General features: G+C 39.8%; 3 protein-coding genes and 1 long non-coding RNA gene across 13 annotated transcripts in view; 1 reads left to right on the top strand and 3 right to left on the bottom strand.

Moving 5' to 3' along the window:
* Positions 1 to 5,543, top strand: part of LOC107226538 (zinc finger protein 271-like) — a 7,889-nt gene extending 2,346 nt beyond the window's left edge. The window contains exons 7-14 of one of the 3 annotated variants that reach the window (XM_046739121.1): positions 1 to 447; positions 530 to 634; positions 726 to 884; positions 983 to 1,275; positions 1,352 to 1,432; positions 1,521 to 1,638; positions 4,458 to 4,690; positions 5,303 to 5,543. The exon at positions 1 to 447 is cut by the window's left edge and continues 381 nt beyond it. In XM_046739121.1, coding sequence (XP_046595077.1) covers positions 1 to 447; positions 530 to 634; positions 726 to 884; positions 983 to 1,275; positions 1,352 to 1,432; positions 1,521 to 1,638; positions 4,458 to 4,690; positions 5,303 to 5,405 — 1,539 coding nt within the window. In that variant the 3' untranslated portion in view covers positions 5,406 to 5,543. Of the gene's footprint in view, positions 448 to 529; positions 635 to 725; positions 885 to 982; positions 1,276 to 1,351; positions 1,433 to 1,520; positions 4,073 to 4,457; positions 4,691 to 5,302 lie in introns of those variants that run through there. The other 2 variants (XM_015667385.2, XM_046739122.1) reach the window with 2 other exon arrangements.
* Positions 3,127 to 14,251, bottom strand: LOC124294249. Its single transcript, XR_006904199.1, has 3 exons — positions 11,195 to 14,251; positions 10,863 to 11,098; positions 3,127 to 3,241 (listed from the first exon to the last, which is right to left on the bottom strand). It is a non-coding gene; the product is annotated as an uncharacterized LOC124294249 (long non-coding RNA).
* Positions 14,252 to 37,404: 23,153 nt separating this feature from the next.
* Positions 37,405 to 130,597, bottom strand: LOC107226539 (carbonic anhydrase-related protein 10). 8 transcript variants are annotated; one of them, XM_046739126.1, is made up of 11 exons: positions 130,500 to 130,597; positions 129,069 to 129,602; positions 88,395 to 88,442; positions 68,047 to 68,183; positions 59,306 to 59,497; positions 48,421 to 48,516; positions 44,544 to 44,610; positions 40,113 to 40,267; positions 39,569 to 39,694; positions 39,400 to 39,451; positions 37,405 to 39,309 (listed from the first exon to the last, which is right to left on the bottom strand). In XM_046739126.1, exons 2-11 carry the CDS (start codon positions 129,130 to 129,132, stop codon positions 39,245 to 39,247), a joined length of 1,002 nt encoding a protein of 333 aa, XP_046595082.1. In that variant the 5' UTR covers positions 129,133 to 129,602; positions 130,500 to 130,597; the 3' UTR covers positions 37,405 to 39,244. The 8 variants fall into 8 exon arrangements, with proteins under 8 accessions (XP_046595082.1, XP_046595083.1, XP_046595081.1 ...); XM_046739127.1 differs by having other exon boundaries at positions 130,480 to 130,594; XM_046739125.1 differs by having other exon boundaries at positions 129,902 to 130,572.
* Positions 56,539 to 59,142, bottom strand: LOC124294248 (ATP-binding cassette sub-family G member 1-like). The gene has a single exon (XM_046739123.1). It carries the CDS (start codon positions 58,824 to 58,826, stop codon positions 57,069 to 57,071), a length of 1,758 nt encoding a protein of 585 aa, XP_046595079.1. The 5' UTR covers positions 58,827 to 59,142; the 3' UTR covers positions 56,539 to 57,068.
* Positions 130,598 to 144,179: the final 13,582 nt, after the last annotated feature.

Genomic DNA, 144,179 nt, shown 5'->3' with positions numbered 1-144,179 from the left:
CATAGTGGTAGAATTTTAGCATGCAAAAACTGTGAGAAGGTGAAGGTTGAAGAGATTTTCTGCGACGCACCTGGCATACTCAGTTCAGAATCTAAGATACCTCAATTAGCCAGGAATGTTGGGCACCTTGATATTTCATTGCCATTAAATCTCAAAAAATCTTCAGAACCAAGGAACAATTTATCAAAGTTAAACTGCACAAAGTGTAAAATAGTCTTTGTAGATGCCAAACAATTTCGTACGCACCACATTATCCATTTGCCTAGACGAGTCAAATGTTCGCTATGCCAAAGACGGTGTCAGTCTGTATTCGATTATCTTATGCACAAACGAGTAGCCCATAACCAGTTGAAAACGAAAATACCAAGCCCAAGAAATGACTTACACAATTGCAAATATTGCAATAAAGTATTTTTGAGAAAGCAGAAGCTTATGATTCACATGCGAGTGAGTTGATTATTAAATATCTTGTATGATAAAAAATGGATGTGTTCACATTGCTTTTTTTCTTCCGTTCTTCGCTTTGCAGGTACACAAACAGGAAATGCTCAACGACCCGTCAGTGACTGTTTACAAGTGCGTCACATGTCCAAAAATATTTGTCGACAAGGTGCTATATCAAAAACATCGTAACGTAAGTTTGAAGCATGCCTCTTAAGTTCTGAACGCATGATCGATATTCATACCAGAAAAGTTTTATTATTATTCTGAATATTTAATTCCAGGTTCACGATCCTGCGTGCTGGAACAGGTTCAGATGCGAAATATGCTGCCAGGCTTTTGGGGATCGATTTAAACTGAAATCACATGAAACCATACACAACGGAACCAAGCCTTACCAGTGCGACATATGCGGCCATACATTTAATCGGAATGCTAATATGGTAAAAGCACACTGCAGTTAATTTTTGTTATAAGTAGCATTATAGGATTGGAATTGGTATTTAGCTGCATTTTTTTTCTTTCTATCTTCACCAAAAAGATCAGACATCGCGCGAAGCATTCCGAACAGACATGTCATTTCTGTGATAATGTTTTTAAAAGTATGCAAATTCTGAGGAAGCATTTAAGAGATGTCCACGGTGAGACTTTCAAGTCCGCAAAGAGGAATTCTAAAGTTGAACAGGATGGACGTCAGGGCAAGAGCAGCCGCGATGTGTTCATTTGTCGATACTGCGGTAGACAACTGACTTCTTACTATTCGTTACTCGATCACGAGCGAATACACACCGGAGATAAACCTTTTGTTTGTCACCATTGCGGAAAATCTTTCAGGTACCATTACTATCAAAATGCTGTTCGATGAACTTTCGTTATCAAATAATAAAATCTGTGAATCTTTGTTTTACAGAAGCATTACTGCCAGATGGGATCACATGGTGAGACATGAAAAAGGAAATTACATCTGTGAACTGTGCGGAAAAGTTTTAAGGTAATAGAACCGCGTGAAATTTTTTTGTTTTTTCCACACTGTCCATTTTTCGTACTGTAGAGATAAATACGTGATTTATTATTTTCAGCAACAAGCTAAATCTTAAGAGTCATCTCAGAAAACATGCAGCGATCGAGCAGAGGAGATTCGAATGCAAGGAGTGCGGCAAGCTGTTTTATGTTAGAGGGAGACTCGACGCGCACCTGGTGCGCATTCATCATTTGGCTCCCAGTAATAATTGATATGAGGTATTCCGTGACAACTCGACCGATGATTTTCCCTCAGCATTTTTCATTTCGTTCATAATGTTTTATGCTATTTTTCTAACTCTAAATAGCACTCCTGCAGGGTGGCCACCCGTCTGGAAAACCGGGAAAACCGGGAAATGTCAGGGAATTTTGTATGTCAGGGAAAAGTCAGGGAAATGTTAGGGAATTGTTTGGTTGGTCAGGGACTTTTTATAGAACTCACGGATTTCAAAAGCCTTGTCCATAAAATTGAGATGCTATCACCGCATCGTCCCAATTTTTCTTCTCTTCTTATTGACGATTATGAGCTTAGTTGTTGATTGTCACATGAATTCAGTAGTACGAGCAGACATCGGTCTGATTTATCTATGGCCGTCATTGCGTGTGGAGACGCACGTTCACCGACGCGTAATAGTCTAGAAAAAACGAAGCCTCAGTTTTTTGGCAATAACTCAAAAAGTAAAAGCACTAGCGAAAATTTTAAAAAGATTCTTAAAGAGGAAGAAATTTCCAATGAAAAAGTACGAGCACCCGGAATTCTATCTTCAATATTAGTAATTTTAATTTAACGCTGAACATAGGGCTCTGCGCAACTGTTACGGCATAGACGCGCCGCATCTAGACAGTACACCGCACAAAATAATTGTTTTGCTGTAATAAATATCAATTTAAAAATTTGGATAAATTGTGGTGTATTCTTAACACTTAAAAGAAAAATGTCCCGTTGGAAAAAAATTTTTAAGTTTATTTTTCAAAAAGTTACACATTCGTTAATTAATCATAATTCTTCAAACCTCGATTTTCATTGCAAACAGCATAAATGTTCAAATAATATCTCTAAAAATATTTCGCTTCTTGGAGCCCCTTCTTAAATATATACTTAACAAGACCACAGAAATGGAAATTTTCATTTTTTGTCAACTTTCAAAAATCATAATGAACGGAATAAACAACTTTTAAAAACTTTTATAACTTTAATATATTTAACCATACTTTACCTAGGTTACTATAGTTTTTAGTGATTTCTGCACAAATTGTGCATCAAAATGTTAGGGAAAAATAATGATTTTAGTCAGGGAAAACCGGGAAATGTCAGGGAATTCCGTGATCGGAATTGAGTGGCCACCCTGTCCTGAATTATTTCTGATTTTATTCTCTAACCGATCTTTCATTGTTACGTCCTTCAGACCTTAGATTTATTTCCCACACTCTTACAGCTATCTTATACCCTGCATCCTCTTCTTATCATCACCTTGCTGCCTCAGTTCCCGTACAATATCAACAGAGTGCTCCCTCTACTCCTAAAGTGCAATTACCCAGTCCTTGCATCCTTCCCCCTATATATACACTCTTGAGTCATCTTCCTTTTGGCCAACATCTCAAAATTCATCTCTCTACCCCTTTTCCTCCTCCACATCTTCTCATTCTACGCTCCATATCTTTTACAATACATCAATTATGTACTCAAACATTTAACTCCTCAGTACAAGTTCCTCTCTGCGATAGCCGCTCGTCTTGATTACAATCGTCCACCCCGTAACATTCTGATGAATTTTCAAACCTCAAAACAGAAAAATATTTTGTATTTTCTCAAAAAAATTATTGAAAGTTTTTCGATCAAAGATGGAAATTTTAGGCCATATCCGGAAGTGGAAACTATTCTTCTTATATTTATTTAAAATTGCACAGCATTATAAAAGAAAAAAAAACTAAATCAGTTAAATAAATATAAGAAAAATAGTTTCCACTTCCAGACATGGCGTAAAATTATCGTCTTCTATTGAAGTATTTATGAATATCATGAATCATATCGAAAATGCTGAGGAAAAATCATTGGTTGAGTCGACATGGAATACCTCATATAGATGTAAGTATGAACGTAACTAAAAAGAAAATACATTCGGAATATGAGAAAAGACTTATGCTTTGTTGAAGCCAAAATTAAATCAAAAGTTTATTATGCGCATATATCCAGTGCATGTAGATTGATCAAGGAGAATTGTCGTAAGCGGGAACCTTGTGAACTTGTCATAAAAACATATTAATTTTTATTTCGTATCAATGAAACGACTAGCTTGCATAGTTGCGGTTACGCGTTATCTGGTTCTGTTGCATCATTACAATTTACCATATACTGTATCAACTGTACTACTGATAAAATTATAGCTGTTATAACTCTGTATTTATGCAGACATTAATTATAACGATTAGGTAAAAAGAATTGAAAGAGGCAAAAAAAAAAAAAAGAAGGCACGTTCGTACATTTATACAACATTGTATAAGTGTTACCAAGCAAACTGAATATCTCCAGATAACGAACGTCTAACAATTCTTCCAATTATCGTATAACATAATGAAAACGATCAAATACAGACGCATGTTTATCGAAAAACGTGTTACATGTATGCATTAACTTGAAAATGAAAAAACTCTTACATCTTGAATAATTAAGTATTTCGCTGATATATCACGTGATCAACGACTGATTGGCCGGTAATAATTATTTGTAGTACGCGCTAACGATAATTGTGAAACGTAGATTGCGAATAGAGGAATTCTCTAATTCATGTATGTACGTGCAATTGTATCCTTATAATATCGTGACTAAAATTGGAGCGGTGGGAGGTGGGGGAGGAAGTAAAAACAGGGAAAGCATGTTTATTTGAAATTGCGAAGAAAAGGGCCGCGGAACGAAACTCTCTCTCGGGGAGTGTTGAATCGGGGAAAATGATTCCGAACGACGCTTTAGCGGATATTTTGAAAGAAAGCGGGTGTAGGGGGCGAGTAAGGAGCGAGCAAGGTGGCGGAGGGGAGCGAACCGCGTCGCAGAAAGAGGAAGGGCGGGCGCCATTGGCGGGCATCGAAGGGGCATCGACCGCCGCTTCGCCCCGGACTGGCAGTTCCCCTCACAGTCGCACCAATACAGGCTACAGCCGGGCTCTATATCGCCGACCATTGGTCCTCAATTTGCCGACCAATCATTGGGAAAGTGCCGACGAAAATATCCAATGTAAGTCCACAAATTATCAAACATCTACCGTGATCACTTTGGCTCATGGAGCCTCGATCAATTTCGTTATTTTCGTTATGTCAGACACGTTTCATCCGTCTCCACGCTCACATACGCTGCTAGAGAAACGGCTACGGCCATGTTTGATGCAAACGATATTTCGTGGCAATGGTAATGGCGATTTTAATAACCAACGATGCCTTGCTACCGTTTCGACGCCCCGCATCCTGACCTTCTATCAAACGATTTACCTGCACCGACGGATTTACCGATTAATGCGACCGTCTGCTCGCCTATTATCGACGCCTAGCACTCTCGTATTCGCCTTTTGCGATTACTTGTTGTTACTACTTTGTTTACACCCTGGGCACATCCACGATTCCCGCTACCCGATACTAGGTTATACGTAATATCGCGTTTGCGTCAGCAGCACGGACGCTCGTAATTTTTTCCCGTCGCGTCCCCATGCGTTGCAATTCTAACCTGAAATACGCGGTTTTAGCAACCAGTATGTTTTCGCTATTCTCTGTCCAATATTACTTTCGGTTATTTTACTTTTATCGGCGTGAAAATGATCGATTTTAACATCCTGGATTTTTGTTCTATTGACAGTGAGACGTCACCATGGAGCAACTTGGCGAAGGCCAGACGGTCATGGTTGGCAGCGGAGGAGCTGTTCAGGTTGTTCAGATGGGTCAGGGCGGCCAGACGATGATGCTGCCTCAGACTATTCAGGTCGCTGCACCTAATGGACAGATTCAAGTTGTACCTGTCTCCAGCCTAGCTGGGGCTGGGCAACAAATAGTCATCCAGCAGCCACAGACCCCTCAAATTATTCAAACTCCCGATGGACAAACCTATATTTATCAGCCAGTTCAACTCGAGGGACAAGTACAGCAGGCCCAGCCAACAGGTAGGTGATGAAAATATTTTCCATGTATTTCACTCTATTCCTTTCTTGTCAAACAAAAGCTTTGAAATTTTGGTTGTTACCTTTTCATTGCAGTTATCAACATCAACGGAAACCTGATGCAAATTGCTGGCACTACATCACAGACGTCAACGCCTACAGCAAACACTGCTCCTGTACAACCGCTCTCTAGTCCTACCGCAACAGCTTCACAGGCAGGGAATATTGTCATGGTGATTACTATTAGGCAAAGCCTCTTTCACTCACATAGTCAGTGTATCGAATATTATACAGACTTGTAGTGATCATAGAGCAACATTAACACTACGGCTGGCGTTGGCCCAGTAATCTAAATTATTTGCTGATTTCTTTATTTTCATCTATATCTAATATTGAACTCATTTCATTTATCATCCGCGAGTTTTCTCTCACTATTCACTCTGCGACCTTTGTACAGTAGTGTTGCCGTTTTTGATACAACTCACCGACGCTGTAGCATGGATAGATTTGGATGGTTTTAGTATATTATTAACTCATTCAAACTGTTGTTATTATTATAAAAAGACTTGCTGTTCCTGTTCGCATGCGGAGGTTATTTTTACACTTCTGGACACCTTGACATTTGATAGTAATTTAAATGTTTAACTGTGGTCAACAGATGGTGCCCGGAAACAGTGGTCAGGCTCAATTTCAGAGAGTAGCATTACCGAATGCAGAATTTCTTGAAGAAGAGCCCTTGTACGTCAATGCTAAGCAGTATCGTCGTATTTTAAAACGCCGTCAAGCCCGCGCCAAGTTAGAAGCTGAAGGAAAAATACCCAAAGAAAGACCGGTAGGTTGATCCAGGAATAAATCTATCTGCTTGCGACTTGACCTGAGACAAAACAGAGAAAATCGTGAAACCCGTTTATATTTTTTCCCTCTGTTTACAGAAATACCTACACGAGTCACGCCACAGGCATGCGATGAATAGGATTCGTGGGGAAGGAGGTCGTTTTCATTCTGGCCAGGTAAAAAAGAGAAGGTTCGTAAATGACCTTATTTAGATTTCCTACGTATTTCATTAGATGGATAGAAAGACCGGTTAACAAACTAGGTTTCAAATGTTTAGGAATGGAATAAACCATAATTAGCGCCGATCTGAACGCCGCAATTAAAACGAATTGTTTCCTCAGTAGGGCGAATACAAATACGATGATTACCCAGCATATAACAACCACGAGTAGTACAAACACTATTCGTACAATATCGCTACCAGCGACGAGTGCGGTAGGTCAACATCACAGTAACGACAACATGACACCTGCAATTATAATTGAGGTGAGTCGATAAGGGTATCACGGATGATAAATCGAATAGCGTCGTGAATGACTCATGGCCAACTCCAAATTGCGTTTTACGCATACTTATATATTCGACCAGTGCCGCAACTACACCAGACATCTTTCTGCACGTATCTTTTTTGTTTTCGTTTACTCTAACAGCAGTCTCTTCAGATTGTATTTTCTTTCGTTCGAAAAAAGGGAAAGAGAAATAGAGAGCTCTTATTCTTAGAGACTGAAAAGCTGGAAGGCTTGAGCGCACAAGACTATACGACTATCTTTACTAAAACTGTCTCTTCAATTAATTAAACAAAACGTGTTATTATCTATTTTTAGTTTTTTTAAGTATACGTATAATGAATGATTAGGAAGGGAAAAGTTGAGCTGTAAAAACAGGGTTAGGGTTTTATTGATGTCCAGAGCGAAGTGAAGAGTCGCCAAAAACTAATTACGAAAAATCTCTCGTATTGTGTTTAGAAAAAAGTTGGACAGGCATATTAAAGTTTCTTACAGTATATCAGCTTTCATGGATTCACTGAGAAAATCACACAGTGTTTTTGTCCCGTAAATATTGCTTCACTGTGTATTAATTGGATTAAATTTATTCAAGTTACTACAGAAGTACCTAAATTTATAAAAATACAGCTCTGTATTATTGGACGTATTTTTAAATAGTATCAAATGCAATTTTGTTTTGTAAAACTGTTTGAAAACGGAATGGGTATTTTTGTCCTTGGTTTTTACTTTTATTATTTAAATTACTATTTCACATTCGGAATGCATGAGAGTGTAAACTGTATAACTTGAAGTGTGATCTTCACTGGGAATCTGTGTCGCTCATGAATAAGGGTAAATTTTATTTGGAGACAAGTGCAATCAATCAGTTTCTAAAAATAAGGGAGTGTTAAATGTAATTTGACCATCATACTCATCAATAACCATATAATGAAAATTGATGGGATCAAGATTATCTTTAATTATAACAAGATACTGCACTGGAACTGTAGAATATTGAAAACAATCGTGTGTTAAAGTGAACTGATTTACATTAGTCAACTTGGCCAGATGATTTATAAGTCGAAGTTATAAGTCGACCAATGTGTGCACGATTCGAAGTAAAACCCGTTTTCAATGAGTCGAATATTGTTTACATCGGATTTTATGTAACTGAAAGTCAATCACATACATTAATTTACGAATAGCACATCATTGGATGAATTATCTGATCAATAAATCATCGATTGTATGATGGATTACGATTCGTGAAGTGCAAACGTGATGAGAGCAAGTGGGTTTGCAAATTTCACGAAGCAAAGATGTACATAGTTACTAATACGCTAAAACGAATCTTTTATAAATGAATGATTGGGAGAATAAGATTGAGGATTATTGTAAGTTGTTTGAAATGAATAAACTTGAGATATCGATAATGTTCTAAGAGAATTGAACGAATGTGTGGGTGTTTGATCTTTGCGGTTTTGTGACATTTGGTGAGACTAATTAATAAATGATTAACGCCACCAATTGTATGATTAATTGCAAATTCTGTGTACCTTGCTTTGTCGTAACGCTAGATTAATAAAGCATGTTTATTTTGTAGTTATTAGAAAATTGAGGTTCTATCGAACATTATGAAAATTCACCGAATCTATTTTTCTCTAAGTTATCCCTCCTTAATGTATATTGATTATAAATAAAGTGCACTGAATAATATTACGAAGTTCACCAATGATTTACATATTTCACGGATTTTCCCTCGAGAATAGTCTAGAAGCGACAATATTGCAAACATTATTTTACACGGTTAGTGTAAAATAATCACATTTCATACAGGTTTCTAATATTTGACCGGAATCACAACTGTAACTGTAACTTAAGAAATTACGAATCAATTTACATATTCAGACGCTGTGTCGACGTAATTTTGCGGAAGAAATCGATTGCGCTTATTGTTAGTCTTACTTCATTACACGAACAGTGTTCACAAGTTACAGTCGAAAAAGGAAGGATTTCCTTGGTAATTTATCAGCTGTTGGTCCTACAATGTTTTGATTACTTTCATTGGATTCCTTGGGGTTTAATTTGTTAAGGAAGACATCTGAATCCATTCTATGACGAAAAGTTTTTGAAAAATTGAAGAAAAAGGAAGGTTACCTTTTGTATATTTTCAGTCCATTCGAACGCTATATCGACGTAATTTTGCTATAGGAAACACTTGTGCGTAATCCAAACAAGATGTTTTAGATGTTCTCGAATTTTAGCCGGTCAATAAACTGATTGATAATTTTTTGGCTCCAGAAATCACTTTGAAGAATGGCTATTTTTCCCGGGTATTTTACTTATCACATCGACACATTTTGTTTTTACCTAAAATTTATCTGACAATATCTTAGATATTCCGACTTATTAATTTTTTTCAGTTTACATGTTCGTTGACAAAGATACTGTCAATTCATACCCAAAAGTATAAAGTTGAAGCGTCAAAGTATTCACATCGCAAGTATGTGTAATGTTACTTCTGTACCGTTGTTAATGTCACTTCAGAACATACATTTATTCCTGCACGTACTGATCCGCTTGAATATGATCACTATAACTAAATAATTACGTAACTTTGACAGCCAGTTTTTGTACAACTCTTCAAGAGAACAAACTCAAAAAATTTCGTCGTTAATCTATCACTACCAATTCAATAGTTATCCAGAAGATGCTGCACTTGCATCGATCTCGGACGCGAGGAATGTTTCATCATTCATCTGGACGACGGCTGGCTTATACTCAACAGCAGAGCATATTCCTAAGCCTCGTTGAAGTCCTGCAGGTGCATTATACACCAACAGGAATGCCGAAACGAATTTATCTTGCAGCCTCTCTGGTGCACAAGAAAATCATCCGCTAATGTTCACCCGACATAGTTAGAACCCAGCGCTTTACCGCTAGACTTTAGTCTGCACACTGACGCAAGTCACGAGCATCGGTTAGGCTCTTGTTTCTCAAGATTTTTTGCACCCAACGCGAGGTTGAATATGAAATATGAAAATGATTGAAAGGGTGTCAAACTGAAAGTAAAACCAGAATACGTAATTTCATATTCAGAAATCTCGTTCGTTTACACGGGAGATAATTCGGAATTAAAACATTTACACTCCTGTGCCAAGGCAACCTAAACCACCCACACCAAATCTATGGGGCGTAATTCAGGTTGCCTATCCACAGGCGGTTAATCGTATTGTTTTCACGTGATTACCCAGAGCGAATAAATTGCCGAACGAATAATATGAAGAAGTTGCAATTACGCTGCAAGACGGACGGACAATGGTTTTGTGATTTGCGTGTTAGGACGTATAAATCGTAGGGATGATATCTGGCCGTGTTGTAGAGGAAACAGGGAATAGAAGTGCATATCTTAATTACAATATTCCCTCGAGCTGAACCCGGGGCTCGAGTTCGCTTCCGCGCTGGCTCTCTTACACTCGGTAGAAATTTAATTAATTTACCGGCACACCTACGCTTCTGTACGTACATGAACACAAACATATTCGTATCCACCCGATGCCGGAGATGCCTGGCTACTTGTTACTTGTTACTTGTTTACTGACTGAAATATTGTCCCCCGCCCCTCGTTCTCTGACTACGTTGTCAACTCAACCGATTCTCCCTAAGACACTGATAATTTTGTTTGCAGATTTTCGCACAAAGAAATTTTTACATAGCTAATTCCCAGAATGACCAAGAAGATTGAGATTATTTATTAATCGTAATCGAAATGTCTGTCAACTTTTCATGCACACTACGAGAAACTCTTAATATAAGACTAGCTCTAAAACCCGAGCGAGCTTTATGCCCAGTGTAGTTGGATTTTGTGCTCGTGCGCTCGCTGCGCTCGCTTACTCCTTATCAGTGTTTTACCAGATGATTCGAGATTAATGAGACACCTTACGATCTCACTGCTCACTGCACTGAGCAAGAACTACGGAGCACTGGTCCTGGAGGTCGAAATTCACCAGGTAGAGGACCTGGAAGTCGCTATTCATTAGGTAAATCACCGGCAGCGCAGCAACTATGAGGAACTTCGGAGCGCTGGTCCTAGAGGACGAAATTCACCAGGTGAAGGACCTGGAGCGCAGGAACCACGCAGCGCTTGTTCTGGAGGTCGAATTTCACCGGGTGGAGAACCTGGAGAACCAGAAATAGGGAAAATTGTGGAGAATCTGGACAGCCAGAACTACGAAAAATTAGTCCTGAAGGTCAAATGTCAACCGGGTAGCGTACCTGGAGCGCAGAAACTACGGAGCACTTGTCCCGGAAGTCCAGTTTCACCAGGTAGCGGACCTGGAACGCAGGATCCAGGAGGTAGAGAACCTGGTACTCGAAATCCGCGGAATGCGATTCTCATCCGTCCTCTCTACTGCGCGGTTGTTTCCAGACTGAGGAATTCCGCTAGCTGATTTTCGTGGTCGACGATTACTATAGATCGATGACGTCAGGAAAAAAAAAATTTTGGGTGACGTCACTTTCTGAACATCCGGTCATCCAAGATTTGGTTTCGAACTTTAATACTATGTATGATGTGTGATATGATGATTGTACTCTGTTGTTTTTTCAATAAAAAATTACAAGATAAAAATGATGATGTGTCATTCTTCCTCTACCAACAAACCAATTCCATCACAGAACTGCTATATCACGCTATTGTCAAGTAATCGTGAAAACTGAAATACACGGAGTCACGTTAGATTGTACATTCGGGGAAGGATCGCCGATAAATTGGGAAGAATCTGAGCAGTCCAAAGAGTTCAGCGGTACACCGATACACTGGGACTGTGAAGAGGTTAAGGGGTTGATCGAGGGTTGGGCTAAGGTTCAGCAGCGGCGAGAAGGGTTGGCCGTAGGTATTTTTCCAAAGAGGTTGAAAGAGGGTATAAATTTCTTTAGGGCTCTTTGCCGCCCGGCAGCTGGGGCTGCGCAGATCCGGATTCGAATTTCCGGCTTAACTTAAGAGCTAATAGCACGGGCGAGTGCAGCGCGAACGGCCCGAATTTTTTGCCAGTAAAACAGATATATGAGTTAATACTTTCCCGCTTAGCCACTCATTAACTTTTTTCATCCTCGTTTCCTCCGAAATATTTTATGCATAAAACGCGCTCGTTGGCAAGTCGAAATTTTTAGAGCTGGACGAATATGTCGTCACATCTCGACGTATCTAGGCGAGTGTAATGCACAGGTGAATATGTATATACGGGCGATCAATAAATAGACGCAATTTCTAGGACAACCTGCCGCTCGTTATCCCCCATATATGTACATGAATTCACTCTCTCCGATGTCCGAGAGATTTTTTCTATTTGCTACTCTGCGCATTGTGTTTGCCCCGAAAATTTGCCATTGCATGCATCGGCGCTGATTTCCGCGGTATGAAATTAGATTACTGATTTTTTTTCACCATCCTTGACGATTCTAACGAATCAGGACTGCAGAATTCGATCTCTCGAATAAGGCGTTCATGATGCCAATATATGTGTGAAAGCTGTACGTGCACGGGCGAAAAAATGTCAGAAAACTGAGGCGCTTTTCCTTCTGTAAAACGAGTAAACGGTTTCAAGGTATCGTTCAAGGTGGCTGGAAGGAAACCGGTCTCGTTGTATTGTGGGTAGCGCCTTTTGTGCCCGCGCAAATTAAATTAACCAACGGCGCAGGGGTTTCAGGGAATACGTATAATGTACACAGGGAATAAGGAACAATGGTTTTTTAAAAATTATATCAAGAGACGGTCACGAAACAGTTGACTTCTGTCAGATTCCAACTTCAACAATTTAAAGGAAAATATCACATAAAGCGTTTTTGATTCTTGCCAAAACGGAGAGGAATTTTTCAACCCGGTATTGAAGAAGTGCGCAATATTAGGAATGGGATTCGGGTGCGCTGAAGGGGTTCGCCGCATTCGAACTACCCGTATAGGATTGGAGCTCATTTTGCGGCGTAACGCTATTTTATGGAGATCGATTGTTGACGAATAAAAGGTCGATCGGCGCAGCCGGCGGTGGCTTTCTAACCGCGACAGCTATTCGTCCGTCCATTCTAGTATATTTTTCTATTCTCCATTATTATCTGTCCTCGTTCCGAAGGAAGTGGCGGAAAGAAAATCACTCCGCCTTAACTCCTCAACTGTATCTAAGTATCAAACTTTCCGATGAATATAAATTACGCCTGGACTCAGCGTCTGATCCAAGCCTTCAACGATGCGTCTTCGAGCTTTCGGGTTGGTCTGAAAAAGAAAACAGTTCAACTTCATTCATCATGGAAAAACAGATCGGGACGCTAAGACGTGCAAACATTTTTTTTTCGATCAATGCTGCTTTCTGAAGACCGTGAACCATGGACGATGGAACAGTGTAGAAAGGACTAGTGCATTTCGGATTTGAAATTTTGAGCTTTTAGGATATCGCTGCAAGTGGAACCATAACCAAACCGCTTCTGCCATCATTTCCTCCCGGCCAAAGTAGCGCTGGATAATCCGTAGGCGCTGGAAACAGTCTTAGAGTTGAAATAAAATTTCAAGTGAGACAACAGCGGTCATTTTAAATTGATCAGAGCTCAACTTGTTTTTCACGTGACAAGAAAACAGGTGGTGAAGATTTTTTAGTCATCTATATATCAACTTCGTGCCTACGAAGTTTCTCACAAAATACCGAGGTCTGAAATAAAGATGATTGATTAAATCCTGTGACGGTGGTTGTCGACTGAGATTAGAAAAACACTTTGGTTTGCCTTTGAGTTCTTCACAGTCGGTATAATTGTTTGACGCCTGTTCACCAGTTCGTAAAGAAGACAAAGCTGGAACTGGGGAGTGAGGAAAGGCGAGGAATTGGTATTGCGAGGGAGGATCGGTAATATAAGAGAACAGAAGACAATCTCGGATGTACTGAAGGTGGGTAGCGGAGAACGGCTGGAGTGCAGAGGTGAAGAGAGCGCGGCTGTGCTCTCCGTTCGTTTGGGCGGGCGTGAAAGCAGGCGAGATACTTTGTGGAACTAGAGAGAATAGAACTGTCTCATCGGAGAGCGGCGCCTTTGTCTCAACGGTTGACAGCGCCTGGTGCGAATCCAAACTGTAAATCACGGGAATAAATCTCGAAAGCGAAAAGATTAAAACGACGGTAAAGACGAGAGAGTTGGGAGAGAGGGGGGAATAGGAACAAGGGCAAACCAGGGCAGACAAAAATACCACCGTCGCCCTCCGAACCCGCAAAGTTGGAGCGGAAAGTCGAGAAATTAGGAACTAGACTAACAAAACTTGTAATTTCTCCCCGTTGTTCGCAGATAAATCATCCGAAGAGTTTCAAAAGTTATCAAGAATTACCGAAACACGAACGCGGTGAAAAACATGTACCTTAAAATTTCCTTGAACTGTTCATCTATCCTGAATTCGATGAAATTGCACTCGGCATTTGTTTTGGTGACTGAGAGATGGCGCGGATCGCAACGGTGGAGTGACGTCAGAAGTGCAGCGACGAATCGGTGAAACGATACGCGTTCCGCGGCAGATTAGAGAGATTTCTTTTTTGAATTTCGATAATTGTTTCGCGGGGATATTGCGCGATTCCCGCGAACACAAATGACGACCGCAGTGACGTAATTCGACACTAAACTGCCAAGTGGTTGATTAATTACCTCACGTACATTCTGAATAACCTTATTTACTCGGATTTACATGTACCTCACACCCCGTTCCCGTCACCCGTTGACGGCTCTGCGGTGCAGCGGTGACGGAGGGCGGCTCGTGCCACCGCGCTGCGAGACTTTTGGTCGTTTCTAAGCCGAGCGATATCCTGGAGGCTGAGTGTGTCGGCGTGGGGAATTACCAGGGGAAGCCATTAACCGGGAGAGCGGTAACCTTTGTGCTAACTTGATAATTCGCCACCTGCTAACCGCGGGTCTCAGATGTGTCGAGGGACTCTGATTCGCTCGTATAGAATATCGCACGGAATCATCGGGGGGTATCGAGTTCAGTAAATGTCGGTATCCAACTTCAGGGATGGAGAAAAAAGAACAATCTAATTCGCTGAAACGCCTATGAATTACATTTGCATACGTGGACCGCATTCGATCGGGTATAAAATGCTCATAGAACACAGGAACGGCGCAACGATTTAGCGTCTACAGGGTGGCCGAGCGCAAACCGATCGCCAACTTGCCCAGCAGCTTGCCCGAGAAATTTCGAAGCGAAACTTATTCAGCGTGAACTTCGAGCGACGCATGATTGCCGAGTTACGTGCGATTCAAGTTTGGCCAATCAGACGGCCGTCACGTGACGCTGAGGGGGTGAGGCCGCGTCGCTGATTGGCGAAACACGATGCTCCGTAACTCGGAAACCAGACGTCGCCCAAATTTCTGGTCAAATAAACATCGCCCTAAATTTTCGCGCAGACTTCGATTCCGAATCGAGTCACCCTCTATACGCGAATGGTATTGTATAGAGTCCCGCCGGTTTCCCAGCTCTCGTGTCGCCGCTCGTTGTCGATTGAGACGTTCGCCTGTGTGTGTTCGTGCGCTGTTTGGGGAGGGCAGGAAGCTCACGCATACCTAGTCGAGCCGAATAAACCGGGCCGCCGAGCCGCGCGGTTCAATCGGAACTCCACAATGATATCAGCGCATAGCCAAACAAAACGAAATATATTTCGTGCCCGCTCGGGCATACAACTTGGCCTCACCGCCGACGATACATTACATTAAATCAACCAATCGCCCGAAGTGCAGTTGGTACTTTCCAGCCCAAAGTTACCCCGGAATGACGGCATAATCAACCCACCCGCAAATCCCCGAATCACACTTGTTTCCACGCGCGGCAATTCTCAGATTTGATTCTTGGTTCTTCGCACAGGTCCTCGTTCTTTGTCCGTTTGCACTCCGGAGTGTTAATTTACTTCAACCCTATCGGATTCGTGATACATCTCCTTTTTTCTCTTCTCCTTTTCTTTCGTTGAGAAAACATTAAAAGGTTCACGTCGAACTGGTCGGAAGAAAAAAAAAAGTTAAAATCATCGCACTTACAAGTGTTGCAGATTCGCCCAAAGAAGAAGGAAAATAAATACAATTTTCGACGTATGATTGGAATATCAACTTGAACACGTGCGAGGGAAGGGGGAGAAGGAGGTTGATTTTGTTGGTCAAAAGGAAAGCTGGCTAGGAGGTACCAACATCCGCTGGTTATGCTCGAAAGTTTGAATCATGGTACAGACGCCATTAACGAAATTAGAACCCCCTCGCCCCCCGGGCCTCACGAGTTTTGAGCGTAAATTTTCTTATTATCCACTGCGGGTATTCTCGATTTGAGCGTGTATTACATCCCCGTGTACACCGCATCTGGTATACATATATGTGTATGTACAATGTGTAGCCTCGTCTTACAGCTGCCTTTCCGTTCGTGAAAGGAAAGGGCCCTGCGGCACGTTTCAGGCTAATTGACACGCGGATTTCTGACGTGCATATACTTTGTGAAACTCACCCTGACTTGCAGAAAATATACCGACTTAAAAGTATATAATACAACTTTGTGGATGTATAATGTGAATTTTGTATTTATTTATATAGGTACGTATGCGTATAACGTTATAGGAACGTCTCAATATTGGTGAAAAATAAATTAGCATTCGGAAACTTTTTACCGCCGACGACTTACCTCTGAATGCACACAGGCACATACATTTACATATGTGTATATATATATATATACAAAATACACACACACACACACATATATATATATATATATACATACGTAGAGGTGTATATAGACTACTCGGAGATATCTGAGTTACATTTCTCAATTTATTCCTTCTCGAGAAGAAAATTAAGAGTGTACAAGAAATTATCGGAGTTATACTTTTATCTGATATTTCTCTCTTCAACTTTTCGCCGCTCTGTATTCAGAGAAGTTGAAGAAGAAGGGAAGTTATTAAACTTGACAGCGCAGTTCTGAAATTAAGACACGATACATTTGTAACTAATGCTTCTGGTTAATTTTTTAATAACTAGTCTCCGCACCGAGAGTCGACGAGAGCCGGTTGTTTCTCCCTTCTAGGTGCCGACCCTCGTCTAAAGCTTCCTTCCTTTTCCCCCCTAAAGCGAAGCATTAAAAACCGCGTACCAGGGGTGGATTAAACAGTATTTCGTCACACTCTCTGGCGAGTTATTGTGGACTTAGTCCGAATCCTTTCCGTTGCGGAGGGGGTGAGGTGACAAGCAGCCTGGCCCTTCAATGAGCTGGGGGAGGGATGAGAGGAGGGGGAGGGTCGTTAGCGAGGAGCTCGTCAAGTGCCCGGCGTCAGAGTCGCGAGGTATTTAGCAAATCTGGGCTGCAGATCTCCTCTCGTCTCCATCTGCCGCCTCTTCGTCTTCTTCATCCCCATCTACTTCTTCTTCTTCGGCTTCTTCCTGGTATAACCTCGTGAGGAATTCAGCTCTGACCCCGAGAAGCTTGCAGTTCGAATTCCGGGCGCCGGGGGTGGCTCATCCAGTTTTTATACTCGAGTCGACATCTCTCCAGAGGGAAAGTGGGAGGGTAGGAAGAGGGAGGCGACGACGTTCCCCGGTATTATGCCAGGAGACGTCGTTCTTCTCCCCAGCTCTGCGAAGCAGCCGCGGCGCTTCAGCCTACTGCCAGGGACTTAGTAGCTCTCGGCGTGCATTAACCTTAACGACCTTTTAGCCAGTTTTTTTCCACCGATTTTTTTCCCCACGGTTTCCTGAGATTGCCGTGTCGCAAGCTCAGCGCCTCTTAATGTTCGTTTTCGCCCCCTTCCGTCGCTTTTCACGTGTGGCGGAGAGCCAGTCGTCGCCCCAACAGTTTTCGGTGCATCGGGCCCCGTTCGATTCCCTCCCTCAATTCCCGATTTTATGTATTTCTTTTCATTTTTTATCGCCCAATTCTCTGAGAACGGGAATGGCGGCAAATAAGACAGAAAGCCCGAGAATCGTTGGCTGAAACGCGTCGCTTTAAAAATCCACCCCAAACCCTCCGCCGCGTGGCAAGAAGAAGAGAGGATGAAGCGGAGGTGAAGGAAAGAAGAAAACTTTACCGTAGTTGGATTAGTTGGCTCAGTTCGCTGGGCTCATTTTCTCGGTTAAAACCTGGGCGAAAGAATTCGCGATTTTCGAAATACGAACGTCATGTTTTTCCGAAAATTAAAAGAAGAAAAACAGAAATATTACATTCAAGCCTGAAACGCATCTTACCTTATGAACGAAGAGCAATATGAATAAAAGTGTGGGAAGGGTAGATTCAGATTTCGCAATTAGCAAGTCTCTTGCAGCGGAAATATGCAGAGAAGTGTGAAGAGACGAAGCTGACGGTGTCTTTTATTTCACCGCAGCCGTTCTCCAGCGACGTTTTGAATGCAGATTAGGGCTCTGCGCGTCTTCTTGGATGGGTGAAAATTTAAAAAAGTATGGCCGATTTCTACGCATGTGAACTTTCCTTATACATACGAACCGCAGGTTGGTACGTGCCCAACGGCTGTTTCCCCGTCCCTCCCTCAGCTGCAAAGTTTAATAACATTTCTTCCAGTTCCTCGTCTCGTTTCATTCCGCTCTCTTTCTATTCCTCGACCTCTCGCTCCGCGATTTCTCACCTCTTGTTATGCATGGTATAGAATCCTGCAAGTGGAACAAGGTAAAAAGAGTAAAATAAAATCGAGAATTCCGCTTATCGCACTTGTGCGAAAATATTGCGCAACGATCAATGCCGCTGTATCTTATGGCTGATTTCTCTTTCGTTGTTTCGCGGGGAAAAAAAAGTGAAAAATAAAAATTCACGATCACCGATCGAGTTTGGCGCGTGCGGATTTACCGTCTCGAGGCGATAAGACACCGAGCAATGAGTAATGGGCTACTTTTTCCCGAGGAATAAGTTCTCATTCTTGGCGAGAAGAAGCAGAAGAAGAAGAAGAAGGAGATGGAGAAGAGTCGAAGGGTGGGTCGAGAGGAGATAATGCGATTAATTTACTTCCAAGAATCGTAAAATTACGATGAAACTTTAAATTGGATATTTTATCCGGCCGAGATCTTTCGGATTATGCAGTAGTGTGTGTGTTTAACGGACAGGCGACCGTGCACAGAGATCATTGATCAAAACTTGAAGATAGGGTTCGATTCCGAGTTGAAATTAACACCGGGAAACGAGTTACGGTAATGCTCAATTTCCTGAAATCGAGAAATGCGGACGATTTGCGATTATTCGACGATTCGTTGAAATTTTCGAATCACCTTCCAACAGCGTTTTCGTCCAACGTAAACAATTTAATAACACGTTGGCCTACGTAGAAAAACAAATAAACAAATAAATAATTGAAAAGAAAGAAGGAAGCGATAATGACGGGGAAATCCCATCACTTGCAGCGCGAACATATCGCGGGATAGGTTAATTAATCCACGTCTCCTCGGCGGAACCGCGAAAGGGTGGCGCCAAGGCGGCAATAAGGGTGTCAAAGGCGTAAGCTATGGGAGCCTCGAATCCGAGGACGCGGTCAGTGAAGAGGTCCGAGGGTCGAGTGCCAGCCACTTCCGTTTGTAACCGGATCGGCTTCCGCCCCGGCCGATCCCGATCCTGCAGGATCGAGTGTTTCTGCTGCTCGAGGTCCTCGAAATGCCTTTGGCGAAAAGATTCTCTTCAGAACCGCGTTTAATTAGGTATTAATACCTTTCGATTACCCCGTTCGACTTTGTCGATCGCATATATACGTATTGCAAGTGCAGAATTTGCGGATTGCGAAAGTTTTCAATTGATGGATCTCGATTTTTTTGTATTTATTTGATGCGGGGAAGAGACGGGCTTAGGGTTGAATTTAGGAAGAGAAAAAGACGGTTCAACGAATATTCAGCTGCGTTATTGGCGTCAATTGTGGTGGACATTAATGAAACAACATTCGTGGGATCTGATAGAAATGAGTCTGAGGAAATTTGAACGACGAAAGCTGTATAAGATGTCAACAATTTGAAAAAGGTTTCGTAGTTTAAACGTTGAAAATGATTCGACTCCGGTATTTTTTATCCGACTTCAATGTTTAGAAACTTATTTTACTCACTGACGAGTGCTTCGCAAAGTGTCTTTTAAAAAAATCGGAGAAAACAAGATTTTAGTTTAGTCACAGCGTATAAATGTAATTACTAACGAATATATTCTGTCGTACGGTACTAGTAAGAGTCTATTGTTGAAACAGATAACAAAGAGATAACATTGCTGGATATTTTTCAAAACGATTCTTCATTTCTTTTCAAATTTTGATTCATACGAATTATTCGTGCAATGAAATTTAGAACAATGAGCAGCCAGCTGAGTTTCGCAATATTTATTACATTTCGACTGTATTTCTTATTCATCGGACCATTTTTTCCGTTGTACTGTTATAAACGAACCTCCGTTAAGTCATTTTAAAATTTGGAAAAACGAGTCGCCCAGCGTTCAGGGAGAAACGAGGTATACTGCTGTGGGTAGAAACGCATGGATGGATTTGAAACTAGGTTGATCCGTGGTCTCTTTTGCGGGTTCGGGTCGTTTGCGTCGTGTCGTACCGTCGTCGACGGCTTTTGTTAGCGCGGCACTTTTTTCGCACGAAGTGGCGAAAGCGGGGCCATCATCATCCCCGCAAAGCGGTGGCGAACCGTCGGAGAAAAAGTGGACCCGTCTCTGTCTCTCTCACTCTCTCTCACTCTTTCTCTCTTTCTCTCCTTCTCCCTCTCTAGCGGCGATAATGTGCAGCAGTCAGCCAGGCTCTCCTCTCTTCCTCTCTCCCCCCCAACGATGAATATTATTATAAATTTTACATCTCGTTGAACTCGCGAAACCGTCGCCTGTATATCGCTGGGAATAAATGTATATTCTGTAAGCATCGCGAAAATCGACCGTTATATGCTGAATACAGTATATAATGTATACATGTATATTATAATAGCGCAGACTGCAGCGGTAGGTATAATAATTTTGTATCGGTTCAAAGAGGGAGCGACTCGGGGAAGGGGAGAAGCGAAATTGGCACGGGTCATCGCTTCCGAACCGTTAATAATACAATTATTGTTATTCGATAAGAAATTTTAATTAAAATTCGATTCAAATGAAGGACCCATTATACGAGTATATCCTATAACGTGGGTCCGGACATATATAAAATAATGTAATTATATATCTGTAATCCGTTTTATTGAATAAATTTTTCGAATAGTAAAAAGAATAATAAGTGTACAATAATTCATACCATGTACCACGTATATTAAAAGTAGCTACATACGTACAATCATGTAGCAATTATTGCTCAGCCATTATTACACGATCCGTTAAAATCTGCTGTGGGGAAATTTTGATCCTCGAACAATTGCGATATCATATGACGTAATTGCTTTACTTGCATTTGTGTACATGTATAGATAAATTTTGCAGCGTAATTCAAAATTTCAAACACTCTCCAACGTAAAACATTGGTTACGGTAATTTTATCACTGTCATTGTCATGAAAATAAAAATAATAATAATAATTATTATTGTTGCTGTTGTTGTTCTTTTTCAACGGAAATGTACTTCGGATGAAAAGAAAAATTTTACTCAGATTCCGCAACTTTTCTAGACTGTAAACTTGAAGATTATAACAAGAACAAAGTTGAGCATTTCGTTTTGATTTTCATCTTCCTTTGGTTATTCTAGTTAACTGTTAATTTAAAAAATTCGAACGCCGTCGTGGAATTAAATGGGATCGGAATTATTTTTAGCGGTCGAGGTCCTTTGGAATTTCGTTAGATCTCCGAGATGCCAGTAGAATTACTTTCAGATAACCGCAAGAAAATGCGGGTCCTCCACGAATGGCTATCTCTCTCTCTCTCTCTCTCTCTCTCTCTCTCTCTCTCTCTCGCTCGATAGTTTGGTTTCGGGGGATAATTACACCTGGGTATTTGCCCGCTGCATATGGTTATTAGTCAGACCTATTACCTCGGGCTGTGCAAAGTCGAGTCGAGTAGAACAGATGCAGAATCCGAAACCCTCGATCCGAAATCAGAATCGCACGTCCCGTACACCCCGATTCGCGAGCCGATATAACTGCCGCCTGCGGCTGAGTGGGAGAAAAAGATGAAGATAATAGGCGAATCATGACAAACATCGTATCCAAGAATTGATCAATATTCCATAACCCCCTTATTTGCGAAAACAAGAATTTTCGACGAGAAGATTTCCGTTTGCGCAAAAAGCCCGTGATGGCTGGACCGATATTTTTGAAAAGCTGATCAGTTTTAATCAACTCGACTCTAGCAAATTTCATCTAAATCAGTTCATCCGTTTTCGAATTACCTACGACCAGAGAAAAAAATTCACATTATTGAGAACAACTCGAAGGAGAAGAAGCCTCAATCGATTTCGCTCAAAATCCGATCCGTTTTGAGTCAGGCAGATAGAGACAAGGATTGTAAAAATCGGTTGCGGAGATCGTATCATCAGTGGCAAAAAATAAAAAGATGCGATTTCGAAATTTATTTTTGATAACCAAAAACGTCGAGATGAAGCGAAAACTATACAAACGTTCAGTTTTCCGGGATATTGTGAAACAACTTTCTTTCTGTCCGAAAATGCAGAGAAACGCGGGAGGTGAGAAAGGGAGTAATAGAGAGAGAAAGAGAAAGAGAGAGAGGGAAGGGAGAAAAACGAAACTGACTGCAGGCCGCGCTGTAATATTCAGTTATTTCGCTCTCTAAATTCCCTCTGGGAATTTGCGCGACCCTTGAGTCGGGCGACCCGGACTACTAGCAACTCCACCTTTGGACTCTCCGATCTTTTGGTGTTGCTGTTGCTGTTGCTACACTCTCTGTGCGGCAAGGCTCCGGACGAGATTAGATTAGAGATTAGAGATCAGGCTAGATTAGAGTAGATTAGGTCAGGTCTGGCCGAGTTATCCCGGGCCATTCGCCTCCCTCTTTTTCTTGCGCGGTTTCCTCTTATTGAAAGCGTCGAAAAAAATCCTCCACACCTCGGCATTGATTAGTCGACAATGCGTCTTCTGCTCTTATAATCTTGTTTCATCGCCGTACTTGCTTATCGCAATTACACCTCGATTCTTCACCGAAATTTCGCTTCGAGCCTTCCGCTTACACTTCTTCAACCTTGTGGGATAGAAAAATGTGTTTGGGGGAAATCGCTTATAGAGTATGCAAGCGTAATTCCAGGGACTTATAGCCCTCTTCAGGGGTTGCGCGAATTATGTATGGCGGTAGTACATCCGTGTCTGTGTGTGTAATACATATGTGCATCGTTTTAGGGATAAATCTAAAAACCTTACCCTCCATCACGTGTGAATTCGCATGCAGAGGTGTACATAAAATATGGCGAACCACTGCAGGTGTGTCTGTGTGTAAGCCTGAGCAAACGTCAAACCCTGCACGACCTGGGGGGTGGGGGATTTGATGCGGGTATCGCGGGTAATCGGTTAAAAGTTTTTTTTCCCGTAGGTCACGGCAATTCGAGCAACGCGAGAGTAAACGATACGAAGTAGAAGATACGATAGTGCCAAAAAGACTGGTAAATTTCGCGCGTGCTTACGTGATTGAAAATTTTTAGTTTGATAGACGCTGTTCCCGCATTTCATTGTCACGTAACAGAAATTGCCGATATTTTGCAAGCGGGAAATTATTTAGCAGTTTTTGCCGATGAAAGAAAACGTCCTCTTTTTTTAAATCGGCTTTTAAAAACAGAAGCTCGAGACGAGAAAGAAAGAGGGCGAAATAAATAGGGGAAAAAAAAAACTAAGAACGGCTGGAAGCTCGCACGAGTTGCCGAAAAATAAATAAGGGAAATAGAAAAGCGTCGAGTCGAGTCGAGTCGAGAGCTAAGGAAAGAAGAGGCGACCCGCCGGAATAAGAATGAGAAAACGGATAAAAATTACAAATCTCGGCCATTTATTTTACCTCGAGTTTGTCTGCCCCTGACTTCTAGCTACCACTCTCGTTATAAGTAGCCACATACGTCACACAGCCCCCGACCGCCTCTCCGCAACCCTACCCAAAATCCCTCGCAGTGTTATACCATCACCGGAAACCTCGACGCGACCCCGATACGCCAATGACTCGACAGTATTTTCGTCTTCTTTGTTTTTACAACTTGTCCCGACCCTTTTTTCCTCCTTCTCCTTCTTTTTTTTCGAGCGCACGCGAGTGTTTAATTAATATTCCAGACATCGTTCGCAGTGACGATCAAAAATCGTCGATTCATCGAGAAAATACAAAAAAAAAAAAATTAAATTAAACTCCGCAAGCCTTCACGCTTTGAAAAATATTCCTATGTAATGGCTCTGGCTTTTTCTTTTTGTCGGTCTCTTTATAAACATATTATGCTAATGGAAAAAATAGGGGAAAATTCTTCATTTCAGTATACCAGATAAAAATGTAATAACTAATTTGGAATTATAATATCATGTTTCCATGTCGACGAGTTGTGTTAATTAATACTAAAGATATCCACACAATGAGTATTATCCCTGAAAATGATGTATTCAAAAGCTGTGATGATTTTTATTTATTTTTTTTATAAATGCACGAGAACAAAAAAACAAGTAATGAAATTACAAGCAAAAGCCAAAGAGGGGCGAGGAAGGGCGAATTGGCGCTGTGTACGGGGGTGAATTTTTCATAAGGGTAAACGCCGAGAAGAGGGAAAAAATCTCTTCCTGCACCCGAAGGCCGGTTAAGTCTGAGACTTATTCTAGGGGTAAGGGATACTATCTCCTGAAGGACTCGAGAATCCGTTCGCGAATTACTGAATGGTTTGGTTCTAGTCCCGTCTCGATTACCTGATTGCAGACGCGCCTCTCGCGTAGAAGTTTATGCGGATTCCTAGGGACCCGGTGGCCTCAGTTTAGCGCCTAAAAACCAGCCCCTAAATATCTAACGAGGGTTGATTTAACCCCGAAGGCAAGGCTCCCCGTTATCTCCAGCGACCTGCAATCCCCTCCCTTGTTTTTCCCGCACACTCGAGAGTCTCGGCTACATCTTTCATGGATCCAGAGATTTTATAACAGATCGACGATGTATCGGGATTAGCTTGATTTTTATATTTCAAGCGTTTATTCAATCAGGATAATAAGACGTTTTCAAAGATTTCTTTATTTTCTTTTTATCTATTTTCTATATCTCACGTTTGTTCGCAACACAAACACGCGAATATGCGATACAAAACAGCCGTCCCTCGGTTGCGAATCAGACACGAGATATTCCGGCGCTAGGGGAGTCTGGATGGCGCCTGCAGGACCCCGACGTCCCAGTCTGGATGGCGCCGGGTGAAACAGGATGCAGACATCACGACGCCCAGACTCGTAACCGTGGCGCCAGAAACTCTCTCGCCTCCCTCGCCATCAGTATACAGTCTTCACCGCATCCCCTTAGCCTCGCCGACGAGGGTCGAACAGATATTTAGAGAGAGAGAGAGAGAGAGGGGGAGAGAAGGAGCGAAGGATCTCAATCCAACCTCGAGTCACGTCGTGCAATTCGCAATAATTTTTTTATCGGTCATCTTTTTCCGATTTCTTTTTCCCATTGTTATTTAATCTCGTACCACTTGCATTGATTTACGTGCTGGCGGTTTGGCGTCGAACCGGGTAATCGGCTGATCGTTTCAGGCGATTTATGCTAATACCAAAGCACGGTAAAGTTCGCGCGAGCTAGCAGGTTTTCATTACATGACGTTAAGTCGATATCGAGTAGAATACACGATGAAGGACCACTTTTATAATCAAATGCGATTCACTTTGATATAGGCGAAACATTTGTCGACAGATTCCATCTTGGTTCATCGATGAGATTAAGGTGGCGGTGCAGTGAGTGGGAAATTCGTAAAAGTCGATACCTAGTCTCCACTACTTTTCTTTTTCTCTCGCGAATAAATAGGCTGTAGTTTTAATTTCGTATCGAAATTGCGCCCGTTAGTGTCTTAAATCGTGGGTGGAACGTGGCTGTTACTGTTGTACCGTCCGATTCGAGAGCAATGTCTTAAATTTCGGGCCCACTTTCCCCGTCTTATCAAGAGCCGAGGCATGAGAGGCGCGGAAGGCATTCCGAATTACGTTGCAGGAATGGAGCCAATATAGCATCGTTAAAGCTTTCTTTCTTTTTTTCTTTGTTCGTTTGTTTCTTATATGCCGCGAGGACGGGGCTGAGGAGAGGAAGAAGGACAAGCTCGCTGAGTAGTCAACCGTGAGATAAAATAAGACACAAAAGAAGAAAAAGAAAAAAAAAACGGAGAAAACGAAACACGGGAATAAGAAAGAGATTCCTTTCAGTTCTTATTGCGCTGCATGGTAATGTGATCGGAAGATTGACGTGAAATTCTTTTAAACGGTCGTAAAAGTGTTTCAACGTCGGAGAAAGCACTGAAAGGATATTACGAAAAAACTCGCGGAAAATTTCCCGAATCCAGTACCGTGAAAAATAAACGAAAAGCTCGACGAAAATGAGTTAACTCGATTACACTCAACGGTGGTGAAATTAATCGCCGCGGGATTTTTAACATTTTAGCAACTTCATCAGCAGCTGAGAGGAGCGAAGCGTCGGCTGCATCGAGGCGATTTCCGGTTGAAGCTACTTTATTACACTTGACGCGAATCGCTCAAGAGGGGTCGGGGACGTCGCGAGCGTCACGACGCCGCCCGGCCGGAGCTTAACAAGTTCCGTGCCTCTTAGCCACACCACTTTGGGACAAACTGAGCATTTAATTACTGCCTGTACGAGGTGCTTAAGCTCGATCGGTAAAATGGCTCGTGCGCCACCCTCGCGGACTCGAACCGTAATAATTTTTGACGGAGCGAGAACAGGGGAGGAAAAAACTGACTCAGCTGGTCCGCGCAGCACCCGCGAAATTCATCATCGGGAATGTGTAACATCCCCCGCATGTGCGTCGGGTTTCTCTACAAATTTATGCTCCTTTTTCTTTTACCCAGAGTCGAATCAGCTCTTCGGCGTTGAAAGGAATGAAAAAATAAAACGTACAAACCAGCACTTCATTTACCTTATACAGCACCTGAGCACCCTTCTGTCTCTTCTCCCTTATTTTCGGCAACGGCGAAACGAGGCAGAAGTTTCTTTAGCACACGTGGGGTATGAAGATTGACAAGATTGACAGGGACGAAGCGGCATTTGTCTTGTTCCTCAAGGGCCGCGCCCGCCGGCCTCGCCTCGCTTCGCCTGTCGCGGTTCGGCGCTCGTTCAATGATCGGTTTTCTTCCTTCTTTATTTATCCTTTATTTGACGCGTGACGCCCGCTCAAGTAATAGAATAAGGGATTTTGGACCGGAGAGATACGGTCCCGAGTTTCACCGCCCCTCTTCGCACCTCACTGACACACATTCACATTTATATCGCCATTATTATTATACGTGAGCGCGCATCCGCAGCCGAGCTTTAACCCTTCGAGTACACACCTATTTTTTCGAACATCTCTTACACTCTCGCTCGATCAGACCCTGTTCACTTTTTGATCGCCCATAACTCTACAACTACCGAACCCTTTTACTTACCAAAATTCAGAGGTATACTTTCAAAATCACTCTCAGTAGTCACTCCCAATTACGAACATTTTTCAACCGCTACCCGAAGTGAAAAAATATTGGAGTTATGAATTCGACGTTATTCCGATTGTTGCGAGACGGTAGAACTGGAATCACTGTTCTTGGACCATTGTGAAATGTCCTCCGTCACCGTTCGCGTTTCCGCGGCCATCGAGACGAACACAACGAACTTTGTCCGGTCAACATTGATTGAACGGTTCGTGAGATACAGCGATTTGAAGTATCGCGAGACGCGTGCGACTTGCTACTCGCACGGTCAGCATAGAACTGACTCGCGCCGATAGCGCACCGCTAGCTTATACCGCTCGCGCGCTACCTGTCGAATTAAAACTGCGATATCTCAAGTTCGGCTGGTCCGACATGGGCAAAACTGGGCTCGTTGGAACCGTCTGAGCACAGGCTTGAACTTCCGTGCGAAAAGAAGGTTGAATTTCGTAAAAAGGTGATCTTCTCGTAATGTTAATATCTGGCAAGAAAGGCGATCGAATCTGTTTTCGCAATCCCGGATCTCTCGAGGCGGGCGGAAGGTATCGAGGCGCGAGTAACGGAACGACCTGCCCACCCCTGAAAAAATCTGAATCTCAAGACCGCGGGGGATGAGCGGAAGCGGGACTGGCCACGCGGCGTTTTAATTGCAGGTGGTTATAGCTGGCGTTGTTGAGCGACTGTACGGGGTGTAAAATCCGCTTTGATACCGGCGGGCGGTGTGTCTCGCCCGCGAGTGTAACCGCGAGTTAACAAATCTAATTTCCCAACTTCCCCTCTTATAATTCCGAGGCGAGGTGAGTCGGCGAACGAATATACCTACCTATACAAAACTGGCGCCTATTAACCGAGTGCAAAATTTCCGAGCATTACGTTGGCATTATAAAGAAGCTGGCGATACGCGGGCGAGGTGGAGGCCGTTTGAGGGCGCAAAGACGGCTTCGGGAATAGAAGAAGAAGCGGGCGAAAGAGAGGATTCTAATGATGCGAAAGCCCCCCGGGCGAGTATTCCCGATAACAGGAAAGCTAGACAGTCCTGTTCAGGGGCGGCGGAACGGGGCGCGGGATGCGGTTTCCGCGCCGAACCCGAAGCGGAGAGTCTGAAAAGAATGAAACAGCTACATAATACGGCTTCTACCGTCATTATTATTTCTTTCACGGCTTCGCCACCGCCGCTTCGCCCACACAGACACTCTTATTTCTCATTTCTTCTTGGAATTCTTGTTTGCTTCCGCCTTTTCTCGTCTTACTTTTATTCTTAAACATCGCCGCGCGAGCTTAAAGCCTTTATATCGGACCGCCGGTGCACGCCGGTGGTGCTCATAGAACTGCACATCGGGAATCAGAGAGCGGATTATCGATTCGCTTGACTAATTTATTATCATCCGATGAGAGGTAGAAGATTCTGCCACCGGATGCACAGTCGTTATTATTTTTCGACGCCCTTCCGCCGTCTGATCATCCCGCAATTCAGATCAGCTTATTCCTTTTCTTCTTTACCCAGACAGCGCGGAAAGCTCAGCGATGAACTCATTCAGGCTTAGAAACTTTTTTTAATTCATCAACTGTCTGGTGTAATGTAATGCCAATCGAGCGAGGAGTCGTCCTCGGGAATAAATTCACCGTGACAAGGTTATCTCCATTTTATAATTAACCCGTGACGGAGAAGCAGACGTGCCTCCAGACAGATCTTGACGTAACCTAATACCCCACCTCGAGTCCGACACTGATAGTACATTGTTATTGTTATAATATGATTGCCGAGATCGATTTTACGACTTTGCGCCGGTATCTCTTTCCTTTTACGCTGGATTAAACCCGCACGGGTGATTTGAGGCGTTCACTCCTGGCAAATAGCACCGCGGTACTTCCAAAACGTTGCACAACGGAGGGAAAGAAGGAAGGAAAGAAAGAAATAAAGAGGCTCGCCTAAATTGTAACGTGTGCAACGAACCTGTTCCTGCACTAGCTTCAACCGATGGCAAAACGAGCGGGAGCGACGCGGCCATGAGGGGAATATTCAGTTCGTGAAGTGGATGGATATTTCAGGTTCGAGTGTAGCCGAGTGAGTCTGCTTTTCCGGCGTATTGGTAAGCCTCTGATGTATTACTGGCTGAGCTTGCGGAGTCAGCGGCAACCCAACAAACCGGACAATCCGATTTTTTCCTACCAGCCAGCAATGGAGAAGAGAAAAAGAGATACACTCTTCCGCTGGGTATGGCGGGAAGCGCGTGCTATGCACGGAATGTGAATAGGACTTCTAGAAACTGAAATTGTAATCCCTCGACTGGAATTGGATTCGAACAAAATTTTTGCGAATATAAAACGTTGCGCGCTCTGATCCACACACATGCTTTTATCCCTCCGTTCAAGCTATCCTTGCCTCCGCGAAATTCGATGAGTCTGCACTTCGCTTTCAGGGACACGTATAAAGAAAAAATCTACGCAAAATCAGTTCTTTCCAATCCGTTCATCGTAAATCCGATTTAGGAACGTTTTTCATCGTTTAAAATTACGCAATTCAATTCAACAGATTTAGCTACTAACGACTGACACTCCGTTTCGCAATTTCTCATCCAAATTTTGGCACTCTTTTGACTCGACCGTTACATCCGACGTATCCTTAAGCTGTTCTCTTGTTAACGCTATCGAGCCGCTTCTTTTTTGGTTCAAAGTCCACGCGCGCCAAGAGGGCCTGAAAAAACCCTTCTCAGCTCTCAAAGTTTCTTGCGCTTGGTCCAAAAGCTTCAGTCCCATCTGGGATTGAACAAGGGAAGTAGGTGGAGACTTGCTCGGCGGTGGCTAGACGCTGTGGACACAGAGGTCAGAAGCTCGCAAGTAGCAGGACTCATTATGCAGTCAGACCGGAGTCGCCTCAAAGGGCGAATTGCACGTCTGTTCGACTCACTCTTGTTCGCAGAGGAAGGAAGAGAGAAACAGAGAGAGAGAGAGAGAGAGAGAGAGAGAAGAGGGGGGGGGGGGGAGAAGGAGGAGAGGGGTGAACCGGAAACCAGGCTTGTCCGTCTCTCCGGTTATTGTCGGAGGTTCACAGATGAGTTGGCCGCTAGTCTGCTTTCGCGGTATTCTCTCGTGTGCTCGGTGGATCCTCGTGTCCAGTTCACGGAGGAAATTTGCTGAGTGCTGCATCTATGGACGGGAGTTGATCAAACACTGAAGAGGCTCCATATTCTCCAGTATCCGAATTCCGTTCGCCGCCATTCGTTCATTCGCATCTTCTGATAATAATCGTTCACACGACCAGACGGCCAGAGGTCTTCAAGATACACCGAGTCTCACTTTTCCACACGAGCAGAAATTTTTCCTTGCCTGGCCGACTGCTGGCGGGTCCGAATATTTCAAGAAAGGCGACGGAGCGTGTAGAGTTGCCCAGTCGAGCTTTCTCATCCTCGTCGAAATCTGATTCTTCTCCTTGAGCTTCTCGAGCTTCTTTGTGCCGCGAGTCCTTTGCTATGTATTTATCAACGTTCTTCCCCAGTTTGTCGAAGGAAAATATTATTCCTATGTATAATGCCTGGCCGTTAAGCGACGGGGGGCGGAAGATGAAAGGCGCTCGGCGATTTTGGCTAATTTAACCATCCTCCAACATTCAGCATAGTGTTACACGCATGCGGTGTAAGTAAGCACACGGCGGCGGGTGCTTAAAAAATGCATAAATTTCCGGCCCCGAGCTTTTCCCGTGCGTTAGCATCATCATGTTGCAGGGTCGGGTGAGCGCGGGGGATTTCCGGCTCTACGGCTAAAATTTTTGAATTATGAACACGCACACGCGTTCCGGGACCAACACAAGCGGCTTCAGCACGCCGATTTGAATTATGAACGAAGAACGCGGCTCGGACCTTGTCTCTGCCGCGGGATCTCTCTCGGATTAGGTGCCCATAGACTACTCGCAGTTCTGTTACCCTTCCCACACTCAGCGCTTTTGTGGATACAGAGAGAGAGAGAGAGAGAGAGAGAGAGAGAGAGGGGGAGGAAGAGAGAGGACTGATCCTGCCTTGAATTACAGGCTTTTTACCTCTCTCGACGCACCCAGGCAAAGACCAAGATTACCAAATTATCCGGACTGTCCGTGGGCAGCGTGACAGTGGAAAAAGTAGCTCGGTTCCTCATCAAAATCGACTACCAAGCACCGGAAGAAGAGAGTCGAGAGTTCGGGACTGCGTCCTCTTTTCTCGCGAATGACGAGGCCACGGTTTGAATAGAAAAAGGCACCAAGGGCTTGTCGATTCGCGGCGAGGATGGCAAGAGTTACCTGCCTACACGGGTAACGATAAGTGAGAGAAATAAGAGTGCAGGGTGAAGTTAGGTGAGAGCTGTGCTACGCGGGGCTGCGTAGAGGACGTGGTTGTAATAACGACCTATCGATTTTCACTTAGAGAAGTCGGGCTGTTTGCTTTTATATTTTATTCAAGTTATCTTAGTGTCGGGTCTTAGTTTCGGAGGAGCTCCTCCTTCTCCTCCGTCGAGTCCTGGAATCGGCCGCGAAACCGTTGGTCGTTTCCATTTCTCCGCGGTATACACAGCTAGTCTACTATCACCCAGGTCTTATCATCGGGTTATTTACGACTGACAGCCAAACGGCATTAAATTTCCATTACTTAAATATCGGCGTTTAATCGCCAGTGCGTTATTTATCACCATCATCCTTCCCAACCCCCGGCGATAATGACCCCGAGGAGAATCGAATGCGGAGTATTTATACTACAACAAAATATTTACACCTAACAGGGCGCAAAGAGTCTTGACTCCTCCTCCTATTATCAACCGAATCGGAGAGTAAGAGAAAGAAGAATAGAGTCTCATTGTGTTTGTCAATCCAGCCTAAGCTAGCCGACCGACTCTGAAAGCGACTGGAGCTCACTCAGGGTGAAAAGTTACGCTTTGTTGGCTCGGAACATTGGAACGAGTGATAAGCTCCCTGAGATTTCATGGCACGTAACCGCGAAGTCTCAACAAAAATCTCGGCGGTGGAGGGGGGAGGGAAAGAAAAGTAGTCAGGAAGAGTGTCGGTTAGACGATATTATCGATTTCATTCGTATCGCTCGATATGAAAACTGTGCAAAATAGACACTCCGTGCCTTGGCCGTTGCGCTAATAGACGCTCATTTCCATATTCAAGCGTACAATAAAAATAATTTGCATTCGCGAATGCGCGCGTTTGCATTCATTTCATACATCTGCTTATAAGGTAGATGAGATTTTGTTCGGCAGAGAGGCACGGCATAACGTGTGTGCTGTACGGTATGAACTTTTAATGTGCTTACCGTGCGGGGTGATGCGGTGAAGTGGATCGACGAGGTGGATGAGAGCTCATTGTAGGGAGGCGAGAGCGCGAATGTAACGGCTGGAAGAAGCTGGAATATAACTTTTTGATATTCGAGCTTGGGAAAATATTGCCATTCGAAATCGTTTTCATTCATCGTCTACTGGTATACGCAGGGTGCAAACGTGGGAGAGCTGGGGATCGTAATAGCGGTGAATCGGCTCAACGCTCGCACAATACGAAAGAAGCGGCGCCTTTCCAGAACCCCCTGAATCTCCAAACCCTCCACTTCTTCTTTCTCAATTCAAATGAAAATTCAAACGTTTTTATTCACCGGTCAAACTCCGCGGTCAGGTTGGCTTATGGCCTCGGAAAGGTCGTGCGAAGAGTCGAGTTTTCTGCGTTATACGGTAAGTTTAAAATTTTTTTTTTTTTTTCCACAATGCCGCGTTACGTCCGTTATGGAGTACCGATGTTGTTTGGGTTCTTTTCCGCTCAAAGTCATATTTTGCCATTCTATTGAGAGTAGTGATTGAATGATACGTTCGTCGTTTGTACAAGGATATCGAATGATTTATTCTCAATTATAAACGAGAGTGAACAAAGGACGAGGACCGTGTCATGAGCGGTTTAGTCGATGAAAGTAGGAATCCAAGTGCGTTACGGACAAAGCGTACGAGTGCGCGAAAGGTGCGAGAATCCAGAATACGGAGGAATGGAATTGGCAGAGTAATAGCGATGGAGATAAGAGGACAGGATAGAGTCTACAACGTCACTACAAGAAATGTAGGAGAGTTAGAAAGTATTGTCATTCGGAAGAATATATTAATAAATGAGGTAAAGTCATTCCAGTTTCTTATTTTTCTCCTCCTCTTTGTTGTTTATCTCTACAGACAGAGTCGATGTAACTTCCATATTGCCGATGGGATAAGGTTGGAATTCGGGGAGGAAGTGGGCGGAGGCTTTGATAGTCGTGGGAGCATCCTGAAAATAAGGGGAATCGTCCTTAAAAGTACTTTGACGAAATGTCTCCACTTCACGCATGTCGCGCGTGTATGGCTTGCGGGTTTCGAGTGCTTGCTAAAGGGCTTCCATCAATTCACCGTTTCGAAATTTTAAAGCAATTTTATTTCTCCTCTAGGTGTGCAGAAAGTTCTTCGACGATGTTGAGACCAGTCAATGTCTTCAAATATCAAGGGTTGATAGTTTGAGGCTAGTTTTTAGCCCCTGCACAGTGCATCCTGAGGGAACGAACGTCGGGTATAAATACTCCTCCATTTATATACCACCTATGTACATACATAGATATGTACATACCTATGCGTTACAGTGTTCGACACGAATTCGCCGCCGGTGGCTGTTCGCCGTTAGACAATTTGCATAACTGTGTTAAGGAGAGCATATTCCGTTTCAACAAAAACAAAATAACAACCCTGCAGTCAGGCAGGAAGCCAAAACTGCTGTGCAGGGCCGTGGACACCCTCCGCCCTCATCTAAATAACCAGAAATATTCTAATTCTATTGAATCTAGCCATCCCGAAGTTCGCTCCTAAGGGACCACGTCTCGATTCTGGGAACCCACCCGCTTCCACCCTAGACTTGTGCTCATCATCCTTCGATTCCACCCCTCAAGACGTCACGCACATAGTAAAAACCCCGTTTTTCCAAAACTTTCACCTACTATTTGTCTCATGTGACACTCCAACTGTCAGTTATGCGGACGCGTGGGACGTACAGTCGAGTCAAAGACGCTTTCCAACAGAGGTTTAGAAAGTCGCATCGAAGCTATAGGACTCTCGTCATAACATCTAACCTAAAAAGTCTTCGTGATAGGGGAAACAGATCTTTGATACATCGAATCTTCAAACGACTTCGAAATCCTTCCAATTCATGACAGTGTTTACCCTCCCTGATATCCAGCTTGTATATATCTTCCTGGCGGTTCCATCGCGCGTATTACATACGCAGATCGATTTTCACGGAAGGGAATGAGGTTGCAATTTTTTCGGAGTACCTACCTCTATCAACCACGTACTTACACGGATACACGCAGACAACGGTAAACGTATCCGATCGTGGCTTCCCGATGCCACCCGAGGGATGGGCGCCATTATAAGCGAGAGATTATAAAGGACCTCGTAATATTTTTATTACCAATCATTCTATCCGATTTCTCTCCCCCCTCCGTCTTCTCCTTCTCATTCTCCTTTGCCTCATCGTCTTCGTCAGCACCGCGTATCTTTTCATAACCTCGTTATACAACCTCGTCCGTTGCACTTGTTGTAATCGGACGAACCGAACCAAACGACGTAGAAGAATAGCCGAGATATTTCACCGACTCCGGGTTACGCGCCAAGTAAACGACGCCATTTCGTGGCTCTCGTATTTAATTTTAAAAGTACTTTTTTCCCGTATTTTTTATTCGCCGTCGGATCTAGCCGACCGTAGAAAAGTCTGGTTGCTTGCACGGCATTCTCCGTCACCCGATAATCGCACAGCTTAACCGAAACGATCAGCTGATTGCTTTTTCGCCGCCATGTTGCTCGAGAGTGAGCGTAATTATATAAATATGCATAAAAATGCATCGAGTCCCGAGTAATTATGCGAGTGCTCGGTTAGACGTATAGCTTAAGTAAACATACGTATATCAAAATTTTTTATCGAGGGATACGAAAGGGTTGTACCGGAATCGAGGAACTCGAGGCTAATTAGCGGGTGGATGGAGGAATTTTTTCGTTCCCACTCGGGTTAGACTCTCCACGGACCGATCAATTTTATTTTTTCCACCTCAAAGTTTTTCCTCGCCTTTTTTTTTTCTTTTTCTTCTTCTTCTTCTTCGCCCCGCCATTTTCGGAACTGAGGATCGGCGAGCTTCTGATTCCTGTAATCAATCTTCATCCGACTACTCGAGTGGTCGTCCTCGCCTCTGACGAACAGTATTCGCTGCCCTCGAGAGTCGCTAGTTAAAACCCCGATGTAGCTAACAGCGTTCCGAGTTTCTGATGACATAAGTTTTTGATTGGTTTCGCCGGTATTTCGAAATTTATTGATACGCTATCGATAAACTTATCAGCTCCGCCATACCGGCTGTTGCGTGGTATTAAATCAGCCTGACGATATTTTTACCCCCATAAAAAATCGTCCCGAATCGTTTCTAGTCGCAAGTTTAATAGATACGTCTTCAACTTGTGAATATCTTTTGCATGCAAAAACCTATCTTTATAAATTAATCAAAAATTATCCTTATATAAATAAACTTCCGAAATCTTTTTTCCGCCATATTCTATGCAGTACATATTTTGAATTCAGGCACCGGAAGGGGGAGTATTTCAATGATCGTCGATGAGGAGGTTTTCCGAGCTTGCAACACTGCGAAAGAAAAAAAAAAAATAATGAATAAAGAAAAGAAGAACATGATAAGAAGACCAGCGTCTCTATCAGAGTTTTGTATACGTCTGGGGGTGGAAATCGAGTCCTTGAATTTCCATAGTGAAGTGAAGTAGGAAGCAAAGGAGAGAAGTAGAGGGATGATGAGGGGAGGCAACGCGGCGCGTCGCCGTCTCGTCTGCGAGCTTTGAGCTTCGTAAGCACATATTCCGCCCCCCCCCCCCCCCTCCCCATTCCTTCTTTCCTAGCATCCCAGAACTCGCCCGCATTTTATCGCCGTACCGTTATAGCCATTACCCGGTCCTGTAATTTTTTTTCTCCTCTCCCACCCTCTTCCGCTTCTCTTTTTCCTTATTCCATCCTGTTTTTCACCCTCCCGTCAAGTTTTCATTACGAATATATTTTCACGGATACACGCGATGTTTATTAAAATTACTCTCGCTTATTACCAGCGGTCGGCGGTTATTATTATAACAAAAAGTCACACATTCTCGAAGACATGCAGCAGCTATGCACGGCCCGGTAGACTTTCCAAAAATTGTTACCCTCGCTCACTTTCATCGCGCATACTTTTTACCCCCGTCTTGTTTCACATTTACTTACTCCTGTTTTGCCGTATTACGGTCGAGTGCTCAGGCATGTGGATGTGCTCATAATGGATTCTTGATGGAAATTTAAACGCCAGGTACCCTCCTCCTCTTCTTATTCCTCCACCCCCGCCCACTTCAAGTCTTGTAACCGGCACTACGGGTCAATACTTGCAAATTAATTACCATACTCGTCTCGTGCGTCGTTGAATAAACTTGAGCACCCGATGATGCAGCCGCGGAACATGAAGACTCGATATTTCCAACCCCCTAGGCACCGTCGTCGGATTTTTCGCATCAATCAGAAAGAGGATCAGGTTTACAATTGAGTTGAATTTAACCACGTAAGAAAGTGAATAAGTTAATATTACAAAAGCCTTATTTATACCGTACAGTTTTTTAATTCAAAGATAAAATTAGACTCTTCATCTATTTATTTTTTTTTTCCGAGATCAGGGCTCATTCCGTTTTCAAAAATAATAATGGGTTTAGGGATTGAATAAGTTGAATAAAACGCGCCGCGCATTGGCGAAGTTGGTTACAATATAACATTACGTTTATTATCATCATCGTAATTGTCGTTCGTTAAATCTTATTCGTTCACAATTGTTTTTTCTTCGTTATTATCGATGGTTTCGCGTAGTCCACCTTGTCTTTTTGTTTTTCTCTTTCCGCTTCTCCTTCTACTTCGGCATTTTTCGCACCCTCACGGAAAAAACTTGCCACTTGGTGGTAAATTCGTACCCCCCCAACTTATAGATAACGCTAAATTCCCATAAGAAAAAAGTTTAGGGTCCGAATTGACACCCGAGTCGAGGATCTTTTCCGCGAAGGCATCCCTCTTCCCAATTCCATATTAGAGTTTCATTTTATACAATTTTCTCTATACAAATCTTCCGTTACGCCACATACCCGCGTGGGCAATATACAAGTGTACTAAACCCATACATATATCATGCATACACCCAAGCGCGTACGTATTTACAAAAGCATTTTAATCCTCGACGCTTATAATATTATATGGTATGCATACAGTGTAACTATGCCGGAGCCCCCGTTTCACCCGAGCTTCCTCCGCATTATCACTATATTATTACATCGTTGATGATAAATTTCTCCCGCATTCTTTGATACACAGCTTTAGTTTGCTGATCCGAATCTCTATCTTCGTTTTTATAATTATACCTATATGCTTAGATAAAATTATACATGCGTCCTCCTCGCGAGGCGTCGATATACGTATTTTCCTTTTTTATATACGTACATTACGTAAATTGTTAATTTTTCAATTTTTTCCATCGCATTTTCGCTAGTCCAATATTTTTATTTTTTTGTCTTCCTTGTTTTTTTGGCTACAAAAGTAATTGACAGAAAACACGTCATTGGTAATCATACTTTATGTATATAATATAATATATTTGCATATGTTTATTTATATACCCTATATTTATACGCGTGTCTGTGTGTGTGTCTGTATCATCATCATCATCATCATTATCGAATTTATTACAATATGTATTGTTGTCGTATGTTTTACGTATAACTATTATACACGACACGATCGAAGAACGATGCGAAATTGACGAAGAAAAAAAGAGCCGAAAGTATCAATTGACGGTCTAAGAAATGGACAAGCGAAATAAAGTCGCACAAATAAGAACATTAGTTTACGGCTGCACGTAATTACGCATAAGTCACTTGTTTGGAAAAAATTCGACATGAAAATAGATCAACGAAATATCCTGCGCAAATTACGAGAATAATGCTAACATATTTTTCATCATTCATTCGCTCTCCCATCGCCGAACATGTAAAGCTCTCTCTCGATTGTTAGTTAATTTATCGTTATTACTATTATTACTATTATTAATATTATTATTATCATTATTATTATTATTGTTATTATTACTAGGTATTATTGTGTGTCGAAAAAATTTGTCATTTACGTACCATTCCCCCTACGCCCACTTTTCATGCCTCTTTCATATTATATACCAGTATAATATGTGTATATAAGTATATATTATATATCTACATATTACCGTATAAACAATAAATTATACTTTTGTATATAGTAATCAGTTTTAACTTGCAGTGTACGCGAAGGCCCGATTATCTTATCGTGTCTCTCCGTTTGTTGTCTCTGTCGTTCACGTTTTTCTTTTCTTTTTCCATCTCTCGCGACCTTCCTTTTTCCCTAAAGACAGTTTTGTACCATCGTCACGATCCGTGAGAAATAGAAGTTTTTCACAGAAAGAAATGCGAAGGAAAGAATGGAAATAATGAAATTAAGATAAGAATAAAGAAATCATGTAATAAGAGAGAAAAAAAAGAAATAGCGCGATATTTGCATATAACGTACAATGTACACGCATTACGCACCATCGCGCGTCACAAATTGCAGTCAACACCATCATTATCGGATTATCGGATAATCGTTATTATAATCATCGTTACGATATCGTAGTATATCTATACGTATATAAAATTACTGTCGTTACACGACGTTGTGCGATAAGGATCCATCGTCCTGCCACTTGTTAGCTGGAAAGAAAAATTCGTCTTATTTTAAAACACTCATAAAAATTACCCGCCCCGATTTCACTTGTGGGTTTCTACGGGGTTCTTTAACGGAGCCCACGGTATCGTTACCTGTGTAATGCATGTCCTTGGCCATCGACGGGCATTTTGCGTCCGGGCGCTGCTGTGCAGAGAAAGTGAGAAAAGAGAGACGGATGAAACGGTCGTCGGTATTAAATTGCGAAAAGTGATTACCGGTATATCGGCGAATTATTATTATACCGTTAGAAACCGAGCTCACCCTGCGAAAGTCGATGTTCGTCCTGATGGTGCGATGGTGGAGTCCCTGCAAAGGCCTCGCGTTGTTCCCCAGGGGAGCTTTCGGGGTGCCGTCGGGTCCTTGCATGAGCTTCCTCAGCACGTAGAGCTTTCAGAGTTGAGAAAGATGCAAGGAATAACGAATCAGGTCATTATTTATTCAAATGTTTGACGGAGGGAGCGGGAACCGAATATCCTGCCGCTACTGATAAAAGGAGTCGGACGGACCCGGTAGGGGAAGACAAAACGAAATGATCAAAAATAAAGAGGATGCACCCCGGAAAATCGCTCCTTTCGTTCTTACTTATTCACATGTAATCTTTCCCTTAGTTTCCTTTTTTTTATTTCATCCTCAATTTTATTATTCTCTGCAAAAAAAATGAATGCGGAGAAATAATAAACGAATAAACGAAAACGTGATTTTGAAACGAAAGAGAGAGAGAGAGAGATTGGGAGAAACGTATGACGGGTTGAAAAAGAGTAATGCTATTGCGCCCGTTTTTCGGTTTATTCCGCTATTTTCTCACCTCCTGCGCCGTTATGTATATCGGCTTGTTGAGAATTAGCCAGACCGTGGTTTCCCAACATCCGGGATGCGTTGTGCTTCCTTCGTACGTCATATAGCCGTTCGTTTTCGGCAGCAATTCCTTCACCGACAAGTGCCTGACCTGCGCCTTGTCGCCTAAAAATTAACGAGACGAGGACTTTGAGAAGAACCGGTAATTATGATTTAACAATATCAATCGATTCAAGACTGAAGAGACGCAAGTATGAAAGAAACTGATCGAGTGCCAATTTTTCCACCGTCCAAGTCCGTCGACTTTACAAGCATTAACTTTTCATTTTATTTTTCTATGTTCGATTCTATGGATTTTATCACAGATACAATTTTTCATGAAATTTATGTGATGAATTTTTTTTTCGTCGGACTGAGGTTTGCTTGAGACAACAGGATCTTATGATCATTTCTCGATCATCCAAGGATACATTGCATTCCCATAAATAATTTTCATCATTTACTACCGCGATTTCAAATGACCTGTGAAATATTTGCTTCCATGATATTACGATACGTAAGTAAAATGAAATAACTAAGTCGATTTTGAACTGTGCTTGATTGATTTTAGTGTTAAAAAATAATCTACCAGTGAAATCTGGTGTGCACCATTCATGAAATGCTAAAAAATCGTTAAATTTCATTGCAATTCTTCGAAATATTTGAATTTTTACTAAACATTTTGAGATACCGCTAAATCGTCTAGAGTCAACGAAATATTTGAAAATTCTGTAATTACATTAAATCCCACAAAATGACGAATGCCATTTCGTAATATCGAACAAAGTCATTTAGATTCTTCAAAATCTTAAAACCTCGACAAATCATTTAGAAATTTAATAATCGAGTCTTCGAATCAAGAGCGAACAAAAAAAGGTGCCAAGTGCTGACCACCCGGTTGAAATTGGTGAGTTTTTGAATCCTTTCGTAAACCTTGGGGAGCATCTTGGTGGTGTAGACAATGAGGGGGGTGTGAAGAGGGACGGGAGTCGGTGTGCCGCGTGTGTTTCAATCAATAGGTTGTTAACACGGCAGCGGGCAGCGAACATAAATCAAAAGACAATGCAGGGTGCTCCGTTCCTCCGAAGGGCGGGGGGACGGAATGACATCAGGAATCTAAGTGTCCCATTGTCATCGTTGCCCGGAGAGATGCGAATTAATGTAATAGCTCTTCTCGGCGTGTATTCAAACCCGTCCTCCTCCCCCTCCTCGTTCTTCTCCCTCCTCCGCCCCTTTGCGCCGATGGCATCTCAAAGTTCTCGAAGCCCTGCCGAGCCCCTGGCGCCAGCTTCCACGAGATTATGTATCGCGGCGATACGAGCTTAGCTAGTTGCCATGCTTCTCGTATATATACACAGACAACAATGTTAACGTAATTTATTAGCTCGCCCCGCTGCAGATCTTTCGGGGGATGATGGAGAACGGATATCGTGGGATTCTCGTCGACCTGCGAAGGGATTTCCCTTCAACAACCTTACTCCCAACGATGGTTCTCGAATTCAACGTGCCGCTATTAATCCGAATGATTCACACTTGATGATTTCAGTGTAACTGTAATACCTACGAAATTAGTCATTTTTCATCTGTTCTTCCAAAGTCAAGTTCCGTCGTCAGGTTTTCCTCGAGACGTTCGGATTTCTTACAAGCTTCATTTTTATATGGTCACCAGTTTTAGTTCCTTGACGTTGTTATGAATTCTACTTTGATCTGTTTTTTGTTCTTTTTCAAAGATTGTAAAAGCTTTGTTCTCACCCATGGTCTCGATATAAAACGAAGCTTTCTGATTAAACTTTTTGTTACATATTTTTTAAGGCTTCTTTTACATGTTATCCATAATCGGTATCGTTGCAGGTTGAAAATAAAAATCCCAAAACGAGAAATAGTAAATGATCGAATCTAATCTGCTCTTTAATTTATTCTCAACGTTATTAACACCGCGAACGTGAAAAACAGTACAAAACCTAATAGTATGGGAGAAATGTGTTTTTGTTTGCTTCGAAAATTTTTTTTTCACCCTCTTCTTCCACGCCATGGGTTCTGAGAAGAAGAAGAAGAAGAAGAAGAAAAAAAAAAGAAAACAACACACGCGGAACGAATAAAAAAAGAAGCAGGTAGAGAATTCGAAAAAGGAAATAGGCAAGGCGCGCGTAACGCGCCGGCGAATGAAAAAACCATTATTCAAGTTCTCCTCTCCTTGGCAAGTCCTGCCACCGAGAAAGAGGGGAAGAGAGAGAGAGAGAGAGAGAGAGAGAGAGAGAGAGAGAGAGAGAGAGAGAGAGAGGATGTGGAGTGAAGAAGAGCAATTTTTCACAACTTGTTTTCGGTACCACTTAGGCAGCGAGCGGCATCAGAGGACGACTAAGGCTTTGCTCTCGAATTCTCTCTCTCTCTCTCTCTCTCTCTCTCTCTCTCTCTCTCTCTCTCTCTCTCTTCTCAGCTGAGATATCTTTCTCCCCATACACACAAGCTAGCCGTGGAATGCGTAGTGTGTTCCTCGTAGCATCCTTTCCTCGTCGCTGCTTTTTTCGCGCATTATATCTCGTCCACGATGCCACGATGCACAGGGTATACATCACCGCGGCGTTTCTTTTATTATTGAGACTGGTTGACATTGTAAAGAACGAGAATGTCGGCCCGTCATCCGTTGGAGCTGGCTGCGCGAAGACGAAGAAGATGAACAAGAAGAGAAGCTCGTGCTTCTGTCGCAAGGTATGAAGAACGAAGAGGACGAAGAAACGTCAAAGAAGAGGGTGGTTTTCCCATCCAGGCCGGGTAAGAGTTGCAGAAAGCACCGGGAGTCCGTTGCATAATGGGGGTAAAGCGTTTTCCTCCCTGTTTCTGCCTCCCTCCCCCTTCCCCCCTTTCCTCATCCTTTGCTTCTAATTTCGGGCGGACGAGAAGGTAACGTGAAATGAAAAAAAAATACACAATCTCCGATGCTCTTATATATCGACACGTGGGTTGTACCGATTTCCCCTTGCAAGCTTCGTACACACACACACATATATATGTATACGATATATGTAATATGTAACGGCGGACATTTCCGGAGACGCCGGTCCGTGAAATGACAAATAATAACGCGGAGGAGGCGAGACAGAAAAATATCAACCGACCTTTCGCCGCCTTGTGTACGATATACAAACAGACACACACCCACAGACGCACACGCGCGAGCGAGCATAAAGGGCGAAAAGAAAATCCGGGGATGCTGAGGCGCGCCCAGGATATGGGTAAAAGACGGTGAAAAAATACGGGCGAATGCACGTCGAGGGGTGATTAATGAACCCGCAAACGCAACCCCCGTTTTACTTATAATAATATCTCAAAGTGTCTCGTCGTGGCGTGTTTGAATTTAAGAGAGAAAACGAAAAGAAAGAAAAAAAAGAAAGAAAAGAAAAACAAAAAAATAAAAACTATCTTGTCTCGTGGATAAAGAGAAGAATAACGGAAGGAGCGGGGGGGAAAAAAAAAAAAGAAAAAGAGAATAGGAAACTTTTGCTTAGCATGCAAAAAATAATACTTGTTCTCAAGGTTAATGACGAATCGTACGATTGTTTGCCGTGACAATCGTCTCGCGGATTCTCAAAAACTTTTTCAAAGTATCTTTTGCGGACAGGGGGGGAAGCCTAAAAGGTATACATTGTAAAACAGGGAGGGAAAAAAAAAACAAGAAGAAGAAGAACTCGCGCAACTATAATTCGTAATTAAAAAATTTCTTATCCGTATTCAAGCGATATGCTTGAAAAAGATGAAGAAGACGAAGCGCGATGATATTAAAAAAAAACAAAACAAAACACAGATGCGAAGAAAATCTCAGCGGATAGTGTTGGGCACGTATATTCATTTCTCTTTTTCTCAACTCGGTGAGTGTGTTTCGGCCTTCTTTCATCCCCGAGTTCACGGTCCTATTATCCCTGCATCAGGTGTTCCTTAGGTAGGTTATCCCGAAGGCTCGAGACGCCGAGTCACGGTTAGATAACGGCCCGGAGGCGGGGTTATGTCGCGTGTGAGAGTGGCATTCATCGTCTTGCGTAATCCCCCGGTTTTGATGCCCGCTAATTGCACCCCATGCTTTCATACCCCTTTCGCCCCGGTTGCAGCGAACCGAGATACACGCCTCCCTTCCTCCTCCACCTCCACGCCTCCTCCTCCTCCTGGCCACTCGGCTCTTATTTCTCTTCTCTTGCTCCGCTCGAGAATTTAACCCGAAGAAGTTCGTCCGGTGCCGGTTTTGCCAATTGAAACTCTTCCTGGCGCCTTTCATCTCACCATTCCTTACTTTGTTACTTATTTCTTTTTTTTCTTTCTTTTTTTTTTAGACACTTACTTATTTATTCTTTCTCCTTCTCCTCGAGCTTTCTCTCCGCATAAAGCTTGCATGCTTCAGTTTCTCACTCACCTTTGTACAGAACCTTGTTGAATGTGCTGGTCAGGATCCTTAATTCTGGATTCGGAGTGTCGCCCAACTGCAACAGATTAAACGAGAATCGTGGGATTAATCAAAGATTTTTTAAAAAAATGACCCCTCACGAGATGTGCGGTGTAACCGGATAATTTTTCACCTTTCCTATTTTTTTTCTTTTTTTTTTTTTCTTATTGAATAATCCGGAAGAAGACGTGCAACTTTGATTGGCAACTGTTTTTGGATTAAAAGAATCTCCCGGTAATTTCTAAAGTTATTTCCTGTGTGGTTTAAGACTACGGAGCAATGACGTCACAAGTATGAAACTAAAACTAAAGCAACTTTTGTATTTTTGAGTGTTCGATGAGGAGAGATGAAGAAAAAAAAATCGCTATGAAAGTTGCATGTTTTATCTGTAATGGGGCATTCCATACCAATCCGATCTGGATCTGACCCTTGACCTCTTAGATTTATGTTTATTTGTATCATTCTTTTGACTCTAAATAGCGATTAGGATTAATTTCAAATTTATTAGGCCGAATCTGAGCACGTAATAAATTTTCGAACTTTTTTTTTTTACACCTCGATGGCCGTGACGGAACAATCTGAAAAAATTCTCAAAAATTCTGTATCAGATACAGGGAATGTTGAACTCAATTTCATATTGTCTGCGCTTTTGCTTCAGCCTGTTCTTTTAAGTTTTTTTTTTGAAAGAAAATTTTTCAAAAGTAGAAGCGGTTATCAATACACCGTGGACTGCTGCTTGATATTTCTAACGATAGAAGAAAATTTTTGAAACTTTTTTCAGATTTCAGACTTTCAGACATTATGAATTTTGGTTAAAAAAATTGTATTTCCAACACAGAATTTTTTCTAATTTTTTCTAAATTTTCCGATCAAGATCATAGAGATGTTACAAAAAGAAAAAAAAAACTTAAGAATTCATGACGCGCTGAAATGTAATTAAAAAAATCTGAAAAAATTTTTAACCGCTATTTCGAGACAGAAGAATGATTCAAAAAAATCGCGGATCAGATCTGAGAGGTGGAGGATCAGGCCCAGGTCGAATTGGTATGGAATCCCCCCGTAGGCATTAATTTTGATGGCAAAGCATGGAATGCAGAGAAATATTTTGTGCTCGGTTAAACTCAATGATTCGGTAACTTCAGGGGTACGAGAGGAATGTTCGTTACCGACTGGGCATGTTGAAATTTCGTTTTTTTTTTTTCCTTTTTTTTTTTCTTTTTCTGCGAGCCACGCGGTGCGGGTAATTCAGACAGATTATGGGCCGCATGGGAGGCGAAGGTGGTTGCCGTTGTCGTGCCGCGCAAAGTGACAGAGCGATGAGAGAGCGTCTCTCTCTCTCTCTCTCTCCCCCCGATTCCCAACCCCTGAAACCCTCGCTGTTAATATAACCGAGCTTTGGGATTCTCCCAAAACACTTAAACACGCCCCCCCCTCCCCCCCGTCCTTCTCCAACTTTCCCCCTTTCACCCCCGACTTTCCAGCCGTCACTCCGACCGCACCTGAAAACGCGTTCGCGGCCCTCACGCAAGGAGCTTTTCGGCGACGCAACCCCTGCTCCGAAAGCCCGTCGAGTTCGTCTTATGAATATTAAGGACTCCTACTCCACACCCCTCCCCCCCCCCCCACCCGTCCCGCTTTTCCGCCGACATCCACCCCTCAAGAAACCGACTCTTGGGAACGACTGTGCGGATTAGCAGTCGCTTACCACCTTGACAGTCACCGTCGCCGCCTGTGAGAAACCGATAATTTTTTCGCCCCGTTCTCGATTTTTTATTTTTTGCTTTTTTTTTATTGTTTTTTTTTTTTTTTTTTTTTCTGGCTGGTTTTTTTTCGTTGTAAATCTTATCATTCGTTTCATTTCTTTCCCCCGACTGAGAAAAACGTCGACAGTCGAGGGGTTGGAAAGAATCGAACGGTCTGAATCAGAATCGAATCTGTGACAATGAAAATTTCAGAATATCTAATCTGGCAGATAAAATAATTACGCCTGTGTAAACGATTTCGCCGAATTGTTTGTATGAATCCTGAATTATTCGTCGTTTTTTTTCAATTTTTTACCGCTCGAGTTTTTTTTTTTTTTCGACAACCTTGAACATGAAATTATCTCTGTCGTAAAATCTTGAAATCTTTCATCCCCCTCCAGGAATTGAAGCGCTAATTACTGATTTGAATTACCAGATTTGAAAATGCCAAGCGTTCCTTAGTTGAAATATTGGTAAAGAAACCTTTTCTAAATTTTGAAAATATATGAAAAATTTTCAGGGTTGTACATTTTGCCTGCCCCTTCCCTATACATACCTGAATATATAAAATGTTGTATTATACACGATGTAATGATATTCAAAATGTTTAAGATTTCGCATTCGTTCGCGGTTCGCAGTCGGCACATTTTCTCCTGTATTTTTCCTTTTATTTTCGGCGTGAAAATCGCACGACGTAATAACTCAAACAATACCTGAGCGAGAAACGCATTATTCATAAGACTTGAAAAAATGACGCACTCCTGGGCCGAAGGTTTTAAACACACGATGATAGCGTTGTATCAGCGTATTACAAATATTATTCAAATATATAATCTCTCTTCCTTAATTTAATCCCCGTGGCACGGCGGGGACAGCGATATAATAAACGGGGATGAAGGTGATCTGTCATCAAACTTAAATCCTCCAGCGATTCTCGAGCCTCCGCCGAGGCTCCGGGGCTTGATTACGCCAACTTGTAAGTCTCGTTCTTCTCTTCCACCCCCTGCAGGTATGTAAAGGCTACATGCCACCGTGATCTTCATTATATCATAGCCAATAACCTCGCGCAGGCCGCGCCGTCTCCAAGATTAGGTAAGACTAACAAATCCGATATAAATTTTCCACGTTTTTTCTCGCGCCCAGCTTGGCATATTTTCAAAGTTATAATTAAGTGATAATTTTTTTTTTTCTCCCGTGAAGGGTGGGGGGGGGGGGGGGGGGAGGATTGTCGGAGAAAGTCGAAGAATCGCGAAAAGTCCGGAGTGATGAAGAAATTTTTTTTGTTTCTAATAAAAATTAGATCAAAAAGAAAAGTTTGATAAGCTCGTTTTTTAATAATTTTCTTTCCTTTCGCTTGTCAACCACGCGATATGTGTGGAGGGATTTCGACAGCGTAGAGAAGGGTGGCTTAAGATGATGCAAAGCAAGAGCGAAGAGAGCCGGCTCGGCGTTAACTGCTGACGTAATTGTCAATTTAGACGTGCCTAGGAGCTGATTAAACCCTGAGGAGACCGGCGTCCCGCAGCTTTCGCTGTTCCCGAGGGTTGTTGGTATTTTGCAGCCCCCAGATTCCCGGGAGACAAGTGCAGAACGACCGCCCAAAAGTGTTAAACTGGTTCTACTAACCGGTTCCGGCGATGCGTCACGTTTGCAAAAAAATAAATAAAATAAAAAACCGAAAAGGATGGTGAGAGAAGAAGACCCGGGGGGTGGTGGATAATTTTTTTTTTCTCAACTTTATCGAATCATTCACGCCGCTCGCTGGCTCGTTCAGCGCGTATAAGGTAATCTCGTGGCAAATTGCGTTAAAATCTGCTGGCTTTGTCTGGCTGACTTCCTACCGCTTCAAAATCAAATAAATCCAGATCCCCCCTCCATATCCACTCCGCTGTGGGAGAATGACGTGGATATGAAATTAGGACTGCTTGACCTTATCCTATAACCCCTCGAATTCGTTTCCGAGTCCACATTTCTTTATCTTTTACGGTTTTTGTAAAGCAAATTGGATCGTATTATGGAAGCGGAAATCGGAGAATCACGTCAACGGAACTTGTCACTCGCAAATGTAGTACAAGTGAGTTGTTTAGATGATTTAAGGTTGTTACCTGGACCATCAGAGAAACCGCAACCAGTCCCTGGCTTTTGTGCTGCGCCTCGCTCATGTTGTGATAAAGCTCAGCGTTGAAGCCGTAGATTTGGATCTGAAAACATACGAGAAGAAGACAAGTTTAGTGTCGATATTTCTCCAAAAATTGTTACCGTTTACATCGAGAGAGATGTGATGTTACATCGTTTGAAGTCACTTCAAGTCCAACCAAATTCGAATACCTCAGGTACTCGAAGTTCGTTGAACTCGGTTGAAGTAATCAGAAATAAAAACTCTCGAACAAACTTGTTCAAACGAACTTTAGAAGCCGGTAAAAATTCGGTGAACAGTTCAAAGTCCTTTTGGGGTAATCCAAGAATCGTTCAAAGTTGTTTCAGCCTGTTCAAATTATATGAGAAAAATACACAGAGACGATTTTTTAATCACTCAAAGTCTGCGTCGGTTGAAGAAAGGAAAGAAAAATTATCTTCAACGTGACAAAGTTAAAGTTGAACGAAATCATACAGAGTCGAATTATGTTCGCGAAATTGCAATTCATGAATTCAGCCCGATCCCAAGCCGACAGGTGTAAATCAAGGTGATTTTTGTGTGATCTGTGGAAAAGAATAGGTGATTCCGGAATTGGTTCGAGCTTCCGTAAACCGCCCGACAGCTCAGGATAATCTGAGACGGCTTTAATTGCGGGGTAAGTAGGATCGATAGAGTGCGGTTAACCCGTTTCAATGCGGGGTGAGGCGTGCGTGATGCAGTCCGTTTCGAATTGCAGAAATTGACAGAGCTCCGGCGCACGTACCGGTATAAATAATTAATCCATTCGCTGCATCGTTAGAGCCGCGTGAGTTTGGTTGGGAGATAGAATTGGGGAAGGAATACTTCCGGTTCCGTTGGGCGACATCTGCAGGCCTCGGAAAACCGAGGGTAACGACTTACTCTCGAGAGGTTTTCATCCCCCTCTGGATGCGGCTCTCGCACACATACTAAGAGAGGGGGAGAGAGAGAGGGGGGGGGGGGGGGGAGAGAGAGAACAAGGCGCAAAGCGTTTTGGCGATTATGCAATACCGGAATTATTTAGGTGGAACAATTACATTCCCAGTCGCGAGTCGCGCTCTAATTGCGATGTCCATGCCTCGAGTGCCTCCGGGTTTTCATTACCGACCATTAGCGGAAACCGCCCACCACCTACCTCTCGAAATCCTTTCTCCCGACGATTTCCCATTCCTCCGTTTCCACGCAGTTCGATAATGATCTGCACGGGCCTATCGGGCTGATACGGTATCAGCAAAAAGTGTCGAAACAGGGGGAAACGTATAACGAAACAAAGCTTCCTGAGAAGCTCCGAGTCGAGCCGATTTCTCCCACAATCAAATCCAACTTAATATACTTGGATGGTTTCACTTTTCAAGACCTGATGTAACCTTCATCTCGATTTGGTTAGAGAAAACGCGATAGCAGACAGGTTTCAAAGGTTTCACTGCCAGGACAATTTATACGGTATATATACACTTCGAATTTGACTGGTTATCTCTGTTTGTTCAGAGAGATAATTTCTCGCGTGACGTGGGATTACTGATTTGTATGTATATTCAAGAGGATTGATGAAACGTGAGAGTAACGATGCTTCTGTATAAGTTATTTAGAAAAGACCGATACATCAGCTATGGACCGAGAGATTAGTTCCAATTGATATTCATAATGTCAATAGACGAATATGATTTTTTTCTAGCAGATAATTTAAAAACAATGACAAACTGATTGAAAACTATTCCAAACTATTGCAAACTTATTTCGAATGAATTTAAATTGGTTTTCACCAGTTCTTAACGAGTTATAAATGGTTTCCAACCGATTCCAAGATATTTCCAAGTGGTGAAAAAAATATCCAAGCGATTCCAAGCGATATCTAATCAATCTGAATCAAAAGTGGTCTGCGATTTTTACGAGTCGATATAATCTCTCATCGTTTTCATCAGACTCGACTCGATTGGCTCCAGTATCGCACTCTCAACTCAAGTCTCTCTTTTTCACATTTCTGACCGGACTGTACGTTCCGCAGACTTTAAATCGAGGGAAAAGGCGGCCGTGCATGCGTGCCGGATGTTTCCGGGGGTGTTTTTCGCCTCCGTGGGGCGGGAACAGTTGAATGTCGATACACCTCGCGTCGAGGGAGCGTAATCCTATTACCCACCCTCGGCACTTGACCCCCTCGTTCACACTGTCGGACGGAGAAAGAGCGGCCGAGGAGAGACGGACTGTTTTGAGCGAGGCTTGGAAAGTGGAAGCAGGTGAGACGGCGCCGCCTTCACGCCGGAGGAATAAAATAGAAGAAGGCTTCGAGTTCGAACTCGCTTTAAACGACCGTCCCGCGCTTTGAGACTTATTCCTGATGATCCGCTGACGCGGCGCGCGATTATGCAGTACGACTGAAGAGCCTTCCTCGAGGATCGTTCAACTATAAACGACCACTACAATTATCACTCCGTTGAACCAGACGCTGCGAAGGACGAGGGGGGCTGCAGCGTCGCTGATAATTAAGCAAATTTGCATTGCTTCTCGGGAGATCAAGAGATAGATAGATAGAGAGAGAGAGAGAGAGAGAGAGAGAGAGAGGGAATGGGGGGCTCAATATTTTCCCCGAGCTTTTTCCACCCCATTTTTCGCACGAACATAGACGACGACTAGAAACCAATCTTCGTACAGCTTATTTATTCCAATGCTAATTTACCCCGAGTTCATTGTAGTTCGTCAAAGACGTTAACTCTGAGCACGGAACCCAGGATTACGGTACATATTCGGAACTAGCAGAATCGATCTATTAATCCGAAGTTAAATCGCTGACTTGATAGGTTCGTATAACGCTTTACACACGGACACAGAAACGCACAGAGGTAGTTACATCGAAGTCGAGTCAAGCACGCATGAAACTCGTGTTGCGTGTCATTCCCGGGAGTTTAAAATAGCCGGCTTGTCGAACGGAACCTGAAATGATTGATTGGCCAATTAGCTTTCAGAGGGAAAAAAGAGAAGGTTAACCGTAAAAGGATAAAAGGATATACTAATTTACGAACACATTTTCCAATAATCGTTGATGTCACACAAGCACAATGTATTTTCAATATCGAGGCATAAATTTGAAGTGAGATCACGACCGGTATGGGATTCTTATTAATTCATGAGACTCTTCGACGATGCGCTGACGTGTCGAGTGCACGGTGAACAGAAATTGAGCATCTCCAGTTCCCGGTCACAGAGGATCCTGCAGCCCACGTATGCAACCGACGCGTTACCAATACGGCTGCGAATCTGCACTCGGCATACTCAAGACCCGGGACAATACTCCATTCTCGTCTTCGAGTGATAGATAGACGGACGGGCAAGTCGGATATATATCTATGCAGAGTCTCTATGACACAAGCGGAATCTAATACGAGGCACCTTCTTCCGGTTATTCGATTCGCCGTGTCCTCCTTTGCCATTTCCACGATACGCTGAGCTACTCGATGCTCAATTAACTTGGGAAGTGGAGAAGAACATAGACTCCGCAAAGCTAAATTCAGCTGCGAAGAAAATACCATCGGCAGTGAAAAAGGGATCGGGAATTGCGAGCTTAGCGTGGATCTCAACGTCACAACGTGGCTCGGATTTTTTAATCGTATAAATTCTCGCTCGGAGGATAAGATCGGTAAATCGTCAAATAGTAAGCGGGAATCGGTCGGTCCGGCGTATCGCTTTGGAACGGATATCTCTTCTCTTTGATCAGAAATTCTGACGAACGAACGAACAGAGAGAGAGAGAGGGGGAGAGAGAGAGAGAGAGAGAGAGGGGGAGAGAGAGAGAGAAGAGAGAGAGAGAGAGAGAGAGAGAGAGAACATTTGTTTGACTCTGGAGCGATGCTCCCTAAGGGCCACAGGCAAATTACAGAGCATACATGTATATCATAAAATAATCATATAAATGTAAAGTATAAATATAAAATGTTAGTATAAAATGTGTCTGTAAGCTATATGCACGATTAAAACAATAAAAAATAACATAAATAAAAATAATTAAAATTGAATTAAACTTCAAACTAAGGTTAAAATTGGGATTAAAAGTAGATTACAGACTGGTAAGTCACCCGGACATCCCAGCCTCACGCTCCTCCTCGGACAGCAGATACTTAATACGAACAAGATGGCGAAAAGTTGAAAGTGTGGAAGCAGAAGTGATTTCTGGCGGCAAGGAGTTCCAGAATTGGATTCCAGCAACCAGAAAAGATCTCTGGGAAGTGGGGACATAAAGCGTGTCGGTCCGGGTCAAGTCACGGCGTCTCACCAGGTCAGACCTAAGTCGAAGCTGGTCACCGAGGAGTCCCGGCTCACCCAGACACAGCGTTCTAAAAAATATACATAGAGAGAGAGAGAGAGAGAGAGAGAGAGAGAGAGAGAGAGAGAGAGAGAGAGAGAGAGAGAGAGGTGGTGATGCAGTGATGAGGCCCGCATTTCGATCACACTGCACATCGTATGAAAATTTAACAAGTCGCTCGGCTGGTTTTAATCAGAGCTTTTTCAACCGTCGTGCGATATAGGTAATACCCGGATTCACGATTGTCACGAAGGTATTTTTACCACCTTGTCTGTTTCAGCCCCCATAAAACTGAGCTGTTTGCCAGCTCGTTTGCTTGTCCACACATCGTTGATCGATATAGATTGTCCACATCGGCGATAAGGAGCTTCTCCGTTTACCTCAACGTGACGGTTCCTCCGAACGACAGGATTCCTCAGTTTTTCATTGTTAAACGAATTGACGAGAGGTGAATACGGACGGCGGACAGATTTCCGCAATCTCAAGGACACCGTCAAAGTTTATTCTTGCAACATTTCGAGATTCGGATATATAAATACGGACGGTGCATCGGACCATTTCCGTAAAAAGCCGTCAAACACCTACGTCACCGGGCTACTTTCGATACCCAGAGAGAATCACGTAATCCGTCTAGCCTTGAGGTGAACCGGACCGGGTACATAATACGACGGTAAAAAAGAGCGGTTAAAGCGATCTCGAAAAACATTCCTTAAAAATTAAATACCGCGAGGATGATAAAAACAGTCGGCGACGAGAGTGTTTAACACATTGTATAACGAAGATTGCCGAGGTCAACAGGTTGCCGAATATGAAGAAATCTAAAAGCCAATCACCCAGAGCCGACAAGTCGTTCCAACTTTTTCTCCGTCTCCGTTACGCGGAAGCGACTGGTCGATCGGACACTGATGATAACCGTGTTTGACCATTAGTAGCGCGCATATCTGCATGGCCTAGGAATCGGCTCCCGTTTGAGAGGCGGTACTAGCAGGCAGAGCCGAGGTCCTCCGGCGTGATTCGGGCCATTACCAGATCGCGTTTGAGCGACAGTTTCCCCGGTTTGCAAGCCCCTCCATCCACCATGAACCACCAGCACCAGCACCGCCCGACCCTCGTCCGCACTTATCGACCACGTGATCGAGTGCTGTCCCTCAGTACCCTCACCTAGCCAGCCAAAGCCTCCACTACATCACTCGGCCTCTCTCCGAGCGTCGGGAGCAGTCCCGAACCTCCGGGAACCTGGTCCCTACTGATCCGAAAGCCGGAAGCGTCTGCTGCCAGCTCGTTATCGCAAACACTTCCGGAATTTTAAACCATATTGTTAAGGGAGGATCTGTCCATGCGAGAATTAACATTTGGTCTTCGATAAAGTTTGGCGATTCGGTAGATTTGTGTGATTCAATCACCGGATTAAAATTTATAAACATATATTGGACAGTTGCGGAGGAATCGACGAGAATTGAAGACATTGATTAAATTTGCGATGAAGTGACGTTGAAATTTCGTGGAAATTATTCTTGGCAGTAGAAACAAGTCTAATAATAATTGATAAAGATATTTTGGAATTATTCACCACTTCCGTCATAGTGGACAAAATTATTTAAAATAATGTATATATGTCTGCGGTTGTATCCAGCTGAGCAGGCCGTAACACGCAGTTACGTGGCAACGGCGCATCGCATGCGTAAAACATGAAATTGCTGTATCAGAGTTACTTTTCGGTTATAAATAAAAATATAAATTTTATGCACGACGGATCTTGGAATCTTGGATCTTATATAAAGTGAATGAACAAAGCTTTGCCGATAACATGACGCACGTTGCCAAACTCTGAAAAACCCAATACGCTAGTCTAAGCTAAAACTTCCTCAAGTTATTTTTGATCAGAACACGACAGTGCTGTTAGAAGAATTTTGGCGTAGACACTTCTACGAACCATAATCCAGCGTCCGTTTAACTCTGTCCGATGTTAAATTTCCGTATTGACCGTGATAATTGACCCACAGCATTCCACACCGGCAAACTTATCAACGCTTGCCAGTATCTTCGCCCAAACATTTGCTCGTAATTGACATTGATCCGGGTCATTGACTACGCGATTTTTCATGACGGTCAACCGATCTTCTGGCGTGTTTGAATAACAATAATAATATTAACTATGATAATAATCATCCCGAATACCCGTCATACCCGATTTCGAATATCTGAGTGAGCAGTTTGACTTGTACGGGGCAATGGAGGGGATCGATTACTGCCCATCATTATGCGTCTGTGATCGTCTTAATGTGTGTTCAATAAAAACACCAGCATTGGCGCACGGGATAAGGAAAACTTCGGAAAGCTTGCCCAGGTGTAACCTCGTAAGAGCGAGTCTAAGCCTCAGCTTGCCGATTTGGCATCCAAACGACGCGATCCGTCTTACCATTTTTGCGAGTGTCGCTCAGGTCCTTGTCCCCCATCGACGTGCTAAGTTAATTTGAACCCAAGTCCTCCTGTTCCAGAGTTTTAGGTCGCAGCTACGGTCAGTTAATAAACGGTGCCAGTTTATCCGCGAAAACTTGGTCGAAACTGAAACGAGTTTAACGTGAATTCCAATTCGAACGGCATGTGGTTTTTTTTTCCCCCTACTTCATACCGAAGAATGACGTTCACGTTTGTTTTTTTTTTCTATTCCTTTTTGTTTTTATTTTTCTTTCGCAGCGAATACCGTCCGTCTTGCTGCAACGTGATACCCACCGGTTTTCATACAGCCGATCAAGTAATGCAAATTCTTCAAAACGTCGCGACGGAGAAATAACGCATGTATTGCAGAAATTCAATATCAACTAATTCTAGGACACGGAGTAAGAGGTAAGAAGTTGAATGTTCGGAGGAAGAGACGGCGCGACCTGCACGGATATCGCGATTCCAGGGAACCGGAAAGGGGTTCTGCTGAGAAAGCGATCCTACGAAGGTTGATGGAGGACCCTGGAGAAGGAAGGTACAGAGAGGCTTTGATGCGGCTGAGGCTGGTCCGAAACGTTCCTTGGGGGATGAATCCGGGAAAAGGAGAGGGTGCGATTCATCTCCTATCAGGGTACTTCGGAAATTATTGGTTAAATTCATTGGGGTCATCCTCGAATTCGGTGCTCAAAGCTCAAGGCCTTGTACGGTAGTTACGGGTTTGAAAAAAATTCAATTACAATATGGATAAATGCATAGGTTGAAAAATAAGCCCAAATAGTAAAATAAGTTGAATAAACCGAACCGCGGCTTGTTTCTTCAGCGATCGACTTTGATATTAATACACGTGTGCAGAGGAATTCGGTATTGAAAATCGAGAAAAGATATGGTTGAAAAAAAGCAAATGAAACTGAATAAAATTCAAATCCTCGCTTTAAAACATGCAGAATAAAATTCATAGACACGTGAAGCAAGATTGTGTACGAATACTTAGTAAACGTGTTTCTTCGATATTCTATGTATTGCTAAAAAATCGCTTACCTCCGTCTTACTTACGTCACACGGTATTATACGTTAATCGCTACTTAAGTTGGTTCTTTTCCAATTTAATCACCGACTATTAAGCGAATATGAACAATTTGTATTCAATGTAAAAGATTGAATAACGAAAAGAGGGAGAAAAGAAGAATCGAAAGGAAAAAAATTGTTATCACGATCGGAGACAAAGGTAATAATTACGCATCGTTAAAAAAAAGTGTTTCGCTATTAAGATTCGTTCGTTCGACACGGTCAAGTTGGTTTTCGTTTTTCACCTTTTTCTACGTTTCTTCTTCTCGTTGCTGATCACTGATTAATCGTCCGACTACTTTGTACATTTATTATCTTACGAATTTTTTTTTTATTTGATTTTTCAACGAATTGACTTATCGATATAACAATATTAACGATAGCAATTATACGCATCATTCTCACGTTCTGTTGGAATAACAGCTTAACGCCCTTCACATTCCTATATTTCTTACACGTAAGACGACCACGCGTTGTTAAAAAAACGTCATTCAACAGTACCCAAACTTCTCACCAAATTAAAAAAAAAAAAAAAAAAAAGAAACATCCATCATCCATGCAATATGTTCACAAATTAACGGTGAATAAAAATGAAGAAAATAAAGAATAAAAATAAATTTGCCGACACTTGTGTACACCAAGGTCAACGATCTTACAACTCAGTCACAAAGTTTTTTTTTTTACTACATTCTCCTCTTCTCAAACTGCGAAAATATGGTTGGATCACAAATATTCGTAATAGGTATAGAAAATAAATTATACAATAGCACCACCACGCGCACTGGTAAATGACAGTTTTCAACAGGGTTGTGAGAGTCTCCTCTTAAGAGCAAAGCATGACAAAATACGAATAACGAAAAAGTTTACAAGGAGAGCACCGACGTTTGTCCAATATCGAGAATCGTCCATGCACAATTCGCTCATGATCTTTCTCGGGTAACTAAGGTGACAGTAATCGACACCGGCGGGACAAGGCAGCTTCTCGCGTCCGAAACCGTAAACGGCCACTGTCATACCTTCGAGGGAGTATCGAAGGAAGCTGAGGTAGCTGATGTTGTACATGAAGGCCGACATGTGTTGGAACAGCGGTACGATCCCGGCGAGTGATATCATCACGGCGAGGGTTGCTGCTCCAAAGAAGGTCCCGTTAACGGGGTTGAACAGGGTCCCGAAAAGCAGACCGATCGACTCGGCCGTGAGCGAGGTACAAACGCCGATGAGGTAGAACATCAGGAACCTCATCAGCTCCATGGGCTGACCCGTAAGCACGAAGCTTATACCGCAGTAGATTAGGGAGAGGCCAACCTGGTAGGGTATGCCGACGAAGTTGACCGCGGCAAAGTAGGTCCTGAGGTGGTACCAGTTGTTGAAGTGCTCCTTCTGAAGAACCTGCAGCTCGAGCGGGAACCGCAAGACGGCCGGCATGAGCGTCGTGTAGCTGAGAACGACGCAGGAGCATATCATGAACCTGATATTGTCGAAGGTCTTCGAGGCGTTATTACCGGAGTCGCGAAACATGACGCCCAGTACAATGCCGAGTAGAATGCTCAGCCCAATTTTCATCTGAACGTCGCTCCATTGTCTGATAAGCTGAAGAACACACCGTTTCAAGAGTACGATGAACTTGTGAAACTCGAATACGAACAATCTGGTGCGTTCTGCAGCGGCCGGCCGCCGTTCGACCCACCTTGAATCGACCTTGTCGACCGACTCCTCGACGAATTCGGGCTCTTCGATGAACTCGAGCTTGTTGCTTATGACCTCGGTGACGTAGTCGGCGGGGTTGTGATAGAGTGGACAGCATAGTCCGAGTTCCCTGAAGTAGGAAACGGTCTCTCCCGGCGGACCTTGATAGACGCACTTTCCGTCGGCGAGGAAATACACCTTGTCGAAGGCCTCGAAGATGGCAGCGCTTGGCTGATGGATGACGCAGACAACGGTTCGCTGGTCGGCCGCTAGGGTCTTCAGGGTGGCGATACACTCGGTGGACAGCAACGAGTCGAGTCCCGTGGTGGGCTCGTCGAGGAAAACGACCCCCGGATTGTCGACGAGTTCCACGGCGATGCAGAGCCGCTTCTGCTGCCCCCCGCTGAGCAGGTCACAACGCACATCCCGCACCCTGGTCATGTTGAAGGTCTTTAGCGTGTCCTCGATTATCCTGCATTTGTCGGCTGCCGAAATGTGTACCCCGAGCTTGAGCTCGGCAGCTATGCGCATCGCCTCGATTACCGTGAAGCTTGGATAGAGTTTGTCCTCCTGCTGGATGTAACGCAGGGCCTTTCGGTACTCCTCGAAGTCGACGGACCCGTTGGTCCCCAGATACCGCACCTCTCCGGTGACGTTGGTGCGGTGAAATCCCGTGAGGATGTGAAAAAGCGAGGTCTTTCCGGCCCCCGAAGGTCCAAGGATCGCGGTGAGCTCACCGGATCGAAAGCGGCCCGAAACTCCCTTCAGGATCTGCTTCATGCCCTGCTTCCGTGACCTGTGAGGCGTCGCGTACGTCAGCTTGACGAACTCGATGTCGATGGGTCGCGGTTTCGGCCAGTTTACGGACATTGCGATTGGGTATCGTACCGAGGAGCCTACCTCTCTTCGTCACGACGTTCGGCGCGACACTGATCACACTGGATCGGTTCTTTCCACTCGGACGGTAAAAACCGTTCTCCAAAAGTCCTCCGCCACAATAACGCGCCGCGATCAAGGTGAGACGATTTTTGTCGATCTTGCGTTACTGCCAGAGGAAAGGGGACAGGGAGTTTGGCCGGATTTGACGAGGCAGTTCACCATTGACTCCACCGTCACTTCACGTATCATACCTATCCCTGTCCTTTCCGTAGTGTGGTCGGTCATTTGACCGGGCCTGTTTGTACGATCAGTGTTAACGACTCTTATCTGTTCGAAGATCGGATCTACTGTTTCCGCAACTCATCGATGCCGACAATGAGTCCCCTCTCTTGATCCGGCCACGTGCCTGTGCGGACTGAATGCACGTAGCTGATTCGAGGTTCGACTAATAATACAGCGACTCGACTTACCTCGGCAGGAAAAGCGTAGTTGTTGACGCGATGCTCGGAGCCGTGGTTATTGTCGAGTGCGTAGTGAATATAAATCTCCTCGAATTGATAATGATACGCCAGCGGTCCCCCCGTTATGTTAACTCGGACCTTCGCCTCACGGTCGGCTCTGAACACCAGCGACTGACCCGTGTTGTGCAGGTGACCGGAAACCTACGAACAGAAACAATGCGACAAGTCGTTTAACAGTGTTATTAATCCCAACACGTCGTCATCGGTGGCTATTATTTTCCTCACTGTGGAACGACATTCAGGAATTTATTTGCCAAGGAAGGAGAAACTTTTCTTTACTTTACAGATCTAGATGAGAGTCATCGTTCGAAGATGGTGAATGTAGATCGGATCTTCTGTACCTAGTGGATTTTTTTATATTTACCTTCTTTTCATCCAAGGTTAGAATTCTTCCACAGACTTATTGTGTGAATACGTTAATTTTCTAAACGTTTAATGTGCGACAGCGTTTGGTAATCAAGCTAACAAAAAGTATTAATTACCAATTCACCAAGCTTCTGAAATCTGACCAGTATAATAATACGTGATCAGTGTTCTTTCTTTCTCTCTCTCTCTCTCTCTCCCCCCCCCTATTACCGGTACTTTATGACTCCAACAAAAATGATGAAACCCTCTTTTTTCGGACAACATTCTGCAAATCACACGTCACTACTACAACGTATCAACTCCTCGAAATGAGCCAAAAATTACAAAAATAAAAAAATCACGACGATGTAATAACTTAAGATTCGATTAATGCCTTTTTACTATCTGCAAAAAGAAAAAACCGTTCACAGAAGAAGAGTGTGGATAAAAATGGCTAGAGAGAAAAAAAAAGAAAAAAAATAAAAAAATGGTGGGTCTATCCGGAGTGACGAGGAAGAACGAAACAAAGAGCGAGAGATAAAAAAAAGAAATGCCGGTCTTCCAAGATCCGTGTTGTAATAATTCAGCTGTGATAACGAGACGTCGCTAATTTGTCTTACATGACGGGAATTAGGTGACAGCGACGTTGACGTATTCGGAACAATCATCAGGCCCCGATTTACAGAGATGGCGGTAGATGTAAGGTGAGGGGGATTAATTGGCCTGCGAGTGTGACTTGCTTACAGTTAATGAGTTTTCACCGTCCAGATGAAATAACGAGTGATGACCGGTTCCCGATCGCGCTGATGGAGTGAGAACATTTATATGCTATTCATTTCTACCGGTGAGGCGTGTTAGCTAGTTGGCTTTATTACCGTACCGTAAAAAGATGCAGATGCCAATGATAGACTTCGGATGCCAGAGGTCAGACCATACACGTTTTCATTGAAACTATAATTCGATTCTTTTATTGCAGTTCCGAATCACTTTTCTTTCACTCATTCAACGCTTTTACCATATTTTTATTTGCGTATTATTTTCGTTACACATGTTACAGGGCAGCGGCTGAATTTCGTCTCGGTAAAATCATGCCGATCGTAGAACTGCACTTCTTTATTACCTTCGCGTTTTCGAACATTGGAATTATTCTGACGGTATTTATTTTTTGTGCAATTCAAGATTTTTTTCCTCTTCTTTATGTTTGTCGTGAAAAATGTGTTCCCTTATTGCTTGTTTACTCCACCAATTAACTTTTTTCTTTTTTTTTTTTTTTTTTTTCTACCAATATGCACATTGACAAATGGCTTGCAACGAAGGATGAATAAAAACAATAAAATACGAAAGTCTGAAGAGTCAAGATGGAAATATTATCATATACGTATACGTTATACAATTAAGAGTTTCAACTTAACGATGAATTGAAAATCAATAAATAGCAAATGTCAGCAATATATTATGTATATCCGTATGCACGTATAAGAATTATTAGAATTGACTATGACGGTTTGACAGTTATTATCGAATTCAATATTCAAATGGCAAGGCAATGAAATAAAATACGATGTGGTAAGAAAAAAATACATAAATTATACGTATAATATAAACAAACGTCATCCGTTCTTCGGTGATTGAAAATATCGAATGATTATATTGAACTTCGCTTCAAGTACGTACGATTTATACTGTTTTATATCGGCACAAACTGCAAATCATATCGAGAGTTGGTTTTTACGTTATATTTTTCTCTGTGTCTGTACTTTTTACACAATATGAATCTGTTATTATTTTTAATCCTTTTTTATTATAACTTATCATAGATGTATATTGTATATCTACCTATGTTGTAAATTACTATTGATCACGGATGTGGACATAACCGTTATTTAAAAGCTAAAAGAGAAAACTGCTGAAGTTGCTTGTTATTTGTATGCCGTCTGTCTGTCCGAGGAGATGAAGAAAGAGGTTGAGAGATAACAACGGATTCGTATCATCTATAAAGTGCCGATATATAGATGAAAAAAAGTAAATATATACATGGGCAAGCCCACCAATTAGCCCAAGATTTGTCTGAAATTTTTACCTCTTGTAGCGTGTACTAAGATTGAAAAGTTGACCAAGTTTGAATTTTCTACGACTTACCGTCTGCAAGAAATGCCACATCAAAGTTTATCATTCGACCTAATTGAGGTTTAAACGCAAATTGCTTTCGTATCGTTATCGGCATAAAAAAAATTATGAAAATATAGGTATCTTATGTGAAATATTCTCACCTATCCGAATATGTTATTCATTTCTGGATAACTTTTCGCAATCAATCTTAAAAACACGTTTTTCGGCAGAAAAAAAGCCGCTGTTTTCAGAGGCCACTAAAATTTATCTTACTTTGGATTTTCTCAGCGAGGAACTCAAATTTTCAGAGTGGAATGGCCGTGGAATTTCACGTGAGCTACGTTCAACTGATAAAGGTCTGTAAATAATACATGCTCTCTTTTTGGAATTCGCTTTTTTTTTACTTCTTTGAATTCTGGACCATTAGATGCATTTAGCGGCAGTTCACGAGTCGACTGCATATATTCGGAACTGCGCGACATATTCGGAAAGGTGAGAATTTTTCACACAAGATACCAATTTTTTCCTCATTTTTTTTTTATCCCGATAACGATACGAAAACAATTCGAGTTTAAACCACAATTAGGTCGAAACGATAGTTTGACACGGCATTTCTCGCGAACGGTAAAACCTAGAAGTTTCGAACTTGGTCAACTTTTCAATCTCAGTACATATTACAGAGGTAAAAATTTCAAACAAATCGATTTTTTCACGTCTCGTTCACGTGTTGATAATTGGTGGACTTACCCACATGCAGTTATCATTCAAGTTTTCTCTTTTTCTACGATGAGTAAGAATCGTAACTTCGGATATTTTCATAATTATATGTATGACATAATGAAATGCTAATCGAGTCGCGATTTTGTCGCCTTGTCTTATCTTATTATTATTATTATTATTATTATTATTATTATTGTTATTGTTGTTATTATTATTACTACAGTTTTCTTTAAATGGCTCATGAATATAGTCTTAAAATTCTTCCCACTTCTGACATTTATATAATTAGAGGTTACATAATCGACTTCAAGGAGCGCGGTTTAATGATATTATACTCATTAGATATACGGCTAGTCATTCGTATAGATTATACATTATAGATACATGCAAACGTACATACATCTTTATTATACACTCTCTCCGGAATGCCGAAGAATGCAAAGAAAAAAAATAAATAAATAAGAAGAAAAAATAATCAAAATATAACAACTATTCGTAGGACCGATGCCGCGACGCCACAATTAACATAAATGAATAAACATGCGACGTTTTTTCTTGGCTGTTTTAATTTTTTTTTTTTTCACCTGTGTCTGTTCACCGACAGAAGGTTGAACTGTCGACGCCATTAACGGTCATTAGAGACGGTCGTATGAATCAAAATATCAATTACAATTAATACTGTTCGTTGTGACGGAAAAAGACAAAGAGACTACCGAATGAAAAATGATCGGGATTATCTTTACGAGCGGCATTTGTCCAGTTCATTTATCAAAACAGTGTTGCAATACTTTTTTGCGTTTGCGTTTGTTACAACTTCTGGTTTTTTTTTCTGGTTAACAACTCATTTTCTGCATCAATGGCTTTGTAATTGTTGCGTTAATCGTAAAGCCGCGCGGATCTTGCATAAATTTAACAGAAAAAAATCTCAGTCATATGATTAATTAATTACGCATACAAGTCGCGCGTTGTAGGTATAATAATTTCGAATATGCATCATCGACATGAGAAAACGCGGCGAGCGCAAAAGTTCTTATCTTGTTCGACGTAAACTTCGTACATTTTTTACAGTTTTTTGGCTCAGACTTCTTTACCCGGGATAAAGAACAAGATGAAAATTGAAAAAAAAAAAAACTTTCTAGTTTACATGCTCCGCGTATGGGGAAAAAAAGTGCAGAAGAAGAAGAAGGGAAAGAATTGAGAAAAAGAGAGCGACAGAGCGAGAGAGAGAGAGGGATTAAATTTGTTATGGGTGGCTATGTATACACGGAAATGGCAAAAGTTCTGAAACTACATTGAAGGTAAAGAAAAAGTGGGGAAAAAATATGAAAAAAAAAAAAAAAAATAGCGTGAATATAAAGAGACGAAATAAAAAATTAAATAATGTGCGTATAGACGGAAATGGAACGAAGAAAATCTGCACACGGCTTATGTACAGAGAGTTTGGCACGGATTGCGATGGCTTTATCCCTCCTCCTCTTCCTCCTCTTCCTCCTCTTCCTTCTCCTCCTTCTACTCCAGCCCCAGCTGACATTATAACAGCGTGACATTTTTTCATTCCTGGAACGGGGCTGAATATTATCAGGCGTGGTGCCGCACACGCGACTCCAATTTACGGGCGACAAACGCTGTTCGGATACTCTGGTGTATACATTACATACATACGATACATGTATATACATATATTACACTGTATATTATTGTCAAGTAATCCGTGGTGCGAAAAACATTCAATTTTCATCGATTCTCACTTTACACAAGCGCTGCTGTTCGGCATTATATTGTTCGAATCGAAAAAGGTTATAAAGATTGACGATTAATTTTTAAATTTTCTCAAATTCCGGATTCAATTTTTTAAGAACTGTAAAACAGGCAAAGGTTAGATTTTAAATAATTCTTCGAAGAAATCAATTCTGTTTACGAATGTTAGACTTTTGATTTACGTAAATTTTCGGATCACTCTGGACTTGTGATCGAATTTTTTAAAACTTTTCTAAAGATCGAAAATTGATTTTTCAAATAATCCAGCTCAAAATATACAATCTTCTCAGTTTCTTCCCGCGTCATATGTACGTGAAATAAATTTCAAAAAACTTCTGTGCTCTGTTTAATAATTTTCACACTGCAATTGGCTCGAAATTAATCTTCACGGCAGATAAATCAAATCTTCTTAATCCCCCATTCGCCCGACAAATTTCGAGTTTTCGTATATATATTTCCCTCTAAATTCCTATTCTTTGTCTTTTTCGAAATGTACTCCTCCGCAGGGAGTGAAGAGAACCGGCGGTATATGTATAGAAGGTCGAACAGGAACACGGTTAAAGGGAAAAGGGAAAAGGGAAAAGGGAAAAGGGAAAAGGGGGCGAGCAGCTCGAGGGGCGAAAGACATACGTTCGACTCGTTCTATTGTTTAATTTAAGTGCCAAAGTTTTCAACCGGGTTAAATGGCGTATAAATTCGCAAAATGATCGGGGGATAAAGCCGAAGGTACTGTATATCCAGAGGGTGGCGTGATGACGTCAGCCTAGACCTCAGAGAGTCCACTCGTAATAACAACCCACCCCCGAAGAAAAAACCAAAAGGAAGCTGAAGAAGAAACGTTTTTTCCTCGCCTTGAAACCAATGATATCACACAAATATTCACACCGGAAATTACCTTCGAAACTCGCCGTCCGACGCATTTTTAATCGCTGTACGTATTCAGAATGCATCTTCGTTTGCCTGTCTTTTGGCGATGTGTGATGAGTTTCACAGAAAACTCCCGGTATTTAATATCATTACGTACGTTCGATTGGTTAATAGAGGTATGCAACGATTTTAGAAATCAATTGTGTTCGCGTGTGTGTGTCTGTTAAAATTTTCATCCTCTGTATGTATAAGTTTTACATGTATACGTATAAGTTGTATTATTATATTACAATCTTAAAAATCTGTTGCACCCAAGCGGCTTCGACGCGAAGCGGAGCGGCGGAAAGTTCGCTAATTCGATAACGAAGTTATTAATTATGAGACCGCCTATTTAGCGTCTAATGTACATATATACCGTATATATGTACGTCTATATACGCATATATATGTATAAACTATATATATATATATATACACCTATATATGGGTATATATGTATATACACACACTCTTCGCTGAACACTAATTTTCCATTATGGAAACATTTATTCATCACCTTAAACCGCGTGGCGGGCTGGCTTGCAGCTGACTTCAACCACTTCTTCTTCTTCTTCTTCTTCTTCTTAGCGAAACGTGTATATATACCTTATAAACGGTACAGTTTATATACCTGTATATAAAGTTAAAAACGTGTCCATCTTGAGTGAAGAATTTCCCAGACTGAGAGATCAGAGTTATTTCAACCTGAATTCGATTTTCCCTAATTGCTTTTATTTGTTTTTATTATGTCAATCCTATTTTCTAGATCACAGGGGAAGTTTCGTAAACTAGGCAAGAAAAAAAGAATAAAAGAAGTCGAAGAAACGAGGCTGATGGTGTAATCGACGAATGTGTCAGAAATTCCGTGTCAAATATACCATGCTAAGATCAATGTGTGTACCTATGCATATGCGCGTAATGATGTATTTTGTATATTGTTACGTACATGATATGTGTTTGTAGGGAGGAAGGGGGAAAACTTTCCGTTAGGGCAGAGCAAGTTGTAGGTGAATTCGAGAGACCGAAAAGCCTCGTTGAAATTCTATTGTCAACGGTTTATCACCCTGCAACCCCCTGCCGCGAGTTAACAGGGATCCATCCACTCCGCTTCCCCTTCTTCTTCCCATACTCCACCACCAACGACTCTGCATCTTCCCCCATTCAACGTTTACACGTTTAACGTGTTATAATATTATACCTATACGCATTGTTCGTTATCGCCGAAGCAGCAGCAACAACAACATCAATTCCCATCCCAGAAACTCAGGGGAAACTCATCACGTAAAAGTTTTCATAGCTTGTGCTGCAGTGTTTTTTATACGCGAATCACGTATTATCGATCAATGTAAATTTTTACGGCGAGAGTCGTTTTTTTTTCTTTGTCTTTCTCCTCATATTTTCCGTAATTCGGAAAATCATCGAGATTACGGGATAAAAATTACGAATGCAGTATGTTGGGTTGCCTACCACTGAAGGGAACAAATATCGGTAATACAGAGCTACCGAGTTATCGGTAGGTTCTTGCGAGTCAGCTGGAACTGCTCATGCTGCCAAGTTGTCTGGATTTGGCCAAGCTGTTGCTACGTTGTTTATAACACATGCTGAAGAGTTCAGTGATCGCGTCCCGGAGTCACGTTAAACCGATAAAATGACCTGACTTGACTATGTCTCAGTAGATCTGTTTTACCGATATTTGTTCCCCTTAGGGGCGGGCAATCCAAAATTAGAGCGTTGTATACTTGGAAACACTCGATATACGGGCGTGATTTATTGTTTCTTCCGTTTTAATTTTTTTTTTTTAAATCAAAATCCGTATAAGTATCGTTGTATGATAGTGTGTGTGCGCGCGCGCGTGTGCGTGTGTGTGTGTGTATTTTTACCCGTACTAGTATACGAAAATCGGCAAAAATTTCGTAGGTGAAATGATTGCGAGAAAAAAAAAACATCATTGTGTACACATGATAACTCCGGTGAACATTTCGATAACATTCGTATACATTTTTTTGTCCTTTTCTTCCAATGCGTAAGTCATCGATCGAGAAAAAATAACAAAAAAAAAAAAAACGAAAGAGATGTTGTAATTTTCTTTTTTTCGATTGTGTTATGAAAATTCGAACAATGAGCTTCGAAATTATGCATTTTGTTCGAAATTCATCTTTTTTTGTTACAATGGATGTTGGGTTTTCTACAGAACCGAACCGAGAGTAAATGTTCGCAACCATTCGTCGAAAACAAGAGCCAAAAAACCACAAAAAGGAAAAAAACACTAAACCAAATACCGATCCAATTTAAAATTGGCAGGAGGAAGAGGAAGAAGAAGAAAAAAAAAGGTAAATTTTCAGCGCGCGCCTCCACTCTTAAAAATGAGAAAGAACGACGAGAGTAGAGAAGAAAAGAAAAAGAGATAGAGAAGAGAAAACGAAGAAATTGACTTGGAAACAAGATGGAAGCAAAACGGCGATGGAAAAGAAGTATAAAAGCGAAGAAGTAACGACGATCGGGGGAAAGATAACAGGGGGTGGACGGGGGGTAGGGGTGGAGGTATAAGGCAGCCGCGAATCTTTCACCCCGAAAGGAGCCTAGGGGTGTATTCGGTCAGGGTTCGAACTGGCTTATATAGCGGCGATCGATTCGCTTTATTTAATCAGGTCCAAAGGGAGGAAGGAAGGAAGAACGGACGGCGGGCGGAAAGGTGGGGGTCGGATTCCGGTGTGGGCTTGCAGATCGATCTAGGAGCGACGTGTCGCGCTGCGAGGACGAAGAGAAGGAGGAGGAGGAGAAGGGAGAAGAGGGAGTCGGTCAGCCCAGGACGAAGGATAAATGAAAGGTAGAGCTATAATTTCCGGGCTCACCTTGTGCTTGTCAACGTGCAACGGACGCAGGTGAGGGTCGAACAGCAATTTGTCCGGCTCCACGTTTATCGGGCTCTGCCTTCGCCCTTTGCTGCACAGCGACCATTGCGGGTTTATCAGGCCCCAGAACGACGGACCTGAAACAGTCAAGTGCACCCTTAGCTCAAAGCAGTCCTTTTTACCGGTGGCCGTATACATTTGCGGGGAAAACCGAAAAGTTTGCTTTCAAATCGACAAAATTTATCAACGTACGCTTTTTTATTTTTTAGGAACAATACTGTACAGTATGGAATCAAATTCTTATTCATCTTAAGAAACAAAATATCTTGTTTACACTCTTATTCATAATTTAACATAAATAAATCGGTTTTACCTTTCATTGTTATACATAATATTTACGCCTTATTAACCGTTACATTTTGTATTTTGAAATTAAGTGTTGATTGTTTTGGAGGACAGTCTATATGCACGATAGATATCTTCATTAAATCTTGAATATGGTTTTTTTTTTTGTTTTATTATTCAGATGAAATCTGTGATAAAAATGTTTTTATTAAACGAAAGGAGCAGGCTGTTTTTCCTGCTTCGAAAACATTTTCGCTTCAGATTGAACAAAGGGATTCGAAAAAGGTGCATATTACTATTGTAATAAATAAGACATATTTTTTTTTTGTGAGTGGAAGTTCTTATTTTTGGGGAACAACGTGTCGAGTCACAATATCGAATTCCGTACTCAAAACACCCTCTCAAATCATCTACTTGTTCAAGTGGTACTTGACAATTTTGAAATTCAAGAAAATAGAAAAGTCGAAGTAACAAAATGCTATGTAATTATTCTTACGATTCTACACAACGACTTTCGGAATTTTCAAAACCTCCAAACTGTATTTTATTCTTTTCGAAAATTCGTCAAAGATGTGTAATAATTCTACTCTTTCACCTACACCGCATTTTTTAATTTCTTTTTCCAAAGATACACAATTCACGTTAAGAGGGGAAAAAAAAGAAGAATCGATCGATTGCATTACTGATGCGTAATTTTTTCAATTTCGAAACTTTTCTTTCCTCCCGCTTTCTTTACCGTCAAATTGAGAAAATATTCTCTCAATAAAGTTCGATTAGATCAACCTAACTATTATCTTTGCACATTATCAACTCAGCGGTTTCATCTTACCAACTTTTTAATCAATTATATTATCTTCTCTCAATACGCACTTTAACATACTTCATACAAGAACTGGGGCCTGAATATAGAATGCAGAAAATAAAGAAATTGAGGAAAAAAAGTTATGATAATAATCTTTCTGTCGCTCCCCCGATTCTCGGTTCCCGCGGTTTGATTCCCGAAGGAACCGGGCATACACGGGTATGAATAACGGTGGAGAAACTTTTCGAAATGCACATACATACATACATATTATATACATGTATACATATGTGTGCGTATGTATATGTTCGGGATTTGTACAAGGGTATACATCAAATATCAGTTTTGCCCGGCGAAACCGCGGTTGGAATGTGAAATTTTTATAATCCAGCACGCGAGTCGAACTCTCGAAACTCTGGCAAAAATATAAAGGAACCTTGTGGAAAGAAGGAAAGAAAAAAAGAAAGAAATAAGGGAAGAAAAAATACACTTTTCACTTTTCGCGAAGGCTAATTCCCTCCTCGGACACACCTGGGGGACCTGGTTCCCTTTCTTCGGCGTCTAGTTCCCGCTGCCATGGTCTCATAATGTTTTAATCAGATTTCGGGGGAAGAAAAACATCGAAAGGGCGAGCGGTTGATTCTTCAGTTCAGCCCAGGAAAAGTTCTCTGCATTCACTTCGTTCGCCGAGCAACGCGCGGCATATAAGAACGAGGCTATGGATTATTGCCGAGGCAATCTTCCCGGATCCTTATTCTATAGTATACATATACGCACGGTTATACCCGGTCCGTTCATTTATTCACTCGTTCACTTATTGATAAATATTATACTTTACACTCGGGAATCGAACCGAATTATGAGAGTGCGGGGGAAAAAAAAAAATAGAACCAGATATAAGAAACAAGGTATATACATTCAGAGCGAATTGCTAACGACAGAATGGTCAGTCATCTGCTACAGTTCAATGCGCATGCGCTATAATCCGGGAGCAGTTGTTTGCCAGGGTGACCAACCGTCATAAATTTAGACGACAGTTCGCCGCGATATGTGTAACCTAAAAAATATTGACAGCTGTCTGTGTTGAGCGCAACTGCCAGCGAAAATTGTCAAAATTTTCGAGGTTACGTTCATGACGGTTGGTCACCCTGACAAAACAATTGCTCTTGGATTGTAGCGCGCATGCGCATTTAACTGTAAAGGAAGAGGATCCCCGTTCTATCGTCGGCAATTCATTCTGTATATAAGGAGTATGCGCGAAAAATTGGCACGATTTTATACGTCGCCGAGATTTGAAAAGGCTGACATTAATTTGTAGAATATTATATATGACGGAAAAGGGATGTGAAAAGATTGCGCAAGATGGATGTCGGGGGTTAATTTCATTGGAGCTGAGAAGCGAGTTTTCAGACGAGAGTGGGATTTGATTATTTTGCACTACGGGCGGCGGAGAAGGGGGAAAATCTCTTTCCGACTTTTTTCTATTATTTCCCCATCATTTGTCGCTATCAATCGATTAGCCATCCCGAGGCGAATAAGAATCTCGACGTTTTCACCCGGCTCGGCGTCATCAATATCCTCATTCATTATTGTCTTGACAGGGCGGCGAGGGTCCGTCACTCCCGTTTTCACTCTACTCTCTTCTTCTTCTTCTTCTTCTTCTTACTTTTTTTTATTCTTCTTCTACTCTCGGCGTCCCGTTATAAATTTCTCCCTATCGTTGTAAAGATTCATAGGAATTTTCTATAACATATCCGATAAAATGCGTTTTTTTTTTTTTACCTTCATGTATACATCCTCGACAATTTGTATGGACACAAAATATCCAAAGAGGAAATGACGATATTCCGGGATTGGGACGCGGAATTTTGTAATGCGTATCGAGCAGAGAAATCAAAAGCGATTGTATGATATCCTTTCTTCTGTTGAATTAAAATTAAAATATTAGACAAAAATACGACAGGCTTAAAACTACAACAACGTGACCTGATACGTACTTATACATTACAAAATCTTTAAAATTCAATTCCTCGTAACATTTGCATATACCTTTTACGGATGATACATAAAAAATGTTAACTAATTATTTTGCGTTTCTTTATGTTGGACACATATTAAACAAAAATTCTAAATGGACAGACCGAATTTTGACAGCGTGACGATATGAACGAATCATGTAATTCTTAAAGGAGGTTGGTTACCGAATATGGCTACTATGTTTTATCGATTTTATTACAATATGTGACGTCCCATTAATTTGAGCACTTATCAAATAATATAAAGTAACAGATCCGTAAATCGAGACCTCATGTCAAACCACTTGAAAATTATCAAAAAAGTCTAGAATATAATTCATCCGATTTCACTCAAAGATGGCTAATTCGATGTTTCCATTTGCCGACGATAACCAATATCGTTTCAATATTACGAAATTAAATAACCACTGATACCAAGACAATGGAAAAAAGTGTTCACGTAAGTTTGTAGAAAACAATAACCTGAACAAAACGTATCATCGCAGAGTGAAATCGCCGAATCAACTTTACTAAATTTCTAAAACAATTTCAAAGCGTTTCGAACGAAAAGCTTTCGTTTATAATTCTAGTATTTTATACTTCCATATTTTCAAATAGATCCTCGCAGTCTACGAATGAAACAAATTAATAAACGGCAAGAAGCAATCTTTTCAAATAAAATCACACTGCAAATGTGCTCGCAAATTTCTTCAACACAGTAAAGAGAGAAACACTTGTTCTGCAGAGCTTTCACTCCCATCTTTCGCACCCTCGACTTTCGACTCTCGACTCGAGTCTTCAGTTTACTTCATCTCTGATCCGTGATTAGAATCAGTGCCAACATCACCGTCGTCGTCGTCGTCGTCGTCGACTTTTCTTGCGGTGTTGACGAGACTCGACGAGACTTTGGGGTCGCGATGGGGGCGAGAGAACCGAACAAGGGAGGAAAGAGGAACTCTCGTGGCTTTTACCGCGTCCCAACCAGTTGAGCTAAGTGGCGAAAAGCACCCCCGACGTTTTATCCACCCCGCGACACGCGCCTCTGCTTTTGCTATTGCTTTCGCTTTCGCTTCTCTTCGTCTCCCGGCGAATTACAGCTCCGCATACGGACGGACAGGCAAAAATATATATCCGTAACTGGATATCATGTACACTCAAAATTTTCGTGTCTCCACCTGTACAATGTCGGAGGTTTTACTTTTACGTTCGCAGTCGATAATTTCACCGTTTTTGGTTTTTGTTTCTCATTAATTGTAGAAAAAAAGATACATTGAAATGTGTCGCTGATGCTGAATAAACGTTAAACTTAATTAAAAAAGCCTCTGCGCATACTGGACATTTTTTTAAATACACAGAACTCAAACCCTGAACGACAAATTTCAACGAATTAACAATATCAGAGAAATCACATTATCCCAGATTTTTCTTTTTTTTTAATTAAAATATCTTCATTACTTGACCAATTATGATGAACAATAGCTTGTTTAATTTGTAAAGAAATTCCCCGCAAATGATCTAGGTTAAATTTAGTTAAACAACAACAACAGCGATGTTATCTTTTTGAATCGTCAGCTTGTTAGAAATTGTAAATTATTACAACGATTCCAAACACTCGAATCCGATTTTTATTTAAAAACATGACAAGCTAAAAATAAAAGAATGTATCTGAGAGAAGATTAGTAGGAAATTTATTCGCGTTCGGAACAAGCAGTTTTTCACTAAAATCTGAAGACTGTTAGGAATTTTTCAGTAAAAAAAAAAAAAATAGTAAAACGTGTTCAAGTACGGTTAAAAAGTAGCGTTTTAAAATTGTTTTCCTGTAACACGGATATTTTTTTGATTCGATACTTTAATCCGATTAGTTTCAGCTCCGTTTAGTGAACTTATAAATTGTCTAATATTTACGCTGGCCTAGTTTCGCGAAAATCATCTATCGGTCATTTTAGTTTTCTCAGTAATAATAATTTGTCTTTCACCCTGAGACTTACTAATCCAGAAAGTTGGTTCAGACATATCATTTATTTTTTCTACGCCTGATAATTAATTATTGGTTGCGGAAATGTCTCGTAAACTTTGGTAGAAAAATGTGACACGCGTTATCTTGACTTCTCAGAGACACGCTGGCCGGAAATTTTCCACCCCTAGGCGTGTAGCCATCCTATGCACGTGCCCGCAAAATGTATTAATGTATGCATATGAATTCCGAACGGCGAACGCGACGAAAGAAAGAAGGTATACATAAATATAGAGGGGATGCTTTTAAACTGGAGAAAACCCGGCGCACGAACCTCGGTGAAAAACATCTTAATTGGACTGAGCGCCCTGCGGTTCTCCCTCAGAGTGAACGAAGCTCGCTACCCTTGAGCTTTCGTCATTAGAACCGAGTCTATTCGCATCGAATGGCGCCTCGGTCGCCAAAAAATGTTCCACGTGATGCAGATGCAAGTGCAGATAATGCTTCAGGGCGAGCAACGGATTGCAACAATTATCAAAAAAACACAGCGAATATCTCTTTTTCACTTTTGCTTGCCCGTATGCGAGGGGTGAATTTCCCAGCTTCCGTATGCACGAATGCTCCGCGCGACTCGTGTAATCGAGATAGAAGTATGAAGAGTGGGGGATTTTCATTACGAATCGGAAACTGCACAATAGGGATCAGATTCTCATTTCAGGTGGGTATAGAATTTTCCAAGTTCGAAACACTCGATTCGGTTCGAATAAACGGAAGGACTACGTATAACTATGTGCACAAATTTCTCCAGGCTAATTAGTAAATTGTCGGTAAGTATTTGAGGCATGTCGAAGATTAATGAGAGATACACAGAGAGAGAGAGAGAGAGAGAGAGAGCGAGAGACGAGGCGGGGAAACAGGGATGAGTTGGGATCTCGAGGTGTGAAATAGGTAATAATCAGACCGTCTTCGGTCGTACGGAGGATATGTAGAACAGAGAGATCGCGATGATGGTTGGTAGAGTAATTGAAGCAGGTGTCGAATGAACTTTGCAGCGAGGAAGGAACGGGCGGAGAGGGAGGAAAGGTAGAAAAGGGGAGGGTAAGGTTTGGCGAGGAGCTTGTTAGCCTTAGCCTCCCGCCGCACTTAATCACTTTTGCTAATTGCAGAATGATTGCTCGCGGGGCTTGAAGTTTCAATAATAGGGTTGTTTCCTTCCTTCCACCGCACCGACAACTTGCCGGGGGTTTGGCCTCCGCCTCCCGCCTCCAGCTGCAAGCTCGGGCACGTGATAAATGTGATAATGGTCTTCCTCTCCCTGCCGTGATAAGAAAGTAATCACTACTCCTCCGCGTGGTATCCAATTCCCAACCCCTCGACACTCCCGATAACCTCGCCTCGCTCCTTCAAACTCACATCGCGGGGTCGCCGTCCAAGTATTAATCCGATTTTTTCATTATAATACAGAAAAGTCAAAAAGTGGTCGGACTTTAACTTTTTTCTGACGTAGGTACTTTTGGTCTTGCGAGATTTGGGAAAAATCAATGTTTATGTCGATGGTTTGGGCTTCCTAGCCTAACCTAACCCAACCTAACCTACCCATAATAAGTATCGTGACCTGAGTTCGTTCAACCTGAGTCATCCTGACCCAAGTTCGTCTGACTCAAGTTCGTCTAACCTAAGTTATCTCAATCCACCAGTAGGTTTTTGATCAGTTCAGAATCATCCAACACGTCTAAATAACTTGTCTCTGGAGATCCGATTTTTAGAAAAAAATCACGGCGATTTGCATGAGACACCGATGACAAATAAAAGCAAGGCATTGGTGAATAGGTGAGTCCATTTTGAAGCGAAATCAGTCACTTGTTTTAAGGATTTTCGAAGCACCTTTGGTCTGATTAAAATTTTTTGGCCGTCATTTTGTTGAGAAGGCTTGCATTTTGTTATTTGTCATTAAGATATCATGCGAATCACAGGTTATGAAACTCAAACCATCGTCAACAATCATGCATTTTTACAAATCTCTAAGACTAAGAGTTTGCTGGAAAAAAATAAGAATGTGGACAGTATTTAATTTTTCTGGATTATTGGAAATCTAGTTGTACCGAGGTTCTTCCATACTCAATTTGTCAAAAATTGATACTTTTCATAGATTTTATTACGAGATGATTGCACGTTGTGTATTCGTCAAACCGTTATAAGTTCTTCAGCCAATAAAATCCTTCTAAAATTATAAAAATAGAAAGTACTGGAATTTTGCACAAAGGCTTGAATTTCAATGCATCGATTGAAATCGTCTCCGTGTTGTCAAGAATTTCGTAAATTAGTTCGATTTCATTCTACGATGACTTGTTAGTTTTCAGTAAAACAGTTTTCTGTACAAAGCCACTGAAACAGATGTCCTTTTCGTTGTAGAACATTTAATTCAATGTTGCTATCAAACATTCTTGCAATGTTGTAAAATTAAATATTCTTCGATGCCATTATGACGAAAATAAAGTGTCCCAAAGAATTTGTAGACAATAGCATTCTGAGTAAAACCAGCCAATGTAGAATGAAATCAAACGAATTTTAATTCATTTGAATCAAAGCATCGATAATTAATGTTTTGTTTTTAACCCCCGTATTTTATATTTTAGTATTTCCAAAGAGATCTTGATAGTTTGGAATCATAATCTGACGAACAATGAATTCAGGACTATTTCATAATAAAATTAATAAAAAGCGTCGATTTTTGGCCAACCAACCTCTCAAAAATTCCAAAAAAAAAAAAAAAAAAAACGAGAACTCAATAAATGACGAGTCGAAGCTTCAAAAGTTTTTGCGCCATTTACAAAACTCTAGAAAATATCCCGCTTCAATAATCGCCAATAACGAAAGCTCTGGATTACGAAAAAAACATCTACATGTGAGCGTAAAAAATCCTCATTACGAAAAATTCCAGTTGAGTTTTGACGATCGAGAGATATTTTCTCGCGGATAATGCTTTCGGCACGATATACCTTTAATAAAAAGCTCGTCTTTCATACAACGTTCGCATGACCGACTGACTGACCCTAATTACACCCGCAAACACCAGCAGGCACTCTCCAAAGTTTGACAAAATATCACGGCACACACCCGGAACGGCAGTGGTTCGAATAATCGTTAGCCCCGTCAGAATGGAATTTAGATTCCTCTGTGTTTTACCCTTCTGACTTTCCTGCCCCCATTTTAGGGCCACAATTATTTGGGAGTCAACGTATCCGGGTCTAAAAATCGTGGACTAATATCCACGTTATACACTTTTTTGATTTTCTTTTTCAAAAATTTTCATCGATACAAATCAGCATTATATTTTCTCATATTCGAAATCAGTTTTGATTTGACCGTAAAAAAAAAGCCATCCATATTTATGTAAAATTATTTGCTTATTAAAATCCAGGCATTATTTTTATATAGTTCTGTCGCAGTTCGGCAAACTTTTACGAACGGAACGAAAGGATTGTAAAAAAAAAAAACCAGAAAATAATTTATACTGAAAAATGGTAGACGGGGTGAAATTAATACCACATATGCAGAAATAGTAATCTGGAGAACACGAGACGACGGTTTTTGCCTAGCTCATGCTGAGGGTGAAATTTGCACCCCTGTTAAGTTCATTTATCTCGGTCTGCCGCAGCTATATGTTATACACAATATATATATATATCGTATAGATGTACAACACGAGTAGGTGTAGATGCTCGTTCTATTCGCGAACCACCCCTGCGTGTTGACCGTACGAATTGAAATAAATGAGATTATTTAAATGGCGTAATTTAACGGTGCAGAGGATGACTGTGCATCGCATATATACATATATATATATATTACATATACATGACCAGATAGAAGATATGGACAGAAGAAAAGGAAATGTATAAAAGAATAAAGATACGCCAAAAATTGATGTACAATTTATTTTAAAAGAGAAGAAGAAAAGAAAAGTGTCATACCCTCGATGCCTGATGTCCCTGAATATTAGACTTATTTTGCATCATCTGCTACATTTCATGGATTGATATATCGTTTAGCGACTCTTTTTATGTACGTATAAATATTTAACAACGTTTATAATTTCATTTCAAGTCGTTCTTATATTTCACTCCAAATATTTTATTATCTCTTACCCGTTTTTGGGAAACGCTCATTCTTGTTTACGTTAACCCTATAATCGAATAATATCAAGGGAAGACTTGACCCAAACAGGTTTACGTGCACGTGCCTACCAGAAGGACCACACCATAGAACGAGTGGTACACGGAGAGACAAATTGTTTCAAAAAAGTCCTATAATTGCTGACATCTTAGGGACATTTCTCGCAATATTTCTTACGGTATAAAGAAAAGTCGTTATTTGAATACTACGTTTTATTAGTTCACCAGAGCAAAAAGTAATAAATGCGCATCACTGGTTATAATCCGCAAGTAGTAAAAATGAAAGTAGTGAAGGCTACTAAAGAAATAGGAATAACGAACTAGCGAATTAATATTTCCTCCATCAAAATATTGATGTAAGTTCCCCATAACGACCAGGAGTGTAGCAAAATACAACACAAGTCGAGAGATTGTATTACAAAGATTCCCAGGGGGAATAGTAAATTCATCGACGAAAATTTTCGACTAAATTCGATACTCACCGAGCTTCGTAGTTTAAATTCCATGCTGACCATTGATTTTTCACGAGATTTGAGTTTGGCAGGGTTAACTTCGCCTGCGCTCATTATTATATATGGCTACACACAGATACGTAGATTCTCGCTAGCGCTGCAAATTATCATCAGGTAGTGTATAACGAACCGCGTTTATAACATGAATATGTAACTGGAATTCGTCCGGACTACCGAGCGTATAGCTAAGAGTAACAAGCAAGGTATTCCAGGTCGATATTTCCGATTTGATTTCTTTTGTAATATGTTACAGTAGACTGAAAACCAAGTGACATGAATTTTTTTTTTTTTATCTGCCATTAAACACTTTAAGGGGGTAAAACTACCCTCCGAAGTGAGGCATGTCAAGGGGCGATTTAGCGGTTTCACCCGCAAGAACATAATATTTTTCAACCGATCCAACTGGAAAAGTTTTCTCATAACGAGAAATGAAAAATGTAATTTTCTCAATAAGAATAAAAAAAAATAAAAAATAAAAAAACCCGCCAAATCGCTCCTTGACATGCTTACCTTACTTTCGAGGGTTGTTTCACCCCTTTAAAGTGTTTAATGGTAGGTAAAAAATACCTGTCGCTCAGTTTTTGGTCTACTATAACATATTGTTACAAAAGAAATGAAATCGGAGAGATCGACCTGGGATACTTTCCTTGTAAGATAGGTTAGATCGAAGCTAAGTTAAGGTTAAGCTTAGATAGACGAAGAAGTGTAAATACGTAATACTAATTGTCACATTCAATGTAAATATAATATCTGCCGTCCATTCCCCATATGTATACCATACATACGGTTAGTAAAAAATGGATTCAGTAAATTGATGCGACTAGCAGACGCTGTAAAATCTCTTTGAATTAATGCTGTACAATTCTTCCAAGATTTACTGGTAAAACTTGCAAAAATAACGTCACATTTTCCAAGGCACGATGACAAATTGCTTGGCGCTGGGATTTTCCCATAGCAACTTGGAGTCACCACTGCTAATTGTTACATGTTTTACCATCGTTTTTATTGTTCTTAACTTCTCACAAGAAGTTTGTACCGTTGTCTACGACTGAATAGTTATGATGAGTTTCTGATTTCAACATGCTTGCCTAGGCAGCTCCTACACACTCTGGAAGTATGTCCAGATTTAATATAAATGTATACAAGGCAGGTACCGAAATTCTTACCCGCACCCGTGGGAAAGGTGGATGCAACGAACCTAACACGCTAGTCCCAGAGGACAGGGGTAGTTCAGGGTGAATAAGAAGGCCCAGAATATTATCTCTACATATGTGAGAATCTTCCGTATTGGTTCAACTTCCATAAAAATGGAAGGAACCAATTAGAAAGCACGTTAGAAAACAACACGCTGACGAACGAATTTCTTAAAAGCGTTCCGTTGATTAGAATCAGGGCAGTTCGAAAGCGTCATCTGATTATAGCGGTTCTTCGAAAACCTTCGATCAGAGCAGTTCGTAAAATATCCTAAATCAAGGCAAGTCCTCTAAAATAAGCCTGATGAAATTTCGTACTTGTCTCCTTATCGAATAATACCATTTTCACAATAATATTCAATAATTGTAACTTTGATTCAGTTGGATTTGAATAAACCTCATCATTGTGTTTAATTTACATTGCGAATTAACCTAATTAATTACTTTCAACGTGAATAAACCAGACTTGCAAACCTATTAAACTGTCTCCGTACCAATTTTTTATTATATCCACTGGCGCCCTATTTGGCATTGGTGAATTATACTTTTTTCTTTTGAAACCTCTCCATGAATCCACACTGTAAATAACAGGTTGAAGGTGTGGAAATAAACACAATTATTAGAAGAAATTTCATTCATTTAGCCAGAGACAATAATTCAGCTATCGCAGCCAGAGCAATCGTGCGTAAATTTTGTCAGACAATTTTATTAAACTCCGTACTTTTAGAAAAAGTACGAACAACGTAGCAGTTTATACCATATCCAGTCACCGCCGGACACGCAGAGCCGCCCGCAGCGCGAATTATCAAGATCAACGAAACGTAAATGGCACCTTTTTCATCCAGCAGCTGATTCCCTCTCAACGCGAGAGCATAACCAATCATCAAACTCATCGTTCATTTCAGGCGAATCATATTTAAGAACCTTGTCTTAAAACGAGTGTTAAATTATTGTGGTGATTTGATTCTTCCGTCAACAAACAATAATCAAACTAAACCGGTCACAAAAGAAACCTGTGAGACGGAAGAAAAAAAATTTCTGTCAAACGGAAATTCTTCAAAACGCATTTATATTATGAGACGGACAATGTTTTAAGATTCTACGATACGTCCATTTTGTATCCTTCCTCCGTTTCCATTTAATTTTAATAGTTCTCAGAAAAGACAAATTCGTATTCATACAAATCTAAACGGAAGAAAAAGTCTAGATAGCGAAATTTCTTTCCATCATACAGTGATTGGGTACGTATAATAATGCTTCGAAAAATTTATTCGCTCGTGGCTATTTCAAAATTATTATAATGTTTGGAGGTGAGAAAGATAGAAAGAAAACCGAACCATCGTTTATATTCCGTATCAGCCTTCGCTTGACGCCATGTATACATCTGTGTGTCTATACGTACACCTACGTATGCATGTAACGTAGTTACGCGACAGGGTGGATGGCAGGTGTTGAACGGTGGTCACCGTCTCTCCTTCTACCTCCTCCTCGTTTTGGTATGCATGTATGCATGGAATATGTTCTCTCTCTCTCTCTCTCTGTCTTTCTCTCTTTCCCCCTCTCTTCGTCTTTTCATCCCCCCTCTATATGTATATCCAGGGATGCGAACGAATCTCCCCCTTCCGTTCCCCGGAATCCGCCCCGCAAACACGTTGGACGGGAATTCCCGTCCGCAAGTTTAGGGGTACACCACATCGGCATCGATATGCTGCGAATTTCCTTCCCCTTCCTCGCCGTTCTTACCCCCAAAATCGACACCTGGACATCCCCGCGTGCCGATCGTATACTGCAGTGACCGCCGGACAAATCCGCCTACTGCACCACCGGCTGAAGCTCCGATTCCACGTACCCTTTAACACCCCCAAATCCGACCGCGAATATCGCATTGCCCGAATTCGACCCCTGGCGAATTATGGAGAGGCGGGGAGGGAGGGTGAAAGCAGAAGTCACGATATATCGCGACGGGGTATAAGCGCGTCTGAACATAAAAATCGGGCTCGTCGTTATTTTGGAATTCGTCGAAATTCGACCGGGACATTCTCCAGATTGGTTCCAAATAAACGAAAGAAATCTCTCCAAAATCATGCAATTTTTCAATGTCAAATATCACAGCGATTCCTTGTTGACACTCGTCGTAGTCGGACGTGCTTACGCCCGTTTTATGCCGGTCACTTTTTACACGGTAAGTGACTTCACGGCGACATCCGTATGCGGTGGCTAAGTAGGACCAAGCAGTTACAACGGGACTAATAACCAAATAAAACCAAACATTAACGAGACAAGATCACGCGCTGGTGACGATGGCCAGAAAACTACCATTCGCGATGCAAACATTCCCTAGCTGCGATCGCAAAACCCACTAAAAACAATACACTTAACAACAACGCAAGCAGAAGATGAGAGACAAGGCGAGAAATATTCAACGAGCCAGTTCAACAACAACAATGTTGCGAACACCGCAGCACCGCCTACACAGTGGAATAACAACAGTGAGTCCCAAAAGGTGACTAACACCAAGAAGCGACTCGGAAGCCCAAAGGATGACAACGGAAATCTCGAACAACCAAGGGTGAACGCGACTACTATGGCTGAGTAATACTACTGTCGAAACAAATAATAGCTTACTTTCAAAATCCACCCCATGTAGACGACATAGAAACCGATTGGCAGAACGAAAACGAGCCAAAACCATCCCCGATTAATGTAACGGGTGTAACAGAACTACTAGATCAAATAGCTAAAGACGACTGCACGCTAAAAGCCATTAACGGGGAACAGGTCAAGATCCAAGAAAAGGAAAAAAAAAAAAAAATTACATATAATCTGCATGGATCTAGAACCCCGAGAAAACAACAAAGAAATTTATAACATCAAACTACTTATGCACACCGTGGTAGTGATCGATTTACCCCGAGTCATGAGGGAAATCCCACAATGCACAAAACGTCAAAGGTATGGGCTTACCAAAAATTACTGCAACCGGACACCAAAATGCATCGAGTGTGCGGGAAGCCAACGTACCGAAAAATGCTTCCTTTCGACATTTTTATAATGATACCGAAAGTCGATATTTTTGTTTTTAAATTTTGTATGTATTTAAAATAGTCTGAGAGTTTTCGATTTTAAAAAATAATTTGTTTCTTTTTTTTTTTTAAATAGTCAAGAAGAAAGATGTGCTATCGACTTGAATTTCAATGTCATGTCATTTTCAATTCTTGTTTACTGAAATCCTTCGATATTTGTATTACAGTGCAGTGAAAAAGTAATATTTTGAAAGAAATAATCATAAAAACAGAAGCCCGCAGGACTTTCGGTTTTTATTTTATATAATGTATAGTTCTTTGCTTCGTATTCCTCTATCTTTCTGTATATTAAACTAGTTGTGAAAATGTATATTATATTATTATTATTATAATACCTATTAGGTACGTGCACCTTGAATTAATTTTTTATTCATCAACCTTTGAATAAGATGTTGTGAATAATTCATTTCCTCAGCTTCACACCCAATGTTTATAATAGCATACAGATAAGTATTATAAGCAACTAGAAATAAAGACGAATAAATAAAAGCTGGGTATCATAATGTATAGTAAAATACGGGAAATATAAGTGTCACGTTATCGAATTTGCGTGCATGCGAAACATTTGCTTTACAGACTTTTTGGAATGCAGAAAATTGAGACGTTATAGAAAAGAATTCTGCTACACTCTTATTCATTAAATTCCGACGAATATTTCAGCTTTCAGCTTTTCCATTTCTAAATTTTCTGCACATAAAAATACACCTATAAATTTTTAACAATTTCGGGTTTGTTCAAAATTCCATATTCCCACTCTTGCATTTTCTGAACTTTCGATATTTTTACCACCACCCTTATTTAAAAAAAAAAGTCAAACAAAATTTACCGAAATGTAGACAAGCTTCGTTAATCCTTTGATCGGACTCGAAGTCAGTTCGTAACCGTTGCTGCGGCTAAAACCGGCAAACCTTTCTCTCAGCCCGTCGAGTCGCGTCGCGTCGGTTGTAACAGCGTGTTTATACTGTCCGGGATTGGGTGTATTACGAGCAACACGAGCAATTATCTTAGTTAATTAACAAATTTACAACCATGAAGTTGTTGTAGGTACCCGCGCAACGGTTGCCGCAGCCTCCCTCCACTCCGTTTTCTCCTAACTGGGGCTAGTTCGCACCGCAATTTTCTAAAAGTACCGCAACTACGGTCTGACGGTTCAATTATTCTCTATTTCGTCTATTTCATTTATTTTACCATCCTTTTTTCTTTGCATCCCCTCTACTTCTATACAAAGTGAATTCCTAACGACTGCGCGGTCCGTCGTCTGCTAAAATTTAATGCGCACGCGCTACAATCCGAGAGCGGCTGTTTACCAGGGCAACCAACCGTCGTCAACGTAACCTCAAAAATTTTGACAGTTCTCGCTGGGAGTTTTGCTCGACACGATCGACTGTAAAAATTATTCAGCTCAAATTCATGACGGTTAGTCATTGGTCATCCTGGCAAGCAGCCAGGATTGGGAATGGTCATAGTGGTGGAGCTGGAAAAGCATGGCTGAATATTACGTGCACCGAAATGTTCATCAGTTTATTTACAATCAGTGCTCACTTGTTTAACTTTCATGGTATTGAGAAGAAATTTTATCTGCCTTTCCATTTTATTTAAATGACTTTTGTGCTTTAATAATTTACTTAAATTCTGACTAAAACTGGTTTCTTTTTCGACCACCAGATGTCACAACCAAAGTGATCAGTTGGCAATTATGTATGTGCATATAGGTATGTATGTACGCATGTGTTTGATTAATTTTTTTGTCCGACGATATCTTGAGAGCGAGTCTTCGAACTTCAATAATTTCAGCCTCAGCCGTCGCGAATTTTTTAAACTTGGAACTGATTGGATTTTGGCTTTGACCTGTTCAATACTATTCAAATTATTTACATAACAAAATTCCAAAAAATAAAAGAAAAATAATGAATTCTAGAGAACAGATGAATGAATTCGGATAAAAATTGGTACAGTCAAATTTTTTGGGTCGCTAATCACGAATCTAAAGTTAGATTTGAGAAATTTAAATTCGACGTATTCAATATACTGAAAAAGCTAAAAACATTTGAATTTTGATGAAAAGTTCGTACTCGAAAGTTTGATAAACGGCCGATCACGAATCTACGATCAGATTTGCGAAATTCAATGTGGTGGAAAATAAATCTGAAATTATTCGAATTTTGGCATAAATTAGTAGGTGGAGGTTTTTTGGGTCACCGATGGCAATTCCAAGTTCAGACTTGCAAAATTTGTAAAGATGGATCCGTAATAGTAATTGAATATAGAAAAAATCATCATACTTTCATGTAATATGGTACGTGAGGGCTTTTAAATCGTTAATCACGAATCTAAATTTGTAGTTCGAAATTCGAATTTGATATTTCGGTTTTTTTTCTTCGAACTCGGAGGTCACGGCCAGCCTAAAGCCGCTTGTTTCTTATATTTCTCGCAAACCGGGCATATAATATTTTCAAATCTATTTATTAGAAAATATTGGAAACTCATTTCTTCCGTTTCTCTTAATATTCTTTTGCCCACCCTCTGAAAATCTCGAAAGTCTGTTTTCCGATGGATTAAATTCAGCCAATCCCCGCATGAACTAATAACAACAGTTATATTATTATAGTTATAGCGACGATGCGTGCGCCTCGTTCGTGGCACGTATAATAATTCGCGAGACTTCGTGGTTCGAGGAAAGTCAAGAAGTCAAGTGGCTCTGTACGGTAAGGCTTAATATGTACCTACGTAAGGTAATATAAAGGCAGCCGACGAGGCCAGGCCGAATATAAACATGCAAATGCGTCGAACCGTGCAGCCCTCGGTTTCTCTAACTGTGCACTTTTATGCCATGAAAGCTAGAGGCGGTGTAACCTCTGATCTCCAGCCTAGAGGGCATCCGACATTGCAAGCAACGTCAAACGAGAAACAGCAAAAATACTAACGACGAAAAAATCACATTACCGGTACTGCTGTTCAATTAACAAAGAAAAGAAAATTAAACCAAAAAGTCTTCGTCGTTCCAGTTTCAACGAGGAAGTGAAAAATCAAAGATCAAAAATGGTTAGCGATTAATTACGATAAATAAATATTCCCAAAGTCAAATTTTTGTTTCAATTTTTTCTTTCATCAAGGATTGTTTTCGTACGTTTGCTTCATTTCGCAAAAAAATCTCGTATCACAGCAATTCTCTTACGATTATACGAATGTATGCATGTAAAAAAAGTTTTAAAAAATAGCAAAAAAAAAAAAAAAAAAACTCGTCCGTACGACGCGTGACGACGAATCACTTTCAGCTCACGCGCGACCCCGTTGCATAAGGCAACGCGAATATATCAATCTGCTTCCTGGCTCTGCAGACCTTTGAGTAACTCGCAATGAATACGATTATCTACATATAACTTTGCGCGTGTGTGTGAATATGTAGACATATGTTACATATTTCAAGATATATCCGGTTCGATTCTACGGAAATCAGTTCCACAAAGCAAATGTTCTAGAGAATAATATTTTCTGTATAATAGACTCGTTTCTACTGGAAATTTTTTTTTTGCACAAAGGAATTCGAGATTCGCATCAGAATAATTCTGCATGATTTATTATACACGAGAATTGTTCTGCCGGAAGATTCTCCTACAAAATATTTTTCTACAGAATATTTTTCTATATAAATTTTTCTAAACAATATTTTCCTACAGGTTGTGTATAACAACACACATGAAGAGCAATCGTCGAATTGTCAAAATCATAAAATCTAAAGCTCGCTCGGGATCGGATGCCCAGTGTAGCTGGATTTTGTGCTCGTGCGCTCGCTTACTCGTTATCAGTGTTTTACCAGATGATACGAGATTAATGAGACACCCTTACGCCCTCGCTGCTCACAAAAAAAAGAGAAAAAGAAAAAAAAAAAAAAATCAAAATTTGAAGAAGAAAAGAATGCGCAAACCGGGATTTATATACCCAGTGAATTTTGTTTGCCCTCGCTTCTGACACACACTATACATGTAGGTACATGCATTAATTATTTCTTCAACACACAATTTTTCGCCATTTTTCCCCCTTCTCCTAAATGCCTGTAACATAATGATACTTGTACAATAATACAATTGCTTTATACATATGTGTCTTATGGAAAAAATAATAAATAAAAAAAAAAAAAAAAAAAACTGAGGGGCCGATCAGTTGCAATGGCGAGGTAAAACTTTGTGGCATATAAAACTACAATGGCAGTGAGAAAGTAGAAGGAAAAAATCAATGACACGTGAGATTGTAACGTGTTTTGGACCATAAGAAGAATCGAGTAGCATAATAACGTTGCACAAACATACGAACATGTACGCGTACGCACGTATACATGTGTATTGCACTTGCTTGAGTTTACGGGGCATTTCACGCGAAATCGACCAGGATCTGACCCTCGACCTTTTGGATTTGTTACCCAATTTTTTATATCGTTGTTCCAGCTCAAAAGAGTACGAAAATATTTTTCCAACTTTTTCAAGTAACTTTGTTTTACCGAAAACCAACACGTCTTTGGACGTAATTCAAAAATATGAAAAAAAATTCTCAAAAATCTTGTGGCAGTTATCAAAATTTTAAACCTGTACCCAGAATCAGCTAGCATTCGCTTCTACTTTTTTTGAGCTTTTGAATGTAGAAAAAATGAAAAAAAAAAAAATCAGATTAATTAGGTTGCCGTTCAAACATATTCATACTTAGCCCAAGGTTTGAAGTCATTTCTATTTGCGTGTTGTTTTCAATTGTTTTTCCTTAAAAAGCTGAAAAAAAAGAGTTGAAGCGAACGCCGGCCCACTCTGGGTCTAAGCTTAAAAATTTCGATAACTGAAACAAGATTTTTCATTTCCTTATCGATTTCTAAATCATGTCCAAAGACGCGTTGACGTTTCTAAAATCCTAAGTGAAACAAGAAGTAAACTCAAGAAAATTGTGGAAAAAAAAAATACAGTACTTTTTAAAGTTGCGATAACAATATAAAAAATCACTGTCAAAATCCACGAGGTCGAGGATCAGACGCTGGTCGATTCGTCGTGGAATGCCCCATACGAATACAAGCAGGAAAGACATAACGTTGAACGCATAATAAGTTACGACCGATCCGCGGCGATCGGGCTCGGGGTGAAAAAGGCGGGAGAGCGGCGGTAGTTTTCCGCAACCTTCCGTGTAGGTATTTTTTACGACGTAGTCAGGAGGGCGGAGGGTGGCAGGGCAGGGAGTTTGGCCTGGGTGAACCGAAACTGACTGCAGAGCTGATATATATATATATATATATATATATATATATTTATATATATACATATGTATATGTGTATACACAGCGACCAGCCGGCCGACACAACTTCTGCTTTTTAAGGTTACGAGGTACGTATAGTAGGTACGTAGGTAGGTAGGTACGTGCATGTATATTGCACATACACGCCGCATATCATGTATAATCCGCGCCGGCGGAAGAGAACGAGTGCAGGCGGCGCCAGCCGTTACACCCCCTAACTCAAAATTCACCCCCGACGATCCGCTGCCTACTTCTTCCCGAAGGAACGCGTTTCGCGCCTGACGAGGCAGGGTTCCACACCCCACCCTCCTCCCAGTTTTAATAAACCAAGGGAGAAAAATGAGGGAGCCGCGGAGAGGAGGGGACGATCGGGTAAGATGGTCAAAATATATCTATACGTACATGCGAATGTGTATATACATATAGGTATAAATGTATACGGAAGGAAGGAAGAAGCGGAAAAAAGAAGAAGAAGAAGAAGAAGAAGAAGAAGAAGAAGAAGAAGAAGAAGAAGGTAGAAACAAAAGAGAAGAAAACACCGAGAGAGAGAAAGGAACATTTGTACATGACGGAGATTAAAAAATTCTCCGGTACATGTGTATGTATATGTATATGTATATATTATATATGTACAATATACGAGTAGGACGATGTGGGGGAGGATCGTAAGTTTAAATTAAGAAAATTAAGAAATTTTCGACGGAAAAATGTTGCCCCTCTCCTCCCCCTTTCTATTCTTTTCACTTTTTCCTCATTCGGCAATGTAATAAACGCGCGTGGTAATGTAATAGTACTTTGTGTATATGTATCATGTATACATGTATACACGTGTATATACAGCCACCCTTTGCAGGGTTGAAAAATTCTTTCTTTCAATTTCAGTTGTTGCTTTTTATTTGGGTTGCTCGCATTTTTTTTTTTTTTTTCTTTTTAATGATATTGTTCGCGTTTCCGTTCCGGTTTTTTTTTTGTTTTTTTTTATTGTTCTACCATGACATACCTGATATTCCGTCGTAGGTCCACCATTCTTCCCAGCTGGCTTGGGACTCTGAAATCAGATAAATATGTGATTCTCATTAGTGAATGTCGCGTGAAATTGTAAAAATTTCATAAATGTAGTTAGAAAATTTGTTCTTTATATTCATGTATATACCATTGCTTTATATTTCGAACAATAGTAGATATTACGGTTTGCTGCGGTTAAAATAATTTATTTAACACTATACGGGTCACTCAAAACTAATCAAAGTATCGTGACATTTTTTTTTCTTCAACTCACGATGTGAAATTTTTACTTTTTTTTACATACTGCACAACTGACGATATACCGAAGGAATTGAAAAACAAGAAAATTTCGTTTCAATATGAATCTAAATTACTTGGCATAAGCAAGAAAATTTTCTTTCAATCCGATAAATTTTTGTTTCGAGCTGGGACAACATTCCAACACGTTCATATATTGAAATTATAAAAGACATTTTTTCTGGTTGTATTAGCGTGATTTTTTGCACACCGTTTTAATAGTTGAGAAGAAGAAAAAAGAAAATCTGCAATCGATATGAGGGTATAAAACGAAAAGCGAAAATGGTGCGGCGAAAAAAGTGGATGGGAATAAGATTCGCAGTTTGAACCGATAGGAGCGTGTACCTATGAAGCACCATGGGCGCATAATTTAAGTTTTCATCTTGGCTCAAGAAGAGCAGCAGCAGCCGGAGCTGCAGGAAAAACATGCGATTTAAGCTGAATTATCAATTTCTTTTTCACCCTATACCTAGATATAAAACCGGCCGTCTCGCTGGCTGCGCGATAATACAATTTTACAAGAATACAGCTGAGGGAAAAATGGTTGAAACGATAAAGAAGAAGAGGCGAAATACCTCCGGAGCTATGGGAATGAGGAGGAAAACAGGGCGAGGAAAAGGAGGGGAGGGATAGCATAATGAGAGTTAAGGCGATAAATAAACAGCTTTTAATAATTCAACTGCGATACATAATTCAGCCAGCCCTATCGTCGAGGGGGATGGTTGGAGGAAAAAAGAGGGGCTGAAAGAGAAAGAGAGAAAGAGAGAGAGGGAGAGAAAGCAGGCTGCTCTCGGTCTCGCTGGAAAATTACAATATTTTTATGGCCTTCAATCTGTTACGACCACTGGCTGCCGAGAAGACGAGGAGGAGAAAACCTGCGGTAAGAAAATGAGAATGGGAACGAGAACGAGGAATAAGAAGCCGGCTGAACAGGGCCGCATTATGCGAACGCATAGAGCGGAGAAAGGGGTGGGTGGAAGATCGAGAGAGAGAGAGAGACGAGAGAAAGAGGAAAAAATTGATATATTGATGATGATATATTTCATTTTGTGAGTGGGGGTAAATATATAGAAGGATCAGTTGGTTAGTAAAAGAGTCACAGTGTCGAATTTTCAAAGACGCGAAAATATATGCAACAGAATTTTTTCAATGTCGAAAAGTCCAAGTGTAGAAAAGTCAATATGCAGAAAGATGAATTATAGAAAACCAGAATATAAAATGGTTGAAATTCGGATATATTCTTACATTCATTCTGACAATTTTTTATTTTGGTCTTTCTACGTCTTGACTTTTCGATATTGCGGACTTTCCATACTTGAAAAATTGTATAAGATATAATTTTACATTTCTAAAAATCGATATTGTGAAAATGTTTTTTCTCATTTCTCGGTATCTCCACCAAAATCCTTTTTTTTTGCTATCCTGTGAAAAAGCTCTCGACAAGTTTCAAGCCTGGCTAAAGAACAATAACACCGCCGCAGGGTTTTTGATGAGATAACGTAAGTAATAAAAAAATTGTTTTTTCTTTCGTTCTGTTTTCTCCTTCGTTAATGAGGAGGAGAAATTTGAGGTGGAAAAAATAAAACGTTTTATAAAGGAAGCGGAGGTTGCGGTGCGGCCCGTCCCTGCGGCATGCGGATAGCGGAAAGCTCTGCCCTCGTTCGCTGAATAAATTTACGTACGTTTTATGAAAATTACCGCCGTTGTACAACCGCGCAATACCTGACCTATTGAGAGAGACGAAAAAACGAGAACGCGGGGAGAGAGAGAGAGAAAGAGATACGTATACGGTTACCAATCACGCCACACGAGGTGATAATATCTGGCTAAGTGCCGTAGTTGGCGCGCTTTTTTTTTTTTTTTATTTTTGTTTCAAGATTTCGTACATTTTGAAATTTTCTCGAATATTTTTCAAATCTTCAAAAACCGGTAATTACACGTGTATATTTAATTTAATAAGTTATACATAACTCGATTAATTGATTTCCATGTATAATATATATATTTACAGAAATCAATTGATCACATTCGATATGAGTTTATTTGAAGTATGAAAAAGTCACATCCATTATACAATTTCTAATCGATTTTTAAGCGAATGAAACGAAAAAATAAAATAGTACTACACTAAAAACACATCATTGAAAAAACTAGACTTTTCTTACTCTGCTGTAGCAAGAAAACGAATTATCTTATCACGCGCAATTTATAAAGTCCATACATAATTTTCAGAATTCAACAATGTTCATCTCTGCCGAAAACCTGAATTTATATTTTAAATTATTCTAACGGTTCGGAAAGTTAGAAAATCGTGAAAAACTTGATAGAGGAGAAGACAGTTTTTTTTTTCTTTCTAAATACACCGTGTCAGTTTATTCAAGTTGTGAAATTTTTTTCAACTTATATAACATGATCACCGACTTGAAAAATGGTGAAAATGTATTTTTTAAAGTGTTTTAATTTTTTTTTTTTACATGACACAATTGTTTTAATCAGAATAAATAATTATCTATATCAGTAAAAAATGGTGACAATAGTTTCTTGACAGCGCTTCAATTGTTCTAGACCCATTTTTCTTATATTCAGTAATCGTTCGTCTTAATTAAGGTGAAAAAAAAACATAAAATAAAAAAACACAACAACAATTGGTTAAAATTGCATTTTTCACAGCGTTTCGATTGTTTCCAAATTTTGTTTCCCATTTTCATAGTTGCGTTAATCATTGATCCGAAGAAATCTCACGTCATCGTCAACTTGAGAAAGAGAGAGACAGATAGAGTGAGAGAAATTTCCGGAAGAAATGATTACACATGGTAAATAATACCGTGCATGGAAATATGAGTATAACTATATCATGTGTGATTGGAGGGTGCAGTGGATATGGATATATTCGTTTGGAGCAGGGTTCGCGGGTAAATGGGCGAGGTGAAAGGAAACGGTTTTCCGCCCCACTCGACGCCCGCGTATAACGCGACCTTACCCTCGACCCTCGAGTGCGGCCTACCTGCCCTAAGCACGCGTAACACGTGTGTTACACGCGTGCAACGCGGACACGGCTACGCAAGCTTAAGTGGCCGAGTGTCGTCAAGTGCTGCACAACGAGTTCCTAGCACCCTCGAAACTCTCTGTTTACACTACATTAGAATATATTATACGCCGATATACGCGGATAAACATGCGTGAAAATAAAAAGAAAAATCGAAAAAACTTTAGGCCACAACCGATGCTTCCAAAAACCAAAAATCAAAAATCATCGGGGATGAAAGCTCGATCAAGTTGATTAATCGTCAGTTTCTTTCAACGGAAGCTAAACTTTGCCGTGAGACTTGCTCGAGCAGACATTCGAATTTTTATTTTTGGAGTAATGGCGTGTTAAAGTTGGAAGAAAAAAAAATAAAAAAAACAAATAAGGGTAAAACGTTAAGGGGTTACACCACCCTGAAAATTTCTGGAAATCGATGTTTTTTTTTCATTTTTTTTATCAAAGTTTGAACCCTGAAGACAATTTTCTGCTGAATGCGAAGTCTGTGCCTATGAGAATATTAACGAAGATGTTAATTTTTTTTCTACCACACTGTGCGGCGCTCGCTCGCTGCAGGTGTTAAATACTGTAATTATGTGGGTGACGGGTTGTTTAAAACCTTCAGGGCAGTAATAGACTTCAAACCGTGTGGTAACGATTTAGAACTAAAAAAAAATAAGGGGAAAAGACTCCGCAAGGTGAAAAAAGATAATAATACACTAAATAGGCGGTAGAGGTAAACTTACAGGAAAGTTAATAGACGAATTGAGCGTTTACTGTAGATTTTCGATAAGAAGCAATTGTAATTCCGTAGAAGATATGAAAAACGCGATCTGGTCGACGTTTTATCCTAAATCTTCGACCAACGAACAACCTGAACGCGAATTTTGTCTGCCCGGTGAAACGAGTTGGCGGACTTGGCGAAAAGCGGAAGTACATGCAAACTTTCACTAATATCAGCATGAATCTGCGCTTCGTAAAGATGTACAGAAAAGCAATTCGCCCTGTTTACGAATCTCTCACTGACACAGAGCATCTGCTCGAACGGTGTTTAGGACAATATAATAAAAACTGCAACGGAAGCATATAAACGGTGCGATATGAAAAATCGTACGGAAAATAAATGTCAAAATCATGTACGAAAGTAGTTGAAATGGCTGCTTACATCGCCACTTGTATTTACAATGATTGCTATAGTAATATTTTATTAATATTATACGTATTAAACACAACCATCGAAGCTAATTGTCATGATTGTAATGCTGTGCATTTAACCTAAGTTAACAAAATATTTTCATTCCTTTATGTATCGAGTGAACCGTGAGGCCGTTAAGAATTCCGTAGATTGGCGATGGAAAAAAAATTGATGCGCACGGAGGTGTGTATAAATATTTTTAAATTAAAAAAATACATTTAAGAAGCTGAAAATCTCTACTAAAAATGTGTAAATATGAAAATAAAAAATATGCATTAGTTACGCTACAAAATATTCATGAATACCGAATCTCATTTCAGCCTCTCAGGATGATGCAACCCCTTAAGTGATCGCAATTGTTAGACCAGAATTTTCATTTTCGTTAAATGTTGAATCGACGAAACGACGATAATCAGTGTCTACGACAGGGTGAAATTTTTTTTTAGCAATAAAGTGATAAATTTCAATTTTAAAAATGTACCGCACGATGTTATTATACATCTGAGTCAGAGCCACGAGGGTTGCAGGTTTAAATACACTTTTCGCGTGTTTTTCATTTCATCCGAATATATGTAAGAGGGAGAGAAGAGGAGGAGTTTTGACCCCTCGCGTGCGTTCCCGTAATCAGTTAATTCTTCATTGGATCGTTATAATTTAAATTTATTCCTTCGAACCATTACCAAGAAAAAATATCCTCCTTCTCTTCGTCTTCTTCTTATCCTTCTTATTTTCTGCAATATTCCAATGACGCGGCTGGAGCTCAGAAAACAAAAATTCGTAACAATATTTTCAACTTCTTCCCTCAGTTCGTAATAATTCCTAACCCACTTTTGAAAATTCAAATGGATCAAACAATCGTGTTGCGTAGGATAGTTGTACTATATTTGACCATCGATTGATCCAATTTGTGGCCACACTCATTGCATATATTAATAAACCCCTGATCACGAATCTCATAAAAGTATTTGATCGGCTTTGACCGTCGTAAAAAAGAATTATGAAAAGAATTTATTGGTCTAAAGTTGCACCGATATCTACTTGAAAGATGGCTTCAGTGAATAAATCAACAATCGAATGGGTTTCCAGTACCAGAAACAACGGAACCGCCTTTTATGTCTGACCAAAAATGGCTCCCTGGTCTGCACAATGTACAAACGTCATTTCTAGCCTCAAGATAATTTACACCTGCAGAGGGTGTAAGAAAGGTTCGATTTACTCCCGAATATATTGCATGTTCCGTCATATTGCTCCGTTTCTTTTCATTCGCTTCCCTCGGAGCAATTCGCAGCAGAGATTTGACGAAAGAAGGGTGGAAGGGATTAAGAACTACCCCTGACCACTGCGCAGTTGTAGACAGAGTGGGATTTTCTCTGGATGAGAAACGTGGAGAAGAGGGAGGCGGAATCCTGCAACGACGTCGAAGTGAATAAGGGAAAATTAGAGAAGAGAGAGAGAGAGCGAAAGAGAACGACGAAGAAGTAGAAGAAGAAGAAGAAGAAGAAGAAGAAGAAGAAGTGGTTCACCGAAGTCAAATAAGACGGCGACTCTACATGCGGGCGGAATTGTAAACCGACCGTGGAAACTTTTCCGAGGTGGTTGGCAGCCCTGGTGGGGATGGAATGGGAGAATAAAGTAGTAGAAAAGAAAAAGCGAGAGCTCGCCGGTTCTTCTTTAAATTACATTTGGCCACTCGTTGGCGACCCTGCCACGTCAGAGTGACAACTCGTTTACCCAAGCCGGTGACCCTATTTTCGGTCCCACGTTAATTTTAAACGCACGTTCCTCAACGTATCCACGCCGCCGCTCCGATCTTTTCGTCCCACCGCTGTCACCTTTTTTTCTCTTACGGCCAATGCAAGCCGGTTCGGTGCCTCAAAATTCGCTTCCAAACAGCCAAAACCTGTGCTTTGATTGTCGCGTTTTTTGACATTTGAGAGACGATTGATCACGAAACAAACTGACGAATGAAAAAAAATAATAAATAAATAAAAAACCTGTCCGTAAATTTAACGACGTATGTAAATCAACAAACGATTAATTTCAATCGATTTCGTAATTTTTCTCCTCATCTTCTTTATCCCTATTAAATTCACTGTAAAGAAAGTGACGAATAAAAAATGGGTTAGTCGTTTGAATTTTTAGAAATCAAAGTTTTCGTTGGTTCTTTCCTTTCAAGCTTCGTGATGTAATTTTTTTTGTTTTTTTTTTTTTAAGCACATTTTCACAATTGTATCCGCGGAACAGATAGAAGAGGATCAAGATCCTGCTTTGGGAGGAAGTTTTTGATTCCCCGCAAAATTGTCGTGGAGTCAAATTTCTGGGAGAAACCTTTTTGTCGATATATTATAAGAGAGCACGTTTTTTCTCCTGTTCTTCTTTACCTTCTTATTCCACGTGTCGCGTCTCTTTCTCTTTCAATCTCTAACTCTCTCTGTCTCTCTCTCTACGTGTTCGTCTTTTTCTCCCTCTCGAGGTCTCAATCATCCCCTAATTCTCTCTCCTGCAGGCTACCGAGGGGTGAAAAACGAGGTATTGCAGCGGCGGGGATTCCCGGGCGTCGAGCGAACCCTCAAGTAAACAAGGGGAATAGGGTAAATAAAAAGCAACCACACGGGGCTCGCGAGGAGAAAGGGGGGGAAGGGGGATGAAGGGGGGTGACGGTATGGAGGTTTGCTCGCCTCCCGAGGCAGTAATCCGAGCCACCGGCTTTATAGTTTTGTTTATTTCAAACTACTCGCTCAAGTTCCTTCCTTCGCGGCTAATTCACCCCCGAATGAAGAATCCCTTTTTGATCCCTTATCGCGTTGTTCTTTCTCTTTGTGTCTGGAGATTTTATAATTTTCCATTGTTCTCGTAAGAATCAAAAATAACCAAGAAATGTGAAGGGAAGCAGAATTGAGAAGAATTTTCCCTGTCGGGACGAATTGGTTTGTAGACCGTTCAAATCGAAAGTTTGAAAATGAGGAAAAATCGTTCACAAGCATCCCCCGCGATGTTATTTGCGCTGGTCACGGTGAACTTCGAGAAAAAACATCGCTTCTGTATCCAATTCAAATGAATCCAAGCAAATTCGAATAACTTGAGCTGAAATGTCAAAAGTTCGAAAAAAAAAGTTGAACTTCGGTGTTCAAAATAATTAGTCTCTGGTGTTCTTGATCCGATTTTCATGTTTTTTGGCTCATTTTACTCGTTAATCAGATGCCTACGAAGTACCACCAAATATTTATACTAACGTACTTATTGTTAGACAAATCTGTTTTCAGTAACTCTGGACAAAACTGTAAATAAAAAAAATAAATTAAAATTTCAAAGGATCTTTGGAATTCTCTTCATCACTTTAAACTTTCTCATTATGTAAAATATTTTTCCAAAATCTCGGTATCTTAAACTTGAATTATTGGAATTTGCTTACAAATAGTTTTATTTCTGTCTAGTATTAGGCAAAATTGTATCATTTGTCTTCACTATCACAGGCGTAAAAAAAGTTGCACACTTACTTTTTTCCATCTTCTTTTCACAACTTTTGATTCGTGCCGATTCATCCTCAACCGCATCAAGATGTAAAAATTCTTATGAATATCTTTTTATTCTCATCTGTTTCAACAATATAATTCCCTTGCTTTATCCCCTTCCCTTTCATTTCCTTCCGTGAATTTGAACAAAAACGGGCAATTAATTTGTCAGGTCAAGGTTAATCACCCCTCTCGGAGCAATTCATCAGCAGCGGCAAGAACAACGACACAACAACAACAACAACAACAACAACAACAACAACAGCAACACCCAATGACGAGGTGGTTAGATAAAATTGGCACGGTGGTCGGGCGTTTTTTTTTTTTTATTTCTTTTTTTTCTTTTTTTGTTCCTTCTATATTCTTACTCGGAGAGTGTAAAGAAGGTAGACAAGAAGGTAGGGAATGAATTTTTGAGTCGGCTCTCCAAGGCTCGAAGCCTGGGATTCAGGATTCGCCGGACTCCGCAGGACTTTTAATTGGATCGCAATCTCATTTTGGCCGAGCAGACCTTTTTATCTCTCCACGGCGCGGATGCATCCTTCCATCCGTCGTAAGTCCTTAAGTCCTTTCCTTCTTTATTTCCTACCGCCTCCAAAGTCTTGGGAAGGGATTTTCTGCACGCGCCTGATCAACGAGCTAATCAAGACTCGGACTGATTACTCATTATCAACACGAGAAATACGATTTTCCGGATCAGTAAAGAAGAAGAAGAAGAAGAAGAAGAAAGTTGAGAAAGAATAATTCATTTCATGCCGATAAAATTTAATCGCAGATCATCCCAACTTGTAACTCAAACTTCTTTGAACACAATAACAATCAATCCTTCGATCACGTAATAATCGTTGCGACAAAACTCGGTTGAGTAGATCAAAAAAAAAAAAAAAAAAATAAAATAAAGAGAGAAAGCAGAAATTTACCGCACTGTTGATTAAAATTTCCCATTTCGTTTGGTATAACGTTTCATAATTTGCAAAAGCAAGAATTACATCCGAAAACGGTTCAATGGAAGAAAAAGAAAAAAAAAGAAAAAGAAAAACCTTCGATATAATTTCCTGCGTCATAAAGGCAGTTGTAAACTCTGCGGACGCTTGAATAAATTATTTTACATTCGCGTACATTCAGGAGTGAAAATAAAAAGAGCACTGTTGGATGGAAAAAAAATTGCAGTAAAAATCGGAATTCCTTAAATACCGGATATCCCCCTTCGTTGAAACATTATATACAAAGTTACATGCCTAGTTTATGGTAACGTGCATATACGTATGCGTGTAAACGGTGTATTATATCCCGCATCCGACCAAACGTGGAGTGTAAAAACGGAGTTGAGGTCAGGCTAGGAATCTTTGGAATACGCGGTTTAAAATGCAAAACCGTGAAGCAGCAGCAGCGATGCGGAGTGGCGAGTTATTATACAGGCTACAGCGGATAAAACCGCGGTTATTTCAGAACGTCGCATTTTTTTTTTTTTTATTTTTTTTTTATTTTTTAATTTCTATAAATTCGCGGTAGAGCGAACGTTTGGTGCACGCGTATAACCATTCGCAGTGGATACAAAACGAAAGGTGGAAGAGAAAGGCGAAACAAAAACGAAATCGGAAAAAAAAAAACGGAAATCTGTTTTCCGCAATTTTTGTTTTAGTTAAACCCGCCCCCACATTTTTTTATGTCAAAAAAATGTTTCCTCTGTTTACTATACTCGCCCTTTTTTCCCCTCCTCTCCGGCGTATTTCATGTCCGTACGTGTTGTAACAACGCAACGCTGCGCGTTTAACATACTGAAAAAGGAAATATGAATGATAGATATTTTTCACTCGACATATGATGCATGATGTGGTTTTAACACGCTCGCACGAATCTTCTCTCTACCTTTTTCGATGGAGTTTTGTGCATGTATTATGTGTAATAATTATACGAATTATAATATACATATATTATTATATATATCCTCTCCGCCGAGATTCTGGCAATCTTTCACTAAAAAATAACTCACGCGAAAGGGTTTGGCTGAAAAAAAAATTTTTTCCTCTGCTCAAAAACTTTGAAATTTCGAAAAAAGACTGTTTTCGGGAATTTTCAAATCCTTTGGTGGGTATATTTTGTACCACGAAACAAAAGTTTTTGTCAAATTTCCGAGGCGTGCGATTTTTTTTTTAGTACGGAAAAATCTATGTTGAAATTCATAAAACTAAGTTTTTCAACTTTCGAATATTAACATTCGAATAATTTGAATAATATTAGATTAAAAAAATTTATGTTGAAATCCGTAATAGTGATTTTTTGAACTTTTAAATATTAATATTTGTCGAAACGACTCGCTCGCCACTTACTGTAAAATGGTTGTACTAATTCAGCAAGCTTCGCGGGTATGCGCACAACAATTCACCAACGTTTCGTCGCGATCGGACGATTTGTATATAGAAAGGCGTATGGAACGAACAAACGAACAAACAAAGAAACATTCAGATTTCAATATTATACATACACCTATTGTAACGCGATTTTAACAGTCTGTTCTGCCGTTGGGTGGCTACGATGCCATGGGAAAATACAGGCCGAAAATTGTTGGCAAAACTATTTTGGAATGTTTAGGAAACTATGTCACACGTAACGACGCGACGACAAGGAGAATTTAAGGAGAACGAGAAGGAGGAGGAGGAGAAACAGGGCTGCTTCGTAACCTCGGGGAGAAATAGGGGATGGTTGGGTAAGCGTACGGCTACAGGGTGCGGAAGGTGCTCTCTCTCTCTCTCTTTCTATTCCCCTCCCTCCTTCTCCCGCTACTCGATCCGTAATGAGCGGCTAATTATCAGAACCACCTGAAAACTAATTTCAACCATGCCGCACATGCAACATCTAGAGGGATAAATTTCCTCGAGAGAATAATTATAATATAACCGCTGCATGAGTCACGTTTAAATACATAATTTTCGGTGTATTCTTTTTTCTATACTCACTCTATCAATCTTCTATTCTCGATATTATTTTTATTATATATGTATTTAATGAAAATTCAGAAGAACTTGGAATATAGAAGGTTTGCGGTAGAGAAATTTCAAAATTGCAAATTTACGATTTCTAGAATTATATGATGTATGTATACTGTGGATAGTTGGTATGTTAAAATATACAGAACATTTGGAAGATTCCGTATTTTCATTTCATTCTACATCTCGGAATTCTGTACGTAAAATAAATTTTCGCGTATTCGAAAATTCGACACCGTTACATCCTTTTATTTTTTAATCATCCCACGTTTTTGCTTTGCCGATGTATGAAATAAGAATATACGTACAAAGAATTTCATTCGGAATAATTCTTTTCTCTCTGAAATAAATTTAAAATCTTTCGATTCGACAATTTCTTTATAACATTGCGCAACTTTATCCACATTTTCACGAATGTATGAAACACCAACTTCCGAATTTGTTCGTATAACAAAAGAATACGATTATTTTTCAACAACGACTTCGAATCAAACGATAAAACTCTGTTTGATTCGATGAAAATTAATTCCAATCCGTTAAATTTTCATTTCATGCCATAAGATTAGAACAAAAAAAAAAAAAAAAAAAAACTCCGCGTCTGAAAAAAATCTTTTTTCCGAGTGAAGGATTAAAGTCGAAGTAAAATCCGGACAGCACTGCGAGTAGGGGGGTGTTTTCGGTGGCCAGACCGAGGATCTGGATCCCGGTATCCTGCAGGAGCAGCAGCAGCAGCGACCAAAGTCGGCCAGAAGCGTGCTGTTTGAGTATTTATGCGACGCATCAGCATATTAAATTGCTTCGCGTTAAAACCGACTCCTCGATCCCCCGCCTCGCCGGCGGCATCAGTGCATGCAGAGAAGGCTACTCCTAAAACGGCGGAAAGCTTTTACACAATATTAAATTTTCGGCCCGCGCAGGAAGAGAACCCCCGGCAACCCCGGCAACCCCGGCAACCCCGGCAACCCCGGCAACCCCACCTGATACACCCTTCGACCCCCGCCCCAGGACTTTTCAGACATGCACATGACAGACAGAGGCCGCATGTCACTGTTCGGATTTTCGGACAAGATTTTAAGGGTGGAGTTCCCATATTTGGCTTCCGAGACTACAATTTCTTGGGGATTTAAATGAAATTAAACTGTGCGGTCAATAACTTACGAATCCGGGTATATTTATTGACAATTTAGGTGTTGAAAAAAAAAAAAAAATACATAAAAATAACCAAAATTTATTGAACGATAGCTACATGCGTACGAACTGAAATGTTGTTGTTGTTTTTTTTTTTATTTTTCAGGCTACCAAAAGTGAAGTGAAGAAATTATTGATACCAGTGGTTACGCTCAGGCCGAATTTTTCATAAAGATAATTGCATTTTTAAGAATTTTTTTTTCTTAATACCTAACTTGTACATAACAATAAATATACGCTAAAAATTTGGAGGTAATTAATTAGTCGTTTTCGTTTTTTTTTTTAAGTCCCAATCAAACTCTCGTTTTAACGGACAAATATGGGACTCCGCTTTTATTTTTTATTTTTTATTTTTTTTTTTTTTTTTGCCTAGAAGCTCACTTATCGAAAGGAACGTTCTTTTTTTTTTTTTTTTTTGAAACAAATTGAAATAAAACTTTTGGCCAAGAACAGATATACTCTTTTTAAAAGGCAGATTGGAATTAAAAAAAAAAAAGAAAAACATAAAGCAAATCATTAATCCAGTTTTTAAATTTTGTTCCATTGCGCGTGTATACTTCTCGCATTTTGTCTTGTGTGTACCTACAATTGATGAAAGTTCAAGAAACGTTGATGAAAAAAAAATTTTTGAATTTGTCACGTTCACGAATGATTTATAAACGGACTGCGGAATAATTTTTCCAAGGAAGGACAACGGTTGTTATATTGTATCAGTTTCTTTCAGTTTTATTTTATCATAAGAAATTTTATCCCCAGCTTTAGTCTAGAATTTCCAAAGAATACCCACAATTTTTCAACCATAACTATCCTAGAAAAAAATGTAAAAAATGTAAAAATGAAACAACAACCAAACAGAAATTATCAACCGATCCACAAGAACAGCTTCACCCGTCATATTTACGGGAATAAGAATTTTTCTGCTATAACACTTTCCCGACGTCGTACAGCTCTTGAAAAATGCTTTGAATCATTTTGCTAAAATTAATTAACTTGCGTTTAAATATAATAGTTACAGAGAATTCCAGAATATTTTCAAGCTATTTGAATCGACATCTCCGTTTCTCCGCAATGATTTTTGACGCGGGGTCTCCAGCGACCCCAATGTGACATTATTGTTACGTATAAGGTTTAAGAATTGTAAAATCGAACAAGCCGTTAAAAACCATGAAAATTGAAAATAGAAACTTAACATTAAACTTCGGGACTGATTATATCGCCTATTCCCTCTCCATCCGAATAAAAAGAAATTCGTTAAGGAAGTTGAAAATCCAGATAATATGAACGATTTTTTCAATCCTTTCTCAAACCGCATCGCCGACGATTCAGTGACAAATCAGCGGTTGGGTATCTCGCCTTAATCATGCAAGGGAATGGCATATAAAAGGACAGTGAAAGCGCAGCACGTGAGGCATTCCCGGCAATGGCACTGAATTTAATTAGTCACCCTTACGTGTCCCGTGGTATTTCGTTATATATTTCGTATACGGTTATAGTGTAAGGAGGGAAGAGGGGCGGAGGGATGGAGGGGTGGAAGGATGTAAGGATGGGATATAATATCCCGTGCGGGTTGTCGCAGCGTCACGAGGAGGAGCCGGGGGCATGGAATATTATTAAATTGTCAAATGGTGCTCAGGGTGTTGTTCCTCGCATGTTTTGGCCTCAAACACAAGCTAGTCTCTCGCCTATGGATTACACACACACACACACACACATATATATATATATAAATATACACATGTATGTATACATATGTCACGTAAATGCAACACCTAGTCGTCGTGCCTAGTTATAGGCACAGTTCGCCACCGTTATATATACGGCCAGACTTGTAATTAGGTCGGTCATTCGCAAAACTTTCGTTATACGTGCGTGCGGGGGCTTATACGGTGTAACACAAATACGCGCAATGTTAACCCGAATTTGAAATTAATTAACATGTAATCAAAGCTCGCTTCTCCGCTCTTTTTCTTTTTCTTTTTCCGTTTTTTTTTTTTTATATACGTCATTTAATCTGACGAATTTTTTTTATCTCTCAATCTCTCGCCGTTATCTCATCGATATATCACTTGTTAAACGTCAACGTTAAATTTTCATAGATTTGATTTCATCGCTGTATGTTGTGTAGTTGACAATGATAGTTATCGGAAAACTGTACCAAACCTTTTGTTTTTTCTTCGTTTTCTTCGCAGAGTATTGTAACGTAAACGAGTCTTAAATGAAGCAAATTCCACAAATGCACAAACACGTACAATGAAAAAGAGATGATCAATAGTGTAGGAATTAATTTTGTTTGTGTTTTAATCTTCTATCGTATTAATTTTATCAAATTAATTAAAATTAATGACGGTATTTTTTTTTTTTTTTGCAGAATATCGTGAGACGAATAAGAACGGTACGGAAAAAAAAAGAACGAAAAAAACAAGAAACATTTCAATTTTCGTGGGCTATTCCCATTTTTTGTAAATTTTTTTTTCGTTACCGACTTGTCTCCGTTTGCTGTTTCGTTTACCTTCACTCCTTGATTTTTTCTTCTTCGTCTTCTTATCTATCACCCCCTCCCCTCTTCCCCAAATATACCAAAGTACGAAATCTTCCCGACTCGTAGTCGCTGTCGCCGCATGCGCAGCATCCGAATGTTTTAATCTGCTAAGTGAATCGTGAGACCGCAAAAGAAAACATAAAATAAATTCATTTATACGGTCACTGCGGTATGTATAAACTTATATATACACATAAAACACCCTCGCAGTTGTCCGTCATCCGAAGCACAAATTTTTGAACCTATGAGTATGAGACGAAAAATGAATACAAGTGTTTAAGTAAACAACAATAATAACTGATTGAGAAAATTTGAATGAAGAATATCGAGAGCCATTATTTACGTTTATTGCAACGTCTAACTTTTTCAACAATATTCACGTGACTTCTCGCTTCCTGTCATTTTCCGTTCCAACTTTTCTGCACCGAGATTTTTTTGTCGCGAAATTCAAGCGTCGGGGATCGAAGGTTTCCGGTTTTTCGAGAGGAGGAATTAGTTTACCGCGATAATAGTAGTAGTGTAACATCGGTGGTTGGTGAAATTAAGTAGCGGTCGTACGTATATGTATAGTCGCACCGAAAATCCTCGCAAGTGTAACAACAGTGAAGAACTAAGTAAGTAAAACGGAGCGAATGTAGAAGAACGTAAAAGGACAAAGTAAAAGAAAAAGAGTAAGGAGAATTGAAAGGAAGAACGGAAGCTGAGAAATAACAGAGTGGAAAGAAAAAATAAAAAGTATCCCGATCCATCTGCGGTGATTTTGTAGAGAAATAAAGCTTCGTCGAATTTATCGTCACGCCCGTTGCCTTTTTATTTCAAGAACTTCCTTTTGTCCCCGATTATCGTGCGTATAATATCAATGAAATCCGGGTGAAACGTAGGCGTCGTCATCGTCGTCACGATGGTTAATTTTCGACTTCCCGAAAGTGAAAATTTTACACCCTCTGCAATGAATCGCAGGTCTGCGAAGAATTGGAGATGAAATTGAAAGTGTGAAGAATGCGAGGGAAAGAAAAAAAAATGGGGGAACGGAAGGAGGGGAGAATTTTATATTCTATGAAAATTATTAGGATCCAAAATTCTCCGGCTTCTTGAGACTCCGTTCGGTAATTTTGTTTTTTTTTTTTTATTCAATCCGCTTCGTCGAGATTAACCTGTTGATTTAAAAACTTACAAGTTATCGAACATTGCGTGCATATGTATAATATGTTCTTTTTAATCACGCCAAAATATTTTATTTCTTAATAAAAAAATAAAATGAATATATGGGATTCATATAACACGCGCCGTCAGGAAATTCCTTCTTCTTTCTTATTTTGACAAAGGCAACAGCCGCTGTGGTTAGCGAGGCATAACAACCGGGGTCAAGAATGTATCAGATGTACAGTCGGGTGAAAAAAAAATATCGGAATAGAAAAATTGTGATGCAAAAGCGACGAATGAGTGGCTGGATAGAAAAGTACCCCCTTGGCAGGGTAAAAAAAAAAAAATGTTACATATACGAATTTTTATCGAAACAGTCGATCAATCGAGATGAAGTACGTTATGGATAATCTTTTGTCAATTTCAAATAACGTGAATATATTTCGAAAGAAATCTGCATCAATTTATCGCAATTGTATGTGATCTGTATTTATTTTACGTAAATTGTTTATCCCGCGATTATAACTGACGAGCTGATTAAAAATTCACCTTCGGGCAATGTCTGTAAATAATTCATTTACAAGATGAGGGGGAAAAAAAAAATTACCTTACGATTTATAGAGATCGATTAAGCGGTACGGTGTGTTTTTTTTTCATCGTTCGAAAAATTCAGAGTTCAAAAGGAAATACCGTTTTTGTTTTGTCGTGTTTCTTTCTCATTGTATCGGTCAAATAAAATTAGTTTTTAGCTTTCCGAGCTGCCAAATTTTGGAGTGCAAATAAATGCGAGTATCACGTACGCGTAGGAAAATATAATTTTTTCCGGGGGTTGTTTTCCGTCTCGACTGTCTGGCTGATAGATCCTTAACAAATTGACGTGGATAGTTTACGAGGCTGTTTGATTTGATTGAGCGGGTCGACAAGGAAGAGACAACCATACATAGCATCGCAGCCTTCACACGTACACGGATCGGTATATATCCTATCTATTTAATGTTACAGGGCGCAGAATAAGGGGCACGGCGGCGATGACGCAATCCGGCTCGTTTATATTCCTTAAAATACCGTTGGGGGTGGGGGGCGAGGGTTGAGATTACGGGCATACGCTGCTCGAAGCCCAGGGGTCGAGGGAATTTTTGATTCCCAACGCCGGAAGTTTCAGACCCGGAAACAGGAAGCCAAACGAATGATTCAAAGCTCCTGATTTATATTCGTTACACCTGCTGTTTCCTCCTTTCAACCCCCAAAACCTTCCGAATTTATCATCAGCCTCAAGCTCCCGCGTTTTCCTTTGATCTGCGCGTATATTTTTGAAGCACAGATTTTCATGTATTATATATATATATATACATGCATACATATTAGGGTGTTTCAAAAAAAGACGGATTTTTTTTTTCTTATGGTGTCCAAAAATTGATAGTATATCAAAAACAAAAATTTTGGCGCCAATATGAGCTCTTGATATCAATAAGAAGGTTTGCCTCTATCCATTTCTTTATTTTCCATTTAAATAACATGGGAAATTTTTTTTTCATTTTTGAATTTTTATTACTTTGGAACGGTTCATTGTAACAACAATCTGAAAAAAGAGGTTTGTAGGAAATTTCACGCTCTACAAAAAACGTCTGAAGATCAAAGTTCCTCAGATCAACCGTTTCAAAGATATCAGCGATCAAAAATAACACTAATCAAAAATTTCAAATATTTTCCAATAAAACTATGTGAGTCAAGTATTGAATTAATTACTTTGTGAGTTAAGTATTGAATTAATTGGCAAAAAAAAAGTTTACAGTCTCAGGTTAACAGAATTAAAGTAATTTTACACAAAAAATAATATAAATATGGCATATGATATTTTTTGTACCTTTTGATGACATGATTTTATGGTGATTAAAATGCTTCACAGCTTCACAAAAGTAAACCACAATATTTTGTGATAAGTCTGGTATTTTCGCTAATATATAATCTCGAAAAAAGTGACTTTTTACATGATTTTAACTTTAACCTTGAATCCGATCTTTTCATCTTCTTTCCTTCTTCAAACATTTTGTCTAAAACATTTTTCACTTGCACTTTTGATTTTCGAGATATTCGACTGGATTGTTTAAAATAAGACACCCTGTATATATCTGTATAATGCAGTAATATGCATACATATATTACTGTATACTATATACATGTATAGTGGAATGGAATTACTACTTCGGACACATGATGAATAATGTGTTGACCGATCGGCGGATATATATATATATATATATATATATATATATATATATATATATATATATGTATGTATGTATGTGTATATGTAACAGCCTGAAATAGATTTTAGCCAATAAAGGGCAAAAAGCGAACGCGACTGCAAAGGACAATTCTTTTCGCTGGGGTTGTGCAATTTTCATTGCGTAACACACTCGGCAAGAGGCTTTACCGTAAATAATACAGATATACGTTATACGTACGTATAACTATATAGTATATAAAACGTGATAAACAATTTGGGCGGTAACGGTTTGCTCCCACGCATATCGCGTATGCATTATATGTGCGGCATGCATGGTACATGCGACTCTAATTACGGCGGCTAACCGTCGGCGAGAGAGTGAGAGAGAGAAGCGGATAAAATAGAAGTTCGGAGTAGAAGCAGACAAAATGAAAAAAAAAAAAAAAAAAAAAAAAAAAACGGCTTCGAAAAAAGTAAGTAATCAAACAAACAAGCAAACAAACAAACAAACAACAGATGATGATCGTTAAGGCAAAAAGCGAGGCGGGTGGGTAAAAAATTACTATGCATTAACAATACGCGTGTGTTTCTAGGAATATATATACATCCGTATGTACATGATAACCGTATGCATGGATTGTAAATATGCGTGTATGTAAATGAGTGAGGAGTTAATATCGTCGTGCGATAGCACGGAGTGGAAAATCGATCCATCAATTTCGATAATGCAGCTCAAGTATCTAATTCCGATAATACAATACCATACAATATACCATGTATATAATTTGATGTACGTACATGCGTGTGCGTTTGTGGGCGAAGAATGAACGCACGTAAGGTCTTCTACATAGACATAAATGTATGTAACTGTATTATAAACGCACGCGTAATGTACATTATATATATACATGTATATAATACATTACATAATACATTACATAATACGGAAGAGCCGTTCGCCTAGGGCGTGTCTGGATTTGAAATATGAATGTTGGTTTTTCTCTTTTTTTATACCATTTTTCTTTTTCTTTTTATTTCCCACGTTTTCGTTACTCCCTTTTGGCATGTCCAAAAGTCTTTACATGCACGTTATACGCGTATATAACATATAAACACGCAGGAATAAAAATTACTTTCTCCTTAATGTAATTAGGCCGGTAAACGAGAAGTGAGAGAAACAGTTAAAAAGAAAAATGACCGAGCCGACGAAAGAAAGATAGGAAAAAACCTAAACAATAATTATCGTTATTATATATCTAACAAAAAATGGATAAAATAAAATTGAGATGAATCGTTTCGGACCGCTCAATTATTATAATAATATTCGAGTGTACAGAATCCAAAATTTTTTATTCACCAGTTTACTCGTCCATGTTTCTTTTTCTTAAAATGATAGCGAAGAGAATTAAAAAAAAAAAAAAAAAAAACCAATCTAAAAACAAAAGAATCGAATAAAGAAACGTAAGAAATTAAGAAAGAAATTGAATATTGAAATAAACCGACACGTGCAAAATTTTCAGCAAAGGGTGTTTCAAAGCGTACGTGCAATTAATTTCGCCGGAACGTGAAGGCTTGAAATTTATTGTCCAATTATAAACAGCTCGGACCTGTATAGGTACATATAAAACACGTATGGGTTATACGAACGAAAGGGTTTTTCCTGAAACAATTCTCAGGGCGTCGTTACGTAGGAACGTCCGTACGAACGAGTTTAAAGGGAAAATTGGGGATGAGTTCCGCAGGGTTTTCGAGGTTTCCGTTTCGGTTCGGATCACCGGCTGTGACACTCGCGGCGGTTCGCCGGATCCTTGTTTCAACCCCCCGCAAACGACGGATATATATATATATACATGCATGCCATCCATACGAAAGGGTTGATCACTGAGCGAACAAGCTAACGTCAAATTGGCGAGAAAAAAACCCCAAACGATGATAATTCAATTGTCTTTAAATTCATTTCCACGACCATATTCAACGATAATTGAAAGCTCGAACAGATTGGTCGGAACTCGTTGAAATATTTCAAAATGTAATCAAAATTAACGCGGCCAAGTTTGAACCAAGTGGCGAATTTATCTGTTTCTTTTTTTGTTTTTTTACGAAACAATTTTTCGGCATGCGATGTATACGATTCATTACATAAGACATCGGCATAATGTATTGAAATATTTCTACGCAGTTTCATTTCATTTATTTATTTATTTTTTTTTCTTCTTCCGTTCGCTGAACAATGTTTTTATTAAATAATTTGCGTTGTAATGTATATGTATGATTCACACTCGTTGAACCCCTATTCGCATAAATAAATAACTGCGATTATTATGTATATGTATATGTATAAATTTTGTATACATATATAGTTAATTAACTACAGGCTCGAGTGATACGTTAATTAAAGTCGGCCTCCGAGTTTCAACGAGCACGAATTTCCGGAAATAACAACAGGGCCGTGGATCTCCTAGATTCATTTCCAAACTGCAATTAAAACCGACAGTTGAGTACATAGTAAACTGTGTGTATATATATACATATATATATATATATACACATATATAATGCACACGCGTATGTTTATGTAACGAAAACGGTGCTTTAGCTTCGACGCGGACGAAATTTATATTTTTTCGCCTGCACTGTTATTTGTCTCCGTTCGTATGACTGAGTTTTTTTTTTTTTTGTTTAGTACGCACTACGATACAATTTTTTTTTTTCATTACAACAAAGAAGCAGAGAAGAGGAAAAAAGTGTCAGTCAAGGAGACAGACTAGTAATTGAAAATTCACAAAAAAAAAATTACTTGCCATTAACACCCACAGTTTTTGTTTAACCGGTTATGTACATTTTATCAATTTCGAAATTTTATCTTACAATGCCGTTCAAACGAGCTGCAACAGATCACAACGATCAAAATATATATAGTCGGTGAATAATTTGATAAATTTACAAGATTGCCCGAATAGTTGCATCGGTTTTTTGTTTTTTTTTTTTCTTATTCTTCTAAATTTCCAAATCCTTTCACTGTGCTCCAAATGCGCAAAAATCTCCTCCGGACGGTGTAGAAACTACGATGTTAGGCAAGCAATATCGCGGATGTTCGACGGGGTGTGATAAGGGTGGAACAGTCGAGATTAGGGCGGTAAGGTGGGCGAACAACGAGGGGTGTATATAACGACACGTTTATACATACGTACATCCATAAAATACACAAAATACAAGAGAGAACTACGCGTGTGCAGATCGCGCTCGTCTCTTTATGGGGATGATGAAAACGCGATAAAGGGATAAATTGCAAGAGGAATCACCATATCTCTCTCTCTCTCTCTCCCGCTCTCTCGAGCCATTCTCGTGGGGAGAGCGATGAACAATCTTTCGCCCTCGTCACAGCGGATAGTGATTTTCCATTAACCCATTCAGTGCCAGCCAAACACCTTCAGCCCCCCTTAGGCAGCCACGTTACACCAACGAGAGACCCTCTCTCATACCATCGGTTGCTGTCACTTTTCTTCACTCGAGGTGTGCCATTTTTTTTTTTTTTTTTTCTCTCTTTGCTTTCCCCGTTTTCACACGCTTTCTTTTCACTCTACGCTGCACGCGTCAGCGTCAACGGCTTGATGTTTTTCAGCATAATAGCGAGATATTTTTAATCCGAACAATTGAAACTATTCGCTCTGTAGGTGGATTGATATATTTAACACTATATAAATGTGCAGGTGTATTGAAGGTTTTTTCAATACACGATGAGATTGTATTTTCTTGTTAATAATGATAGAAGTAGGAAGAATGGTGGAAATAGTTCAAGGAATAGTGGCAATAGTAGAAATAATGGGAAAAGTGGTAATCGCGGGAATAGCGACGGCTAGTGAAAATAGTTCAGGAAACAGTGGCGATTGTGGGAATGGTGAAAAAAGTGAAAATGGTTCAGGGAATAGTGACAATAGTGAGAATCGTGCAAGAGAATAGTGGGTAGAGTGGTAATCGTGGGAATAGTGCAAGGAATAGTGGCAATAGTAGAAATAGTGAGTGGAGCGGTGATCGAGGGAATGATGGCAATAGTGGGAATAGTGCAAGAAATGGTAGCAATGGTGGAAATAGTGCAAGGAATAGTGGGAATAGTAAGAACAGCGGTACACGAATAAATCCACTATATATTGATATCCGATTGGATTCCATCCAATTTATATTCATGCCTACGAGAGCTGATCGTGATTTTCGTATGAAAATTAAACCTTACAGAGAAAACTCTAAAACGTCACGAAGAAAATTATCTGTATTATATCTAACCTTTAAAGAAAAAAAGAAAATAAATAAAACTAGAAAAAGCAAGAAGGCAAACAATTTGCACGAATTCTACCGACGACGCAGATTTTTGGACAACGTGCGAAAACACCTAGAGGGACAGAGAGGGCGGCATGAAGGAGAATCGAGGGAGAGACCGAGAGACAGAAGGAGGGTGGAAGGGAGAAAAATGAGGAAAAATGTATACGGCCTCTGACTCCTGACTCCGCTAAGCCCCAGACGCTCGGTTCGTGTGTCAAGCCGGCGCCCGAAGCAACAAGTGAGGGTTATGGAGTAAAGAAATTTCAAACGAGCCAACCCCCGATCATCGCCGCCGCGTTCTCTCGAGTGAAAGCGACGTTTCTTGTGTACTCGGTGTTTATTCTCTTATTTTATTACTTGTTTTTTTTTTTTTTTATTTATTTTTCTTCTTCAATTTTTAACCGTCATCTGAGCCAAGGTGGGAAATTTTCTCATTCTTTACAATCTCATTTTTCGTTATTTCTATTTCATTTTATACAAAGATGTGATCCAAGTTTCGTGATCCTATTTTTCGTTCGAAATTGTTCTACCTAAATATGGTTTTAATTTTTTTTCTTTTATTTCACTTCGCGTCTTTTGATGAGTAATTTGTTTTTTTTTTTTTTTTTTTTCACTCTCATTTTACAGGAATAGATGTAATTCTTCAAAATCTTGATCATTACCTCGCTGCTTCGGATATTCCGTAGGAGGCGATAATCCCGGATATTAGCCGGATGTTATAAAGTGTATTTTGGAGTGGAATCGCGACGATTTCGAAGCTAGAGAATTAGATATATATATATATATATATATGTATTTAAGGGTGCAATGTAATAATTGCTGAGCCTTGTTCCCAAATTGTCCAAGTAAGAATGATCCCACGGGAATTAGGAAAATTCGGCAAACTCCCGTTAAAGTGCTTTAACGTGGTGTGGGATGGCTGCTTCAACATCGTTCATAATCTCCATCATTTTTATTGGCAAAAAGAGCACATAACAAATGAAAATTTCTGTAGCACAACACCAAGAGAAGAGAAAAGAAATACTTGTCAGTTTACTTTCGGTTCGACAACGAAGATGAAGAGAAAAGTTGACACACCTGCTCGGGGATCGAGAGAACACGTATTATTCAACCGGAATTATAATCTGTTTATCCAACTTTTGCGCATCATGCAATGCGAGTTATACGTATTCATGTACAACAACGTACATCTATAACATAATATGTGTAATACCAGGACTTTGTATAACTGCACGTATGCACCTACAAAAATACCTATCAGAGGGCGAATTGTTTTCCGATGTATGGACATTACGGGTGTATGATGTGTAAATATGTGTGTATGTATACGGGGTATTCCACGACAATTCGTGGATTTGGTCCGAGATTTTTTAAATCGCTGTTCCGACCCTAAATATCATCAAGATCTTTATTTCAAATTTTCACCACTTTTAACACGACGTACACAGAGCTCCTCGAATGATGATATTTTGACAGTGATTGCGACATTTTTGAAAATTATGAAGAAATTGCATAAATTCTGTGGCCAAAACCGAAAATATTGCAATCAAAATTGAAGTGGATAGGTAAAACGGTAATTTTTTACACATTTTTCAACTAATCAATAATTTTTTTTCAGTCATTTTGGTTTTTTTTTTTATATTTAAGGTTCGATACATCTTCTCCAAGAGACGTGCTTTCTCGGTGTCGAAGGTCAATAAATACAGCATCAATGCCTCGGAACCTAAATTTATTATACATAAGAATGCACGTTACAAAAGTATTGCATTGACTTAAAAAAAAAAATCCATCTTCTCCAATACAACAACAATCGCTAAATTTCAATTGAAATTCAAAGAAAAGTTCAAAATTAAAAATCATTCTTGCAAATTACTTTGATCTTTTCGTTTTGAATTTCAATAAAAATTTTTCAGATTGTTGTTGTATTAGGGCAACTATATCGAACCCTGGAGATTATAACAACAAACCTAAGCACTATAAAAATTATTTATTGGTTAAGAATTTATAAAAAAATCACTGTTCTGCCTGCCCACTTCAATTGGAATTGGAATATTTTTAGTTTTGGTCACAGAGTTCATGTAATTATTGATTATAATTTTAAAAATGTGACAATCACCGTCAAAATATTATCATTGAAGTTAAATCAAAAAGGTAAGGGTCGGACCCTAGTCGAATTGAAGTGGAATGCCCCATACTGACATCATCACACGAGGAACGTCGGTGTCGGCGTCGAAAACAGTTGCACCGAGATCTCAGACGGCATTAGCGACTAGCGAAGGATTTGCGTGGTTCAAAAATAAAAAGCGGGAAACCGGCAAATCCGATGAGTTGAAAAAAACACTTACGGATCTCAAAATCATCTTACCGTTGTTATTTCAATTACCAGAGTACAATATAACTTTAATCCTTACTTGAGTTTCCTTGAAAAGAATTTTTACCAAGCCCAATTTCTTCCTTTCGTATACCACCAGGGAATTAGAAAGACGTGAGAAAAAAAATAATAATAATTGTCCGGTTGTTAATAACCATCTCAAACCAAAGCATAACTTCAAAATAACCTTTCTGCGTTGGTTCATAGCCGTCGCTTGTAACACTCGCTGCAGGTTGGATAGTATGGCTTACGGTTTCTCTCTCTCTCTCACACACCAGTAAAGGGGCCAGCTATTTAGGAGCTTATCACCTCGAGAGTGGTCGAGAGTTGGTAGAGGGAGGATGGAAGGGAGGGTGGCGTTAGGCGTTAGGCGTTAGGCGCTGCAACCACTGTGTCACCTTTATCACCTTTATCACCTGCTGCAAATTGGCCCCATTTGAATGCTAAGCCCTGTTCTCTCGGTCCCGTTGAACGCTTGCTGTTTGCGCCCCGCGATCCGTCGGGAGTGGGAAAATGGGGGGGTTGAAAAGGGGGGACGACGCGACGTCCAGAGGCGTAAATGGATTATCAGACAATTTTAGCTAACGGGTCACACCGGCCACTTCTCCACATCCGAATGAGCAGTAGCAGCATGCAGTGGTTCAGCGACTTGCATTGTTCAACTATCGCCATTGTTATTACGATTTTCCAGCTTGCGCAGTGAGAGCTTCTTTGAAACAAGGTTCAGGCCCGGGATTGGGATCAGTCAAGCACTGGTTCTCTGGCTCAAAGGGAAAAAAACCTCTCTCCGCTTTCTCTGGCAATTTTTTGATGTTCCAATTTTTCTTTTTTTTTTTAGGTGTACCTTCTGATACCGACAATGCGAGGTAAGAAAGGAGAATAATTCACTTTGAGGGTTTAAAAAAGAAAATGAGACAACGAGGAGAAGGTACTGTATGTCGTATTATAACTGTTTGGATTTTAAGTTTCAGAGGAGAAAGGATACGAGACATCGAAAACAAACGAGAAATCTTCAACGATCGGTTGTCGAGGTAATTGACAAACCTTGGATAACAATGTTGATACGGTATGCTGTTTAGAAAAACGAACAAGTTTGGATTTTGTTTCGAGTTCATAAAATATGAACAAGTAAGATCCTGTGTTTGTTTTTGATTTTGCTGTCCGAATAATGCGAAAAATACCCGATCAATAAACATCAACTTTGTCCTTCAATAAATACCCATTCAAACACCAGCGAGAAAATCAACCAGTGCAACACGATCAAACCGATCCAATAGATCAATTTTTCCAAAAAAAAAAGTCTCGCCGTGTAACACACGTGTGTATAACCTTTCGCTGATAGATAGAGAGAGAGAGAGAGAGAGAAGGTGCATCGAAGGATGTCCCCTGCATCACGTGGATTTAGGTGGCAGGAAGAGGTTCCAGCGAGAGAAGTTGATGGTCTCTACTTCCGGCTGGAAGGCGATATAACTCACATAGTGAATTTCCGGAAGTGGGTGCTATTTGCTCGTGAGAAGTCGAAGAGAGCTGGGTTTCAGCAGAAATAAACTGCACGACGACGTTTCGTTCTTCCGACAAAAGTCTCTCCCGTAGTCTCAACGCGATCCCCAGCAGCTTTTACGAAACCCGCAAAGAGGATCATCGCTTTGAGTATCAGGCCTCAAGTGAGGTTCGTTCATTCGTCACCGAAGAAGAACAAGAAGGTAAAAAGCCGGGCGAACTTGTCACCAAGCCGACGTTTCGAGTGGTGCGCAGGATGGACGATTTTCGCAGGATCATCGCGCGACGAGAAACGAGGGTTCGATATTCAACGGGCATCATGAATTGAAAGGGAAATAAAGGGGGAACCTTCGCCAAGAGCGATGCGCGGGTTGATCGTTACGACAATGATGAATGAAAGTCAACTGCTGTCGTTTGACTTTCCAGTCTTTTCTCACTAAGTAAAGTGCCCGAGTTGCTTCTCGCCGATTTTTCTCATATCACGATATCTTGTAGCACATAAAAAAAACATCGAACACGCACCTTTTGTCACGTGTCAATTCCATCGCTCTGGAGATAAAAACAACCCCCGTATTTCAAGGGATGCAACCCCTCAGGGTGAAAACACTGTGCGTATTATCGTCTACCGATATCGAACAAACTCGATCTATTTTTTAGAAAAAATTTACATCATTATCGAGAAACTCTAACAATAATTGAATTTTTCAGGGTAAACTTTGAGACCAGTTTTTGCCCCTTAATCAACCGAATTGGCATGTAAAAAAAAAATACGTGTCAAATGTTTTTTCACGTACTAGATTTCGGGTACTTTCGCTTGTCAGCTACTCGCTTCGGAGATTAATAATGGCAATGAAGTTGTCGCTCCTACAAACTTTCTTTTCAATTTTGAAACTATTCGCTCGGCGGTTTTCCCCAGGAATCTTTCACCCTCTGGCCGATTGTCCCGCTCTACGAAGAGCTCCTAAGCCGCTCCTGTAAGGGCACTTTCACCACCCTCTGGGGGATTTTAACTGCCCTGCATAACAGGGCGGGTCGGACCGCGTTTGTGGTTAGGGCTAAAGCCAGGCCCGGGATTAGGCCGAGGGTCCAAACTCGACCCAAAAATTTTCAAATTACGCAATCCGATCCCCCGCCATTCGGCTATATCTCGTTCTACCTGACGCTACTCGTGACGGTATCCGGATGAACCGAAGTTGAGGAAATCGGAAGGCCGAGGATCGACGAGACAAATTTCTAGTCGAGTCATCTTTACCGTAAATTCCTTAAGTATTTTCATTTTTTCTGGGTACAAAATAAAAAAGAGATTTGTTGCGCCGAACGTAAAATCTGTAGTATGAGATACTACATTTTTTTTCGATCACGGTCATTTGTAGGTACTACACTTTCTTCTAACTATTGCGATAGTTGAACGCCTCATTTAATAGAGAAATATATAGTAATGAGAACAATAAATTTATACTAAATATGATTACTTGCGTGACAAGTTTTTTTTTTGTAATTCGAATAACATTTGAAAAACAAAAACGATAGAAAAATAGAAATTGAATCAGTGAAGATATAACTTCTCTTCGTTAAACGCATTGTGTGGTTCAATTGTATATTACTGTTGATAAAAATACCGGGATAGTAGCGCGTTGCGATATCAGTCCTGAAACACGAAGATTATGCGGTGTATAATATACATACATATATCTACATCAGATCTGTACCTGAGCGAGAATAATAAATATGAAATAAATCGTTTTACACAAATTCCGAGATAAACGGGCAGGGAGCCCATTGTGCGGATTCAGCACAGCGAGAATTTTACATGTGGGCGTCGTATGTATAATACAAAGCTTCGATTTCAATCTGCGCTTACTCTCGGCATTGTCAGTTTGACGTATGCGTATGTGTGTATATATATACACACACATATATATATATATATATATGTATCGTCGTTGCGTGTACCTGGTAAAGGGTATAAAAACAGTGGGAGAATCTGGCGGAGAGACGAGAGAAGAGAAGCCAAACAACAAATAGAAGAAAGAACAAGAGGGGATGAATAAAACAATGGCAGACAAGAGTGAAAAGAAGAAAGGCGAGGTATAGATAAACAAACAAAATGACAAGACAAAAAGACAAACGTAAAGAAAAAAAAAAAAGAAGTGGGCAGCTTTGTACGGGGTTTTAAACAATTTGGCGTCGGTGATGCGGGCGGTGAAAAGGGGGCGAAAGGGGGGCGAAAGCGGGTGGTCCGAATTGTCAACGCTGCATGCAGTGGGAAAACGGATAACGAGAGCTAACTCTCGCGTGAATGCTTTCACCGCATTTACTTGCTGCCTCAGAGACTCGGATTGATCATGATCGTCGCGCGTTGCGGAAGGCGGAGGAAATGAGTGAAAGAGTCGAAAAAGAATCAAAAACGAAAACAAAGAGCGGTGGTTTCAATCAGAAAAGGCAACAAAAAAAAAAAAAACCGAAAACAAAGAATCATTTGCACGCGTGTGATAACAACGTTACATGATCGGTTGAATGCGAATTTTTTGCAAGGCTTGAAAGTTTTGAAAATATCAAAAAAAAAAAAAAAACACTTTTCAATTACGAACGACCGATTATCCGAAATACATAATTATAACAATATTAATGATAATCCTTGTCAAGGTCGGGTTTTCGGAAATCACTGGGAAACTTTCCTTACACGTGAATTCTCGCAATTTTTCGTATCGCAATGCTTACAAATCTTACGTACATATCGCAACGCCAACGAATGAAAGAATGATGAAAAAAGTATAATAAAACAGGGAACGGAAATTAAATACTGGCGGGTTCTTCTGCATTCGTTGTGTGTGGGTGGGTGTGCACACTATGTATCTATGTGTACATGTACGTGTATGTATACATATATGTATATACCTACATGAGAGCGGCGGCACGGCGCCGAGCAGAGCCACCCCTCCAGTCGAGTGACACTTTCGGGTTGGAGGGTGAATTAGCAAATGTACCGCGGAATAAAGTGTATTTTTCAACAAACTCCGTAAATCAAGTACCAACTCGGCCAAGAGAGAGAGAGAGAGAGAGAGATAAAAGAGAGGGGAGAAAGAGCAGCCCGCCACCTTCGCCCAAACAAGATATTCCAATTACATTTCCATCCCCCAGCAGAATTTTTCCTACACAAACACAGCGGAAAACCAAGTTGCGTTTACAATAATCCGCGAGTCATAATAGAAGAATAAAGAGTGAAAAAAAAAATTTCTTGTAGGTACAATTTTCCGTTTTTAGGATTCCGTACCTCAAAAAAAAAAAAATAAATAAATAAACAATGGAACTCTTACAGGATCACTTCGCTGTCCGTCCGTCTGTCAAGAACCTTTTTCTCAGGAACGGGTAGAGCCATCAAGTTCAAATTAACGTCAAATACCAAGGTCTAAGGTTCTTTGGAGGTGTAAAAAATTCAAGCTTCTAACTCAACGCAATAAAAAGATACGGCCATTTATGTCAATTGTCAAAATCTATAGGTCACTATTAGCATAAACTAGACTAAAATCATGAAATTTAGAGATAAGCAAGCAGGGTCTCACAGCACAATTTAAAGGACAAAGTCAGAAAATAGTAAATTTGTATAATACGACGTTTGTTTGTTTTTTTTTTTTTTTGTTTTTTTTTATTAGCGTCTCGTTGATTTTTCTTATCCACTTTCTGTCTCGTCGCTGCTTAAAAAGTTGCGAAGAATAAGTGTGTTTTGACGACAGAGGAGTCCGCTTAGTAAAAACGAAAAGCTATGTCAGAAAACAATACGAAAACAGACAAAGAAAATGCAGTGACAAGTCGGATCGAATTGTTCAGTATTGCGAATAAAAGCATTTTTTTCACACCAACCTTCGCTTCTGCAAGGCTCAAGTTTCGGAATCGGGTGGCGGAGTTGTGCAGACAAAACAGGTACGAGAGACGGGCTTTAGTGACTGACCGAAAGTAAAAACGATAAGAAAAAAAAAAAATACCCAAATAAAATACAAAATAACTATTACCTCTCGAGAGATAGACGATCCGTTTGCAAAAAAGAAAGATCGTATTTCAGTTACGACGGATATTTGGAAAAGAAAAACAATGCTGGAAAGGAGACGAAAACAATATTGAAAAAAAATTAACTGATATCATCCTCTTTTGGAGGACAAAAAAAAAAAGAAGGAAACAAAACCTCAATTTGGGGTAATTCAAGTGATAATTTTGTGTATCAAGTTAAGCGCGAGTGTAATCGACTCAAAGATTAATTGGTCCTTAAAATAAAAAAAAAAAATAAATAAATAAAAATTGCGTAAAGGGAACAAAAAAAATCGGATTCATTTTTATCGTATTGCAGGGATGTTATTCATTATATTCTTCTCAGCTCTAATCTATGGGTTAAATAAAATTGTCGGAGATGTTCCGCGGATGCTTTTTTTTTTTTTTTCATTCCTTTCTCCCAACTTTTGGTTCGGTCGCGTTTTATCCAGTTCTTAATTCTCGAACCTGACTTCTGGTAAATATTTGACCAACTTTTGAGCTTATTTTCTTTTTCTCTTCTTTCTTCGACTTTCGAGCGTCGGAGGAGGACGACAACCCCTCGGGTGGCAATCACGACTCCCGTATAGACGAATATAACCTGCACCCGACATACCTGCACGCTTCTCCTTCTCCACATTTTCGTGGTTTGGAGGGAGGCGAAGAGCGAACGTAGCCAATCCAAAGTTTGGCAAAAGCAATTCGGCCAGTTTCAAACGCCTAATTCAGCTCACGTATCCCCCACACTCAACTCGATCCCGCAACCCTCCTCCTCCTCATCCTCGTCCTCATCCTCCACCACCGCCACCCTCTCCGCAGACCCGATGGCTCGTTACTTCGATATTCCCGGGTCATTATCACCGCAGTACACGTCACTATTGAACCGGAGTGTGGAGTCGGGTGTTCGCGTCGCTCGATTTCATTCCGAAGATTAAGGATGGATCGGGTGTACAGTCCGATGAAAAAACTGTCCAAGCCGATGGATTGAGATGCAGAGAATCGGGGTTAATTAATTACTGATTCGAGTTGCGGTGGGTATTTGTGTAAAAGAGTACAGACTTGGGGTATAAGTGTAGAAGGATTGGAAAATTCATGGGTTGCAATACCGAATTCTGTTTCAGAGAACTCTCGAAACGTTTAAACGTCAGCGTACAGAAATTCACCGTACAGATTCGTCGATACGAATTATAATATAGCAGAATTACGACGATTCTACATTGTAGTATTCTATTCTTTATCTTTCTACAGTCGAAAAATTCTGTGAGACAGATATTCGTATTCCAGAAAGTTCGACGTCGTGATCCTTAAATACATTTTTTTACCCAAAACCAACCCAAAGTAATAAATGATTGAAAAACCATGAATTTTGATCGAGGTAATTTTAGAAATAACGACCTAAGACTGGTTCCATGAATTCGTCTAGTTTCTCCAATTTCAATCGATTAATCATAGCTCATTTCATTACCATGAATTAAGTATTCTGAAAAAAAACATTAGTTTATTCGATGTAACTTGCAATGTATTGATTTTACATTATTCGTCTTTCGAGTTTGCACAGTTCGAGTTTTAAGTAAAAAATCCGACTTCGGGTGACTCGTAGATAATTGTTCAATCACAAACTAAATTCATTACGATTTGTCAAAATTGTACATACATACGGTGAAGGTTGTTTCAATTGTAAATAGTGTCTATAAATAATTGTCGTTTCACGGAGCTTTTTTGGTACAAATCGGTTGGTTCTATCTCGCCTTTCTGATTCCTCCACATTCTGCTAATTGAATTAAACTTGTGTACTGACTGTACACCTGACAGATCGGTCTTTACAACTAAGACGTATTGGAAATGGAGTGGTAGAACAATAAAAAAAAAAAAAAAAAAACAACTAATCGCTGATCTTATTTACACGAATAGCGAATCACGCTCATAATTATCATCGCGTCATTCTCTCACAGCCTACCACTGACATCGACGGGAAGTGAAATACGACCTCGTTTCCTCTGATAATTCAACACCCATTCATACCTTCCTTCCTTCCTGCCATCGTTCATTCATTCATTCATTAATTCATCCATTCATTCATTTTCCAACCCTGCGCCTCACGGTGTACAGAAGGGAACAAAAAGAGTCAGACAGCCTCCACCGCTAGCATTGACTTTGGATGAAAATTTTGTTTCAGGATATAATAATAACACGTGCACAATGAAAAGTTTCACCTTATCACTAATACTTTACACAAGCTCTCTCCCTATTTTGCTCTTTCTGTTTCTCTCTGAGTGCGTAGATGAATTTCGCGTCATGGACGCGGTATTGAATTTTGGAGAATACCGAGAGAGAGAGAGAGTGAGAGAGAGAGGGAGAGAAGAAAAAAACGAGAAGAAGGTGGAAGGGGGCGATGTGTACAGGTATTTAAGGACCTTGTTCTTTAAAGAACTCTTGCGCTCTTCCTCGGGCGAAGCATCTTCTTCTTCTTATCATCTATCGTCTCCCTTCTGTCTTCTCCTTCTCCTTCTTTTTCTCTTGCAGCTGCCGCGGAAAACACACCGAGCGTCGATATCAACAACCCCTAAGAAGAGCCAGACGCAGACACCACCCCCCTCTATCGGCTAGCCCCCTTATCTACACACACACACGCACACACACACACACACACACACACACATATATGCACGCCTACCCACGCCCATCGAGTTTGTAGTGCCAAGATTTTTCTCCAAACTCTTACACTTGTACTTCTTTCTCTTATTCTTAACCCTTATTCTCCTTTCTCCATTTCCCCCCAGCATATAAAATCAAACCGATGTCTCTATAACCTCAATTATCTGATCGACGAGGATTGTTTGAGGACGTAAAGGCTGTACAGTCAGATTGAAAATGTGTGGAAACCAAAACATGATTAAACAGAGCTTTGCACAGTCTTACAGAAGCTAATCCAGTTATATTCAGCTACAAAAGTTCGTCAGATGAAAAAGAAAATGTTTAAACACTGGAGTACAATTACAAACACCTCGTTCTCCCAACTGCGCCGTAGAAGTTTCAGTATTCTTCTATTTTTTTTTTACCGACAGATCCGTATTACTTGTCCGATTCTAATGAGCGATAGCTGATTTCATTTGTAAACGAATTCTTCATAGTTCGTCCAAGTCGAATTGTGACAGACAACAACGTATTTCTTGTTGGATCACAAGTTTGAAATGTGATAATTATTACGGTTGCACTCATCGGACTCTTCATTTGCCAACTGACGAACTCAAGAAAGATTCTGATTCATACAATTTGTAGGGGATTATTTTATACACATGATGAGCTATTTTTCAACACAATCAAACGATCTATACGGATTTTTGGGTGAAAAAGTTGTGGAATAATATGATGTCTCTGACGTTGTTGATGACAAGGTGCTTATAATTGAAATTCGGTGTTCAAACATTATCATCTGGATCACAGAGATTTTTTTTTTACACACTTTTGTCATGACTATACACCTCGTACATCTTTAATAAGCGCGACAAAATTTGTTTTGTTTTCTATTTTGTATACAGCAAAAAACATCCTAAGAATGTATAATATTCTACACCATTTTTTTCTACCACCTGATAAATCATTCTTATTATTATTATCATAATTTATATTTTACGTTTCTTGTTTATTCGTGTTTAAGAAATCGAATTACGGGACGAAGGAAAGATGCATAATTTTTTTTCCACCCCTCGCGGCGAATTGCATCAAAAGTACACCATCATTTTTGTTCATTTCTCGTTTCATTCTAGTTCTTCAGTATTTCTACACACGTATATTTCAGTTAATTTTATTTCCTTTTTTTTTTCATGCTTCTCCCTTACCGTCGCAGGGTAAAATCTTAGAATAAGTTTAAATTATTACTGCGGCGTATAATGAAGGAGTGAACGGATGCGAGTTAGACGGGCCACTGTGTGCAGCAGCAGCAGCAGCAGGTGTATGTATCATATGTATATATATATGTGTGTGTGTGTGTGTATAAACGGCATGATGCTGCCACGCCGCTGAGAAAGTTCCTCGTTATAACATCGAGGTTCCTTGCGTCTTTTGTAGAATATTATGCTATTATACGAGAAGCAAACTCGCTCACCCCTCGACTTTCAGTTCCACTTCCACTTCCATCCCCGTGTCGTCCTGGACAGACCGTTACTGACGCCTGGCGTGGTGAAAAAGAAGGAAGGAAGAGAGGAGGGGGAAAAAGTAAACTGAAATTAGAAGGAGAATGCCGGATCATGATGGAGAGGAGAGAGGAGAGGTGAGAGTGAGAGATGGACAGAAAGTAAAACGGAAGAACGCGCGCTTCTGTAATTATAATGATAAGCAGGAAGGTGAAATGAAAAGATATTAAATTCATTTCGCATGAAATAAGCGACATATTATTAATTTAATTGGACTTCATACCCTGGCATTTCGTAATAATAGATACTTCGTCACGTATCGTTCTGCAGTGATTATTAATTTTAGCGTCATGTAATAACGCTACTGATTGTCGATCGATAGAATTGAGATTTGAAAAAAAAAAATATACTCGACTTTTCACTTGCTTTCTTCTATTTCACACGCAAAATACTTTTTCCTTCCGATGATAAAAGAAACCAGGTGTACGTGTAATTTGTATAACAGGCATGGGAAAAGTAAGTGGCGTGAGAAAAAGAAGAAACTGCGTAAAGACAGTTATTTCGATCACGAACAGTGATCGTTGGTAAGACCCGAAATAACCGGATTCGCAGATAACGACGAGCTGAAACGAGAAACCTGAACGAACCGAAGATCAGAATTTGCACGCATTGGCATTGCAAGGTTTGTGTACCGAACTTAAATCCGAATCAAGCATCGAATCGAAGATCTCTCACAGCATTCTTCCTAGAACGTAACAGGCGCATGCATAAGCTTTCGCAACTGCAGAAGGTTAAAAGTTCTTGTCGCCACACACTCGGCTATATTAGCTGAACTGAATGATTTTTTTTTAACACATTCGACGACAGTTTTAGCCTGCAACTTTTTCTACCATGTGTATGTCACAAACATTCAAGTAGGCATATGAATCTGGTTTGTCTTAGGATAGATGAGGGAAATAAGTTAGATAAGGTAGTAAGAAACGAGTACAATCGAGACTGATTAACCCCTCGATGCTGGTTCTGAATACAGGTTCCCATACCGCCATTTACTGTCACTTATCCAAGATACAAACCTTTCTCTACAACGTTCGAGACGATGGGGGATATCCTTTTGATTGGCTTGAATTTTCGAAAAAGGTTTGTGTCTTGGCTAAATGTTAGTAAATGTCGGTAAGGAAATCTGTATCGAGAATCAGCCTGATGAATGTATTCATTTGGCTGAGGAAATAATTGACTCATGCCATCGTAACCAAATTCAGTAATTTCTCTCGGCAGATTAATTCAGTTAATTTTCGAATAAACTTTGAATAAAAAAATTCTTTCAGATCCTATTCTCGCCGATGATTTTATAGAGATACGGCATCCGGATGAAAGAGGGTGTTTGAAGTACCTCGGCGCGGGTGATAATGTTATTCAAGCATCCGGTATTAACGAGTGAAAAGCTCCAGACTTAGAGACCCGATTTTCATTTCCGGCGCCCCTCGACATCTCGCCCGTTGCAGCGGTGTCAACACGGCAGTATTCTTCTTTATCGACTGAGTCGAGTTCTCCCTTCCCACTATCAACCAACTCCACAAAGGCACTCCGAAGTTACTTGAAGAGTAATTTTCAATTCTTTTTGTCACCGAAGACAACCCCAACATTTCATTTTCTCCCTACCTCGAACTTGAAAACCCTGCTTCTCACCCTTAAGTAACTCGAAATTCACTCGTGTATACGGAGACTTTGGGTAACTTTTGAAATGACCGGGAATTAGGTACCCTAAGTGAATTGAAACAATACGATGGTTGAAAGTGATTTCGAATGATTTTCCGTAGCTCAAATTTCGTCACTTTAAAATTAACTTAAGTGGGTGTTTAAGAGACTATTCTCATTCTCAGACTACATTCGTCGGGTGTATGCTGCGTAAGATTTTGAGTATTACTAACTCCTCATTGTCTTTTTACTCTTATTTTTTTATTCTGATTTTTCAAGTATCTAAGTACCGTTACTTATGGAATGTCAGAATAAATAAATTATCACGTAAATACTACAAAAGCGAAGCTGAGGTTAATCAATTTAAATTAGGTTCAACTACGCGAGTTTGACATTTATAAAACGTGTTATATAATTTAACGAGTCTCGAACTATCAATCACTCAATTATTTTGATAAATATTTACTGTTTGGAATCACTGATTCTTTATACTATGGAAATAGTTTTCTTCTAAAATCCACATTAAATCGTAATTCAGTCATTCATTTTACGACTTTGTTTCTCAATTATTGTCCGTCTTTATTTCGGTAATTCGGCTGTGTCCTAATTTTAGGATTCCGAACAAGCTGATAGAATTCAAAACTAAAAAAGCAGCCGCATTTGTATCCTGCAGTGATTAGCATAGCAATCTGTGCACCTTGAGACAACGGAATGATAATTAGTTTCACAGTTGATTAACATATAAAAACTCGGTAAACTGATTCCTTTGGATATTTTCTAACAGTCTGAACCAGTTGTTGATAGTTTATGAATTCAAACGAATATTGAAAAGAGATTCGTTCCCCTCGTTTGTACTTCACCCCCAGGTAATTATAACCTGTGATTTGAAAACGAGGCTGCAGCAGAAGAGAGACACTGTATATATTTATATCTCCGATAGCCTTGACCCTCGATAATGACTTTTAATTAAGGTGGATATCAGTTATCGGTCGGTCGATGTATTATCGAAAAAAAAGGTAAGATTAAGCGGGGATTAAAGGCTCACCGCGGTTCTTGGTGAGGGAAGAAATTCGATATCCGGTTTATCACTCGAGTTTCTCATTGGTCATTCCCCCTCTAGCCAAGAATACTCCAGACCGAGGAGTTCGGCTGTAATCCTTGGATATTTTCATACAGCCGCGAAGTGATCGTTTAATCTTTACGTCAAAACCGCCACGACGAGACGTGATCATTAAACGATATTGATGAGAAATTGGGGATCGAAAATCTCCCTCTGAACCAATTCGAGACTTCGGATGCGACTTTATCTCTCCACCCTCAGTTTCGGGGCACAAAGTAATTCGACAAATCTGATTTCACTGTAATTTTTCTAATTTAGAATTTACGAGTGGGCGAGAAAGTTTTTACAACTTAATAAACACATTTTTGGATTATACATAGGTATAATGGAATTTTTATATGCATAGTAATTGAGTTTCTTCGCCGGAATAATTTCTGATAATTATAAATAAAATTTACTCATCAAATGAAAAATAATTCACAATCATTATGTTTATGTAAAATATAAATATCGTTGTCTGAATTGTTTCTTTCGGACAAATGTTCGTATAATGCATTTATGAAATAAGCGGATAAAGAAAAAGGATAGATGATCCTTACATGGGTATGAAAAAGGATAATACAATGGACAATATTTTTTCCTCTTCCTTTCATTGCAGACTGCGAAAATAGAACTGAAAGCAGATTTTAAAAATACGCGAGTCTCTTTTTTTCTTGTTTTTGCAAAAACCGAGGAAAATACCCTCTCTTAACAAATCGCGGTGAAGATCGCGTACATTACAATCTTCTTCGGGTAAAAATGGAACGAAACGAAACCAACCAGCAGCCTTTATCGTGCATCCAAAAGCTGGAGAAGCTTCGGAAGATGAGCAGAAACGCTCGGCGCCTTTTCAACGAGAAACTACCTGCACCCTTCACAGCAATATTTAAAAATCCACCTTAATATCTCGCTCGTTTTATTACCTAGACTCGATTTCTTTGTTCGCGGATTTTATTTTTCTTCTCTTTCTTTCGTTCAAAGAACTCGTAAAACTATACAATAAGAGATAAAATCACTGGGGCAAGAAGCTCAAAGCGCTGGGGAAAAAAAACAGGATCAAAAATATAAAACAAATCGATAAATAAAAAATAAAGTCTCTCCATAGTCTTTTGTCTTCTACATTGCATTGGTAAATGTATAGTATGATAAATAACAATATATAATAACGTGAAATGAAATGATTTAAAATTTGATAGCGAAAACTGAAAAGAGGGGGGATGGGAGAAGTAGATTTCCTGCCGATCAGGACCAAGCTGTTTTATTTTATTTGTTTATTTATTTTTTAAATAATTTCTCCACTTTTTCGTAGTTCTTTTTATTTTCTCCATGTTTCCCTCTACCTGTCTATTTTTCTCTCGTTCTCCAATTCCGCGCAACGTGGGACTCTATCAAATCAGGCATCGCGTACCTACCCTCCCTCTCACCCTTCCGCCCTCCCATCCCGGCTACGTCAGCACGTTTTGTCGGGTTTCTATCACGAATTTGTGAGCTCGAAGCGAGAACGAATTCGTCCCACATTCACACGTTACTCATGAACGCTGAAACCATACGTATCTGTGCTCATACATACGCGTATATAATTTAGGGTGTTTCAAAAAAAGACGATTTTTTTTCTTGTAGTGTCCAAAAATTGATAGTATACCTAAAAAAAAAATTTTTGGCGCTAATACGAGCTCGTAATATCAATAGTACGGTTTGCCTCTATCCATTTCTTTATTTTCCATTTAAATAACACGGGAAAATTTTTTTTTTATTTTTGAACTTTTATTACTTTGGAACGGTTCACCGTAACAACAATCTGAAAAAGGGATTTGTAGGAAATTTTACGCTCTACAAAAAACGTCTGAAGATCAAAGTTCCTCAGATCAACCGTTTCAAAGATATCAGCGATCAAAAATAACACTAATCAAAATTTTCAAATATTTTCAAATAAAACTACAAAAAAATATCATATGCCATATTCATATAATTTTTTATGTAAAATTACTTTAATTCTGTTAATCTGAGATTGTAAACTTTTTTTTTGCTAATTAATTCAATACTTAACTCACAAAAAGCACTAATACATAAATATAAAGGTTAAAAATATCACATAAATGATTTTTGGGTCTCTTTTATAACAAAACAATTTTTTTTTTTTACTAAATACTAAGAAATTTTATTGAACAATTAATTCTTTACAACAAAAAACAATATCAACAACCTGTTATAAAAATTTTTCAACTGTCAAAAATAAAAAACAAATTTTCCCGTGTTATTTAAATGGAAAATAAAGAAATGGATAGGGGCAAACCTTCTTATTGATATTAAGAGCTCATATTGGCGGCAAAATTTTTATTTTTAGGTATACTATCAATTGTTGGACGCCATAAGAAAAAAAAAAAATTCGTCTTTTTTTGAAACACCCTAGCTATATATATATGTATATTCTAGCCTTCATATTGTATACTATAATCATGTACATGAAATATCAAACAATATTATCTATTTCATTCAAAATTCGTACCTTGAAAATTGGAGCAAAATACAACGACAAAAAAGAAAAATAAAAAATTCTGCAGCAAATACGTCCCTCAATTTTTCAATACCACAAATTAAAGAGTTTTGGATTAATTTGTTTCAATTCGTTATATCTTAAGTTTGTTTTTTTTTTCTAATTTTCAATTAATTTTGTGTACGCGTGTGAAATACTAAACGTCGGTAGGTATTTTCTTTTTTTATTATTTTGAAGAAAATAATTTTCGGAACCAACTTTTCCCCCATGACTAATTCTTGCCTATGCACACGTGTGTATATATGTATATAGAAATTGCAAATTCGAATATTTCAGATGACTCGAAAAATTAACGACGGAGCCAGGAATATGTATATATGTATATAGGTATATACCTATGTATAGGTAAAATTATGTAACGCGTGCAGTTGTAATAAGGCATGCGTGCCAAAGAAGAAGGGCTGTAAAATATGAGTATAAGATAGGGTTCTTTTAACGGGTGTGGCTTAATTTTCTTACGTATACACTATACGTTTACGTGCACACACACACACACGCACATATATATATATATATATTGGTGCATATGCATAGGTACACGCCTAAATTTGCCGTTCCATTTTCCTGGTTAATTTATGTAGCTTCATTCGCTATAATTAGATATAGGCTTGGGTATGATGATAATAATAATAATAATAATAATAATAATAATAGTCACAATAATAATATACATTATACCGCATCATCGAAGAAAGTGGAAGAAATTTGAGAACGATAAGATAATAGGGATGAAAAAATAGGTCGAGGTAAAATATCAAACCAGAATACGGAATTATTACTATTATTAACATGATTTTTATCATTACCGTCGGATTTGTTCACGATAATTATCGATAATGTAATGTAGGTATAATAAACTTTACTCACCGATAATAACGCTGGCAAAAACGCTGAGGAGACAGAAAAACCGCCTGCACCGCAGATGTAACATTTTCGTACGATATTAGAAGTGATTATATTATACTCGGGAATAATTAATTTTCTTTTTTATATTTCTAATAATGTCCGTCCATGTATTAATTGCATTTGTGATTATTTTATAAATTTCCACCACCTTCGTTTCCTTCACTACGTTCACTTTCACACGTTTTGACTATTATCTTCTCTGACCTTCTTTCACGATATTTAAAAAGAATTTATCCTCGTTTTAGTCTTGTATTTTCTTTAACCCTCGAGAATTTTCATCGACGATCTATCAGCGCTTAGTGCCGATATTCAAATCCATGGATCTGCGATCGTAGTTTCAACGACGCATTTATATAATGCTACGATGTTAGATTTTTCGTTTCTTTTTCTCGTCCTTGTTTCGCTATCGCTATCATTCCGTATAGCTAACAGCTAAGCTTCATTGATCATTGTTTTTCTCATCTTTGTTCTTGAAACTGTGTTTATCGTTGCTAGCTGCGTTAAAAATATTCATATTACGCATCGTACCCTCAGTTATATTTACTGCATCTGCTTGCGCAACTCGATACCGTAGGGTTATCTCATCGTAAACAACTTATTAACTTCGGTATATATATATATATATTATGTATATTATATATTTTTTATAAATATATGATGAAATATCATATCACGAGGATGAACTGTGCATTCAGCACGATTTTCATATTACGCGTAAACTTGGTTATTTATTCGGAGTTGAAAAATTATCTCTCGTTGGATCAATCTTGGAGATCATTTTTTTTTCTTCGTACCTTTTTGGTATTCCCGTATTCCAAAGGATCTCACATCATTTATAGACAGTCGCGAAGAACATTAAAATCAAAGAGCGAGAGAGAGAGAGAGAGAGAGAGAGAGAGAGAGAGAGAGAGAGAGAGAGAAATGAAGATGACGTATGAACGAGAGAGAAATCACCAACCAAGGATAACGAAGAATAAATTAAAAGTAAAAGTTTCAAAAAAAGTTTCTTGAAATTTGATTTCGTCGTTCGTTTGATCGGTTCGACCGACAATGACGACGATAGTAATAATAATAATAATTATTATAACAACAACAACAACGAGGATAGCACTGCATAACGATTTAAAAATACTTCAACGATAAACCGTTGTTAGAAAAAAACCGACGATCATATCATGGAAAAAGTTTCTCTTTCATCTCGAGATGAGAAGTTCGACTAAAAATCATCGTCTCGTTTGTATTAATTTTTGTAGGATAAGTGATAAAACAAATGAACAAACAAAACACGGTATTAGTCGAAAAAGTAAATTATAGAAATATAATTTGAGTATTTCAATCGATAACCGCGCGAGTTTTATTCCTGGGTACAAACTCAATTATTTCGCAAATTACATTTGCGTCAGTCTTTCGACAATTCTCGTTATTTCTAGAGTATGAATCGGGCCTTCGGACGCGAGGCGACCGTCTCTCCCGGAGTTTTCGACGGGCACTGACAGCCGGCGGGCGTCGCGACGCTCTCGACCACGTTTCGTGCCCCCACCACCGTGAAACAAACGCGTCGTCGTATCGCCACCACTTTGGGGAACATGCGCGTGACGGCGAAGCCGGGCGTCGCGGCGCCGTTTTCGGCATTCGCCGGGATTCCGGCGTCGCGACGCCTCGCTGATCCCGAATTAAACTAATGCGGCTGCTGCAGGTGCACTCGGAAATTGTTCGAGCTGAGAGATGGTCGATGCAATGAATTATTTCGTCGGCCAAGTGACAGGCGAGAGTGGACGATTTGCTTTTTCGGAATTACGTTGGGCCTGAGATACTTTTTAACCTCCCGTTTCTCTATTTTCATAGGGTGAGGAAGTTATCGTAATCGTTCCGAAAATGAAAAGTTGAGCTTTCGCTAGATATCGACGTTTCAAAATTAGATCTGAAGAATCAATTGTGTGCGTGATTAATTTTTTTGTCCGACTATATCTCGAGAACGCGAGTTACCGGATTTCAATGATCTTGATATCAATCGAGACGGCATTTTTAAATTTCTGACTGATTAGATTTTGGCTTTGATCGGTGCAGTATTTTATCAACTATTTAAGTAACGAAATTTCAAAAAATCAAATGAAAATTATGATATCTTGAGAATGGACGAATGGATTTGAATGAAATTTGATAACGTGAGGTTTTTGAGTCGCTAATCACGAATCTGAGGTCGGATGTGCAAAATTTAAATTTGGCGCATTCGATAAGCCGAAAATAAAAACATTTGGATTTTGATGAAAACTGATACTCGTCGATCTTTTGGGTGACCGATCACGAATCTGAGGCCAAACTTTTGAAATCAAAAATGACGAATCCAATGTGGTAGAAAATACTCCAATAATAGTAGATATTCCAACTTTAACAGAGATTAGTAAGCGGAGATTTTTTGGGTCATCGATAACGAATCCAAGCTCAGACTTCCAAAATTTGTAACGGTGACTTTTGACCCTGCGTCAACTAATTCTGCTATAAAATCCCGTAGAGCACTATGTTCTGAAACGTATTCTGAACCGAAATACTTTCAGTAACAAAAAAATCCAGACGCAGGAAAATTACGCCATCCGTATTTCCGCAAGTCCACCTTGAAAAGCCCTCTCTACCGAAAATTATCAACACGAAAGATTTCAAACCATACATCGACTCATTTTTGCTCTAGTGTTTGCCGTTATCGAATCCTGAATTGCTTCGGATAATGAATTATAATATCATGTACACGTCTCGTATATGAAATTAGTGAAATATTTCACAAATACTGCTTTTTGATTCTGATGATTTTGCTGTCGGAAATAGTTTTAATTTTTTTCTTTTTCCAAAACTTGAATGAAAACCTCATATTCGATTGGGAATGATTATTTTCACGAGACATTTTCACAAACATATGTCAATTAACGTTTTCAATGGAATTGAACAAAACTGAGAAATTCCAATCAAAGCATCCAAAAAACTGGCCAAAAGTTGAGACAAAGAAGTTTTCATCCAGAGACTTTTGATTATTGGAATAGTTGTAGTGGTACATTCAGTATGTATTGCGATCATTAACTTCGAATACACGTAGAATAGTAAAGAGTTGACCGATTTTGATATACAAAATGGATTCGTGTGTTAAATATCGACAATATTTCAAATGGTAAATTAATCATGAAGGTTGTAGTATTTTTGTTTTTTGCTCCCGTTCTAAAAAGTCAACAAGAAATTACAAGACTTACAAGAAATTGTAGAATTAAATAAAAATAAATTTTCACTATCATTTTAATAGTGATTAATTACTTTATTCCAATCCTCATCTTCCCCAATCCTTGTATCTAAAACATTATGAAATTTTTCAGGTAATTTATTCATAATCACCATTTTGAAACGCATTTTACTGTAATTTGGCTTCATATTCATCATCAGCATTTAGCAACCGTGAAAAATCCTAAACACTGAATTCCGTGCCAATCCAATGAACTTTTCACAAAGTAATCGTCTACGAGTTCGCTGTTTTGTTTCTGAAAATATTTTTCTGATTCGTAATCAGCGACCTCGGAAATATCCATGCAGAAAATTTAAAAAAATGTACACGATTATTCATTATGCCAGAACCATTTTTGTGCCATTTTAGAGCTGTTGTTTTGTTTATTCTAAATCTGACTTTGGATTCCTAAACAGTGATCTCGAAAATCTATATTTATGGATTTGTATAAACATTAATGAACGCTTACTACTTTTCATCGCGTCTTCGGGATTTGGGTCCTTAGTGAGAAGAACCAAACGGAACATTTGAAAGACCGAATCAGAGATTCGTGTGAAAATCGTTCGATCAACTTTCAGTAGTAATTTGGTGTATACAAGTCCGCCAGAGTTTTCTTACCGTTACCATTGTCCTTCTTTATTTTTCTCCACCTTTGTATAATGATACCAGGACCAAACGATCCAAAAACAATAACCCAGATAAAAATGGTCGCACGTCTATTGAAGTCGTGAGAAAATAACTTCGACAAAATAATCTCAAAAAGATAACTCGCAACACAAATATCCCAGTCTGAAATAACTCTGAGGGCACAGACATCGGCAGCGTAGTTCGTACCTCTTGTGTGTGTTGTTATTCCGGATAAGAAGATATAACAAAGACGAATTTAACGAAAGCGACATCTCATTGAGTTCCAAATGTATACAACACGTAGATGTTGAGTATTAACGTCGCACTTTCACGACGTCAGGCGCTCACTCAATTTAATCAAGAACAAGATCACATTGTATTAAATACGCACGAGTTAGTTCACGCTGGGATATTTGTGTTCCAGTTATTTTTGTCACGAGTCGAACAGACGTGTCACCACAAAAATAACACATCTGAAGTTCAATTTAATTTGATGTAATTTAATGTTTTATCTGTTCTTCGTCATTAAATATTTTCAACTTGGGTTATATTTGTGCGGATTATTTTTGTGTGCGTTATTTTTATCTTGGTTTATTTATAGTTGGTCGTGATTTTTTTTTTTTTTCCATCATGATTCATTCTTGCCTTGGGTTATTTTTTTGTCGATTATTTTCGTCTTGGGTTATATTTGTGCAGGTTATTTTTGGCTTGGTTATTTTTTTTTTCTGTGGTCAATTTTCTGTCACTTGTATTTGTCGTGGCTTATTTTTCTGTGGTTTTTATCATCGCGTGTTATTTTGTGTTCTGGATTATATTAGTCACGAGTTATTTTTACGCGAGTTATTTTTGTCTTCGATTACTTTTTGCTAGGCTATTTTTCTCCCTCCAGGTTATTTTCGTGTCAGTTTTGTTATTTATTTGTTTATTTTCGTTTGGTTTATTTATGACACGTTATTTTTGTTTCCGGTAATTTTTACACGGGTTATTAAATTCTTTCACCCCGTACAGTAACGCCGGCATATAATTTCGATTTTCGTTACTTGTCGTTAATTTAGCCTCATGTGAGGTAAATTTCCCCATCCCCCTTTTTTCACCCTTCCTCTTTCCCGTCCTCGCGTAATACAATTTCGCATCGCAATATAACGAATAAGGTGATAAGAGAACTCCGCACCCCTAATTTGAATATCTGCAGCCGTAAGAGCGCGACGTCTGAATCAGGGAAGTTGGTTTGGGGGATGAAAACAGAGTCGGAGAGAAGAGTTTTACTTCCGTTCGCGAACGAGTCCCTTCCTCCCTACCAACCGACGATTATGACCCTTTCAATAGTAGCTTTGAATAATCCTGCACAGCGGTGATAGAGATGCAGCGGAGTGCCTAAGTATTCGCGAAATGCTCGCCCTGAGCGTCATCATCGTTTGCCCGCAGATATAACGCTAAGGGAAAACGCTGAAGCGCCTCTCGATTCGCTCAACTTTGCTTCAGCAGGATCGGTTTTGTGCCGAGATGATCGTCCTTTGCAGGAGTATAATATACAAGCATGGAAGCGTAATTTGAGAGCGGTGGGTAAATGGTAACAACTTTATCCTCGTTCCTGGAACTCCGAAAACGAGCGAAATTCAACCGCGCTTTTTTGCTTTCTCGTGCTTTTTCTTTCTTTTTCACAATCCTCGTTTTACTCTTCTGATCGACTTCCTTCCGCGTCAACGCTTTGAATTTTCACCCCATGTTCATCTGCTGCCTTTCGCATGTGTCTGTACCAAAATTTTTGCACAATTTTATAGGAGAATATTTTTTACTCGACTTATGATTGCCGTGAAATATAGCAGAATTTGGCCAGTAATTTGTTTCATGTTTTGGATTTATGAAATTAAAATAATATCGTTGGATCTTTCTTTCGTTTTCCATATTTTCCACATTGCGACAATTAGTAGTCGGAGAAAAGCTTGATGAATCCAAACAAAATTTATTCGAATGATTCAAATTTTTATCAGTGTAATATGGTTTAGCAAAATCTCATTTAATTTGAGACAATGCCTCGTTCGGTTATTTTTATTTACTATATGTAAATCGGTTTTTTTGGCTAAGCAAAACGTCTTATCAAACCATATTACGCAAAATGTTGTTCTTCGAATCAACCGAGATACTTTTTTTTTTAAAAACAACAAGAACTGTTTTACCGCATTTCGCTGGGTCAAATAGAACTTTGTTAACTTTCATAAAAAAAAGCGTTACCTCCAGATCGAACAAAGGGATGATGAAAAAAAAATCTTTTTTTTTTTTATTACCAAGTGTAGCTGTTTATCTAAAAATTTCCCGCCCATATTCGTCGTCGTTTACGCAGTTCCTCCCGCGGGTTATCGCGTCTCGGAATGGGGAAAGGGGGCGGGAATCTGTTCCCAGAGATGGGGTGAAATTCGAGAATAAACCGCAGGCTCGGAGGGGGCGGCGCCATAAAGGTGCCTAATCTCTGCGCGGACACAGGAGGAGCAGCAGCAGCCGGAGTGCCGCCAAAAAGACGTGTGCACGCGTGTATCACGCGTCACGTACACACAAGCACGCAACGGGATCCGCGATTCCACCGCTTACACGCAGCCAAACGGCCCCGATAAGGAACCCATAGATTTATGGCCAAGGGTGCGGACGCAACCCGAATCCGCGCCTCTCCCGCCTCAAATGGTTCCAAAATTGTCAAAAAGCCCGATAGCGCAAAGCGATTTACTAGCCGCGCTCTCGAAATCGGTTATAATTTCGATCCTGCACTTTCCGCCCTTCGTTAAGGCTCGAATTTCGGTTAAATTTTCACGGGGACGATGTTTTTCTTCTTCGAAATTGCCGAACAAGATTGTGAAAAAAAAGTTCTTCTCGCAAAATTGGTCGTTTCTTTTTTTTTTTTTTTTTGCATCGAAGCGGTCGAAACTTTTGTTATGAACGTGAAAACATTTTCGTCGCGAAAAACGACCGAAAATATTTGACTTTCGCACGAACGAGCCATAATTTTTCCCTAATCAGTTTCAGTAAAACAGGTATCGTTAAAAAAAAAAAACTGTTTGAATATTGTTGGTATTACGAAAAATGAGATACGCGTTACTATTTTGCACTATTGTCGATCCTTTTTTGGTAATTGCAACGCAAAATCAGTTTGTGAGGTTTACTCTACTTTTTCAGTTAAATAAGGGTTCAACGTCAATTTATTGTTGCACAAGCATTAAATTTTCGCAACAGTTACAAGAAAATCTAGTCACAGTGATCGTAATGAGAAAGAATAGTAACGGATACTAGACTTTCCGGTAACAGCTAGAAGCCTAATTTTCATTTTGTACGTAGAACTATATTTTTTGATTGTGGTAAAAAATGAAAATAGTTAAGGACTGAGCGGTAACCGGAACCAAAAATTTCTCTCAGCGATATATCTAATATAAGTAACAAATCTCCGAATCAATAGGTATTTAAAAACACGGTTACGATCTATCAAAATCTATTCAGTTTCTTTGAACGGTGTTAAAAATTTTAACCATATCAGTAACAGTTTCGTATAAAACAAATGTCTTTTAGCCTGTTTGGATTGATTGTTTAATTTACGAAGTATTAAGATTCGAATTTTCCACAGTTGTACATGAACCTAATCAAAAAATTTGAGTCCTACGCCGTACAAACAATGAAAACTAATTTATATGTGAATCTTTTTCATTCCACTGCACAAATTGACGAGTAAAAATTTTTCCAACCAGAATTATCTTGTTATTCCGTACCTTCACGCAAATTGGGGGATCGTGTAGGTATACCTACACGTCTGAAATCAAATCGCTACGACAGTATTTAATTTTTTTAGGTATGTATTGTAAGGTACTAGAACCAAAAAACCCACAAATAATATACTACTACCCCCCCCCCCCCAAAATAAAAAACAACAACCCATGTGAAATTCAATTCATTTTAGTATAATTCAATTTTTAGTCAATTCTTTGTCATGGGTTGGTATTGTTTCGATTATTTATGAGAGGTTATTTTTTGATGGGTTATTTTCAGACAGGTCACCGTCACACCGTAATGCAAATAAATTTCATCTAATTCTGAAAAAAAAAAAAATTGACGTTTCTATTGTTTTCTCGAGCCCTCCGAATTTCCCGTCAACCCTCGAGACAGCTTCACCCCGAAATGACGTTTCCCTGTTTATAATTGCCCGCAGAGGCATGGCATGGCGCAAGCACACAAGTAGGTTATATAACTCGCGATTAGGTTCGTTCTCTCGGTTCGTTGCAGCCGTTCTGAAGCCGGTCGAGAGGTCCGGCGAACGAGAGGAAATTCGAGGCGAAAGGAGACTCGTTCTCTCATTCGAGCCGGCATGGCATGGCCTGGCACGACTCTCTTTCGGTTCGCAGCGTTGATTTTGGCTAAACGAAATTAGGCGGGTATTTCAGGCAGGCGTACAACTCGGGCAGAATTTACGGCGGGGCTAAATTATGAATGAAATTCAACCCCGGCCTCGACGACGTCGCTCTTAATTGGACGGTTGTAGTGCGGTTGAAAATCGATTGTAATTATTTGCCGATATTTTTCCCCCTTCATTCTTCTTCTTCTTCTTCTTCTTCAAAAAGATAGTGAAATTATGATCAACAGTTGTGTTTTATATCAATTTTTCGTTTCAATCCGGTTGATCAATATAATTCGTTTGGAAAACTGTTCATTATATGTATAAAAAAAAAAAAAAAAAATGAAAATAAACTGCACCGCAAGATAATATCTTTCTCTCTCAATAGTCAATTCGATACTGCTACGATAATATATTTCTTTATAAAAATCGATAAGGCTGTGCAATCTTGAAGAATTAGAATTCTAACCATGCAAACGTTATAACAAAAATAATATGTATATTTTTCTTCGTTGTCCGATTGATATTACAGAGAATTGTCTTTTGAATACAAGCAAATCGTGGCAGAGTGAAATCGAATAAATATATCAGGGATTTTTCTCACCGTTTTTAAGCGTTTCGATATGAAAAACCGTCACCCGTGCTTTTGTTCAGGATTTTTTTAGTTGTTTCATTTTTGTATACTCATGAGAATCATCGAATCATATTATGAATCAGTTAATTTGATAAACACTCGACGTACGGTCGCATCGCAATAAGATGATCAAAAAGTGTTGACGTTGAATTGATAGACTTGCCTAATCACGCGGATTTTTTGTATTTCGTACAATTGTCTATGTCAAAAATGTGCTCAAAGTATAAAGAATCTCTTTTCCCTTAGTGCATGCAATTGAAGTAAAGAAAAGGATCCAATAATACAGTTTTTTTTTTTTTTTTTTTTAATAAAAACTTCGATACATCGATCAAATTCTAAAAAAATTAGTCTTACAGGTGTAAAGTAACTCGCCGATATATAACACATAATTCTCTGCAACGATCGACGATTCCACACTTAAAAAAGGACCAAGAGGATTTTATTTGAACACGATTCAGCCACTTAGGTAATTCGAAATTTACTTAAACTCGATAGACTTTACTTAACGTGCGAGCATATTTTCTTTTTTCTAGATACAGAATTAATTATTTCGCGAGTACAATTCACTCTGTAAAATACTTGTGACACTGTCCCGATGTGAAACAGTTTAATTCTAATCTACGCATCCCGACGATTTACTATCAAGGAAATTCCGCGTGACTCTTCTTCCGCAAATGTGAGCGTCATAGCAGTTCGTACTTATACCTTGAGACGCATAATCCTGGAATTAGCGGGTGTATAATATGCGAGTCGCGTGCGCAATTATCTCCGTCGGGTCGAAGGCTTGGCACGAAAGCTGTGGGGGGTGAAAGAAATGCCGCGCAGAGGGGGTGAAAAAGTGGTTATTCCTCGATTCGAAGGAAATAATTGAATGCCAACCAATGTCCCGGGTTTCGTTCTTGTTATCGGTATTTCATTCATTCTGCAGGAGACTTGACGATCCGGATAAAAAAGAGGAAACGAGGAGAAGAATCGCTTGGCGAAGTGCGAATCGTGAAGGAGAAGGAAAAAAGAATCTGATTTTTCGGAAAATGGAACGATATGTGTATCGAACCTTTGATTTACAATTCGTCATCATTTTTGTAGATTTGATTACCTACACCGAGGGAAAATTTTTTTTTATCCGTTCCTGTCGTACAGTCCTTGACTGTTTTCGTTTTTTCACCATAAGCAAAAAAAAATTATCACAGTTTTGGGTTCAAAATGAAAATCAGTCTTGCAGCTGCGATTCGAGCGACTTTCAAAAAAATTACACATTGTCCAAAAATGATTTCTGTCTTGACGGAATTACGTTTGCACACGAAAAAACAAAAAAAAATCAAAACAGGAGATTTTATCGTTATTTTTTTTCAGACAAATAATCCTCGTCGTGTGAATTTTAACAAAATTATTTGCAAATTGAATTTATTTTTTGTTGTTTGTAAAAAAAAAAAAACATGTAACTACACACGTGATTTTTGTTTTCACATTCCTACGTTCACAAGGTCAGGACGAATTCACTGGAGGGTATAAGAGACCGAAAGAATGAATTGAATCAACGACGTGAAAAAATACCCTCGAAGAAAAGTGGCAAAAAACGAAAATCGAACATCAAAGAAAAAAGAATGAACGTTAATTTGTCAATTAGGATTTCTCTACTGGTTTCCTCAAAGTGTAAAGTACATTTGAAACGTTTTCTACAATTTAGGGGCCGATGAAAAAAAAAAAAAAGAAAAAATCGTTACACATCTATTGATACAAGCTGTCGTTCACTGTTCTTCCTGCATTTCATACCAATACGAAATTAGGATGATCTTCAAAATTGATTTGCAAAATGTTCTCAACCCACGCCTGTAATGCAAACGCGTGATCGAGTGACCAAAAAACGTCCAAATTCTTACCTCTTTTCCTCGCCTTCGCAATTTCGGAAATAAGGAGAATGCAGCAAGGCTCGAGTAACCCGATCCTCGGCGTCTTCGGCTCCCCTACACATAGAAACATCACTGTTATACACACGCTATCCGATCCTGGGTAGAAGTCGGCGGTACTTAGCCAGCCCCGTTAAACTCGGGGTGGGGGTTGGGGGTTGGGGGTCGTGTATAGGGTTTCGTCCACGTCCTACCCGCGCGGTTGGACGTGGGTGCAAACAAACTTTTCACTTAGCCCCCCGACTCACCCCCGAAAAAAAAGGAGGGAAAAGAAAAGGAGAAACAACCTCCCCCGCCACGAACGCAATTCGACGAGTTACGCTATTCTTACAACGACACGCCTTAATTTCGCGTTTTTATTATCACGCACGCTGATGTAGGGACAAATTTCATTTGTTGTACGGAGTGAATTCTTAACAAGCGAACACTCCGTCGTACGATGGAATTCATGCCATCGGGATAAGGATTTGATTCAAAAAAATACCTCGATTTTCAACATTTTTTTTTCTACCAGAGTATTAGAAGGACTAGGTTGGATTTTTACACGTAATTAGTATAAGGTTTCGTGAAGTTTCGGTTCGTTTTTTTTTTTCTCCTCTCATATCGAAAACTAAGTCTGGATTCCCATACACTTTTTTATTTTGCTTTTTTTTTTCTCGAAACTATGTTTTTTTCAAAATCTTTTCCACCGACTGACCTGAGATTTGACAAGATCCTTGATTATTTGATTACAACATTTTCTATTCAAATTTCCGATGGTTGGTCACCCTCACGAACAACCGATCTGCGCTTATAACGCATAAATCGCGTAAAAAATACCTTTATTTCATGCCAAGATTTTCTGTTACCATAAAAAAAATTTTTTTTGTTCTTTTTTTTTTTTTTTTACACCCAAATAACAGAACCGCGTACTAAATAACAGATTCGAAATAAATTCTATACATACAGATTTTTCAATATTTCAAACATTCGGGGGATCGATAATAATAAAAATCCTGGTAATAGTAACAATGCGATAACGAGATTAAAAACCGCAAACGGATTAAGAAGCGCAGCCCGATACGTATATTGACGTTTTGCGGTAGTCGAGTCGATTTGCATTCAACTTTACAATATTCCACCCCTTCGAGTGTTTCGCTTTTTTAATTTACTCTTCCCATTTGAAAAAAAAAAAAAAAAGTAAATTTATTTTGTTTCCGTTTTATTTTCAAATCCTTTTATTCTTGTTCTACTTGTCCATTCTCCGTTATTACCTTCGTTAGTTTAACTACGTGGGTACTATAGAGGATTATTTTGATTGGTCACCGCAGGGCGCAGGTGGAAAATGAGGGGGGGGGGGGGAGGGTAGTCGAGTCGCTCAAGTGCTCGAGTCGTTTTAATTGTTCGTCCGTTGAATCGACGTCGTTGTCGACGTCGATCGACCCGCACGACACTTGGAAAAGTAACGCCGCGATATTCGTATTGTTTGCACGGCATCATTATACACATCGGATGTATGTACTTGAATGTACCAATACGCGTGCTTGTATCTACACATGTAGGTAATATGTGTATAAATTTACTGCAATTACACCGACGAAAAAATCGATGTCGAAAGTACACTTTCTTCTTTTGTTTGTTTTTTTTTTTTTTGCTTGTAACGTTTTTTATGCACGTGTATTCAGAAATAATAATTGATCTCAAAAAAAAAAAAAAAAATACAATATCGATTTTCCAAAATGGCACCTTTTGAAAAGTTTGTTTAGGTTGAAAAAAAAGTTCTAAGAAAAGATGAGCGTTCTACGTTGCGTGAAAAATCGTCCTCGTTTGATTTCTTACTTTCCTCAGCGTTTTATCGAATCCATGAATCAGAGGCATGTTGTAGCACCTCAATTATTATTGCCTTCCTGAAATTTACATTCAACAGAAAGATCACCGATTTGTAACACGAAGATATATCGAACGGGAATCTTATTTTCCTAAACTAAAAGTTCATATTAAATTAGAATTTTTTCACGCGATCGAATGAATAATGAAAAATTCTTCAAGCCCACATCTTAAATATCAAACGGAGAATTAGAATTAACGTCACAAGTGTGGGTCTTCTTTACGATGTAAGACGATATTTAGATCGATGTAAGCGATAAAAAAATTATGTTTTCGTTATTCTTCGTAAACTGAAAAAAAAAAAAAATATAAAAAGTGAAAACTCAAATGAGGACGATCTTCCACGTATCGTACAACGCTCGTATTTCCCCAAAATCTTTCTTCTAACCTGAACAAACTTTTGAGGGTGTGCCACGTGGTAAAATCGCAAATTATTTCTTTCCGAAACACCGTAGTATATATATATATATATATATATATATATATGTATATACGCACACACCATATAATATACCTCATATCCCGTTTGTTTTCGGCATATTTCATTGTGAATTTTTTTTTTTTTTTTTTTCAGTTTCCTTTCTTTGTTTTTTCCGTTTCGCCGCTCGCAGAGCTTTCACATCTCAGTTACGTGCGTACATGTGTATGTATAATACACGTTGTATATAAATCCGGCCTTGTTAAAATATTCTGTATTAGAACGATACATACAATATACATGTATATACGAGTATGTACATCTATAGTATAAGGTAGGGGCGAGCTGCTGAACGAGACGAAACGAAACGAAACGGAAGGAGAAAGAAGCCAGACAGAGAAGAGAGAGAGAGAGAGAGAGAGAGAGAGAGAGAGAGAGAGAGAGAGAGAGAGAGAGAAGGAGAGTCCAAAGAAGGATATGAAAGATCCGGTGGCAGGAAAATGGCTCGAGATAGGTAGTCGTTCGCGGCTTATACCCACCCACGTGTATATATGAAGGTGTAGGTGTAGGTGCACGTGTAGGAGGTACACACACTATAAACCCCCTTGGCAAAAGATTTAGGAGATTATATTCGTTGCAGGATGGTTCTGCAGATAAGGAAGGCGAGATGAGCCTCCCCCATTCCCACTCCCTCTCTCTCTCTCTCTCTATCCTCTTTCATTTTTTATTACTTATACCCTGCACAGGATCTCCGCAAGAGTGTGAAAAAAAAAAACTTTCAAAAAGGCAATACGATACTTCCTCAATTTTTTTTTTATACACAACACAAATCTTTTCGATCATCGTACTTGTAGGAATTTGAAAAAAGAATTTGATAGGAAAAATTAAACGCCATGGGGTGGAAAATCTTACACGACGATAGACGATAGAAAGAAATAGAAAAATTTTGTTTCATGGTCGTTTTTGCAATTATAACGTTTTGGTTCGACTAATTTTGTTCGTTTATGTATACATTAAGATTTTATACAATTAGCCAAATGGAAAATTTTTAATATTCAATTTGTAATAAAACAATTTCGAAATTAGGTTCGAATTTACATATCGTAATGTAAAAATTGTGCGATGGCAAATGGTTTTCACAAAATATTTTCATAATCGTCTTTTCGAAAGTATATATATGTATATATATATATATATATATATTTTATATGTATATATAATCATTGCGTTTCGGAAAAAAATAAATTTTGATTTTTACTAAATTATGATGCATAAATTCTGAATAATCTAGTATATTATATACATAAGAATGCCAAGGGAGGGAGAGAGAAGAAACAAGGAAAAATAGTGGAATAAAAGTACGAAAAACAAAAACCGTGAAAACTGATTAATAGAAAAAAATAAAGTGAGAAAAATCATGTGAAATACTTTCGTCGCAACGAGTCGAAGGAGAATTCAGTAGCTCGCACGTCCGAGACGAGATCTAAAAGTTTTGATTAGAAAGAATAAGGAAAGCCGAACGGGTTGCAGATGTGGCAGTGTGGGAAATAAATAAGAGATAAGCAAAAGTATGCGAATGAATCATCGATCTTAAATCTCTGTCTCTGTCTCTATATTGAGAAAGTCTCGGGGGAGGGGCTAAGACAAATATGTTAATACTCAGGGTGTCAGGTGTAATCAGGTATGATCGATATACCATAAGTACCAAAAAAAATTCTTTCCCCAATTTTTTAAGTTTTATCGATATTTTTTTATTTTTTATTTACATGTCACGTCTCGTTTTTTAATTACGTTTCTCAATATTTGTTTTTTCTTGTGCCAACCAATTCCTCCATCACCGTGAGAGGTCATTTTTTTTTTCACAGAAATGTTGTAATCATCCTTGAGTATTTTGGTTCTATATAAAAGAAAAAAACCTGATCTTTCGTTTACTGTAATTATTATTACGATCCTCGTCATTTGCTGTAGGGGACGTCGAATGAAGCGCGT

The sequence above is a fragment of the Neodiprion lecontei genome, chromosome 4 (genome assembly GCF_021901455.1).
Source record: "Neodiprion lecontei isolate iyNeoLeco1 chromosome 4, iyNeoLeco1.1, whole genome shotgun sequence".
Classification (NCBI taxonomy): Eukaryota; Metazoa; Arthropoda; class Insecta; order Hymenoptera; family Diprionidae; genus Neodiprion; species Neodiprion lecontei.
This window is presented reverse-complemented; position numbering and strand designations above follow the sequence as displayed.

Excerpts from the sequence above, each read along its gene's own strand:
- LOC124294248 (XM_046739123.1), bottom strand. The coding sequence starts at position 58,826 with ATGTCCGTAAACTGGCCGAAACCGCGACCCATCGACATCGAGTTCGTC.
- LOC107226539 (XM_046739126.1), bottom strand. The coding sequence starts at position 129,132 with ATGTTACATCTGCGGTGCAGGCGGTTTTTCTGTCTCCTCAGCGTTTTT. Across the intron at positions 59,498-68,046 it reads TGCACGTTGACAAGCACAAG|GTTTCCGGTCACCTGCACAA; the intron begins GTGAGCCCGGAA and ends TTCTGTTCGTAG. Across the intron at positions 40,268-44,543 it reads CAACAAGGTTCTGTACAAAG|GCGACAAGGCGCAGGTCAGG; the intron begins GTGAGTGAGAAA and ends GTTAATTTTTAG.